The following is a 142580-nucleotide window of genomic DNA, read 5'->3' as shown; positions in this document are numbered from 1 at the left end:
AGAGCTGCCAATGGCAGCATGCAGCACTGGAAAAAGCCTGGTTTAACCCTCCAGACCTTGTGGATGTGTTCAACAGGAGTCCAGGCATAATCTAGACTAGGCCAGGTTCTAGCAGCATCCAAATATACACAATAAGGGACACAAGGAGACAACCAACATGGTGATGTCACAATCCAGTGCCAGTGATCCACTTCCACTACCCTGTAACATCACAATGGGATGTCCATCTCCATGGTATTGAGACCAACACAGCATGTCAGAAGCTGGTCTCCATGGGTGTCACAGTAATCTCCCAGGGAGGAGGCCCCCAGGCCTGGACTCCTCCCCAGCCCTGCAAGTCCCATCAGAACAGTAGTAGTGCTTTCTCACGCAGACAGGACAATGGAAGAAGTTCTGAAAAAACACCAGAGTCTTGCTTATAGAGGAATCATGAGTGAAAGACTGGGTAGGCATTCCTCATGCAAGATGAGGAAAACTCCAATAATGCCTATCAGCCCCTTATCAGCAAAGGGGCTTTGATCCGAGAAGTGAAAGTCTCTGGTGGTGGGCGTGTGACTGCCAAGAATGGCTCCTGAAAGGTCAGACAGTAAAGTTTCCTTAATTCAGTTAGAGTTAGCAGAGGAAAAAAGAAACCCTTATGCATGAATGTAAATATTAGTATTTTAAGAGAAGAGGAGGAAGAAAGGGAAAGATATAGCAGATTATGGATAGGAAAAGTAGGTAATACCAAAAGCATTCTTCATATGAACACTACAGGGATATTTCAAGTAAAAGAAAAAAAAAAAAAAAGAAAAAAAAAAGAAAAAAAAAATGAAACCAAAGCAAAACCAAACCAAAAACCAGCCAAAATGAAAAAAACAAAAAAACCAAAACATAGAAAAAAGGTTTATGCATAATATTCTTTGAACTTTGTTTTCAGATGCATTCAGTTTCTATAGTGGTTGATACTCTTTAGAGGACAGGAAAAATATTAAAGGCAGTTGATGAAGGAAAGGAAAACCCATATTAAATATGTCATGTTTTTTTCCAATATTCCTTCAAAATACTTACCACAGGTAACTCTGAACAGAGAGAATGCTACTGTATGGGATGCCCTGGAAAAGTTGTAGCTTTGCAACCTGTTTTTTAGCAAGCAGCAAACACCATAACTAAACAGGTGTGACTGCTGTGCTGCATCCTCATGGCCATGGACCCTTGTTGGCTTTACTGATCAAGTGGGCTGCTGTAAGCTCCCAAGGTCACTCTGGTAGAGACACCTGAGCCATCTGTAGATGTGACTCAGCCTACAGGCCTGGGATAGCAAGAACATGTTCCCAGAGGAGGTGAGTTAATCTGGCCAATAGCCTCACTCAGGCAAGAACGAGAGCAAATAGCCCAGAGGGTAGCCATCAGTATCACCCCAGGAAAAAGAAAAGTGACAGAAAGTAGAGGAGAGAGACCCACTCCAAAGCCCAGCTCTGCAGCGATACCAACTGACCTTGTGCTCTCTGCTGGCCCTAGACAGAAAAGGCATCTTTGAGTGCAAAGGCTCTCATGCTTAGCCTGAACTCCATACCAGTGCTCCACTTGCTGGAACAGATGAAGTATTTCTGATTTTTAATCAGAAAAAACAGTAGTGTTATTTCTGATTAAAAATGTAGTTTTCTAATAAATCACACAGAATCATCCAGGGTGGAAGAGACTTTGAATGTCATCTAGTCTAATCATCAACAGAGCACCACTATAACCACTCTTACACCATATCCTCAAGTACCACATCCAGATGCCTCTTGAATGCTTCCAGAGGTGACTCTACCACCTTGCTGGGCAACTTATTCCAATACCTGAGCCCTCTTTCAATAAAAAGAAATTTTCTAAGTTGACCCTCCCCTGGTGCAACTTAAGGCCATTTCCTCTAGTCCTTTCACTTGCAACATGACAGAAGAGGACATCCTGCACCTCACTACAACCTCTTCATAAGACATGACTTCATCAGCTCTTTTGTCCTTCTTTGGAAACAGTCCAGCAGTTCATTTTCCTTTTCTGAAGTGAGGAGTCCAAAACTGAACACAGTACTCAAGGTGTGGCCTCATCAATGCTTAGTACAGTGGGACAATCACTTTCCTAAGACTGCTGTTCTGTGCTGTATCCCCTTTCCCTATCAAATATAGTTTAAAGTCCTCTCAATTAGCTGTGGCAACTCATGGGCCATAATCCTTTTCCCTCTCCAAGACAGATGGATGCTGCCTGTCACCAGCAGGCCTGGTGTAATCCACCCCATGGTAATAAAACAGAAATAAACCTATGGCAACAGCCTCTAAGCCACATATTAATCAGGCTGCTTTTCCTGTTCCTTTCAGTATTTGGTGCTGGTACTGAAGTAATGCAGGAGAATAAAACCTACTTTTTTGACCAAAAGCCCCAGTGCCCCAAAGTCTTTTTGATAGTCCTTTAATCTCTTCACTTGGACAAATAATGGAGGCTAATAGTCAGAGAGTTATACCAGATTAGGGATTTTCTTTTGCCAGGGATTACTCCTGTGCCTTCTCAGAGCACCAGGGAGGCAGCAGACTTCCCTGTGGGATGGGTCCAGTTGGCATATTGAGGCCTTCTTTTCCCTCAGAAGAGAGTCGCCTACAACAATTTGTTTTACACTTCCTCTGGAGAAAAAAGGAATTTTGTTTTACCATTGAACTATTTGGGACAATCCAAATAAATATTTAATTTTGGATAGAAAAAAACTTCATCTTGGCCTCCCAAGGTGTTCCATGTTATGGGGTGTTCATGAAGAAGAGATCCCACTTCCAAATGAGTATGACAGATGTAGTCACTCATACCATTCCAAAGTCATGTATTTTACTACTTTTCAAATAAATTCAATTACAAATTTTCCTTTTGAGATGAACATGCAGTCTTGATGCTAATCAGATATTGAAATCCTGCTTAACTGCTGTACAAACCATTCTAAATCCCTGCTGATCATAATGAAATTTCAGTATAATCTGGCTTTTTCACATTTTTTTTTAACCACAGGCCCAGTTGTTCAGTGTTGTAAAGTAGCTTTACTTTCTCTCAGAAACATTTTTTTAAAAGCCCCAAATCCAACCAAAAAAGTCTTTTTCATTTAAAACAATTTTTCTATATCTGTGATCTATAGATGTTAACTTTTGCTTTGGCTGATTTTGACGTAGTTTGTTAAAATTTATTTTGGAGAACAACTTTGTGCATAAAAAGACATCTGCCTGTTTATGCAAATGGTAGAACTTTTAGTCCCAGGCTAAGTAAACTCTAGTTTATGCCCTTCTGCTGGGAGCCGTGTAACAGCATAACAATGAATTATGGGGTTTTGTGTGGTTTAATTTTTCTCTGCTAGGCAGGTAAGAAACAACTGATGTTAGCAACTAGAGAGTAATTAGAAAGATTAGCAGTAATTTAGAAATTTATGAAAAACAGATTTCCAGCCTTCAGCTGTTAAAGTTTAGATGTTGTAAGTGTAGACCCTTTACTAGGTCAGAGTAGTTACCTCTACAGAATTTATAAGGGACTGGATTTTACATTTTCAAAGACTAGTATTGCAACTCTATTTACAGTAGTAGAGTGCAAATCCTAAATCATAAGAAATGTTGTGATTTGGAAAGCTGAGGATAAGAGCAAATTCTAAATCAACACTTCATGCTTTAAGAGAGTTGTTCTTTCTAACATCTTCCATGAGTCCTAGATGCTCCTTATTTTCCTATTTCTTGTTCACAGGAATACAGATCATGCTACTGATTTCCACTTGAACACTGAGACATTGACTGTAACTTTTCAATGCGGCCATCCAGCCAATTACTTATCCATTGACTACTTCATTTGTTAAACTCATCTGTCTCCAATTTAGCTGCAAGAATACTGCAGAAGACTTTGTCAATAGCCTAACAGAAATCCAGGTAGATGACTTCTGTGACTTTTCCCTTTTCCACTGATGCAGTCATTGCATTGTAGAAGGCCACTGGAGAGCCACACATGATAAGGTGTCAGTATCTCTCTCATGGCTCTCTACAACTAACTGAAAGGAGACTATAGCAAAGTGGGGCTGAGTTCTTCTCCCAGGCTACCAGTGACAGGACAAGAGGACATAGCATCAAGCTGTTCCGTAGTAAGTTCAGGTTGAAAATCAGGAAGAATTTCTTCATGGAAATGGTTGTTAAACATTGGAACAGACTGCTCAGGGAAATGGTGGAGTCACCATCCCTGGAGGTGTTCAAGAAACAATTGATGTGCCACTTGGTGCTATGATCTAGTTGACAAGGTGGTCATCTGTCAATAGTTGGTCCTTTATTTTTCTCCTGGCACCATGCATCTACAGGGGGGATCATCCTATGATGTCATCACTGAATGGTAGAAGGTGACATCCCCAGTGTCAGATTGTAACATCGTCGGGGGATGAATTGTGACATTACATCTCTTGCTAATTGTATTTGTGCACTGGCAGAACCTGAGCCAATCTGGCTCCAGGCTTGACTCCTGCTGAGCAAGGTTTGGAGGGTGTAGCCAGGCTTCTTGCAGTGCTGGATGGTGCCCATCCTGGAGCCATCAGTACTGTTTCCCTGGTCCTGCCTGGCTTAGTCACCTGGGCACCACAGGTGTTTGCAACAGTGAAGGTTGGCTATGCAGGAAAACACCCCCCTAAATTGGGGCGAGTAATTGGGTTCAGGCAGCCAAGATGGTGTCCTTCTTGATGGGGCTTGGTGTTTCTTCTTCCCCTCCCTGGGACAATCAGGAGGGCTCTCACATAGTCACACACTGCTCTGTGTGACACCAACAAGGGGGAGCATCTCCTGGTCTTCAGCTCTACCCAGCATGCTGCAGGGCACAGAAATGGCCATGGAAACCACCTGGAGTTACCCTATCTGCCGGGGCACTCAGAATGATACAGCTTCTGCTCTGCCCTGTCACCACCAGTTCTGCCTGGGCTGCATTCTACAATGAGCACTGAGAAATCCATCGTGCCCACTCTGCAGAACACTGGTAAGATCTATTAGGTCGTCTGATCAGAGTGAATGGGAGTATCTACATTGTGTCATCACTCCCTCCAGTGAGTCACCAGAAGCCAGTAGCCAGGCAGGAGGAACTCCTGCAACTCCTGCAAATCCTTGACAGCAGTCCCAGTGATGGAGGAAAATGGCTGCCATTACCCTGTGGTGTCCCCTCCATTTTCTGCACAGGAGACACTATCCCTATCTCAGCAGGAAAGTGCAGGGCCAGAGCCCATGGCTGACATCTTACCTGAGGTATGGTCAGGATGTTTCCAATGACAACAGCATCTCCTGGACCTTGTGCTGCCCTGGCTGTGCCAAAGGCTGCAAAGAATATTCCAGGGTAAGTGGTGTCTGGTACAGGCACAGAGAGCAGAATCCTGAATGATATCTGTGTCTATGCTCTGGATGGAGAGACCTTTGTCCTGAAGCCGCAGAACAGCCTTGGGGAAGGCACGGCATGACTGGTTCATGGCCTCATCAATGTCATTGTGGGCCAATGCAGCGAGGAAGCTCAGAGGCTGCTGCGAATTCCCATGCTGATGAGGAGGAAACCCATAGACTTTCAGCTAGCACCAAGTCTGCCAGCTCCAGTTCCAGCAGTTCCAGCTCCAGCAGCTCCAATTCCAGCAGCTCCTAGATGGGAATTTCTGCCAACAGCCCTACAAGCTCCAATGTGGACAAGGAAGCTGGTACATCAGAGGCTGCCCTCCATGGAAATTGCAGTTCCCCACCATCTGTGCCTGTCCCCACAGAGTGGGACCAACCCCAGGAAGAGCCAGGGAGGGCAGTGGTGGCGGGTAACTCTGCCCAGGGCTGCAGCCACAGCCACTCCACTCCTGGCCAGGTCAGGGCCTGCTCACTCAGGAGGCCCTGGCATGCTCAAAAGTGATGGGCCCCTAGTCCCCAGGATTCTCTTCAGTCCAATAAGAGGCCAAGGCAGGGACATGCCTGAGCCCTGCACCCTTCAGGGATTGTCATCATCACTTCAGATGAAGTGATGAAACCTGGGGCCACTGAAGTCCACAGTATCTTCAGGAATCAGCCTCATCTAAGGCAATGTAAAGGGGAACACTCTAAAATTAGTTCTCCCCATTTTGTTTTAACCAATCACTTTCCACCAGTAAGGAGAAACTAAATACAAGTGGATATAAGTTAAAAAATAGCAGTTTAGTAACACGCAAAATTGAAACAGGTAAAAAACCCTAGATACAGAATTACTAAATCTCACAAACCCCTTCCCAGAAAAAGAAGAAGCCCAAAATGGTGGAAATACCCCTTCCAAGATGGTACCTGCTACAGGGAGACAAAGGGAAAATGGCATCTGACCCTCTCCTCAAGACATTTGCCTTCATAGGTGGCCATGTGGTCAGAGAGACAAAGGGAAAGGGTGGCAGCAAACTCTCCCAGGAAGGTTGGAGCTTACAGAACAGTTCTAGTGGCAGATGAAAAGAGCCAGCATGTGTGGGGTCAACACTGCCACTGGCTGCTTCCTCCTGCAACCTACCAGACTCCAGCAGCACTGGTGCTGCTGTCCTCTGTGCTGTTCCTGTGGCTGGGGGCAGGGAAACCATCTGTTGGCACTGACGTGGGGTGGCCTGGCCTCGGGACGGCTCAAGATTCACCACAGAGTTTGAAAAGGTCACTGTGAAGCAGTTTCTGGTTGGGAGATGCAGCTTTGCAAAGTTGCTACTGTTGTGAGACTAGAAAAACCCACCCTATAGACCACTCTGCCTCTGGCAAAATTACATCAGGCAAAAGAGGGCCCAAAAGGGCCCAGTCTACCTCAGCTCTAAGACAAAACCTAAGAAACAAGTAAGGCAAGATGTGAGAGAGCAAGCTAAAAGGCAAAATGGGCACTCTGCCTCTGTACTCCAACCTTGTTGAAGGGAAGAGCATCACCTCCACCTGCCCCACGATTCTGGGTCCGCTTGTGCTGCTGGGCCTTAAACACACAGTAGTAGTATTTGGGCGCAGATAGATAGGGAATACAGTAAGCTTTTTGGTCACCCAGACACCTTCCCAGGTCTTGCTTACAGAAGGCGTCTGGGGGCAGTCCTCCAGCACCAGGGGTGTTAGTAAATGTATAAATGTCCAACCCACAGCAACTGAGAGAGTCGGACATACTGAAACATGAGCATATTTGAAAATTTGTCAAAGGAATGTATGGACCAAGAATCGAAAAGCTATGGAAAAACTAGGTTCTGCCAAAGTTCTAAGTACTTGCAACCTTGATTACTAATTAGAATAGCCCACACTGTGGTCTTGGACAGAATCCACTTGAAAAAATATATTCCTTCACTGCATTAGACATGAGTGACAATGTGCCCCCTCCTCAGACCAGTGGTATGGGAAGGAGGGAACATAACTGTTTAGTTAACCCTTTAAACAACATAGACTGTGCTTGACTTCCATACAGTCAGAGCAGGGTTTGGTGAGGAGAATCCTAGGAGGCTCTGCATTATAAAGGGTGGGTGGGTCTCAGCAGGGCTGGACGCAGCTCCCATGGGCTGCCCCCTAATGCCTGGAATAGAGAGGGGAAATCAGTGAAACACATCAGAGAAGGGACACGCTCCAGACTTGTGATCAGACAGTTGCATGCCAGCTCCAGGGTGATTTCATTGCCAAGGAAAACATAGGAGGAGGAGAAGAGCAAGGCTCTGGGGCCATGCTCTGATCTCTTTCTGGATCTTTTCAACCCCATCAATCCCCTGTTGCAGTCGTCTTGCAGGAAAGCCAAAACAGTAGAGCCAGGAAGTGGCCATGAGGGGCTGTATCAAAGCAGCCTTAGTGGTTTTCCCATGGCCTTTGAGAAGGGGACATCCAAAACCCCCCAGCTGAGGAGGCCTGGCAGTGGCTGACAGCATCTTCCAAAGGCCTTGCTTTTGCCGTGTGCTCTCCAGGGCATCTGTGCCAGCCGCCCTTCTGACGGGCAATCCTTTCTTGTCCCAGCTCAACACAGGCTCTGCGATTCAATGTGCCGCTGGACCAGCATCGCCTGCAGCAGCCAGCGCTCCCCAGCTGCCAACACTTCATCCAGCAGCCCAGCCCAGCAGCCCGAGATGAGAGAGGAGCAGGGCCTGAAGACACTGAGTATGTCTGGTGTATTTCTTGTCTGCCAGAGTAGTGTGTTGTCTGCGGTTCCCGGTGTAGGCTGCGCCAGAAGTTCCCCCTCAGTCTCAGAGGCACTCAGGCCTCTTTACAGAACCTGTTGTTGTGCTTTGAGGCAGCGAGGGAGCACTCAGGGTGTTCCTGCTGCCTCTAGGGGCAGCTGGGCCTGGCTTGGCTCTGCCTGGGCTGCCTTTTGTGCCAAAGGCAAAAGCAGAGATTGTTTCTGGTTGAGCCAAAGGTCTGGCACGTCGCAAGTGACTAGGCCCCAGGGAGCTCTCAAACTCCTGACAGTGGGGATGCATTTTGGATTGTCCGGGGAGCAACGTCTCTGGTTGAAAGTGATCTCCTTGCACTGCTTTTGTCTTTCTCAGGGAGCATTGTGAGTCTGGGCGAGCCAATGAAGAAATACAGGGCATTTGAAGAACTTGGACCAGGGTAAGTGTGACGTCTACTCCATAAAACAAACCATGGGCCAGGTCGTCAACTTGTGCAATATCAAGTGTGAAGTCAGGCAAGCTCCAGGCTTTGCCTCCTGCCACCTCTCAGGACTGCTCAGTCAGAGCAGTCAGGAAGCGTCATCAAAGACAACTTGATGCTAGCAATGTCTCGCTTGCAGCACTGAGGAGCAGGACCTGGAAGATCCCCTGCCTGTGTGTCTGTATGGCCTCAAAGAGCACCTTGCCACTCAAGAGCTGCCTGATAACAGTTCTAAAAGGCAGCGTTTTCAGAGTTAGTCTTCTCCAGATTTAAACCCACATGCACACCTGTGAGAAAACCCACACACAGAGGGAGTCTCCCTCAAAATTGGAATGGAACTAACTGGGCGTGTACGTTGGAGATTTGCAGAAGGCCTTGGTCTTCATGTGGGAGCTCAGTGTTCCCTTGGACATCCTGCCCTGCATGGCAGAGGGCTGGTGGGCTGATGTGCTGTTGGCTGACAAGACGCCGCAGCCAGGCATTTTCTAAGGAGTCCAGGCAGCCTGGGGAGATCTCCTGCCTAGGCTTGCTTTCACTGTCAGCTAGAAAGGGCTTTTTTTTTTTTTTTAGAAAGGGCTTCTTTTTTTTTTTAGGGGGTTTGGAGCTGTTTATAAAGCCCTCAACACCAGCACAGGACAACAGGTAAAGTGTCAATGCCCTTAGCAGTTTCTCCTAAGCTCTGCTGTCTAGAAACAAGGCAGTTTGGCACAGCTTGCTGTGTCATGGCACAAGCACTCGCTCCATGTTCCTTGAGATCTCGTGCAGGGAGCGACTTCTCAAGTTCATGGTCGCCAATGTCTTTTTAGGTGGCCATCAAGATCATGTTGCTTCAGGAGGAAATGTCCAAGGATCTGGCTGTCAATGAAATCCTGGTCATGAGGGACAGCAGGAATCCAAATATTGTTAGCTACTTAGACAGGTTGGTGTATTCTCATGTCTGTGTAACTTTAGACAGTGCAAGCCAGAAGTGACAACGCCCTTTGGTCACTGGCAGAAAATTGAGCTGTTTATGATTTCTCTACTCATCTGCAGTGCATGGGAGGAGTTTGCACCTGGTGTTGAAGAATCTCTTCTGGCATCTGTAGCTTGGAGAGCAGTTGCAAAAACCTGGGTCAGGCCCTTGGGTGACTGAGCTGTGCCCATTCCTCTCTCTCTCCATGCTGTGGTTTTCTTCTTTCAGCTACCTGGTGGATGCGGAGCTCTGGCTGGCAATGGAGTTCATGGATGGCGGCACATTGTTTGATGTGCTCGGGGCAGTGTACCTGGAGGAAGGACAGGTAGGCGCTGTTTGTTGTGAGGTGAGGGATCCTGCTTGTGCTTCCCCCGGCCTGCCCAGGATGGTTCTTGTCAACTGGTGGTTAAGGACAGCAAAGATTTCTTGCTCTCGGTTTTCTTTTGGTGCTGCTGCCACGACACAGAGGAGAAGAAAGAGCATTCATCTGAAGTGAACTGCCTGCCAGAGTCCCCACACTCCTTAGGCTCTGTTCTTACACTCTTCCATACTGTCTGTCCTCTGGCGCTCATGCTCGCTTACTTGCTTCATTTCCTGGTTTCCTCCTCTCAGCTTTGCCTCTGAATGTTTGCCTGGAGCCTGTCCTACATTCCTTGACATTCTAAGCCCACATGCAGGTGGCAGAATTTCAAGCCAAGGGCAAAGGAGATGTCCTCAGCTTCAAAAGATAGCATTTCAGCCCAGATGGCGATGGATTCTGAAATAGGTCTAATGTGCTGCTTCCTCCTCTGCTGCCACCGGGCTTCCAATAAAATCTTTGCCACGCTGCTTGCCAGCCAAAGGTCACGTGCTTGGTACCAATGGCAGGATGGACTTGTGCAAGCTCCGATGCCTTCACTTTGAAATGTAGAAAACTCTTCTAAGAGTGTTGAAGCAGCGAGCTCTTCCTCTTGACAGCACATGATAGTGCACCCTCATTCACAATTCCCTGAGAAAGCTGTCAATCTCTTTGAGCCCTTTCCTTTCTTGTGGGATGAAATCAGATGCTGAATGTTAACTTTCCCTCCCTCCTTTCTCTCTCAGTGCCTTTAAGGACTGCATTTCCTTCATTCCCGCCAAGTCATCCATAGAGACGTCAAAAGCAAGAAGGTTCTTGTGGGCGTGGACGGATCTGTCAAATTGGGTGGGTATCCCTGCTCAGGTGCAGCGTTTCCCGTGTGTGCTGTGGGGCTGCTTTCTGATGACTGCCACTTCCCCAGAAGCACTGTTCAGCCAGTTAATGAATCGTAAGGGTGTTTTTGAAATAGCCAATGCCTTATTTCCCTGGCTCCAGCCACGTGGAAGGAGAGCTCAGCTGCGTTTTCAGCTAGATTCAGCATGGCCTTGTCAGGCTTGGGCTGGGCCATCCTTTAGCCTGGTTTGCCAGTGGCAGCTGGCTTTGACAGGGTTTGTTTTTCTCCTCAGCTGACTTTGGCCTCTGTGCTCAGCTTAGCCCTGAGTGCAGCAAGCGCAGCTCCAGAGTCAACACTCCCAGCTGGATGGCACCGGAAGTGGTGAGAGGAGAAGCCTACGGCCCCAAAGTGGACATCTGGTCCCTGGGGATCATGGGGCTGGAAATGGTGGAAGGGGAAGCTCCTTATGAGAGGGAAGCCTGTTCCAGGGTAAGGTGCAGCTTAGAAAGGGAGCTCTGTGTGGGGAGAGCTGTTGTGGCTAGGAAAGGAGCAGGTAGAGTGTCCTCTTCCATCCATGTGCTGTAGGTTTTTGAACTGATAGAAAGGAACAGGCCCCCAAAATTGCAGAACCCCAGGCGCCACTCAGCTCTCCTGCGCGACTTTCTGCGCTGCTGCCTGCAGGCAGACGAGGACCTACGCTGGTCTGCCCAGGAGCTCCTGCAGGTAAGAAAAAGCAAAAGGGCAAAAAGCCCTGTGAGCTGAGGATACCTGCATCCAGGGATCAAGAGGAGTGTGGGCCACGTGAATGAGACAAGTTACAGGACAGGAAGGCTCAGGTGGAATGTGCTGCCCTCAGTCCTCTTGGTGTGTCTTTCTGATGGCCAAGGAATCCTGTTTAGGCCCATGAGGATGAGATCATGGAAAGTAACGGTTCCTTTCATTTTGGTTTTTCTTCTGGGCAGCATCCATTTGTGACCTCAGGCGAGCCAGCGTCCAGCCTGGCTGCTCTGATCACCACAGCCAAACAAAGGCTGGAAGAGTGGAGAGGAGACACTTGCGCCTGAGGAGGCCCTTGTGCCGTGCCAGCTCAGAGCAGGGAAAAGGGGATGTATAGTGTTTAGGCAGAGATTCAGCCATCCCCTGAGTTTTTTACAGAGCTTTACTGTAGGAAATTTAATGATTTTGTAATTTTGTCAGTTTAGCTGTTCTGAATTTCAACTTCTGTTGTTTTTTTTTCCTCAAAAGATTAACTTTTAAAAATTAAGTAAATTGAGGGAGTGACTTCTAAGGGCTATAGAACATAAATAGCTTAGGTAATAGAGGAATGTCTAGCTTAGAATAGAATTTTGTAAATGCAAAAAAGGAACACGTATTATGAAATTTCCAAGTTCTGAAGGGTAGTGCATGTTGGGGTGGGGAGAGGGGAAGAAGGGAAATTATTTAAAAATAAACTAAATTTTAAAATGGAGCCCTCATCTAATATTCCAGTATTTGCATATGAAAGTAACAATTCCTTTCTTTGATCACAGCCCAAAAAAAAAAAATTAGATTCTTTCATGTTATGAGCTACACAGAGATGTCCTGGATCTTTTCAATGAATTTGCCAAGGCTTGCTACTTCCTTGAGGTCCCTTGTCTTCCTGAGAATGTGACACCTTTGCGAGTATAAATCTAGCAGCTGGAAAAATTCTCTTTCTTCCTTGTTTTCCCTCTAGGAATTCTGTGGAGGATCTACAAGGCAATCTCTGAGAATGTACCTCTTTGGTTTTGGATTGAACAGGCTCAACCTTAGATCGTAATATGCCTATTGTTAATATCTTGGTATTATGGAATAGTGTTTGTTTTATATCATTCTGATCTAAAATGGAACCTTGAATTGACAAAGAATTTTAAAGTCTTAGTGCAAAGTCAGTGACTTGAAAGTTAGTGATTCAAGTGGGTTAGCCACTCCAAATACCCACTTTGCAGACACTCAGGCTTAGAAGCAGGTTTTTTTATAACCTGGTCACATTTTATCTAATTGTAAGAATTTATCTTATTGTTACATTTTTAAGGTATATGTATGAAATAAACCTGCTAGGGATCCACACGGAATTTTCATTTGGGTGGTGTGTTTTACTTGTGATCCTACTGTTCAGTGCTAACTGGAAAAACCACACCTTTTCCTCTTACCTGTCAGCGTAATAAAACCTTCATCCTCTGTGTCCCAATACATGGAGGATTGAACCTTAGCTGAAACTTAGCAGATTGAAAAGTACACAAATGACTGCTTTATTCAAATCCGAATTCCATTTTATATGGCTCCTGATTTTCTTTTTTTTTTCCTAGTAATTTCTCTTACAAATGTCGTAATTTGCTGCTAAAACCCATGAACATGTACAATTCAGTTTTATGTTTTGGTATGATGAATGATAAAGGCAGACCAAAGGAAAGTACCAAAATTAGAATAAAATAAAATAAAATAAAATAAAATAAAGGTAGTTTCACTCCATTTTTGCCTTTGTTACCCCCAAATTTGGCTTGATTCTTAAGTACACACCATTCTGCTTCCCTTTGATTGGTGTCTAAATATATGACAGGAAAAGTGGCTTCCCAGCCTTTTAGAAATGAAAACTTTTCCCATAAAGATTTTGTGGTTTTCACTTTTTCTTTTTTTTTCTTTTTTTTTCTTTTTTTTTTTTTTTTAATTAAAGTTATGTATGACTTAATAGCAAACAAATGAGAAGAATCCATTTCATCAGTGTTGGAAGCCAACTTGATGGGGTGAAATTTGGGAGCTCCCTCTGCTGATTCTGGAGAGCAAATAGGACTCGTGTGTATCTGTATCATTTTATTTCAGAGCATTTTCTTCAAAATTCTTTTTTTTTTAACTGACAGGCATAGGTTAGGTTCTTCAGGCAGTGGGCTACAAGGAAGAATTTCCTTCTGCCACAGGAGTCAGTGCTCCTACTGCCCCATGTTCTCCCCTTCCTTCCCCTGCAGCCTGGTGAAACCTCTAGAACCCCTGTGCCAAGGAACAGCCCAACTACCCAACGGCCACAAACTGCCAAACTGCCCAACGGCCACAAACTGCCCAACGGCTGCTGCGCTGTGCCTGTCACCCTGCGGTCCCACTGCTTCTACAGCACAGGCTGTGTTTGCTTTCACATCTGTTTGGGTGCTGACAAAGTTCGTGTCTTCACTAGAAAGGTCTCAGCATGGACTGTAGGAAGGTACTTGTAGTCTTTTAAATGAAGACGAGAGCTTTCCTCTACACATCGAGATTGTAAGCACTGCATAATTTTAAGATGGCAATCTTGTAACTGCTCAAATGAGAAAGGTTTTTCATCTCTTCTTTCACCTAGAATAAAACTAATGGAGAGAAGGAAGAAGAGTTTTTAGTGCAAAATAGTGCTCCAACTCTTGAGTCACCTTCCACTGTAGCTGTAGCAGAGTACAGTAACTATCAATCCACTGTCTCTGAGAGTCTGCCACCAAATCAAGAAGGGATACAAAGCATCACAAGTGAAACGGGTGGCATGGCAGAGGCACAGAATACTGCAGGGCAGATGCAAGGTCTCCAGTCTCACCAAAACATTTCTTCAAAAGGTTTTGATGCCAATGTCAGCTCCAATAGTGGTAATCAATCAGAGACAGAGCATGCTGAAAATGGTAAGAGAAAGGGTAAAAAGAGCTGTCTTCAACCTAAGCAACTCTCATTTTACCATTGCTTATGTATCTTCATTCTGTTATGGTTTTGCTGCCGGGAAGTGAATTTTTGTAGGAAATAGTAGCCTACTGTCTACTTCAAATGAGTGGAAATGGTGTAATCATCTAGTGAAAAAAATACAACTACCAGGAAGTTTCTCGGCCTTTTGTTAGTAATTGTGATGGTTTCAATGAGGAAAAAAGTATATAAGAATGATGATTTATACTGGACCTGACAAGAAAGGCCCAGAACAATCTGTAATACCTTGTGTAAGGAATATTTATTATAGCAAGATGAAAGCATTTTGAGTGCCCAGCTTACAAGTAGAAGATGTTTTTTCATGCATAAAACTTTATTCTCTGTAAGCTATTTAATTTGGGGGAGAAAGTGCCAGTTATGCATGTTTGGGCAACCATTGCCTCTTGTGAAGTTAATGTTCTGAAAAATGGAAGTTAAGCTGATATCAAACATTGACCTTCTTAGCTGGGTTTTACATTCATGTGATTTTGAGATTCATCCTGAGACCACCAGAGAGAAGAGGATAATAGACACAGCCAACACTTGTGCACATGATGTCAGTGTACTGCTGCCTGCATTTTAACTGTTGGCAAGGCAGGATCCAAAAGCTTTTTTGTGAAAGTGACTGACTCTTTTGCATCTCTATTTTGTCAAAAATACAGGTGCTTTCACTGTGCTGTAGTGCCTGAAAAATTTTAACACTGAGGAAGTAAATGCTTGTCCGACTAAACTCCTGAGATGACAGAATTGTTTTTTTCATTGCAAGAGATTTCAGTTAACAATTAACTGAATTTCCTCAAATGCCCTTAAAGTGTGTTACTATAATTCATCTGGAAATATTGTTTTAAAAGAAAGCAATAAAATGTGTTTTGTTCAACAAAGCTGAGAGTTTGGAAGAGGTCAATAGACAGCTCTCAATAAATATATCCCTCTTGTTTTGTTAATCACAGATGTACATACTTTGAGAAAAACACAGAGAAATGCAGGCTTTTTTTAATTGTTGTTGTTATTTCTGTTTCTACTTTTTGGGATCTTTTTCCTCCTTTTTAGTGTTTAGAGGCCAAAAAAACCTTCAAAATGCTCAGGGAAGAGACAGTTCCTCCAAAAAGCAGAAAACAAGCCTCAAAACATCTCTGAACATCAAAAAGAAGAATAAAAGTAGTAAGTACAGCAGCTCAGTGTGAAATAAAATATGTGAAAGTACCATGTCATTTGTTTGAAATGAATATTAAAAAAGGTGAATAGGAACTAGGATGTAATAATCAGTCTTGCAAAGTCTTTTAAAGATGATATAGCTCCATAAGTAGTAATTTTGGCACCTACATGAGCACATTACAGTGCCTCTTTGCCTTATTTTCTGATGCAGGCAATTTATTTATGGCCCTGATTCTAAAGCAATCTGCTGTTGTGATCCAGTTGGAGAGTAGAGTGGATTATGGCTATACAAACCTTGAGCAGCTGGATCATATTCAAGAATCTCCTTCCAAGAAGTGTGTCCCTATCCTACCTCCTTATGTTCCTGCACACACACATTCAGTTAAATAACTTCCAGTTTTTGGGATGGATTGTGGAGCCACGGTCTCCTACTTTTATCAACCTTTTATGTCTGTAGGACTTTGGTTCCCATAAATCCACAGAACAGACTTGAGTCTACGTGCACAACAACTAACTGGCCAGTGTTTCCAGTGCAAGGAATCCCTTTCCCAGCATGCCAGAATTAGAGGGGCACCATTACAGACCAGGTTTGCGGTCCTGTACACGGGCATCCGTGGTGCAGAGAGCTGTGTGCCAAGCTGCTACACCAGGATGGATTCTGTCGTGTTAGAGTGAGACACCTCCTGGTAAACCTTGGGTTGGGTGGGAAAGTTGCTTTGTTTTCCACAGGAAAATGTGAGCAAAGTGGAGAGAGGGAGTCTGATCTAAAAGAACATGATAATCATTTGCCCAAAGGCTGCAAATGGAGTTTTCAAGTGTGTAAGTATCTTCTTTGAAACATGCTTCTTGTGGTCTTGCAATATACTTTAAGAAGACTTTTGGAATTTTCTGGTTTTGAGGATTTTTTACCTCTAAAATCACTCCATCCCCAGTTTGCTTAATTTTGTCATATATCCTGATAGTTTTCCTTTCTTGCTGTTTTACTCTTTGTTCTCTGTTTCTTGTTCCCCCTCTAAGTTTATTAATCTTTAAATCTTCCCTTTCCATTTTGCCATAATGAACCAGGACTTGTTTAGTATTTCTTGTAAGAAGAAGTTTCAGTGTGTTTGTGTCAGTCAAGGTAGTGATAATAAACAGCAGTTGCTGTTTCTCAGCTTTGCTGCCTGCTACCTCAAAGCACATCACTAAGATTTGAGTACCTCTCCCCCCTTCATCAAAATTCAGAAGGCTTGGGTACTGCTGCAATGCAATAATTAACAGAAATTGTTTAACTTGCAGCTGACTTGCAAAATTTGAGTAGCACTGAGTGCATAACAATTCTCCAAGAAAAAATGCAGGAAATCCAGAAACGCTACCGGTTGCTGAAAGCTGAGTTGGCTGCCATTGACCGGACAAAGCATTTAAAGAAAAAAAAGCTGGAAAGTAAGTGCGGGAACTAAAATCTACTTTTAGACAGCTAACTTGCATGTCATGTTACTAAGGTTTTAACAAGAGCTGGGTAATCTTTAGGGAGATTACTGCTGTTAGGAGTGTGTTTAAGCTTGCTGTTTTTCTGAAAACACTGGATACAGTTATTTTATGACCTTTAGAAGGTCCAGATCAGATACCCAATGATGATGTAAGGGGAGAAACATTAACAAGGCAGTCAATCCAGTTAATTCTGTTAAGGCAGAACTATTTTATACAGGAAACAATATATGAAAAATAAACTCTTCTAAGCAGCAAACAAAGTATGGTTTTCAATAACTGCTCATTTTTTTGTCAAGTTAGATACATTTCCTGTAGCATTGCCTGTGTGCCTACTTAGTGCTTTCCACTTAGGATTAGGGATTTATTTCAAGAGTGTAAGGGAGATAATCAATAAAATGTCTCATTTTTCTGAAGCTGCCACATCTTGCTGCAGAAAATGTTCTAGTGTGCCTTCTGCTAAGAGTGTTAAAAGGATAATTTTCTCTATGTCTTATTCATACATGCATTTAAGAGTTCACTGAGTACATGAAGAACAGGTGAAATCACACTAAGATTGTATGGCTGCAGCCATTGCAAGAGAACTGCAGTTGCTACTTGGTTGCCAGAGGAGGTACAGATTCAGTGGTGGGACAAGGTCCTATCTGTGCCGACTCCCAGAGGAAAGAAAGAGAATAGCTGACTTGTTGGTGGGTCAGGAATGAGCTCTGATCTGCATGGTTTATCAGTCAGGGCTTTAAGGGGCAACAATGCCAAAACTGGGGGAAAGAGGTTTTATTTTTTCATCACTAGGCGTTAAATACTGAAGTCAGTATATATGTCCTCATTTTGTCCAGGACAGGGTTAATCTTTTGCAGTAGGCAGGAGGAAGCATGGCTAGGTTATTCCACACCACCTTATATCACTGGAGCAGAGGAAAGGGACTTTGTTCTGGAGAGAAAGAGTTCTTCCAGTCAAGAAAATGTGGCAGAGGGAGCTAATATTGTCTGTTATCTGGGGGGTTTTTACACATGAATTGTTTCTTTTCTTATACCCTCTGACACTAGTATTGCTCTTATCATTTGGTTTTATATCTCATTGCTGTTTCAAGTAAGTTGTTCTTATCTTAACCAATGACCAGTACTTTTCATGCCTCCAATTCTCCTCTCCAGCACACTGCAGCAGTGTGGGGGAGCAAGAGAGAACAGTGTGTCGTTTGGTGAAGTCTCAGTGGGGACATTGAACTGGGAAGTACCATTCCTAAACCACAACAGCCTTGTTTGCCTCCTAGTATAGGGCTTGAATGGTTGAGATAATAACAGATCTGCCCAGTGTGAGCTGGAAATAATTTGATCTAAACATTAGTTGTATTAGGTACAAGCCACTGGTCACAATGCTGCTTGGTCTACTCATGTGCATGTGCTACCTAATCCCGTGGTGGGCTGACTCTGACTGGATGCCAGACACCCACCAAAGCCTCTCTATCACCCCCTCTACAGCTAGACAGGGGAGAGAAAATATAACAAAGGGTTCATGAACTGAGGACCAGGAGAGATCACTCACCAAATACTGTCACAGGCAAAACCAGCTAGAATTAGGGACATTAACTGAATTTATTACTAACAAAATCAGAGGATAACAAGAAATAAAACAAAAACACCTTCCCCCTACCTCTTCCTCCTTCTCAGCTCTACCTCCTCCCCTTCAGCATCACAGGGAGATAGAGGATGGACAATCAGTTCATTGTGTGTTTCTGCTGCTGCTCAGGGAGAGGTGTCCTTCTCCTGCTCGAACATGGGGTCCATATTGCTGGAGACAGTTCTCCATTAACTTCTCCAGTGTGAGTTTATCCCATCAGCAACAGTTCTTCACAAACTGCTGCAACAGGGATTACTCTTTCACCATGCGCTTCAAGAACAGGCTGCTCCAGCATGGGTCCCCCAAAGGGTCACAAGTCCTACCAGGAAACCTGCTCCAGCATGGGTTCCTCTCTCCACGGGTCTGCAGGTCCCTGCCAGGAGCCTGCTTCAGCACAGGCCTCCCATGATTTCACAGCCTCTTCTCAGCATTCACCTGAGTGTGGCTCCTCTCCATAGACTGCAGGTGGATCTCAACTCCCCACTTACCTTGGTGTCTACAGAGTTGTTCCTCTCAAATACTCTTCTGCTCTTCTCTGGCCACAGTTACATCTGTGCAATAACTCTTTTTTCCCTTCTTCTTAAATATTTTGTCACAGAGGCATTATCATAATTTCTGATTGGCCCAGCTTTGGCTAGTGACACACCTGTCCTGGATCTAGTTGGCATTGGCTCTGCCAGACAGTGAGGAAGGCTCCAGCAGCCTCTCACAGAAGCCATCCCTGTAGCCCCCCAGTACAAAAATCTGGCCTATAGAAACTCAATACGTTTCCATATATGCCCATCTGTGTGCCCATCGTGTTTCTCTTTTTCGGAGCATGAAGAGGGATCAGGATTGCTCTGTTGCACTGTCTGATATCAGCTGATAACGTGATAATATCAAGGGTCATTTGGGATGTGTATTCAGTATTGCTCTACCACCCTTAACTAAGGCACCACCCTTGGGGGAGTCCATTATTAAAAGTATCCAGTCTATGGGGGGGGGGGGGAGAAGGAGAATGGTTTTCCGCAGCCTTTCACCCCCTTTTCCCCCTTCAGCCTATTACAACAGTTTTTAAGAATTCTGAATTCCCTTTAGATGTTAAGGAAAGTATGTTCATGTTGCCAGGTCTGCTAGGTTTCAGTGCAATGCACACCATATTTAGAGTCAAGAAAGATATCTAGGGAGGTTATTCAGAGATCTGCCCTGAAGTGGGATAGTAATGAATGGCATGGAATGTAGGAGGACATGAGCCAGTGTTGGGAGGACTTCTCCAATGGTTTAGCAGTTCACCCATGAACAACTACAGGAACCTGTAAAAGTGATGAAATATTTCAAAGAAAAATGCTGTAGTAGCTCCAGAGAGGCATGAACTTATGCAACATGTTCTGTCCTGGCTACTGTTTACTGGACACTGCTCAACAGCAGACATTACCCCCAGGAGAAGGAGAAAGAAAGTAGACCAACCAGCACCATGGCCACTCAAACTGCTGCTGAACCAGAGGAGCAACCCCTGCCAGTAGCAGTCAATCCTATACAGAAAAAGAAATCCAGCATGTAATCAGTTCACTTCATGAGGAATGAAGAGGAAGTAGAGCCCTCAAAACAGGAGGAAGAGGCAGGGCCAGAGATAATCACCCAATCCCAATCCCCAGGTGAGCTGTGAGATATACAAATAGATTTTAACCGCTAGTCAGGAGAGCTCCTGGTGACCTGGCTGGTCTAATTCTGGGATGTTGTGGCCCATGATATGATACTGGATGGCAGTGAAGCCAAGCAGCTGGGATCTCTGTCCTGGAATATGGGCATTGACAAGAGGATTGGGAAGAGCACAGAAACTCTCAGCCTCTGGAGACAGTTCTTGTCAAGTGTGAGGGAAAGGTATTTTCTCAAGGATGATCTTGCCTGGTCTCTCAGAGGACCCTTCTGCTGTGGGACTCCTGAGGGTTGAAGAACAACAGGTGCTGATGGCTACTACAACAGTGCAGTGTCAGCAATATCACACCAACCAGGACTATTTGACCCCCATGCAGGAGATGATTTGAGATCAGGAGAGCCAGGGAGTGGTCAGCAAGATTTGCTGACCCTTTAGTAGTCATTATACATTATGGCCAATGTGTAAAGTCCAATGGAGAGCGGAGACTGAAAATAGACTGTTGCCCCAGTGGTGAAAACACAGCCCCACTATTTGCCATGGGCTGATCCAGGCTGCACTAGAAAAGGGTGAGGCTCCAGAACACTTGCAGTACATCAATTATATTGTATGGGGCAACACAGCAAAGGAAGTTCTTGAGAAAGGGGAGAAAATAATCCAGATCCTCCTGAAGGCTGGTTTTGCCGTAAAGCAAAGCAAACTCACGGGACCTGCCCAGGAAATTCAGCTTTTAGAAGTAAAATGGCAAAAGGGAATGCCATCAGATTCCAATAGATGTGGTAAACAAACAAGCAGCTATGTCCCCACCAACGAGCAAGATGCAAGCACAGGTTTTCCTAACCACTGCAGGTTTCTGGAGGATGCATATTAGAGATTGTGGTCAGATTGTAAATCCTCTCTATATATGGAAGAACAATTTCAAGTGGCGTCCTGAGCAATAACAGGCTTTTTAATGATCTAAACAGAAGATTCTTCATGCAGTAACCTTTGGGCCAGTCAGGATAGGAGTGCATGTGAAAATTTTGCTTTACACTGCAGATAGGGAGAGTGGTCTTTCCTGGAGTCTCTGGCAAAAAGAACCCAGGGAGACTTCAGGATGACCAGTTGGGTTCCAGACTTAGAGATACAAGAGATCTAAGGTGTGTTACACCCCACCTGATAAAGAGATCCTGGCAGCTTATGAAGGGTTTGAGCTGCTTTGGGAGTGATTGGCACCAAAGCACAGCTCCTCCTGGCACCCTGACTGCCAGTGCTGGGCAGGATGTTCAAAGGGAAAGTCCCTGCCACACATTATGGCACTGATGCTACATGGAGTAAGTGAGTAATGCTGATCACACAGCAGGCTCAAATAGGGAAATACCAATCACCCAGGGATCTTAGAAATCAAGGAAGCCAAATATTTTGGACTATGATCAGAGGAGGAGGACCTCCTCTGTGGTGTTGTGCTGAGGTGATGTGCTGAGGAGGCACCACCATATAAGGAAAATGCCCTCATCATTGACAGTTCCTGCCATATCTTGGGGATAAATCAAAAATGGGAAGCTGCTATTTGGAGTACTGCATGGCAAGTTACAGAAGCAACTGCAGGACAAGGTGGATCAAGTCAATTTGCAGAGCTGAAAGCCATCCAGATGGCTTTAGATATCACTAAACAAGAGAAATGGCCAGGACCCTACCTCTACACTGACACTGAACAGTACCAAATGCTCTGTAGGGGTGGCTGGATCAACGGAAAAAGATAAATTAGCAGCAGAGAGGTAAACCCATCTGGGCTGCTAAAGTTTGAGAAGACATCATTGCTTGGGTAGAAAATCCCATCACATAGATGCACATGCACCTGTGAATTGGGCTACTGACGAACATTACAACAATGGACAGGTAGATTGGGTTGCCAAGATTAAAGTGTCTCAGGTGGGTCTGAACTGGCAACATAAGGGTGAATTATTTCTGGCTCATTGGGCCCATAAGGCTTCAGGTAATCAGAGAAGAGAGATGGAACAATACAGATAGGCTCATGACTGAGGGGTGGGTTAAAGGCTCATGACTGAGGGGTGGGTTAACCATGGACACTATTTCCCAGATTATCCTTAGCTTTGAAACATGCACTGCAATCAAGCAGGCCAAGTAAAGCTTCTGTGGTATGGGGAACAATGCTCAAAATATAAATATAGGGAGGCCTGGCTAGTTAGACTGCACTCCCACAAACCTGCAAAGGCAAGTGCTATGTGCTGACAGGGGTACCCTGTGCCCGAACACCATCTCGAGTCTTGAAAAGCAAAGCCTGTGGTGACATGGAACCCCAGAAAGAGCTGAGTCAGACAATGGGATTAATTTCAAAAGTAGTCTCAGAGACCCCTGGGCCAGAGATTACAGTATTGAGTAGGTATCATATTCCTTACCGTGCATCAACCTCTGGCATGGTCAAAACCTGTGTACAGTTTGGGAGAGCCTCAGTGGGGCACTGAACTGAGGAGTAACATTCCTAAATCATGACAATATACCAGTGCTTACTGAATGGAAAAACATTTTATCTACTTATTTATAAATCCTTATAACCTGTGTTTTCCTCTTCCTGTGCAGGGGCTGCTGCCACATCAAGTTCTTCACCAAATGGAATGCCAGCGGAATGCAGGTGACAGCAGGACTTGCCAAATCACTTTGCAGTTAACGGCTGCTGAAGGCCACTCTTTTTAATCAGTACTGAAAACAAAATATAAGGATCCATTAAAAGAAGCACACAAACCCAACCAACCACCCAACCAAATACTGACTAATGTTTACAGGTTTGAATTAGATTTAAAATGTTAGTCTGTAAACCCAGAGTACCCATTAATTGGAATAAAACTACAGCACTTTGCCATATTTAAATGTATTTTAAAATTTTGATTAAATACATCATAAAAAAACCAGCTAACAAATTGTATTAAGTACTGATGTATGAAGATTGTATTCAATCTGCTTGAAGTATTTCTTCATCATAGATTAAACAGGTATATTTTTGTGTTTTCTTGTAACTTTTTCTGTGAAAACAACAAATACTTAATTTGTAATGCTTATTTTGAGCTTCTAAAAGGCTTCAAGAGAATGTGAGCTTATAAAAGTTTATAGAAAAAAGCCATGAAAGCTATATTAAGTTTTGCAGAAAAGGGAGAGTTATGCAATATATTGTACAAATATAAGCAAGAACCTCTGAAATAAAAAGGCATAGCTTTTGAATCCCTGATTTTGTTTCTAACAGGTTAATTAACCAACCATAGTATCTTAATGAAAATGACATCAAGCTGCTGAATCTGTTGATAAATGGTTAATTCAAATTCATTCTCTCTTTTAGCAGAAAGCAAAAGTGTGGCCCACCATTAATGCAGCACCAGTCAAAACAGAGCTGAATTTTGATTCCTGTTCATTATGGTAGTTCAAAAATGTCAAAGCAAGCTCCTGAAAATATTTACTGACTCCTTGTATCATATGTCTTGAGGTCAGATTCATTGGAATCAAAATTGGAATAAATACGCTAGTGTTCTCTGCTTACATTGTGTCTGACTAGTTCAATTAACCAAAATATTGTTACACCTGCAAAATTACATGTTACTGATAAGACTGCTAAATTACAATGATAAGCTTTGGAAGCACTGACTGTGTTAAGAATTACTAGTGACCTGGGACTGACAGGAGTCATTGTAATAATTTCAGTGAGGATATTATACCCAAACCAGAATGAGCAAGTATATTGAAATAGTAGGCAGGAGGGAATTTTCCCTTTACTAAGACAGATAGCCAGGTAGCGGAACTAAAGATCACTGCAACCAGTGCTATCCTAAAGAAAAACAGAAAGCAACACAAACATAAATCTGAACAGAATCACCACTGTGCATGTCATAACATGCATTTATCTTGCAGTTACCTTGCCCTAAACTTAAAGGCTCATTCAGTTTTCTATCTTTTGAAGTCTAGGGTTATTATTTTAAATGACCTACATGTGGTAGCACCCTGAATAGCATTCTGGAGAAGATCAGCATCCACAGGAAGACAGTGCAGTATGATTAAGCACTTGGATTTCTAGGGGAGGAAGAACAAAAACCATGACTACTTACTTACTGAATGGACAAGCTTATTAGCTGCACTTCAAAGCAACAGGCTACGGGAATAATGAACGCAAAGCAAACCGGACCCACCTGGAATACTTTGTATTCTCAGCTGACAGTGAAAAAATGTTTCATCTTAGAAAAGACTTACAGTGTTTTGCATGCATAAACTCTTTTGAGGGATCTCTGCAGACCTGTGAGTCAGGAATTGAAATGTCTTCCTAAAAGTCTTAGCACTCCTTCTGGAGTGAATGGAACAAAACACAGCCAATCAAGCAAGAACTGAGGCAGTACCAAGTTGTTTGGGCTTTTTCAAGGCAACAAACTCCTGAGAGAACAAGATGTTTGTGCTGTCAAGAGTAAAAGCTGCTTTTGAGTCTAGATCTACTCTCCTTCTCTCAGAAATGTGACTATTTCCAAAACGGAGTGAAATAGAAATCACGTGCATACACTGGAACAAAACCAAAATTTTATTCTACAATAACCCAACACAGTAGTTCTGCCTTGACTAGAAGTCTTTGAAGTGTTCTCATTTTTTGTGAAAACTCAACTTATTTCTAGGAAAGAAAGTGTTTGACGCAAACACCCACAGATGATGCTTCAATTAAATCTAAGTCTAAAAAAATTTATCTTTTTTTAATGCATGTATTAAAAAAAAGCTGGAAGAAGAAATGGAGACAGAAAGGAAAAAACCAAACATGCTCAAAGAGTAATGGTATAGATTGCCAGGACACAATCTAAACACTGCAATCACAGATGACTTATTCAGAACACATGAGCCAGAAGCTGCACTCTCCCTGTGAGAGAGGAGGGATTCCCTCTCTCTTTTAACAGGCTACAGCAAGAGGTTCTCACTGCTTTGGGAGCTCACACCCAGCTAGCTAGAAGAAGGCAGCTTTTCTGTCAGATTAAGCCAGGCAGAAAGATCCAGTACAGCAGCTTCCTTGCAGAATCTTGCTCTTGAGCCCCCTTCTTCAACTCTTCTTTCTTCTGGTGATGGGAAGGAAAAGCACGCCCTGTCCACATGAGCCCATGCTGCACCCACCTTGTCTACAGTGACAAGCAGGCATCTGTGATTCCTCTCCAAAGACATTTACATATAGAAGCCAGCTGAGAGGTGTACTATGGAAGCATAAGCTGCACTGGGAGCATGGCATCATACCAAAACAGCAATTACTTACAGAAATTATCCTAAAATAGTAGCCTGCAATATCTGTCACACTTTTATATCACAGGAGAACAGATGGAGACACAAGACTCCTGTTTACTCTAAAATGAGTGCTCCAAACTATGCAAGCAGCCACAGGCACCTCCCAATTAGAGTATACACAACATCATCAAGTGGTGAAAGCAGAGTCATCCCTGACACCAGTGAGAAGTTTGAACACCAGCCTTGGAAATTTTTAGCCCCAGAGCATGAAACAGGTCAGGTCTGTCTGTTCTTACTTGCCAAATGCCATTGCAGGGCCTTGGCTGTATGGAAGCATATCTGCCAAGCAAAATGGTCCACACAAGTTGAACCTCAAGGCCAGCAGAACCAAAGGCTGCTGAGCATCAAACAGATGCACCCAGTCTGAAGGGCTTTCAGAACTCTACAGAACTCTGCCACATGGTTTCCAATTACACAGACTTTGAACAAAACATCCAGCACAGTATCTGCCTATATGCCAAAGCACATTAACATCCTGCCTCATGACCTGTGTACTATATAGACTTGGGCCAGAAACAAATGCAACAGATGTAGAAAAAATGAAGACTGATGGCAACCAAAACACAACTGTCATTTTTCTACTCCATCAAGTAGTTATAAAATTATCAAACTTGTGTACTCACCTAACAGAACACAGTAACCAACAAAGAAAAAGCATTTTATTCAGAAGAGGTTCAGGGGTCTTTACAAGAAAGTCATGATTTCAACTTACAAAGTCAACATTACCACCAGCACCTTTCCTAAAGAGTTGTCTTTTGTAAAATGTCAAGTGTGTAAGTAAAGCAAACAAACGATCCATACCCAAACACATTTCTACCCCAAAATCTCTATTTAGATTTTGCATATATATATAAAGTACATTTGAATATCATGTCTTCATACTTCAGGTCCTTCTCCTCCAGGAACCAGCTATAAAAGAGTAAGACATTTTTGCATTAGTGCCATAGAGTTAAGCTTCACAAACCCATACATGATAGCTTGTACTTTACAACAAACATTTCAGGACATTACAACATTTTAGGACTTTACAACAAACATTTTAAGAGACTTCATGCTAGACCACAAAAGTGGCTTTTTGACTCTCCCAACAGAGGAAGTCAGTTATTGCCAGAGATGCACAAACCAAAAAGGCGGCAGGGAGTAAATCAGCATAGCACCTCCTTGTGAAGGAAGTAAAGAATTGAAGAACAGAAAAAAAAAACCACAAAAGGAAAAACACGAGGAAAAAAAAACATTAACCACTACTTTTACTGATATTTTTTTCATTATCAGCTGAGCACTTCTAAAGAGATCTTCACTGGTTTTGGGATCAAAATAAAAGTCTAAAGCATGGACTTCCTCCATGGGGAAGATACGTCCCCAGAAGAGACACGATATCTAATGCAGACATGTATCTATGTCTTGCTGAAAATTCACCAGGTTCTTTTTCAAGGGCAACACACCCCCAGCATAACTGGATGGTAGGAACTTCACCCCATACAAGGAGTCAGAACATATGCTGTCCTTTCAACATGCAGAACCATAACCAAAGCAGAAAAAAGGCTTAGAAATTAACACAGGATGGCACCTGCTCCGACACACAATGGAGAAGTGCAAGATAGGTAAAACAACACAACGGAGACAATTCCTCATTCATACAGAGCCAACTTAGACTCAAATCTTTCCACTTGAGCCCTCCTCTTCCCACAAAATTAGGAATGCCCTTGTATTGGAAGTCCAGGCTTTGTGGCCAGCTATGCAGATAAGCTACTTGAAACTTCCTGATGTAACGGAACTGCCAGGAAAGCTCAGCTTAAAGGAGTTGAATACAATCACCAGTCGATTTACAGGCACAGAAAGTCAACACATGCAGCCTCTGATGACTCACCATAGTTATGTTATTTCCATTGAGCAGAATCTGGTCCAGCTTTGTGATTCTTCTGCCCTCAGGTGTGATCTCACTGAAGGAGCGTTAGAAAGAGTAAGTAAGAACACAGAACCAAGGACAATGACTCCAGATTCGACCACAGAACCAACAGAAATCTCTGCATTAAGGTGACCATTGTTGGAACTCACAAATAAATCAGCTACACTGCAGCATGATCTTGATAAATGAAGCACCTAGGTACAGAAAGCTAACTGAAAAGGTCTCTTCTACTCAGCACATGGAGATGTGTATTCACCCTCTAAAGTTTGACAATTTCTTGAATATGACATATCAACATGATATGATAAAGTAAAAATATTTAAGTTGGCTACGTTGCTGAATCTTTGCCTAGGTCTTAAAGAAGTGTAAAAACAAAATTTACTACTGGAAAGTTTCTCACACAACCCATGCAAAATTAAGACTACAAATACAATCCCCATACAAGTATAAGCCATGCAATAGCTACTCTATTACATGGCTGTCCTAAACAGATCACCTTCTATAGTTTCAAGTCCAATGTTAAACTAGTCAGCTGGTAATTATTCCATAAATGTAAAAACATTTTTCTAGCAGACCTTACATAGTATTTTGTCTCAGTGAACCAAACATTAAATAGCAACAAGAGGCAGAAAACATACTTACAATTCTGTAACATCTTCCAGCACCATATCTGAAAATCCACTTTCAAGGAAAATAAGGCCCAGATTTTAAAGCTAGACTATTTAATGCTATTTTCATTTTATGCCAAAATGCGATTTTGCCTTAAAGTTGAAAATAGCAGAATACAACCGATCCATATGAAAAGGTTCTATTCAGTGAACTCAAAACTCTCAAGAGCTACACATTACTTAGGCCATAGCACAAATCAGACAGCCTTAAATGTCCATCAAAGGATACTGACGAAGTCATCAAATCCTAGAAGTGTCCCAACGATTTCTTTGTCGCTCTTCATCACGATGTGAATGCGTGAACCGATGCACTTGTCCACAAGTTCTGTAGATACACAGAAAAGCATAGGTTCTACAAAGCAAGTCTTTCGTGCCTTACGGGTTTTTCTTCTGTTTTTTACACAAACAGAGACACATTCCACACAACCTTACACACTCCCCCTCCACTCTCCCACACCAACCAGCTCCCCCCCCGCCCCGACATCCTTACACCCATCCCCACTCCCACTGGCCTCCTTCAGACACTCCCATAGCCCCACACCTCACCTCACCCCCCAGACCCCAACACCCCCACACCTATCCCCTACTCCCGCCCCTCTTTTCCACTGGCCCCAGACCCCGATATCCTCCCGGGCCGCGCGCGGGCCCCGCCGCTCCCGCCCCTCCGCTTCCCGCCAGGCGCCGGGGCAGCTCGGCTCCCCAGAGGGGCCCGCAGCCACCGCAGCCCCCCGGAGAGGGACCCCGGGCCAGGCCCCGACTGGGGGCCCCGGGAATCCCCCATCGTTACCGAGTGGCAGGAGCTGGGACGGGTTGGACACCGCGCTCGCCGCCATGTCGGAACCGGCCCTGGCCAATGGCCGCCGCCACCGCCCACAGCGGGAAGGGCAGGGCCGGCAGCCGCACCGCCCCGCTGCGGCCGCAGGGCCGCCCGTGCTCTGGTCGCGGTGTCGGCGTGTCTCAGGAGTCCCGCTCTGCGCTGCTTCCACGTAGAGAGGAGAGTTGAAAGAAGCCCCCTCTTTTCCCCCTTCCTTCTCGTCCTGCCGGCCCAGGCGAGCAGCGCCGGCGGGGCTGCCGCCATTACTGATGTGCCCCCGCGCCAGGACTGCGGGCTGTGTAGTGTGTGCTGTAGTGGCTCAGCTGCTAGAACATCACGGAAGCAGGCAGGTTGGAAGAGGTCTCTGAGATGACCGAGGCCGGCCCCATTAATCCCACCATGTCAGCCAAAACATAGCACTCAGTGCCACATCCATTCTTTCCTTATACTACTCCAGGGACGCTGACTTTACCATCCTCTTGGGCAGCTTTTCTGTGAAGAAATTCTTTCTAATGTCTAACCTAAACCTCCCCAGCACAGCTTGAGGCTGTCCTCTTGTCCTGTACTTGCTACCTGGGAGAAAGAGACCAACCCCTGCCCGTCTACAACCTGCTTTTGGGCAGGTGTAAAGAGTGTTAAGTTCCCCAAGTTTCCTTTTCTTGACACTAAACAACTCAGCTCCCTCAGCATCTCCTCAGGGAACTTGAGTTCCAGTCCTTTCATCAGCTCTGTTGCCCTTCTCTGGACTCACTCCAGCACCTCAATATCCTTCTTGCAGAGAGGGGCCTGTTGCCAGATGAAGAATTGTTCGCACAATGGGTGGGTTAATACAATGCTTATTCTTCAAAAACCATTGACCTATGGAACTGCGCAATGCTTATTCTGTAGGAAGAAGAATGGGAAAGCAGCCAGCCCAGTTGTGCCAACTTTTACCAGTTCACTAGGCCATCAGCTACAACTTTGGTGTCCCTGACCACCAGGGATCACCGAAGAGACCCTCAGGACAGAACACATGGAGAGAGGGGAGGGAACATATATTAATGACTTCAGAGAAATTATTTTCATATATATGTTTCTTCTAGGAAATCCTATCAATATGTATGTAATACAGTATATCAACTAGAGCTTTCTCTGTACTCAGCATGAATAAGATTTTGGAGGACCTGTCCCCTCATGCATTCAGCTGAATAAAGAATGCTGGCTTCTTAAGCTACATTAATGTTAAGGAGTTTTCATTTTTACTGACTTTTGGTAACAGGCCCACAGCTGAACACAGGACCAAAGTGTGGCCTCACCAGTGCTGAGCACAGGGGGACAATCACTGCCTGCTGCTGCTGGCCCCACTGTTTTATGTACAGATTTTCATTCCCCACATTTATCCATTGACTCACTAGAGGTGGGCATGTGGAGGCACCAGCTGGCATCACAGGAGTTGTGTCAGTGGCAATGGGCTGTGAAGGCCCAGGCAGTACTCTGCTAGGAGCAGAAGAACACTCAGTAGGCATGGGAGTATTCTGTTGGCACTGGGAGGTAGGAGGGCATTGGCCACAGCTTTGCAGAGGGGAGGGAGGGCACTGACTCCTTCCTTGCCACGAAACTGTCAGCAAGGTAACACTGAATCCCACTGATCATCCATATCCCAGCTCTTGCAATGGCCATTGTTGTTTGAAGGTAACCATTTCAGCATCACTAACTTCTTTCTCCAGGCTCCATGCAAGGATATGCCAGTTTTGCCCTGACACCAACATTTAATTTTACATGTGAAAATGAACTGGCATTAGAAGTTGCTTGCTGTCCTTACTCATTGCAATTTTTATTTTCATTTTCTTTCTGGTATTTCCCAAGAGGCATTGAACCCTAGATGAATCCACTTTTTAACATCACATGAGTCTACACTACATGCTATTCTGTGTCTATTTGCTTTCCCCCAGCTTCTACTTTAAATATTCCTGTGGGAGCCTTTGAATTTTTAGGGCCAAAAGCCTTACTTCAATAAGATCAAAGTGCAGCCTTTTCCTCTTGTTCAGACTCCTCTTGCCCCAGAAGGCTTCCTAGTGCTCCATGAACCTAAGTCCTTGTTTTCTGCATCTCATTTGGGCACTAAGACTCTGGATTTCTGTGTATTCCTGTCTTCATGCATGCAGTTGACAGTGTCGCATAGAGTGCAACATCCTCATCCTCAGCTGAAACTTGGCCCCTTCCATTGACCACCATCGATGGAACAAAGTTGGATCAAAATACCAATTTGTGACCCTGGAGCCTCTCATCTTGGTGTTGCACAAAGCCTACTGCCTTTGTGCCCAGCAGCTGCCTCTCATTTAATTTCATTTAATTTGCTTTTAATTTTTTTTTAAATTAAAAGCACAGGTAACCAGGTCTGTAACAGAATTTTCTGACAGCATCAAGTTGCTCCTTGCTGTTCTTTATGCTCCTTGCTCCTCCAAGGTGCACTGCAATCTTTGCTCTCTTGCCTAGGAAACTTGGACAGCCTGAGGACATCGTAAGTTTCAGAGGACTGCTACTGCCCTGCAACTCTCCTGAAGGTGTCTGCATTTCTCTCTGCTGCTGCCATTTGGAAAGGTCTCCAGCTGAGAAAACAAATATCCTCTCCACACAAGCAGCAGATTCTTGCCCCATAGCCACCAGTAGGAAACTATCCCTCGTGAAGTAATCCCAACTCCTGCGATGCTGACCTGTGGGGGAATTTCTGCCTTCTTGAATGCCTGAGTGTGCCATCTGTGAAAATCTTCTGCTGACTGAACTTCTGTAGTTCTGCCAATTTAGCTAATTTACCTTATGTTGTCCTGTCCCTTCAGCTCCACACCTTACCTGGTGCAAATGGCCACAGCATTTTCCCTGTTTGAGGTTCCCAGTGCTGCTCAGTTGCTGTCCTTTACTTCTGCCTGGGTCTGGGAAAGATCTGGCCTTGCAGCCTCTACACTGCCTATACTTACCTGTGTTCTCCATTTGCCCAGCCACTCTACACAAAACTGCCAGATTGATCTGTTCGCTGTCCTTCTCCACTTTCTAGAATGACACTGAAGTCTTTCTCTTTAGGCTACTGACATGGAAACACATTATCTTCCAGTTGGGTCCCAAATGCAGTGCAATAATCTCACAGCAGAAGTCTTGCAGCCCAGCCACAGGGCAGGCAAAACTATGGCAAGGGCACTGTAGTTTTGAAATGCCCAAGCCAACTTCAATATATACACTTATTCTTAGGGGAAAGGGCAAGGGAACACATGTGGAACTCAAAGTCATAGCTACATAAAAACTATGGAATCCTGTCTTTACTCAGAGTGCCTGGTAAAGCACAGAAGTATTATTTATTGGTCTAGAAAGTGAAAAGATAGGCTCAGAGTACCCAGCTACTCAGCTTCAGGAGTTTGCTGTCACATTGTGTTATCTCGCAGACCTTGTTGCATAAGCCATCTAGCAACAGTTTCTGTCCTTGAAAGTTTCTCAGTGTTGGCAGAAAAAATAGCAGATCACTCTTTGCATCCACTTGCTGTCCTGCAGTACTAATGTTAGAAACCAAAGACTGGTTGTTTCTTTCACACCTGTAAGCAGTTTTTGGAAATGAAGATGTGAAGGGAAATCAGAAGATGGGACAGCCAGTCAGCCAAATCAACCAAATTGGAAGGGAAACATACTAAACATACTAAAACATACTAAAAATAAACTTTCTAAATCAATGGTTTCTTTTGAGGAGCTGGAATTAAGGAGCAGCTACCTGCGCTTCCTTAAGGCATCCCTGGGGTGCAGCACCACGCTCAGACAGGTTGTCCAGTGCTGTCTTCTGTCATTTAGACTGTGTTTCAACCTCTACAACTACACGTCAAGGCTAGAACTAGACACTGTGCAAGAGTTTTGAACCATCATCAATCACCATGGACTCAGATACTCCACATTCCTGCAGGCACACCAAAGTGCTGGGAAGCAAACTGCTCCACTTCCCTTCTCCCTCTCCGTCTTCCCTGGCCACCATGTGCCTCCACTTCCACTTCCCAGTGATTTAATCCATGATACCAGCCATGCAGGCCTAGGTGGGCTGAAAGCATAAACAAGAACAAGACTATGCGTTATTAGGTTTCACAAGGTGGGTAGGAGGGTTTCCATGCTGTCCTGGAATCTGGAAGTTGTGATGAGTTGAGACAGTCTTGTTCCATAGCCCAACTCAAGCATTACCTTGGAATTATTTCCACAAGTTCAATGAGGAACTTGAGACAGAAGGATTTGCCCTCCTCAGATCCACTGCCTAGTCTGCAGAATGGGGAAAAAAGAACCTTTGTTGCTCCAAATCCACAATAAAAGGAACTAGTGTTTATCATGAGGAAAGGAAATACCCGTTCAAATGCCCCTGTTTCTTCTGCCCATCTTGTACCACCATCTAGGTGTCCACATCTGGTTGATTCAAAGACTGTGAAAATCTCTGAAGGATAGCCAGAAAAAGTTTGAAAGCATGGAGTTGTGGATCTGTGTGCAGAGCTGTGTTGGGTCTGCTATTTCCAGCACGGGTCTAACAGTGACCGAAGTGAGCAAGTCTAGGGGTGCAATGGCTCTGGGTCTTTCAGAATTTCATTCTTTCAACTTTATTTTCCGTCACTGACCTTTGTTTCAGATCTGCTAAAGGTTTTCCAGTGGACTACTGACTGGGGAATCTTCATTGAGACTTGTGAGCTTGTGTTTTAATGACAGGCCATTTGCTTGCTATTGAGTGCTGAAGCTGTAGTGGCTGGAGGATGTTCTTTGAGCCCTTCCTGCATAAATACTCATTTCGTGGCTGATGCATCTCTAGGAGGTATGATTTAGTCATCCAAATGATCCCTGTTTTTATCTTGACATATTCCTAGGAGTTCAGGGAAAGTAGATGGTTCTGTGTGCCATGAAATGCATAGATGTCCTGAGGAGGGAGTAGGGCCTCAAGAGGAGAAGGCACATCTAGTCAGCTTAAGTGCCAGGCTAGCCTCACTCTCCCGGGGCTTTTGTTATGACTTCAGAACTACTTTTGGTCTAAGGGAATTTAGGCTGTTATCAGTATGCACCACAGGTATGACAAAGATGAAGGGGTGTATAATTATCACTATTTGAATATGGTAAAAGCCCATCAGAGCTTTCCCTATCCAAACATCCAAAGGCAGTGAGAGTGTCAAGTGACAGTATTCACCAAGCAGGGATCTCCTTGCTACAATGCACTGTTTGGTCTGCCAGTAAATGGAAAGGCAGAAATATAGTTTCTGTAGTGATTTCAGATGTTGAAATTCTCACTTTACAGCAAGACACGCCAAGACTGTAATTTCTGAATACCTTCCAATGCAGAACCTGGTTCCTATCACTCACAGACACTGGTTTTCTTTATGCATTAGTAAAGAAGATGAGTTACCAATGCACCTATTAGCACTTCCTGCCCTAGATCAGTCATCCTTCCCTGTATGGAATTTTACCTGTATGACTGTCAGAAGTTCAATATTTCTATTTCATTTTGTACTTAATTGGATTTTTTTTCCATGTGCTATTGTCAGGATTTATGGTGAGTGTAGTGAGTGCTGGTCCAGGATGGTCAGAATTAATGTGAAAACATGCAGTAGGTCCCGAATAATTCCTGGCATCTGCAATTAAATGCTTTGCATTCTACTCCAACATGAAGAGATTTATGACTGTGACTGCCTGCATTATGGACGTACTGAGCAAAAGCCAGTAACCACACTACCATGGCTGAAGTAATGACCAAGTGTCAGGAGGTAGATAAACTGTAGTACATTAGAACACAAGTTGACTATTCAAATTATGATTCAAAGCTTTTTTGAAGAATAATGTTTCCCAATCCCATATGTAAACAAAACAATCAGACCACATTCATATATTAATTTTTTATTTTCCCATACAATATTCACAGGGTCTGCTTTTTGTCTCACTCAAACTAAATTTCCCCCCCCCACCCCCATGCCCTCAAACTAAAGAACCGACATTTCAGGACACGAAAAGAAGTTTTGTAAACATAAAACATCCAACGCATAGCTGAAACCCAGAGCATTTAGCAATTAAAAACACAGTTATATCCCCTTTAACGCAGGGTGTTTTCTTGCGTATCACACCATTAACCAAACTGCTCATATATTAAAAAGGTGCAGCTTTAACCAAAGGTCACAACGCACTTCTTCACCCACTGCGTGTTAGCATGTGTGTTTTATTATATCCTATTCAGTCAGTTAAAAACTATATACAGCTATGTTTAAATGTGTGTTTGTGCCATGTTTTTAACAACACAAAAATAAAGGCATTTTTAAGCTGTTGCTGCATACTATGCAGCAGGATGCCAGAGCACTGATTCAGACACCTAACTTTAATGGAAAAGTCAAGTCCAAAAATTCCTCTGCTGTGGGAGTAACATTGAATGGAACAGTCCACACATTCAAACATTATGAAAGAATAAAGAGACATGTATGCGATAACTGATCATCATCAGTTTTATAGCACTATTTACCACTTTTGCCAGCACACAGAACAACTCAGTGGAAAAAAAAACCCAATACAATTCAAGCTTTCAAACAAATGCCTTTGCTGTGATTAAAGCTACGTAATACTCAAACTCCAGAAATAATGAACACTAGCAAAAGTAAATCATGTTTTCATTTGACACTTGCACCTGAAGTGTACCACTTGCTTCACTACTGTGTGCAACGCAGCACAAAAAGTACTAGACATCAGTTGCTGAAGCACAAGAAGAAAGCATAAAGGTACAATCAAGAATGTTGTGTGCAGGCACAGATTTGTATAGCAAGACAAAAGCAGACTTTTGTTTTCTTGTATTAGTGAGTCTAACAATTTCTGGGGAACCTGCATCCCAAAATGTGACTGCAGTATTCAAAATTCAGTACAGGACAGCAGAACTTTACATCCTGAATTTTACTAAAGGATTTTTAATATCTCCATGACCTTCTAAATAATCTTTGAGCTGTCTGATGTTTTCCTTCCATTTCCAAAAGAGCAGTCAATCAGTTCACAACAGAGTAGGAGCACTTTTATTTTTTTCAACCATGACATGATTCTAAAATCAAGTCATCTTAGATCAATTCCTCAGACTGCTCAAGTGTCACCTGAACATGTAATTTCAAATTTTTGCTAGAAATACTGTAGGCAATCAATAAGGGTGTAGCCCTCTTTCTCTGCTTGCCAAGAACTTGTGTAAGAAGCATCTTTTGATTTAGCCAGTAATACATGACAAATTTTTCACTTTAGTTTATTTTGTGTGCATTTAAGAATTGGTTGGCCTTACTTACTTCTTTTTTTTCCCAGAGACATTTGAAGGAGTTTAGCCTTACTATGACCAGCTCAATTCAAACTATGGGCATGTACATACATTTACTATCTTCCATAACTAAATAAAACAGAATTTTACAGTACATAAGCTACTGAAGACATGAGCAGTGAAAACAATGTAACTCTAATAACTACCAAAAAGATAACCTGAAATATTTAAAACATTTCCTGACCACTAACAAAATAGAGTGGCAATTATATGCACAAGGCTGTCATGTCTCAGTGCACCACACAGAGGATTATTTACAGCACTTGTGCAATGCAGTATCAATATCAAATTGCCCTCTTACTAGGAAAACAATTTAGTAAAAAGCTTTATACGTGCCTAACACATAATATAACCTCATCCAGTGCTGGTACTGTGCTACTTAACAAACCAAGCTACTTCTTGTCTTAAATCCAAAAAAGCAGCAGCAGCAGCATGTATGAGTACTGCACAGGTTCGATGACAAAGTTAGAAGACTCCCTATTCTACTGCATGTTTTTTACATAAACTTGGAAATTTGGATATTTTTTTTGTATGCAGAAGTGAATTTCCTGAGTAGTCTCAGCTTATGATTTCTTCAGTAAAACAAACATTGCAAAAGAGAAAATGTATTTATTTTAATACAGAAGAATGTATGTTTAAGCAATCATAATGAAGTATAAAATTCAGCAAATTCTGAAGACTTTCCAGGCTGATACAGATGTGTACCACATTGTAGTGCCAAGCTTTCAAAAATTTTACAAAAAAGCAAGGGGTATAATTCCATTTTTTTTTAAACAGCAAATCAAAACAGTGCACTACAGTTAATCACATTTTCTTTTTTATAATCCAAGATATTCATCCTGAAAATTAAAATGAAATGAGATTTTCATATATATACTCTCTTTTATCAGACACTAGACTGTTGGGTTACTTTAAAGTGTTACACTGCAGATGGCTAATTGTACTGGTAAAAATCAAACCTGGTTTGGATTAGTATCAGTAGAAATAAAGAGAGACTAAACACTGCCAGGTATTTTATTATAGGAATTAAAACACTTATGTTCCAAAGGATCCTTAAAAATATTTCAGATTATGTGTCCCTTTCATAACTTTTTGGGTCTGTTTTGTGATTTTTAAGAGATGAGGAGTATACACATTTGAATGTTGCATATTCAGACCTCTGTACCTACAGTTAAACTGGAGAACCGCTAATCTTAATGAGTAACACACCTGAAGCATTGCCGTTACTGGTTACGATCCAACGCGCGTTGTTGTGGTTCTTTTATCTGAGAAGAAGCTTTTAAGGAGAAATACCTGCCCGATACTAACAACAAGAAGGATGATTGCTTCCCCTATGGACCAGTAGGCCACCCTTGTGTTTAAATCCTCTGCTCTGCTGCGGCCCTGTGCTTCCCTCAAGCGGAAGTGAGTCTGATAGTCGATGACAGACTTCAAAGCTTCGTGAATTGAAACGCACGCAGACTCCATCTGGAGAAACAAACACACAACATGGAATTAAGAACCCTTCTAGTGATTTTGTGCTTTGATTATTTAAAATGAGAAGTCATGTAACTTTGCAAGCTAAGAATTAACTCAGACTAATGTCAGATAGAAATAGTGTAAATACAGTCAAATGTAACTTATACTGATGAAACTTCATTCACAAAAACTTGACGCTGTTAAATACAGAAGCAGATAAAACCACAGAACTAATAAAAAGCAATGAGGTCTGAGAATTAATTAACAAATTCCAAATTCATATTTGGATTCAAAATGACCCTCAGAAATATTTCTGAAATGTCACTGATCTTCCAGCTGTTAATGCCACAGGAAACCAAGCAGTAGCTTATAATATTAAGATACACACAGCATATATTACATGCTTCTGTTTTCACAAATATGACATTCTTCATTCATTAATTCTCACTCAAGTTGTACAATGTCTATTCTGTTGTCAAGGGACCATTCTTTTAGTCATGTATACAAGAAGTGTTTAGAGAAGGGACAAGTTATCCTTCAGTGCTCTTGAACACTCAATACCTTACTCATACAAAAATACTTACCAACTTGGCCAATTTCATGATTTTTCATTTTACAAAAAGCATTATTGGTTTTCCAAGTCCTAGACAGTTTTTTATATAAACTTCTTGCAGCTTCAGTTCATCTGCTGTAAGTAAAAGTACTCCTCACTGTGTTTTGATCACTAAGAGATAGTCATTAGATCTTCAAAATACTTATTTTCTACTTACAATTTAGGTTTCTCTTTAATGACTTAATATTTCCTGAAGATAATCGGCACAAATTATTATAAAGGAAATGTTTAATGCCCTTGTAGGACTCCTCTCAGTCCCTTATATCTGTGTCTAACCACATTTTGATGACTTTAAAGACATGTGTCTGAACAAGTCTAAGATAATCTTCTCAACAAAACTCAAAATGAGTTTTTCCAAACTAAGTTTTACTATTGGTAAATTGTAGAAACATCCTGATCTGCACAAGGGATTTAATCACTCTGGTTTTATGGATTTACCTTTAACTGTTCCCATGAAAAGCTGCCCAAATGTGGTCATGCCACAAGCCTGACCAGAACTGCAAAAAGAACCTCCTTCCAAAGAAGCAAAAAAAAAAAAAACACAAAAAAAACCCCCAAAAAAACTAGGAGATACAGTATCAAGAATTTGAACACAAAATAAAAGTACTGCAGCAATTAATGAAATGTTTCAAAGAAAGTTTTAAGGTATTTAGATTGTGTACAGGTGGTACAAAACTATAAAATCCTAAAAATACAATAATAGTAATGCTCCGACACTTTGTAGACTTATAAAGCTCAAATATCTAGAAGCCAGATAAATACAGCTGACTTTATTGATTTATTTTGCTAGAATTTCCTTCTCCATTTTAAAAACAGTAGTTACATGAGTCCTCCTCCTAAAAAAAGACTCTACTGTTTTAAATACAGAAATAATTCAGAGAGTTTCTCCAGAGCTTGAAAATTTTTTCAATCCTGTTCCACCAATATCTCTTTAGTGAAATACACATGTCAGGAGACAAAAAAAAAAAAAAATCCCACCAACCAAACTGAAAACAATTAACAAAAAAAAAATCTAGAAACCACCCAAGCAACAAAATCCCAAACAACTGTGGCATTAACAAAGCCTATCTGTTGCAATTCAGAGTATTTTAAAAGCTTCAATTAATTTATTTTCAAAAGTGATGTAGATAACTAAAGCAGCTGAACTTGCAGTAAAATTGCCTTCACCTAACAACTTTTGTCAAACACAACAGCGTTTTACCTGGGTAAGCGCAGTTACTCTGTTCTCACTAGGAAACAGTGGTGGATCTTCTCCAACCTGGAAATCGAAGTACACAGTTTTGTGTGTGAAAGTAGAGAACTCGTTGCTGAAGCAGAACTTGTATGTTCCATTCCTGGATGCAGTAAATGTGAAGCTATCATATTGTTTCTTCATCTCTTTGTACAGTACAAGACCATCAGGATCTTCCAACCGACAGTCAACATCATAATGACCTCCAGTGATCACCTGGAAAAAAAAACCAAGGAATTGTCTTTTTTAAAAAAATGGATACTTACAGATTTCTTCTAAGAAGTAGGGTCTGGCAGGTGGGACTGCAAAGCTTTTTGCCTTGATAGGTGTTTTAAAATATAATGCATTCATTTGAGAATCCTTCAAAGTGAGTATGCAAAATTATTTTCCCATGAACGACACACAGAAAAAAAATTAAAAATGGTTTAGGTTCAGTATTTGCAATGTCAACTGTATTTTCAAACCCTCAGGAGAACAATTTTAGTTACTTTGTTATTACTAACTGTACAACAGCAAAGGCTACAGTAGATGAAACTACATGGGACTGGAAAGACATGACAGGAATGAGTCTGACATTTGCAATACATTCAGGTCCTTCGTGGAATTGATTCATCCAGCAGAGACTGCTAACATGCAGCAAGACACTTCCTTCCTGTGTGGCCAGGAAACTGTAACTGCCCTGCTATGTATCAGCTGCATTAGGCTGTAGGAATGGTGTTTGACCAGTAGAACAGGAATTTCAACCTGTCCGGTTTTCCTGTCAGCTGCTGTCAAGAGAGCAAGCTCTGGGGGACCTGCCACCTCCCTCCTGCAGTTAGACACAGGAGTTCTTCCAAAAACCAGCACATCCGGATAATGCCTGCAACTGACTCAAAACTTCACAATTATTCCAAGGGGGTTTTTGATACTTTGATTACTGTTGGTCTACAGTGTATTATTACCTGGATTCTCCAGAAAGACTGATCAGGAGTTCAGGTATTCACAACTTGGTATTCTGATGACTTTTACCATAGCAGTTTCACACTTTATCTTTGCTGCAAACTTTTTACTTTTAAGTTAAAGCATGCTGAAGGAGGAAGAGACTTGTTTAATATGTGTGCAGAAATCACTGAAATATTTTAGTATCTCTGTATCTGCACTTCAGTCCACGGCATTGTTTAAATGCTCATCAGTTTTCTGAAATACCAGGTTATTAAAATGATTACATTAGTGGTACAACTGAAATAACAACAGACTGGAGCAGCAGCTCTTCCACAAAGGCAAAATTTTAAAAGTATCCAGATGGCAACCAATAACACACCTCTTCATTTTTGAAATACAATCTACAATTTGGTTAGGATATGCTTTTTACCAATTACATGGAAGTCACTTGCATTCAGTTCTGTAGGCACCCTGAAAATATCAGTTTACATAGAGATAGTAAAGATTGGCCAGAACTTTAAAGTTCCCCTAGGATTCCTTGCCACAGAATTTGCTTGTGCCTCCTGTCAATTCTTGAGACACATTGCCAAACGACATTCACACAGCACTCCAAGCTGGCTGGTCAAATCTAGACTTTTCTTTTAGCAGTGCTAATCCTGGTTTGGTCACAAATAAAAATGGCAACAGCATGCTTATCTGTCCAGTGACACCCACTTCAAAACTGCAGGGCAAAGTACAGCACAGGAAAGTCTGTATGGAAGAAACAGTCAGGGACAAGAAATATTTGGGTAGGGAAAAAGATATCCAGGACTTAGACCACACAGGACAGAGTAAGCAGGACTGGTATTTGGCAGCAACATTCCCCAAATATACTTGAGATGGGACAGCAACTGAGAAACTAGAAAGCACAGGACTTCAGCAAGAAAAGTCAGGCCATAAAAATTACTTTCAAAAGCCCCCCAAAGATAACTGTGATTTTTGTCATCGGGCATGAGTTTTCTCTCATCCTGCTGCTGTACTATCAGTGAGTTCATATACTGAAATGACAGACTGAAAAGTTCCAACCATGCTGACACACTCAGAGACACCAAAACAGTGATGCATCCTTCTCCTATCACCCTTTCACTGTTTAGTATGTAACCCAAACCTGAATTGTACTCTGAAATACGAAACATTAGTTCTTAAGATGTACTGTGCTCATCCTGTCGATGCTTCACAAACCACAAGGAAATGACGTCTGCGGCACCTTGTTGGTCAGGTGTGCTTTAGGTATTCTCTGCGCTGTTCAGGTGGGGCACTACATGCAGCGACCAGGCTACAGACACTGCCAGTTTTCAGGGCCAACTCTGTGTCCCACTCAGCACTGCACTATACGGAAGCCTTCCAGCCGCTCCCGCAGAGTTTTCTTTAGTCAAGATGGAAACCTCTCATTGGATCCAGCCGCTGCTCCCAAATACTCCCTACAGGAAGGGAGCTAAGGGAGAGCCTCCTGCAGGGGCCTGGGTGTAGGGCTCGGGGCCGCGGCCCAGCGCAGCGCACGGCCGGGGCGGCTCCTCCCGCCGGGGTACCTGGAATTCGAGGGTGCACTTGGTGCCCTGGGCGATCTCCTCGTAGAAGCACTGCTTGGCGTTGTCGGGCAGCTCGAATGTGATCTCGGAGGCCCGCGCCGCGCAGGCCGCCAGCGCCCACACCAGCAACAAGGGCGGCAGCGGCCCTCGGGAGCCCCGCGGCAGCATCGCCCGGCGCGGAGACAGGTGAGGAGGGGGCGGAGGGGCTCGGGGCGGCCGGGGCTGCGGGGCTGCGAGGCTGCGGGCGGGACGCGGCGTGGCCGACGGGACGAGCGGCAGCACCCGGAAGCGCCCGCACCTTCCCGGAGCGCTTCCGGGACGTGTGTCCGGCGGGGAAGGGGCGGGCAAGGGGCGGGCAACCGGTGAGCATGGCCTCGCCCTCTCCCAGCGTCATATCGCGACCGGGCGTTGGTGTCTGCTGAGCGCCGATGCCCGCAGATTAAGTTTTTGAGAGTCCCGCTAGGGCCTACATCTGGAAATGGCGGGCATCACCTGTGGCAGAGCGCACGCAAAGAACGACCTCGGTGCTCTCCGAGGAGTCTGGAGAGTTCTGCTGTGCAGATCCTTGAGCGTTCATTGCAGAGAGTGAATAAGAGATGAATGAATAAATAGAGATATAAAACGTCGATTAAAGTGCTCACGTTGATTGGAGGAGTGTCGACTTTCAAGTTCCACTCCAGTCAGTCATGGAGTCATAGAGTGTTAAAAGTTGGAAGGATCAGTGAGTCCCAATCCACCTGCCATAGGCAGGGACACTTTGAACTAGATCAGGTTGCTCGGAGCCCTATCCAGCCTGATCTTGAACACCGCCAAGTTTGGAGTATTCCCAATCTCCTCGGGCAACCTGTTAGTTACAGTGTCTCACCACCCTCACTATAAAGAATTTTTTCCTTATGTCTAACCTAGGTTTCCCCTCTTTTAGTTAGTACCCATTATTTCTTGTCCTACCACTACAGATCCTCATGAAGGGTTCCTCTCCAGCTTCCCTGTAGGCCTCCTTCATACACTGCTAGGTTGCTATAAGGTCTGCACACAGCCTTCCTTTCTCTAGCACTCTCAGCCTTTCTCCATTATTTTTACAAATTAAAAAAAAAAAAAAAAAAAAAAAAGAAGAAATCAAAGATACCTTCCATTCTTAATATATTAAGTTCTGCAACAAATCAGGCAGAGTAGGAAAAGGAAAACTCAGTTCAGACCTCCCAGGCAGGAGCAGGAGCTTGTAATGCTGTGGATCTGGTCGCCCATTTTGCTTCTCTGGAAGAGGGACTGAACCTGCATGAAGTAACTACTGCTAAAAGAAGCACCACACTGGGGTGCTGCTGAATAATCCTCTAGCCATGGAGAGCAGTCCTGTGCTAGCTTGTGAAATGTATGATTTTCATCCTCACCACTGCGTAAGAAACTTGGGCATCAGTTTGAGGACTGTGGAATTCATAGGGCAGAGGAACCCAAAATTAATGTATAGAAGGCTCTAATAGATATGCAGATGTGGATTATAGTGACATGCCAGATGCTTTTCCAAGTACCCACCTTACAGCTGAGGCAGACATTATCCATCTACAATTAATCCTCAGATGTTTGCTGTTTTCATTTAAACACACTGTTTTATTTTAGATGGCATTTAAGTGTTGGCTGATAGCTGAGATGGCTCAAAAGCAGGTTATATATCTGAAGCATATGATGCAGCTCCAGTAATTTTACTTAAATCAGTGACCAGAGACTTGCAGGAACTGTATCAACTAATCACCTTCTCCTTCATGTAGCAAGAAATACATTTCAGGAAGACTTCCTCTGTGATTTTTCACAGCAATTGAAGTGATCATGTCCAGATTACAGTTTCCTAGTTCATTCTTTCCAGTAGTTTTCTGAAAGTTTCACTGAATGGGCAAAATGAAGCTTACCTAAGAAATGGTGATTGGAAACCCATCACCAAATAATCAACAACACAGAAGGGGAGAGATATAGAGCAGGCAAGAAAGGAGTCTGGTGACACCTGAAGAATAAGCAAAAACCTAGAAGATGTTCCAATCCCCACAATAAATCAGGAAAGGCAGATGAGATTACATCCATTTCTTTTTGGATTGGGGTCAGAGATTATAAAACATCAATGGAGTAAAGAAGGCAAACGGCATCCAAGAAGCTCTCCAGCCTGGTCCCCTTTAACCCTGGTGACTCCTCATTACACCACCACCAGGCAGAGCTGTCAGCACTAACTGCATAGCATCAGCTCCACTGTGTGGTGTGCTTGCAGCTCATCTGGTGTAGGTTTGTTAAGGACTAATTGGTTTATATATGTAGCAATCGTGATAGTAATTGAGAACTAGTTACTAGCATTATGAACTACTTATGAATTATAGTAATTCTTCTGCAGCTTGAAACTAATAATAATAAGTTCAAAAAATGTATTTTAAAAGGAGTAATATGAAGAGTTTTAATTTTTTACTGGACAGTCTGTTTTAGCAGGGTGAGAATCAGTTTCAGGTGCTGTCAGCATAGTTCTTGCCTGAGAAAAATGTTTATAGCTTTTTTTCTTCTATTGTGACAGAATATTTGCAAGCAGAAGTCTGTATTACAACTTCTCCCATACATGCATGCATAGATACATGGCCTTTATTAATAATCCTTTTTACCTTACGTGCAAAGTCAAAGACTAGGAAAAAAAAACAAGGACTCATTTAATTTTTACATTGGTTTGATTTGTAAGTATATGTTGTCACTTTCTGTATATGAAAAATGAAAATTGACAAATGACATGTGTTTCTTGTGCAGACAATTAAAACATGCTCTTCTGAAGACTGCTAATGAACTATAGTTGTACAAGCAGTTCTCATTCCTTCAAAAACACACGGAAACCACTGCAGAAAGACCAGAGAAATCTGTGAAATACAGGATATTCAGTTTTTTATGTTTCTTCTTGGCTTAGTAGCTGAATCAAGTTTCTAATATTTTCTCCTGAGATAGTTAGAGATCTTAAAGATTGTTGATATGGATGAAATTGCAGACTTACAAAATAAGATCTTATGACTGAAATAACACTTCCTATAATTTAAATAGTGAGATAGAAAAAAAAACCCTGTTATTCACCTTTACAGTCCTTTAATATCTTGCCAGAAATCTATTTGTAACAGTTAAAAAAAAAATCCACTTAATAATTTTAATTTAATTCTCATTTAAAGCATATTCCACAGTACACTTTTTCTTGCTACTCAAACTACCTAAAATGGTAAAGTTTCCCCACTTTAAGTATATCTGCTTTAAAAGCCTTTGCTTGGGCTTGCTTTGGCAGATTTCATATAAGTAACAGACCTTGATGTCAAGATAATTAATTCCTCTTTACTTCCCAGTATAATGCTTAATTTTGGACAGGCTAAAATTACTAAAATAAACCAGACAGACTAAAATACAGATAAATCTTTCTTTTCACTGGCCTTTGTACTTTAAAAAGCAGCATTGAATAACTCTGGCACTTGCAAAAAACACTTGAAGTGCAGTCAAGTATACTAACACATTTTCATCACACTGTTTCAGTGTGATTTGTGCAAAGTCATGCTGTGGAGGAAAAAGTCACTGGACTTTAAAACTGCTTGAATTTATCCTTTTTTTCAAGGTTCAGTGCATTTTCTAACCTCTGTTCTCATGTTTCTGAAACTGCAGTGAACAAGAAATGAGCTTCTTTGAGTCTGAAAAGTCAGTGCACTACTGTCTGTGCTTGTGTTATTTGATTGCATAAAAGCCCAAACACCTTCATAAAGAAAACACCAAGAAAATAACAAATTCAAATAAATGTTTTAGACGAAAACCGAATTTAAGTGCACCAAAAATTAAGCATTTACTGTCTTTCCACATGTACAGCTTCACAGAGGAGCAGGCTGAGACCTGCTGCTGTGCAAGGAGTTGGAAGAATGGAGAATGCTGGGAAAGCTGCGACCCCTCTTATGATCTGAAATATCCCACATGCACTCTTGCAGAGTCCTGAGTTATTGACAAGAGCAATTTGTGAACCTGTTTTTGGATAAACACAGTCCTTTGATTTTCAACATCTTTAAAAAATATGTTTGTACATAATAAAGTCTATTGGATTAGAATTTGTTTCAAAATGTCTGTTTCATGGTGGTTTATTATTTGTTTGTTTCTTATTTCTTTTCAGATAAGGTAGGGAACTCAACATGATTGCAAATGTCTGAGGAAAAAGTTTTTACTTACAGGTCCAAGGCGAGACCTGTGGAGACACGGACCTGCTGCTCTTTCTGTGACACACAAGAGGGAGCTCTTGGTCACCACAATTTACATGGAACCATCGCATCATGGAATGGTTGGGATTGGAAGGCACATTTAAAGGTCTTCTAGTCCATGCCCCTGAACAGAGCAGGGACATCTTCAATTAAACCAGGTTGCTCAGAGCCCCATCCGACCTGAACTTGCGGGGTGAGGCATTTACCACCTCACTGGGCAAGCTGTGCCAGTGTTTGACCACCCTCATGGTAAAAATCTTCTTCTTTAAATACAGTCTAAACCCTCTTTTGGTTTAAAATTATTACCCCTTTAGTTCCCCTCTTCTCAGTTTTTGTTCAAAGTATATTCATTCAAACTAACTTTTTCAATTCAGTGATAAGTGGATATCAGAAAGCTAAAAATATTAAAGTAATATGGCAATCATGGCCAAACATAATGTAGGCATAGCTCAACAGAATGCAACATCCAAGGCCTACACATTGTTTAGGCTCACAGTTCAGCAGGGAAAGCCATACATTCATTTACGTACCAGCAGTCCATGTGTATAACCTACAGAGACCTCCAGCAATAAGGCTTACAAGCACCCATCTTCTGAGCAGGAAGGAAACTGCAAAAGTTGCTCCATGGAAAATGAAGAAATGCTACCTCATGGGAAATATATGACATTTCTCTTTTCTGGCATCAGTGGCAGATGTGACCTGCTCTCAGCAATCTCTGGCTGACATTAACAGTTCCCAGTCTTCTCCAGGGACAGATGAAGACTTCCCCATCCCTGTTACACAGCATGGACTGCTAGGGTACAACAATGAGACCATCCCAATTATTTTAGATTCATTAGGATTTGGAGTGCTCAGGAGATGTGAAAGATCAATTCCTGTTAGTCCAAACCTGGACTTCAGTGGATGGTGTGAAGGGGAGGGATCTGGGGAAGGGCTGAAAAACCCAGAAAGAGAGAGACAATGCAGTGAATTAGATAGGAGCCCCAAAGGATGCCCTGGCCAGATTTTAAATGAAGCATTTTAAGATTCCTTCCTAAAGCACTCTTCCCAGTGGCTCACCTTTTGTTTTGTTTTGTTTTTTTTCTCCCAGTCATGGCTGAATTTTGATAATCTTGTTGTACTTTACCTAATGAAAGAAAGACTTGTTTCCTTATGGGCACATTTATTCACTCAGATTTAGATTCACTTAGATTTATAATGCGTTATAAAACATTCATGCTGATTTTATCTGGGATGGAGAAATTTTCTTCATGGTAGCTAGTATGGAGCTGGGTTTTAGATTTGTCCTGAAAACCATGTTAATAACTTGGGGTGTTCTCCTTGCTCAGCAGTGTTTATGCAGAGCCAAGGCCTTTTCTGCTCCTCACCTCACCCCAGCAGTGAGTGGGCTGGGATTCACAAGGAGCTAAGAAGGGGATGCAGCTGGGACAGCTTACCCCCACTGACCAAAGGCACATTTCTGCACCTGATGACATCATGCTCAGCATATTAAGTTGAGGGAAGACAAAGGAGGAAAAGAGGATGGTTCAGAGAGATGGCATTTGTATTCTCCAGTCACTCTTATTCATGATGAAGCCTGGCTTTCCTGGAGATGGCTGAACACCTGCCTGTCCATGGGAAGGAGTTAATTATTTCCTTGTTTTACTTTGCATTCATGTGTGGTTTTTGCTTTGCCTATTAAACAGTTTTTATCTCAAGCCATGGGTTTTCTCACATTTACCCTTCTGATTCTCTCCTGTATCCCACTAGGGGTAATGAGTGAGCAGCTGCTTGGGGCTTAGCTGCCAGCTGGGCAGTAAATTATTAAGTATTATCATGGTTTAACCCCAGCTGCTCTATTAAAATGCATCATTCTCCCTACAGAAACAGTTTGAAAATATTAGAACCAATATTGTGGCTTCGTAATAGTTGACACATTTTAAAAGACCAAAACCAGTAATAGTTCTCTATATTTTATATATTCCTCTTTAAAAAGGGACAGGCAGGGGAAATGAGGAGGATATGTTGCTTTCTATGTCAACGATAAGCTCGGAGTGCATGGAGTTCTGCCTGGGGATGGATGATGGGCTGGGATTAAAGGAATGGCAGGGACAGGGGACATCTGAGTCATCTGTAGGCATGTAGGAACAACCTCATGTTCACAAGTCCTGGTCCTCATGGGGGACTTCAACCACCCTGTTATCTGTTGGAAAGACAATAGTGTAGAGCATTAAGCATGGAGTTTCCTGGAATGCCTCAATGGTAACTTCCTTCTCCAAGTGACAGAGAAGCCAACGAGGAGAGGTGCTGTGCTGGACCTTGTTCTCACCAAGAAGGAGGGGCTGGTGCAGGATGTGAAGGTCAAGTGTAGCCTGGGCTGCAGTGACCATGAAATGGTGGTGTTTGAGATCCTTAGGGCAGTGAGGAGGGGCAAAGCAAGTCCTGGACTTCAGAGCAGCTGTCTTGGCCTAGAGGGATCTGCTTGGTAGAGTGCCATAGGATAAAGCCCTGGAAGGAAGGAGACCCCAGGAATGCAGGTTAATGTTCAAGGATCACCTCCTTCAGGCTCACGAGCCTCCCAATGAACAGGAAGCCAAGTGAAAACTTTAGGAGGTGTGCACAGATGAATATGGAGCTGCTGGACACATTCAAACATTAAAAGGAAGCCTACAGAGGCTTGGAGCAAGGACAAGTAGCCTGGGAGGAATATGGAGAGATTGACTACCCAGGGATTAGATTAAAAAACTAAATCACTGATAGAATTAAACCTGACCAGGGGCATCAAGGGCAGCAAGAAAAGTTTCTATAGGTACACTGGTGATAAAGGAAGACTAGGAAAAATGTGAGCTCTTTCAGGATGAGTATAGGAGACTTGGTTACTCAGGACTGTAACCCTGAAATAAAAGGCTGAGATACTCAATTACTTTTTTGCCTCTTCCTTCACCAGTAAATTCTTCAGTCACACCATCCAAATTGCAGGTGAAGGGAGGGATTGAGAGAACAAAGAGCCACCTGCTGTAGGTCAAGTTCAAGAATATCTGAGAAACCTGAAGGTGCACAAATCAATGGGACCCAACAAGATTCTTGTGTGGATCCTGAGTGAACTGGTGAAGGAAATTGCTATCATCTTTTCCATCATATTTTAGAAGTCATGGCAGTCCAGTGAAGTTCTCACTGACTGGAAAAGGGGAAACATAATCCGTATTTTTAAAAAGAAAAATAAGGAAGGAAGATCCAGGGAACTACAAAACTGTCAGTTACCTCACAGCTTGGCAAAACCGTGGAGCCAAACCTTCTGGTAACTGACTAAGGAATGTGGAAAATACAAAGGTGATTGGTGACAAACTTCACTAAAGGCAAATGCCTTACAAATTTGGTGGCTTTCTATGACAGGATTACAGAGGTAGTGGATAAGAGAAGAGTGACTGGCCTCATCTACCTGGATTTGTGGGAAGTATTTGACACTGTCCCACACAAGATCCTTGTCTCTAAATTGGAGAGACATGGATTTGATATCTAGACCACTTGAAGGATAAGGAGATGACTGGATGGTTGCACTCAGACAGTTCCAGTCAACAGCTCAATATCCAGGTGAAGACCACTGACAAATTATGTTCATCAGGTAACCTTGGGACCAGCACTATTTAATATTTTTGTTGGTGACAAGGGACAGTGGGACGGAGAGCACCCTCAGCAAGTTTGCTGATGATACCAGGCTGTGTGGAGCAGCTGACACAGTGGAGGAAAGCGATGCCATGGAGGGGGACCTAGATAGGCTGGAGAAGTTGGGCCACGTGAACAACATGATGTTCAGCAAGGCCAAATCCTGTACCTGTGTCAGGGCAATCCCAAGCACAAGCACTGGCTGGGTAGGGAACAAATTGAGAGCAGCCCCGGGGTGAAGGTCTTGGGGGGTTGTTGGGGGCAAGAAGCTGGACATGACCCAGCAATGTGCACTTACAGCCCAGAAAACCAACCCTAACCCTCAGCCTGGAGAAGAGAAGGCTCCAAGACAATTTTCTAATGGCCTTCCAGGATCTGAGGACACCTGCAAGAGAGCTGGAGAGGGAATTTTAAAAAGGGTATGTAGCAATGGGAGAAGAAGGAATGCCTTTAAACTAAAATGAATGTGTTAAGATTGGATATTGGGAAGAAATTCTTTACTGTGAGGGTGGTGAGACACTGAAACAGATTTCCTAGAGAAGCTGTGGATTCCCCAGCCCTGGAAGTCCTTGAGGCCAGTTTGGATGGGGCTTGAGGAAGGTTTTGAGGATGGTGCTTAGCAGAAGGATTTTCTTCCCATGGCAGGGAGGCTAGTACAAGATGATCTTTAATAGCCCTTCTAGCTGAAACCATTCTATAATTCAGTTTTTCTTTTCTATAATATAGTAGAATGGTTCTTTCCCATTCATAGTGATTCCAGCAAAATAATCAGGTCCACTGTGAATGAGCTGGAGTTTTGTTATGTGGCTTTTTTCACTTGCTCTGTATGTTTTGCTGCTTTTAAGGTATTTGAGATGCTGGTACATTCATGTATTCTTACAGAAAATAGAAGCATTTGGAGAAGCAAATGCTCAATGTCATACCGTTTAAAAAGTAGGAGTTCAAGCCTGGATGTGACAATTTGTAACAGATTAAGTCCAGGCAAAGATGAAAACCCTATGTAGCAGTATGGAGAGAGAGAGGAAGAAGCAGAGGAAGAGGGATTTCTTGAGGTGGAATGAGGATGTGGAAAACAGGATTAAGGGGGAAAAGCAAGCCTCTAAGGTGGGATTAAAAATAACAACAACAAAGCTGTTACCCAGGAGCTTGTGGCTGTTCTAAAATTGCCTTGTGCAGAAAAAGAGAGAGATGAATGTGAATTTTGGGATGTAGAGTTAGATGAAGAAACATGGGAATTATTTATAGTCCTTAATCCTCTCTTTTTAGCTGGAAAATAAGTAAGTGAAGGATTTATAAAGTGTATATTGCAGCAAAAGGCACATATAGTTTTTATATGATTCACCAAAGCATTCAACAAAAATAGCTGTCAGGTAAAGGCTGGCTAGACATGCTTTGAACTTGGGTGAGAAGTGATGACAACTTCTAACAGACAGACAGGAGTGGTTGTCTACCATTGTCACTAATGAAATAAAAGAGGGATACTCCTTCAACAGTTACACAAAATGCTCTGTGAACATTGTGCTGATATTAGTGCACACAAAATTTTATATTGCTAAAGAGTCTCTCTGTTTGTAGACTTGCACAAAGACATTTCAGATACTGAATTCTGGAAGTCATACCAAGTGAAGTGGAAAAGGATTTGTAAAACCCATAAAACTATTTGGCTTCTTGCATGTCCACAAAAAGATGAGGAATATGCTGACTATTTTAGAACACAGAGCAACCTTGGATTGCACATGATGAAATTATGGCTGTGACAGAAAATGAACCATTGAATCATGTGTTCCTTTTTCAGAAAGAAAAATTTAGTGTGTAAACACCATTTTTTTTCACCCATTTGTACAGGGAAAAAATGAATTAATTAATAGACAAGAAGTAAAATAATGCAGTATGCCTCCCTGATTTGTTCCGCAATTTGCCCACATAAAGAAATAGAGGTATAGAAACCTAAGAATAATTTTGGCTGCATCTAAATCTAAAGCCTAATTTCTTGTAAATTTCAAAGAATATGCTAGCACAAGGCTGATAGTAAAGATCCTCTGCACATAACACAGTCTTTCAGAAAATGGTTCTCTGTACCACAGATTGAATCCAACTTGAAGCCTCTAGAAAAGAACAACGACAACAAAAACCAACCAACCGAAAAGCTCAAATGAACAAAAAACTAAAAAAAAAACCCAAAAAAACCAAAAAACAAAACACTAACAAAAAAAAATCAACAACAACAAAAAAGAAAAAACAACAACAACAAAAAAAACAACACAAACCTTGTACACAGACACAGAGAGCTTTCTCAGCACAGATTGTTCAAGAGTTTGGGCTAGAAGCCTTAGTCAAAATTGAACAAAAGCCAGTCTGCTTAAGAAGAATTCACTTCCAGCAGCCTCTGTTCCACAATGACAAAGCTCTGCCAGCCACATGGGGCACAGCAGGAAGAAGAGGAGAAGCCAGGAGGAAACTTGGTTTCATATCTATTCCAGCCTTAATCATCCTTTTTGAACTGGTTTCAGCTGTCAGTCATGCGGGAGACAAACACCTGTGAAGAAGTACAAAACCAGCTCATATTAGAGGTGATATTACCATCAGCATCTGCTGCTCATCTGCCACTCTGTTAGGAGAAAACAGTAACGCGAGTCCTGCCATAAAATCTGATGAATGGGATGAATGAGGGCATACACCAGGCAATGGGATTGCCTATTTTTTGAGGGGGGCATGTTTTTTGAAAGAAAGAAAGAACAAGCATGATGCCAGGCTTTAATGGATTGATTATTGTTGCTGCTGTTCTTTACTGGATCCTGGGCACAAGAAAACAGTAACATTGTGGACAACAAAACCTGCTTCCTTTCTCTCACTTCAAGCTTTTATTCCAATCTCATATTTTCTGTTTCCACTTCCTGTCATTTCTTGGGTTATCATCTCATCTGGCCCTTCTGAAGATATTTTCAAATTATTTGCATAATTAATCCACCCAAACTTGTAATGTTTATTATTTGTCTCTATAAGAGATACCGTAGGACCTATCACATTCCTGTAAGACAGGTAGCTATCACTAGGTTAATAGATAACCAGGTTTTATACCAGTATGGACTATGAAACCAGAGAGATTTCCATGCTATGTTTTGAATTATGTATTGAAATCTTTGATGATGGCTAGTAGTTAATCACAGACATGGAAAGATAGTGTCCTTATGCCAATCTGTAAAATTACACATATATCCACAGCTGCCTTCAAAAGATGCTTTTAGTGACTTGATAATTTTGCAATATGCTTTGTATGCCAGATGCTCTTTCAGGTTCTTTCAGGTTCTTTCAGTGCAAAAGGTTAATTTGTTTTGTTAGCCAAAGTGGTAAACAGATAATCTGACAAACCTGGTCTGGTGTGATAGAGGCATTTTAAAGCATAGAAGGGAGACTTCTAAAGTGGCTGTGGTAGGGAAGCAAGACCAAGAATACAAGGGTTTGCTTCAACAGTTAGATTTGCTTATGGGCAGAAGAAGAAAGGCTAGGATACTATTGAAGATGAGTGAGAGGCAGTAACAAAAGTCAGTTTCCTAGGACATGTATTTATTCTAAAGTTCTAAGTGCTTGTAGATCATCTTGGTGCCAGGAACTCGCAGTTGTTTATTTTTCAGCATCTTTGTATGAATTAGGATACTGTGACACAATTTCAATACAAAATTACGATAGACTGAAGGCTCTCTATGTTGTAACAAGTATGTCATAATTCAACGTGTATACAGAAATAAAAACCAAGGTCTGGCTTAATCATAGTCATAGTATGGTTTTAATTTGCTTAATAACTTACCATGGTACAGGCGGGATTTTGACAACAGTTTTTTCTACATTAGATTAAATGGAAAGCTGACATCAAGAAACTCTGCAGAGAAAATAAAGTATTTCAAGAAATTCAGGGCCTTCATTTAAAATACTGCTTCCATTTTTGAAAGTCACATGTGGCAGCATTTAATTCCAGAGGACTTTAAAAATTACACCTATAGTTAGATTGCAAAATACTGATGTTGATATTAAAGAACTTTGTTCTTTAAAGGAGGTTGCAATGAACCCATGCACTTTTTTTCCCCCTGGAATTTAGATGCTTATAGTATACATTCTACTAATTTTTCTGGGTTAGAATTTATGTCTCTGGGTTGATATTATTACTAATTGGTGAGGGGTTTAAATTGTAGGGCTGTATCTGCAGAAATGATAGTAATCATCATTACTGCAGTCTGCAGGTCTGGACACCAATATATGTAGTTCTGACAACAAACAGAACTGGTGGAATCTTTCATTCACGGACACCCTTTGCATATGTACATTTTTAATATACTAGATGCTGAAAAAAGTGAGAGAACAGAAAATAAAAAAACCTCTGTTTCCCTCCTGGAATAAGCATGTTAAATATGCATATATTGCATTCTTGAAGCTGCTTTGGGCTTGAACAAAAAATAAAATAGTCCCTGAAACTGTGAGTAATACTTTCATAATATTAAGTTTAAAAATTAGAGAGGGAACTTTATGAAATTACTCCCCCCCCATATATATATATGTGTTCTTTTCCTTTTCAAAAGTGTTGATATCTCTCTGTAGATTGTCACTAGTTGTTGATAATTTTTAACTTTCTGTGTATGTCAGAGGACACGCATGCCTTTCCTCCTTGTGCTGACATTCAGAATATTAGCCATAACTTGAGGGAAAGAGTTATCCAGGATGGCAGTCCTCAGAAAGGTTTTTCTATTTTATTAGTGTTACATAGAGTATGGAGAAAAATCTATTGAAAAATCATCTGTCCAAGAAAATAAAGAAATACAAGCAGGGAAAACAAGCTTTTTTCTTTCTCTAGAAATAGCTAATTCTTTCACTGTGAGGTCAGCTACCTCCAGTCTAAAAGGATCTTGAGTGTGGAGATAGCTAAATTTTACCATGGATCAATACATGATACCTCTAATGCAGCAAACTGATTACCTTTGTACCTGCAGAGGTCACCCAAATGAAGACATCACTTTCTGTCCTCTCTTGCTTCTTCAAAAGGGCACAAAAGTTACAATTCAGCACATTTCTTAGAGCGTAAACAGGTGAACTAGGTAGGGTGTTATTACAGACAAGAACTATAGCACTGAACATGATATATTCAGCTGGAGGGTAGCGGCATGTCAACAGTGAGGGTTTCTCTATCATGTTTCATATCAGCAGGTTTTGTAATTGCACATTTATACAATTGCAAAGTTGTTGCACTGATTAAAATAGGAAGCAAATGCAGTTGTATAATGGGACATTTGTGCTTGCAATTGCAAAGTCATTTGCAAACTGAGCAAGTTTATGTTTGCTTTGCAAAATGGAAATATTAAGGAAAGATGGAGAAGTGAAAGCAATAAGAAATTGTGAGTTTGGGCAAAGACAGATCCTGCACTGCTCATTTCTAATAAAACTAAGTGACCCAGAGCAATGATTTTATATTCTGGCATGGTTCAAGAAGATCTGTCTCTTAAGTTGTGTTATAATACCAATACACATCATTCTAATCTGAAGAAGGGATTCCCCCTGCTTTGCTTACAAAAAGAGACAAAGAACCACTGTCCCACTGGACAAAAGAAATCTTTAGTACAGCTAGAAAAAAAGGATGATTATTTACTTTAGTGAGAAAACACCAAAGGTCACTTATTCCAAGGCTCACTCACACAAATCAGTTTTTCCTGAAAAGAGTCACATTTCCAAGGAAGATAGATTTGAATATGTTAGGCTAATATTTATGTTCCTTATGGTGGTCTGGGGTCCCGGGGGTCTGTCTGGCCCCCAGGGCAGCAGCCGCGTAGGTGTCCCGGATAGCACTGTGCTGATGAGGCGCAGCCTGTCTGGGCCCCCTGGCTAGCTCCTAGCCACAGGCATCTTTAGCTAGCACTTGTGGAGTGATTTCAGCTCTAGTGAGTTCAGCTCTCAGTGATTTCAGCTCTGTGCTCGCAAAGTGCCTCAGCAGACGCAGGGATGGAGAGAGGTGAAGGCTGTGTGGAGTTCTGTCGGAACCCAAGGTGTCCCTCAGACACTCTTGGATGTTCCGGGTCCAGGGCAGAAGCCTCTGAGACCCTGGCAGGCAGCCAGAAACCCCTGTGGTCTTGAGTTTGACCCATGGAACAATTTACCAACTTTGCAGGAAGAACAAGAAATCACAAAAGTTTAGATATTATAATAGAAGTAATCACAAAGTAAAAGGTAGGATTTTTGAGTGCTGTACAGGGGGGTTTTAGGCCTTGTACAGAGGGGTCTGAGTTTTGTACATGGGGGTCAGAGGTTCTAAGATGGAGGGATTTGGGCGTGCCCTGTCCTCCTTCTTTCTTCTTCCTATTCCCCATGTTCTTGGTGATGTTGGCACTCACAGATTGGTTTAGAGTAGAAAGTCACTGTTCAACATAGGTAATAGGCATTGGGGAAAAGCTATAAACATCTAATATGTAATGTGTGATATAAAAGATGGCACCAGCCCCTCGAGAGACAGAGACAGAGACAGAGACAGAGACAGAGACAGAGACAGAGACAGAGACAGAGAAGAAGACGAAGGAAGACGAAGGGAGACGGAGAGAGACGCAAAGGGAGAAGGAGTCAGGGACAATGTCAGGGAGTCTGTGTGCCTTGAGATAACATGCAATAAACTGCCTTGAGACCAGATGACTGAAGACTACTGAGTCTTTCTTTGAAGGCACGGGTTGGAGGAGAGACTTTATCACCACCCGGAGTCACCCCAATCTGGGGGAAGGCTCCGGCAGAGTTCTGCGGAGATGTCTTTATTGGCAGCTTCTGCAAAGGGTTCCAGTGACAGCTCTTCTGCTGAACTGGGCAGAGGTGAGGGTTTAAGTAGGCTACTGGGGATTGGAAATCCTCCAGTGGCTGGGGTCAAGGAGAATATGACCTATAGCCTTACAGAGAGATAACAGGGGTCTGAGTGCGGAAGAGGGGCAGCTCTGGTCCACTCATCATCACTCTGCATTTCTTATCTTAGGCTAGTGACCGCATGGAGGCCTTGCAGGGCTTCTGACTGCTACAGTTCCTGAACATAAATACTATGATAATATAATAATAATAATATTCAGACACTCTTCCAACATATCGAAAGCAAGGTCTCCAGGGGTTACTTGCTAATTTTCCTGGTATGATGCTCTTCTGTCTTGCTGATACAGCTTTAGCAACAATTGTTGCATACTTAGAAACAGCAGGTTTCTTTCTTGTTCTGCTTTCCTCATTGTTTTTGGTTTGTTGGTTTGGGTTTTTTTTTGGTTTTTTTTTTTTTTTTTTGGTTTTTGGGTTTTTTTCTTTTTCTTTTTAGACCCATTTAGACAGATTAACAAGAAATGTTTCTTCTCAAAAAGCAGCAATACTGAAAACAGAAAATGAAGGTTTTCTCATATCACATAGTCTGAAAATCTCAGGCATAAACCATTGGTTGTCAATGGAGTCATCAGAAGTATTAATGTGATATATAGCAACTAATTGCATCTTGCCCCCTGTTTAAAAAACCAGGCAAACCAAACCAAACAGTGATTCAACAAGCTGCAAGTGAACTCTAGACTGCAAAGAAAGTAGCAAAATTCCCACTGATGCCTTTAGACCAGATTTTATGCCTAAATACCCAGTGGGTGCAATATCAATAAGTATACTCTGCAGTAACAAAGCAGTAGTTATAGCACTGAAGGGATCAATTGGAGCACAACACTGAGACTCATGTTAGTTAAGAATCTTAACTCAAACTGCCAGCCAATTAAAGACAAAGAAAATAATGTTGAGATGCTTTAAATTACATTGTTTCCCTTCTATTTAAGGAAATACACAAGTAATACATAAGTAAAATTAAAGAGATCTCTTCCTTTCTTCTTGCTTCTCAGTCCTGAAAGTGAAGAACACTAGATCTTTGTATCCTAGAGCAGCTGGCTTGAGGGAAGTTGCAAGTTTGTTTCTAAATTAGCCTTAAGTCCGTGTTATTTCACTTCAGAAATGAAGAACCTCTTTACTTTTTGAGTCCTGAGCATGGAGAACAAAGGAAATAGTGACTCCACAATAAAGAAGAGCGAAAATTTATTTTGTGAGAGAAAAATAACCTTTGTGAGGTTATTTTAAATGTTTGGAGTGGAGGGTTTGTTTGTTTGTTGGTATAACTGTTAATTATCTTCAATAACAAATTGTCATAGGAAAAATCTTGGAGAGGACACAACCACTTATCTACATTGTTTCTTTACGCAGGAAGCCACAATGATACGCTTTTACTTCTAAGTAATTGCTGAGTGAGCTCCCCTATTCACTGTTTGAATGTTACAGTTTTCAGGATGATATAACAAGTTTCCTTCCATTCTCCCTTAAAACCTCTCCAGCATTTAATTTTCTGACCCTTTCTGTGGCCATAGGGCTCCAATGTCATCCAGCAGCCATTGCCTTATAGACCTCTATGTGTACCTAATGTGTCCACACAGAAACAACCTTCCAAATCACTGGTGCGCTGGACAACAGCCATTTTCCTCAGCTGAAATGCTGTAGCATGTTTCCCGTGAAATTCTGGGCTCTTGCACACAAGGCATGCATTTATCCTGATTAAGCAAGTTTTTTTTAATCAGCAGAGTGTGCACTCTCAAGCATATTTGACTCAAATATATAAGCATAAATTGATTTACTCAGTTAAAAGCTTTGATCTGGCAGTAACAGATAATAGGTGGAGCTACAGGAATCCACAGTGCTTATGGATCCCAATTTACTTTTGGCCTCTAAAGCAGAATGCTAAAAGTGGGTAGGAATTTCTTCACTGGCACTTAACAGAACACTGAGTTGTTGAGGATGAAATGCACTATTTCTCCTAATAACATTACTTCTTCATTGGCTTTCCCTTGCTAGCCTGACACAAATAGGCTTCTGAACTATCATTATGCCATATGTTACTGCAAAATAGGAAGCATACATTGCTGCCATAAGACAAAAGTCTAGATACAAGCTGTAGGAACTTCAATGAGATGTACTGAGAAAAGGAGCCCTGTTCTTGTTCAAGAACATAAAATTTAGTTGCAGACTTTGTTCATTTTAGTGTGTGGATAAAGCCAAAAGAGGCAGTGATTAAAAAGAGTATGTATATATTTTGCATATTCTTTTAGGATGTGCCAGCCATCCTAAGGGTTGGAAATAGTTAAAATGCTGTGTTCTGTCCAATGAGCTGCTGCAAAGATAACAGATTTTTTAATGACCATTAACTTGGAACCAGATCAATGATGTAGTTATAATCCTCAAAATTACTGATCAACTCTTTTCACCTAGTCAGCTGTTTGCTGTAACAGGAAATGAGGAAACAGTTTCTTGGATGAGATAAACAAACAATTTGTTATCATTGCAAAATTGAAGTGTGCAACACAAGTTAAATAGCTTTTTACATTTTATTTTAGCAGTTACTGCTTGCCTTATTTTTTAACTCCATCTGACTGTTCCTGTATTCCTGCTTTGTGTTACCTTAAAGAATTAAAACAGTTATCCTTCCAAATAAGCAGCCCAACTTTTTTTTTTAACATTTGCCTTATTCACAGCTGTTACAAGAAATTTAAATGTAGAGATTGTTTTACTTAGGTGTTTTGGCTAACAAAGGTCAAGAGTTATAAATGTGTGAATCATTAATTGTAGTGTGTGTTCCTTTTGCTATGTTGCTGGGAATTGCACAGGAGAGCAGAGATTAAATACTTCCCCACAGACTGCAGTGTTTTTTCCCCCCATTGCCAAAGTTAACTCTGCACTGGTACAAGGAGACATCTGCTCAGTTGCATAGGTTGCTTCTGGTGGCCACTTGGACATGGACATCCCCAAGAATGTTATATCAACTTTTCTGTTATTTTCTTGCTTTTCCCAGAGAACAGAGCCTCATATTAAAGTGCCATAATATCACATATTGACAGGGTGTCAATCTGCCATTTTGTCAGGTGCTTTGATACATGTACATGTTTATAAAAGAAAAGGACTTTAGTCAGATCTGGGAGCTCATAGCATCACTCAGGTGACTGATCCCAAAGCATTTAACACTGTTCAGTAGGAACGTTTCTGACCTTAAAGTGAAGTTTGTGAATTATTAGTTGCTAAGTGGTGTTGCAGAAGTATGCTTGCAAGTTATGGGTCAAACATTTTGCTGTCCCAGTATGGTATCTTCTGAGGGTAGATATTACTTGTGACCAGGGCTCAGGGACAATTCCTAGCTGGTGTGGCCTGTGGCTTTTTTAATTGCAGTGGTCAGTCACTGTGTGTATTCATACAGGGTTACTGAGGGTCAGTGCTGTGCACTGACCGAGCAGTATTGCACTTAACATGCTACACTTCTGAGTGGAAGTCTGGATGTGTTTGGGGGCTGTAAGAAAGAGAAGTCTGTCTCCATCACACACATCTGTGTACCTTAGACTGAGACAGCCTCTCAGTGGGGCTTTGGAGGTTGGCTCAGTGTGGCTGAATGGTGAATGTGGACCAAAGAGCAGGCTTGAATAGCACTGAGCTGATACTGCCGAGATATACAGAGCATGCAACACTTGCAGCATGTGCTTCCCTTTGCAGAAGAGGGACATACATTGACAACTACTACTGAAGAGGAATATTTTAGTATGCAAGATGCTTTCTTACCAGCAGCAAGATTAGCACTCAAGGAGAACTTGGAAAAGCAAGCAGTGAAAGCTTGAAGAAGAGGCAAAGGTTGAAAAGTATCTAGCTTTGTAAAAGGATGTGTAAAAGCCAGTAGTGAGAGCAGTGCTCTGTTTTGGCATCTGAATGTGACTAGCAACCTTTGACTCTATACCAATTCAGCATTGGGTGTGAAACTCTTCGCAGTTTGCCTTGACTTCACAGCATTTTGAGGTCTGGAGACAGAGAGTGAAGAGAGAGAGGGAGTGTAGAGACCTGAGTATTGAGATGATATCATAAGTCTTGTTTCTCTTTTCTATTTACAAGAAATTACTGATGCCTTTAGGGACTATGGAGGATCTAGCTCCCAAAGCTTAGGTTGACGAAACAAATTATATCCCCCATTTCTTTAGAAATGGTGCTTAGTAGTGTTAAGCTGTATTTTGTCCTCCCTTGAAACAAACAAACAAAAATATTTCTGGCAACAGAAAACTTTAATCTGGTGTAATTTTCAGTAAGTGAAAATCGCATCAGCTTAAAATGCCAAACTTCCTTGTTAAGAGCCAACATATTTTTTAACACCTCCCCTATCCCAGAGTTTTCAGAACTGCATAGAGTATCTGGAAACAAATGGCTGCAGCTTCTGAAAAATCAGAACAATTAAAATGATAAGAATGTTTCTGGTATAGTTTGTGCTTGCATAACAAATACACTACATTTAACCTGAGCCTTTAAATTAACTAATTGTTGATAAAAGGGATACTTTCCCAAAACAGTGGTATGATTTTCTTTTTATTTGTAGGTGTGAATTACTCCAAGTCAGAATAAATTTTATGTTTGTATTTATGCAATGAATGGTATAAATTCAGAAGTCCTCTCACTAATCTTTCTAAGAGTTTCAATTAACAGGTGCATAAGGGTCTTCGAGACTCTGATAACTATGGATTTTTCTCAGAGTTCTTTTGCCCATCTGCTATTTAAGGCAGCATTCCTCCTCTGCGTGGGAGGGGAGGGAGGGCGGGCTGTACTTCCCAGCATCACTGCCACAGACCTTGGCAGCAGAAAGCCCTGTCAGGCAAAGGGGGTGATCTAGAAGCAGCAGGGCTAGCAGATGCGAAACCTAGCAATCTCGAGTCACCAGCGCAGGAAAAAATTACATCAGCCCTTTACTTCTTTGCTTGTATTACTATACAGTTGTGTACATTGTGACTTCTGTGCCTGTAGTACCAGATTTTATTGCCATCATCTTCCCCTGTGGACAGCAGAACTGACAAATTTATTATTTTGGTTATTCTAGCAACCCTTTGGGAAGTTCAATGCCAAGCACACCATGATACTTCAAAGAAGACATCCTAGAGGAAGATACTGTGTAAGCTCTTACAGGCATTGCTGGGAGCAGCAGTGTGTCCCACATGCCTGTTTATTCCCATGCTGGCTTGCAGAAGGCAGAGCAGCAGATTACACTGGCAAATCCTATATAGCCTGTTTTGTATGACTCACACTTTTTTGTTCCCCTGCATGTCTTGAATAGGATTAACAAATGGAGTTTTTCCTTTAAGCTCTAGTGAACTTTACTAAGATACTCAGAAACTGTGTCAGAAGTTTTAAACAGTTTTTTTCACTAGTGGTTCACTTGGCACCATAATTTCTTCTCTTAACAGAGGCACTGACACTTTGTGGGTGACAGTTCTTGCTCTGTATCACCATCAGAGTGTGTGACATATTAACTTTAAAGCAACGAAGAGCTTTTATTTGCTGAAAACATGTCTCTTTAAATATTGACTTCTTTAAACATTAAATATTATGGACAAACATCCCAGAGTTGATGATGCAGGGATTGCAAAATAAATTACTGTTTAAACCATGGAATGTGCAGCATGATAGTTCAGTGCAGCTGTCAGGGCCACCTCCAGCTACCCTCTGGAAAGTGCTCTCACCAACTGTGATATCAGGGCTAACAGTGGTTTCAGACTTATTCCAGGAAGCATTATTGTCAAATAAGCATACTGATTAATTGCTTTAATGACTTCAGATCAATCTCTTAATGTCTGCCTTCTGATTTGAAAAGTTACTGCTTTTGTGAAAAAGCAATAGAGAGGGAAAAAGATTTTGAGAAGTTATTTCTTTTGTGAAAAATGATGTTGGTCATTTGGGCACATCAAAAATGAAAGTATGTAACTCAAGACATATAGAAATTCATAGCTTAGTAATTTTCTCTCCAGATAAAAATGTATTGGTCAGTTCTTTGGAAATTCCAATCACTGACATTGGTATTGCCTCAGTGAGCTTTCCCAGCTCCAGTTTCAAGTTCTTTGAGTCAAACGCCTTGCCTGAGGAAGGGAGCACAAATTCTAAGCCATTACCACCCCTCTGAGTTTTTCTGCCAGATTTGTCTCCTTTTCACTACACTTCAAAAGTAAGAAACAGCTGTTCTCTGGAAAGCCTCAGAAGAGTGTAAACAATGCTATACACCAGATATGTTTTACTTCAGTTCAGAAACAATCCTTTTGCAAGCAAACTTACCTATAATCCAGTAGGAAGTCTTTTAACAAAGGAAAAACTTGCAAGACCATACACAGATTGCACTTACTGCAGTATGGAAAACTGATGGCTTATCTTCAGGACAGAGTGATAAACCATCCTTCTACACTGCATTGTACGTGAGACCCAGCAGCACAATTTTTCCCACCTACCATGCTGCAGAGAGGTCTCAAAGCATATTATCTGCAATACCTGCAGGTAACTCTAATCCAGAAGATGTGTCTCTAGACTGCTTCAGCCACTAATGAGCAACAGAATCAGAGGAGGATCAATCTAAAGTAAAACCTACTGAAATTAATGTATTGTGGAATACCCACAAATTGTTTTACTTTATAGATTCAGTCCTACTGTGTTATCCTACTTATCAATGCATGCACAGCCCAAACAATCTTGTGATGTATAATTGATTACCATTTCAGCTGCAGTAGCACCTTTGGTAGGTGTTGACTAATTCATAAATACACTAATACATGGGGGGGAAAACCCTCAGAAACCAGAGCCAAACAAAATAAATGGTCTCTGGTTCAAAACTGAAATGTAATTTCTGTCTAATGCATTTTCTTCTGCTACTTCAAAGCTTCAGAAGGAAACACTGGGCTTCCAGCCACAGGCAGGATTAAAGCTCAGATGACTTAGGTCACTGTTACTTCACTGACTTCAGTGTACAAAATAATCACATATCCTAGATAAAGATCTAGAAAAATGTATTTTGACATAAGCACTGACTGAAAATTAAAATTTAAAGTGTATGTTTTAAATTACTACGATAAGAATATTACACCAGTATAAATAACAAGATTCACTCAGTTATTTTCTGCTCTTCATTCCAAGCCACCAGTTCTACTACATTAGAAAGGGCAGGCTGGAAGCATCCCTGGTGCCATGAGAAACAACAGATTCATGCAACACACCTTTACAGAATGTGATCTAAAGCCCTACAATTTAGCCTTCCCTTTGGATGCTAAATGTTTCTGCATGTATCTCTCCATCTGTCTACACACATATATTCTCTGGCAGCATTTGGAAGTTCTTCTACCTCAAAGTTTACATCTGTCTCTTCCTGTTCAAGCTAACCTGCACTGATCTGCTTTAAATTAAGACCATGCGTAGTATCTCATAATTTTGAGGTATTTTAAAGGTTTACTCCAGCCTGCATTCTAGCTATCAGTATTCTCCTTAGCAGAAGCTGCAGGCTAGTTCTCCACCTAATTATTCATGTGTTATGCTCCAAGAGAACCTTCTTGGAAGAATCAGAAGAATCTCTTTTTGGAAAAGAGATCCCTCCGTGGCACCTGCAGTCACTTAGATGCATTCTGCATTCCCCATTTTTCAAAGGCCCTAGAGTTTCCAGTGCTGCTGGCTTGGTATATCAGGGAATTTCTTTCTTTTCCTAGTGATCAGTGAATTGAGGACCTTCCTAGCAAGTGCACCTAGAGGTAGGCAACTGGGCTACTCTAATATAAACAATGTTGAGTATAAATAAACTGGAATTTCACCAAGACTAATTAGTTTAAAAACCTAAGTGGAAGTTTACAGTCAGCTGAGCTGATCTTGACTGACATATAGATAAAAGACACAGGTTAAATCAGCTGTAAATGTAAATGAGCAATGACTATCCAGAGGAAGCTGTTGATGTAATTATAGGTAACTGCTGAAAACATAGCAGTTCTATAATATATGTGCTCTTGCTCATAGACAAAATATGCCAGATGATTGAAAAAGAACCTCCAAATTGTTGTATGTGAGCACAAAGTAGTTTACCCTGTTAAAAAAAAAAAAAAAAAACAAAACTAAAACAAAAACAATTTTCTATCAAAAAACTAGGACACAAAGTCTTGGGTTTAGTTTTGTTGAGAGAATTTGGACACTGAGCAACTTCTGAGCAGACTGAGCAGTGGTGATGCTTTTGAGTCTGCTAGATATTACATAGTTATTAATAATTTTCCTGACATCACTGGTGAAAGTTAAAATCCAAGACAACTGAGAATAAAAGCAGTAGATAAATTGGCAGCTTTGGCCTATGCGCCCTTTTATCTGAACAAGTCCAAATATTCAGTTTTGCAAGTGTGATTGTGTAACAAAAAGATAACTGTTCCACTTCTGTCCCAGTGCTCTTTAGTTAGTCACTGCATGCAATATTTTCTGCAATACCTGTCCTTAACACTATCCAGTACAGATTATTTTAAACTTATGTGTATGAAAAGTGTATTCTTTGTGTGTGTGAAATTTTGTTTTCCTACTGCCTCTTAAAAAACCTGCCTTTCTTTCTTTGTCTCCATCTCTGCTCTCTGCACTTCACACTCAAAAAGGCTTTGTTAACAGCTCCAGTGCAGCCACTCATGGAGAACAAGCAAAATATCTCAGAAGCTGGGCAGCATTTCACTTGAGTAGTTCAAATAATCTCTGTATTTAAAGTTGGAGATATGCTTGTGTAACTTAATTGAATTAGGACATTACACAAAAAAATTCTTTACCTAAGCCTGACTTTCTGCTGGTGCTACCAAAGAGTCATCCTGAGTCTGTGACACCAAGAACATTCAGAATTTAAAAAGGAAACAACATAAACTCAAATCCTTATTGTTCCGGGTAAGGAAATCACCCAGCTTGGGAATTTATTTGGCAGAATTTAGAATGTATCAAATCTGACAGAAGATCTGGAAACTCAGTGTCTTGCTAATGCTTTTAAAAGGGAAGCTCACTCGAGATGAATACAATGATGACAGCAAGTGCTTCATGATTGTGAATAAAAACGCAACCAACAAACGGACACATCTAAGAAATACTTTTCTAAGACACACAGCTGCACTGCTGAACTACCTGATAGTCAAATCTCAGAATACAAACTTTCCTCCACCTGACAAAGACCATTCAATTTTTAAGACTTTATATGGGCAGCTTTCTAGCTGCCAAAAGTTGTAGAAGCTTTTCAGTTTTGTTTTTCACACATTGTCAAAAGATTTTTTTGTTTTGGCTTGTGTGCTTTCAAAGGCAGAACAGAAATATTGACAAAGGCACTATTCATGTTAGTATTTAACTGCTGATTGACAACTCTTTTTCTGTGTGCTGGTAGAAGGTGCTGAATTATAGCTTTGGCTGGAAGGAGCCGACAGTGAAATTGAACACCTCTTCCTCAGTCCCAAATAACTGCAAATCTAAAGGGTCTTTGTTGAAAGATTATTGAGTTTCAGAAAGCCAGGCAAGAAAGAAAAATATTTTTTTTCCCAGTTAAACTCTGACCCCTGAACTCAGGGTAGATATTTCTACCATCCTCACCAGTATGCCATCTAACAAAGAGGTTAGTTTCTGTTAGGTGTTTTGTTTCCTCACACATAATTTCAGTGAAATAAGAACAAAGTTAAAAGTGTTGGATATTAGTATGTTTAAAAATTCTTTGGCATAAAAAAGAAAAAGTTGAAGAGATGGACCTTAAGTAATGAGATCTTACTTTCTATACAAGAAATAAAAACCAGAAAAAATCAGAGAAAACGGGCAAGTATTTTAGGTTTTACATCTTCCAACAAAAAGCTATTTCACATTTTTAAGCAGTATTTACTCAAAATTGTTTACTAAAAGAAATGGTGCAAAGTTTCCATGAAACAGCTGCTACTTGTACCTTTTTTAATATTTTGAGCTTTCATTTTTCAATTTGTCCTTTTGAAAGGGGAGCCTTGAGAGGGCTCTGGGAGGACCTCATTGCTTTTTGCAGCTCCCTGTAAGGAGGTTGTGGTGAGCCAGGGCCCGTATCCACTACAGTGCCTGCAGTGAGAGGACAAGAGGAAATGACCTTAGGCTGCAACAAGGGAGAGTCAGATTAGATAGTATAAAAAAATTGTCACTGTTAGGGTGGTCAGACACTGGAATAGGTTTCCCAAGGAGGTGGTGGTATCACCATCCTTGGAGGTGTTCAAGAGGTGTCTGGGTCTGGCATTGGGTGATGTGGTTTAGGGGTTCAGGGCAGTGCTGGGTTGGTGGTTGGACTTGATGAACTTGAAGGTCTCTCCCAACCTTGATTATTCTATGAAAACACTTACCTGGATATTGCAGGGTAAACATGCTGGATTTTGTCTTTCAAATACATGGAAACAACTTGGCATTTACATGGGCCAAAATACTTAGAAGTGTTTCCATTTCAGAAGTGGACTTTTTGAATGTACATATAGCAAGTGAGGCAGAGTCAGCCCTAATATTCACCATATAATAACATACCAGGAATAAAGGGTCTATGGCTACTTTAGCGTTTGAATTATCTCTCTAGTATGAGACCATTTATCTAATTTAATGTTTCCAAATATTCTGATATGTTAAATAAATGTGAAATAACTGAATCCATAGAAATAGCAAGATGATTATTTCTCAAAAGGGAGAAAGACAGTAAAAAGATGAGGGAAGTAGCAAAAAGTGAGTAGCAAGCTACTTATAAATGTACATGTCCAATCAGCATTTTGACAAAAACTTGTGTGAAATTTTGTTCTCTGGGTGTCCAATAGTTTTGCCACATTGCTCAGTCTGTAAATTCTGGAAGAGGCCCACCTTTTTCTCAAGAGTTTTCACCTATTCAGGTGCTCCTCCATTACTTGACTCAGGACAGATCTTCTTGCCCTTCATGTTCTTTTAAACTTTTAAACCATTAGAGAGAATATGACTCTGACAGTCTGGCAAAAAAACCTTACATCATTCTGTTCCCAGAATCTGTCCTAATTAAGGAGATGTTTCCTCACATTTCTTTAGTAAAGCTCAGCCTCTCAACAGAGATGCCAATGGATCTCTTCACAGCCTAACTATCAGTAATAACGGCTATTATGTTGTGTTCCACAGGCTTTTATCATGACCTTAAAGCCTACATTTCTCCAATAGTTGTTTCAGTTCTTAAGAGAAAAAAAAATTACCATTTTCAGACTTCTTATGCGCAAGATTTTGGGAGCACAGTGGGACAAGAAGAGAACTTTGAGTAGAAGATTTAGACAGCAATTTTTTTCTTCCAATTTTAAACTCTTTCTTACAAAAATTTAAATCAACTAATCTTAAAAAGGAGAACTATTTAAAATGTTTTCAGAGGAAAATCAGGGAAATTATCCTACCAAACGACAATGAGAGCTTTGCCTGAAGGCATGCAGCCATCACTTTGGCAGGCCTGCACAAGTAGCATGCCAAGACCAAAAAAAGAAATCAATCCCACAAAATTTTAAAATTCAGAAAGAAAATTTCCTCTCATATAGAAAAGGAAGCCTCTTTGGGCCCTACCTCCTTAAATGATGATGCCTTACAATCCTTGCTTTCTACTTTACATGCACCTAAGCTTTGTACATACATGCGTAAACATTTACATGTAAGCACCACCATTCTTTCAAATTCAATTTTCTCCATGTTTTTTTGGAATTCAGGTGATTCCAAAACTTGACTTTGTGGTTGCTACAGAAAAGGACTGTTCTAACATCAGAAGCACATTGCTAAATTCAGTTAAAGAACCTTAAAAATTCTAAAATAGTAAATTGCACAAAATATCTCCAGAAATGCATACCTTTTAATCAATACTATGTGGACTGTGTCATAAGCTTTAGAGCATTTTACATAGCCCTATCCTGTGGTGCTTTCAGCCCAGCAGTAACTGTGGTCAGGTGAGTAAGGATGTCTCAAAACTTCATCCAAATCCTCTTTTTGCCAGTAAATGTGATTTCCTTCTTCCTCATGTGTGTCCCAGTTCTGCTTCTATAACTACGTAAAAAGTTGATCTGTGTTACTGTTCTGTACAGCTATTTTCACTTGCATTATGGGAGACATAAACACACAATGGGTAAGGCATAAACCACAGCCAATTGGAACTACTTTGATTTGGTTTTATGTGTATTTATACTCTGCCATGCAAGCTATTAAATGTAACTTCAAGGAGCAAAGCTTTAGTGGAAGAATACTCTGGTGCTTTGTCCAGGAGCAGTGAGTGGAGGTCCTCAGAAAACTACAACTTCTGGTAACTCTGAGAAAATCATTCTTCTTTCTTTGCCTGGGGTTTTTATCTCAGCAACTGTGTAGTAATTCTTCTTTTCCCCTACAACTTTTTCTGGTTTTATCTTCAGACAATGTAATCTCTCAGTACAGGAAATGTCTTGCTGTGCCTTTGACTGGAACCAGAATGAGAAAAATCTGTCTCACCTTCAATCTTCTGTGCACTCTGTTGGAATGACAGTAAAATTAAAATAAATGCTAAAAAAATCTGGCCAGCTCTGTTTAGGCCATTCAAACCGACATTACTTTTAGATGTTTTCAGCTTTTTGGTTCCATTGTGCAAAGTGGCAGTTTTAAATATGTTGTTGTTAAATTAGTTTAACAGTTCCTGTAGAAACAGAACTAAGTACCATCTAAACAGTTAAACCACTGTTTTTCACTAGGTGCCCAACTGAGGGGAATTTCCAATAAGAACTGATTTAATATTTCTGTTTGTGAAACAGACAGTGTCATCCCCTGGCTGCATTGCAAAGGCATATCTTTGTGCCAACAAAGTGATGTGACCTGTCCTCATCATTGATGCAAAAGTATTGGCAATCTGGGAGAACTACAGCTGGCAAAGTTAGAAGTTAGCTCTGTGACTTTGAGGTGGGGTCAGATGATGGGGAAAAACTCGCTTCAGACCAGCAAAAGTAAACAAGTCTCAAATAGGCAAGGTTTTTGACATAACCTCTATTCCCAGAGAAAAGGAAAACCAAATACACATTCTGACCAAAGGCCAAATGCTGAGCCTTGGCTGCATATGCCTAATTCTCATGGTAATCAGCAGGAACTCTGTGTATGTCAAAGGTCAAAACTGAACCCCAACTTCAGCTCAGATCAATATAATCATTTTGCCAGCTCCACCTAAATGTAATAAAGTAGAATTCAAGCTATCACATCACTAACTAATATATTAGAATAAGAGATGTGCTAAGAAACCAGACACTAAAGCTGCAGAAGAAGAAATTAATGGATAGACTTAAGTCAAACATGTCACCTCAACTACAGGGTATAAGGTTAAAGAAGAGCAAGCAATCTGATAAATGCCGCTGAGAACTGGGTGTTTGCAGTTGAATCCAAGCAAAAAGTATAAAACCATTATCCAGCCCTTTTTCCATTGAAGTGAGGAGTGTTTTCCCTTTTGAAGTACCTACTGGCTTGAATTAGTTTGGCACAATCTACTTCCTCTGCGCCCACCATGACATGAGACTACAGTGAGTCTTCACCTTCCAGAGCATCACAGTTTTCATTCTGTGCTCTGTCTTGGCTATCCCTTCGGAATATGACTGTATGAGGTGCAGAGTCTGACATACAGCATGAATTAAATCCCCAGGCGCTCTGCTTTTAGCAATCCAGGTTACAAGGTCCAGGGTACTTGTAACTCTGTTCCAGCAGAAGCAACACAGGACACCTGCTCAAGCTCTGGTAACAGTTGTATGCATCCTTTGAAGGGAGACAGGCATGAATTAAATTTAATTTTTAAAATAGTAATTCCCATCTCACACATACAATCTGTACACACAGATTCGGATGCAGTTCTTGGGGGCTGCTTGGTTTATATACACATAGATACAGTTGGTTGCAAATAACCACCTGTCCTTAACTGGCATATCTCTCACTGTAATTATTTTTATAGTTAAAAACCACCTATTTTGACAAAGATATCTTGATCATCATTTTGGGATGCACTGTATGATTTATATGCTTAGAATAGGAAAACATAGTCCTCAGAGCCCTCCCAATTTGTTTTTCTGCATATATTCAGTTTAGCTAGATTTATATATGTAGAAAGTAGAAAATTAATAGAGCCAGGGAAAATGTTAAATAAATCTGAAGTGTGTGCATGTTATGACACAGTTTTTAAATTTCTGCCTTCGCAAGTGGGAGTGGAGATTATGTACTATAGTGTGACTGTGTATATCGTGTCTATTTTAAACTGTATTATGATTTAAAATATTTTACTACTAAAGTAGAAAAGCACTCAGATCTTAAACAAACTAGTCTTAGAGTAGGAGCCAGTTTTAATTGTAATATCATGCCTTCCAGCTGCTAATGTGCAATATTTCAGCAGAGCTTTTCCTGTTGGCTGCTAGGTTTTATGTTACACTTCACCTTGAGGTGTTCTGGCAATGCAGGGCCTGGTTCCACTTCTCTACTCTCTCATGCTCACAGTCATGTGATGATGCATCATCAACATGGCCCAGCATGTTTATCAGGGCTCCCCCAGAAGGTGCTGGGCTTTTTGTTTGCACAGACAGCATAGACATCCCTTGGCAATGTAAGACCTTTGAGATTTTAGTCGTATGAATGAAAAGGACTCCTTGCATCTGAAGGAGTCCTTTTCACTCTGATGTGACACACATCAGAGTGAAATGACAATTCACTCTGAGATGATAATTTCTTTGTTACCTCAATATCCTCCTCCTTCAGTGCCATAATTGTAACCTCAATATCCTATCTATTTGACTTAAAGGAAGGAATTTGACTTAATGCTAGCAAGTATGAGGTCACTAAGGAAATCCTCTATTGTGCCTCTATGTTAGCCTTGCTATAAGCACCACTGACTGGGAAAAAGAAGCAAGACAGGGAACCCTGTCAATTTGATATATTTATTTGGCAGGTTTAATCCCTGTAAAAATATATAATTTGAAGGAATTAATGAATTACTGAGGAAATATTATTTGGAAACAGTATGGTAGAAGAGTGGATGAAAAATCTATATATCTTCCATGCTGAATGTGTTGCTTTGCCAATCCATTTAAACATCCTGCTCTTACTCTGTTAGAGCTTCACCATAAAATCAAAATCCCTCTCCTGGCTACAGTCCCTGATGCTTAGAAAATATCATTAAGGTGGGGGGGGGTGTTGGGGAAGGTGAGAGGGGAAAGAAAATAGCATAGTAAGTCAGGAAGGAAAAGGAGTAAAAGCAAGATGACAAGGGGGTGGGAGGAAAGGAGGGAATAAAACCAGATTTTAAGCTGACAAGACACTCCTGCAGACCCAAGATAATGAAAAATAAGTTACAAACCACATCAAGAGCGCACTCCAAAATGCCTGGCTTATTTTCCCTGCTTTTACTCCACTGAGTTATTACTGGTCAGCATCCAACAAAGAAGACACCTTCTTAAGTGGAGAGGACCTTCAAACATAACAAAAAATACAGCTGCAGGCCAACAGGTGTTCTTCAGTCAGGAGTGATGATATTTACAGGAGTAAAGCAAAAAGTGGAAAAAATAGTATCTAATCAGAACTGTAGAGGGAAAAATATGTCTATGTGGAAAAAGGTAATTTCCAAGTTGAAAACTAACCAGGAAACAGGCTTGAAATAGTGGAAAACAGTAAACAAATTCCTGTGAGATGAACTAACATTGTGCCCTGCAATGAAAAGTAATTGGAAAGTAAAGAAAACAAGTGGTTTGAAGACAGAACATAACAAAAACCATCACGGAGTGTCAGATCCCAGATAGCCCACACACTTCTGGTGCTAGGCACCTCTTGGAAGAACAGTCTGTCTCCTGTTAGACTCAGGACAGTTCACAGGAATTTTTAAATCACAGCTGTCTCTCCTGAACGGGATCTAAGAGATATAAAGAACATTGCTGAATTGGTGCTGCCCTTTCCAAATGCACAACCTCAAAAACTCACCATTACATCACTAGGATAGAGAGACACCAACACCATTGCATCCAGTTCTACTTCTGTGGGGACCAATAGTTAAAGTTCAATATAAAAGCACTTCTATGAAAAGCTTTTCTGAATTTTGACATTATCTTTGCAAATTTCCTGTCCATCCCATTTTATTTTCTTTTCTTCAGGGTGATATTGCCTTTCTATTAAAGAATCCCACCTCCATCAAGAAATTTCCTGTAAACCAGTGGACTGCCATTTTAGGCATAAATTTCTTCTGAGATTTAATCCTATGTGCTCATTATCTCTATGCAGGAAGGTGTATCTGCCTGAAACTTGTCCTTCTTTCTTAATTGTGCTAGCTGAAGTAATGACTCTTGCTACAAATTAATGTGTTATTTTTATGGGTCTCTGGAGCATTATTCTTATTAATTTATGAATTATAAAAATGAATTACAAGATGCACCCTATCACAAGGACACCACTCTCCCATTATGATTGTCTGTAAGTCAGTTACCTTCCTTGTGCCTCATCTGGAAAAGTGATGTCAGAGGAGGAGTCCATGGAAACTACTGACATATCTGGAAGAGCCAGTGGTAACACAAGAAGTTACCTGAAAAATCAGTTGGCTTGTGAGATCCTGTGCTAGCACACAGGTAGCTAGTAACAACTCTGTTCTCTGGGAGAAATGCCTACAAAGCTGCAACATCCCAAAAGTGTTTAAGAGCCCAGTGTGTACCCCAGAAACATGCTTCAGTGGGTGTGATGAAGCAGATCTATATGAATCAGCAAAAGATAATTAGTTGAGATATACCCATGATTCATTCAAATGAGATGGCTCCTGTAAACCATTATGTCCCTACCCTAGCAGGCAAGGCCACGTACTTTGACCCCAATAGGAACTTCATGTACTTGTTAAATAAAAATAATTCTCTTCTCAGCACTCCTAGTGTTTGGTATAAGGTATTTGCATCACAATAATATGAGTAGTTTTAACACTGAGAAATCAGCATGGCTTTTTTAATGACTGCTAAGTCATTGCCCTTTTACTGATCAGTAACTCCAGGTCTCTTCTAAGGGTCCAATCTCAGCAGAGTTCTCAAGGGAATCTTGCATGTGGAAATCATCTGTGCTCCTAGGAAGCAAAGACCATGAGTTGATTGAAGACTTCTATAAAATATTCTTTTGAGATCTGATTTGTGTAGGCAAATCTGGTCTTAGGACCTCATAATTACTGCCACTAGAACTGCTTCATCCAAGGTCAGCATCTTTCCTTCTTTTCTGCACGGTCCATCATCCAGGGCAAGTCAAATTCTCTTTATTTAAGCATGGAATAATTTCCATGAACCCAGAGTGTGGCTTAGTATGTAGAAATACCTGTATACTAACCTAATGTGCTGTTGCTTTTCATTATGTCATGAAGCTGCTTTCAAGCTGCTGTATTTATTTAACAACAAGGACAGGACATCTGTGTAGAGGGTTAAAGCAGCCACTAGTAGTTCCAAATTCTTATGTTGATGAGTATACCTGTACAACACCAAACTACTTCTTCCTTCCCATCCAAAATAGGAAGGAGGAGATTTACAATTTAACAGGTTGCTGCTTCACTGTTTTCTGAGTGTGACCTTAGTGGCACATTTTCCACTGTACACCAAGTGCAGCTGAAAGTGTGCATAGCTCTTAATGAACTCTGGTGACTTATTCCTCTGCATGTATTAAATCTGGTGTTAATTTCAGTGGACCTTAATATGCAAAGCTGCAGACTCTAGTGGCTGCACCAGAATGTTCCACCTACAAATAGGCTCCAGCCTTTGAAACATATATGTTCAGATGGACAGATGAAGGTAGCAACTGTGTGACCTGTCTGTTTCAAACCACTGGTGAATCTTGGTCTTGACTGCTCCTCGCTGAACTGTACAAATCTCTTCACACAGCTAATCCCAGTAAAGCTGCAGTCCATGGCAAAGCCTGAGCTTTGGAATCTCTCTGGCTTGTATATAGCTGGCTTTCAACAGGGGTTGTAAATACAAGCTAGTGGCAGTGTGAAAATGCACTTGCTTGCAGTTGCTTCATTATTTTCAAGTAACAGTGAGCTATCCCTTACAGATAGAAAGCAACACTTGTTTCAGAGAAATGCCTTATAATTAAGGTAAGCATTTAATGTTACAGCGACTCCATGACTCATCTCCTTGAGATCCTTTTAACTAGCTGCTCTGCTGTTGAAAATAAGGGAATTCCAAAGGCAAGTCAATATTTGGTCTTGTTTTGCTTAGAACTAGCTCGTTTCCAAAACCCCACCTTTATTTTAGTATGAGTCTATGAAAAAAATTTTCCATTTGGTTTCTATAATTTTCAGCTCTGTGGAAAAGACTTGCACAAGTGTTTGGGAACGTTTGATTTTTAAAAGTTGCTTTTATTGAATGTTAAGGTTGTGACTTCAGAGTCAAAAACTACTACAAAATACCTAACATTATTTCTTTTTGAAGTGGGCTTTCTCTGCAAAGGTGCATTTGATATTTCTAGGTCTTATTTTCAAATTTAGTCTTTCAACAGAAGGGCAGGATAACTGAATGATACATCATGGAATACTAGAATGGCTTCGGTTGGAAGGGACCTTAAAGATCATTTGGTTCCTACTCCCCTGCCATGGGCAGGGACATCTCCACTAAACCAGGTTTCTCAAATCCCTGTCCAACTGGGCCTTGAATGCTGACAGAGTTTGGGCATCCACAGCTTCTCTGGGCAACCTCTGCCAGAGCCTCAGCACCCTTGCAGTAAAGAATTTATTCCTAATATCTGATCTAAAGTTATTCCCTTTCAGTTTGGAGCCATTGTCCTGTCACTACAGTTCCTGATGAAGAGTCTCTCTTCAGTTTCCCTGTAGGCCCCCATCAGAAACTGAAAGGTTGCTTTGAGGTCTGCGTACAACCTTCCCTTCTCCAGGCTGAAAAGACCTCACTTCCTTAGCCTATCTTAATAAAGGGTATAGTTGCTCTATAACAGCAAATCCTTATATTTTAGCTCTCCATGGAAGATGGTTTTTTTTTAGGCAGCAACAGGAACAAAGAATAGCTAAATTAATTGAAAACTAACAGAGGGTTTACAACATTTCTGTAGAGCCATCTGCCCTGTCTGACAGAAGGCCACCAACTTCTCTGTGCTCAATTCCTTTCTAATTAAAGAACTTCATATTAGTCATCTGTTACAGACTTTATACTGTAGGAATAAAAACTTTCAGGAGCTCAGATGCTGAAGCAGTTGAGGTTATACAGGTTACTTCTGCAAAATTTAACTCATTTTGTGTACAACCATCTAATTCTCTCTAATTCACACTCTAATGCCTATTACACACTTCTATGAACCAGGAATGGAGCAAGAGATATGACATTGCATATAAAAGGGCAACAATAATTTACATTTTTGTACTTTTGGAATTCAATTTCATTGAGACTGTTTCATTGAGACTGTTTTTCTACCTGGTTTAAGAAATTTTACAATTGGAATATTGCAGTGCTTTGCAAAATGCCCTAAACACTGTATTAGCAAAAATTTCAAGTTTGGGAGTCTTAAAATTACTTAAGCTGTTTTTTCAAGTGTTTTGTGCCAACAGAGCATGAGCCAGAATTCAGATTGTAAACCTTAACACAAGGTTTTCATTTTTGCAAGATATCAGAACCCCAAAATAGTAAAGGACCTTCTTAATCTCTGTCTACATTGCAATGCAGCAACAAAATAAAGTCCAAAAGCAGAGATGGGTGCTCTTTGTTTTCACTGATGCAATGATGTAGGAAGAAGCTTTTCCTCTCATACTTGCCTGTTGTCTGAAGACTTTAGTTCTGAATACTCCTGGTGGACATGAAACTGGCTGTTAGAGCTTTTCTCAAACAGCACCTCTTCACTCATAAGTAACCATGTTCAGGGAGGGACATACTTTGAAATCTCAGGTAATACAAGTGACCAGAATTAAATAATCAATCCTAGTAATGGCTGTTTCAATCAGTGTAAAACATTTTAATTCAGTTGACAACAGCACAGCTTTTCCAACCTCGACTGGATAAAGATCTAGCCCAAGAAGATTATAAGGTTTCCTCCAGTGTCTGAGTTTAAACAGGACTATTTTGCACATTTCCTATGAAGAAAACTTTTTCAAGTGCTTGTTTTCTCCCTGTGAATGGGCTTGGTAAATATTCTCATACAAGCAATCTCAGGCTCATTCTGAGACCTAGCTAAGTCAGAGGAATAAATATGTGCCACAGGTCTGGCTGCCTCCAGTAGGTTTTTTCAATATTCCAGTGAAAGTTTCAAACCATGCGCTCTACAAGCAGACCTCAAGTGAACTTGGTCTTTGCAGTAGCAACAGACCATCAGCATTTACAGAGTAAAAAACTATTCCTGCCCCTCAGAAATGCCTGTTCTTATGCTTAGGACATGCACCTTCAGGGCCACTGAGAGAATGATCAACAGGAGGTCTCTGCACCTGGTTCCAAGCACTCACACAGCAATTCAGTAATTTTCTTAATGGAAAAGCTGTATTCCTGTCTGCAGATAAAACAATGGAAGAAGCATTTTTCAGCAACCTAATTTGATCAGAGTGCTCATTGTTAACAGGGCATGTTTTGCTCAGGCATCTTTTTCAAGTAGGGAAAGGAGGTTTCTTTCTCTGACTGTGGGTCTCAGAGCTTCCCAAGACAGTGATTTAGAATGAAAATCAAACACTTTGGATTGACAATGTGGTTTTATAAAGCAAACAAAACAGAAACAAACCAAACCAAACCAAACCAACCAACCAAACAAACAAACAAAGATCCTGAGGATCTGATTCTGAATATTGAATGGGAGCTGTCCTTTGCAGCAGAATTTTGCTTTCTGCTCAGGCAATATATTTTTCTCATGGTCACTTTGTGATTCATGGATCTCAGGGAAAGTGGCCAGGTCAGGCCACATGTCAGCATGTGCCACACAATCCTCTTATGCTGTTCCTCTAATCATTATGAATTAAAGTACATTAATGATGTTTCATCTCCTAAGAAATATAATTAATTCACATATATCCATCATGTTTTAAAATGTTCTTCATCACCACATGTCAGCCAAACAGCAAAACTAAGCCTGGGAGGAAGCACAGGGGGCTGAAAGAATAGAATAGACATGAAAAAGAAACCAAAGCACAAGTCAATGAAAAGCATATACACTTTATCTTTGTGGTTCAGGAAAGATTTTTTTCCTACTGGGAAGTGAAGTGCAAATAGAGTTGATTGTAACGTTATGTGTTCCTCTCAACCTGCAATGAGAGAGGAAAGAGGTACACCTTAAATGTCAAGAACTTAAGTTTTAAGAGAAAATAATGTACTTATCTGTCTGTACCAAAGGTTTCTAGTGAATTAGAGAGTAAAAGCAAAGGGGAGACAGATCTGGAAAAAGCATAAGATGCTTTCATTACTTTTTGAAAAACCCCTCAAATGCCTTTTGTATGGCATGCACAAAAGACCAATTAGGTCAGAAGAGTTTGTCTATCCCTCTTTTGGGGGTCATTCATCCCTGAAGAAATATACTGTAGTCTTAAGCACCACAGGGTTCAAAGATATGAGATTAAATTGTTGAATAAATCTTCATAAGAGCTACAAATGTCAGAACTCGTCTTGAAGACCTCCACAGTTGATCCATGGTGGTTTTGTTTCCTTTACCAGACACAGTGAATGGAATTACTCTCCATTCACAGAACATGAGACTGACATTTAAGGACAGTGAAATCTTTCATCAGCTACACTGGCATGAGCAGAGTATATGGTATGGTTGAAAAGCACTGAGCTTCTGCTTGATTTGTTCTGTTTGTCTCTGCAAATAGTTACTGTAGGCAGGTCACCTCTTTTACCCTTGGGAAGGCTATATTCTTGCAACACAGCTTTCTCTCAGTGATGAGAGAAGTGTGAAAAAATAACTACAGGGACTAGCTAGTAAATAGCACATCTTGTATGTTTGTGGTTTAAGGAAAAAAACTGTAACAAAAGGGTTATGTATAGGATGGATTTTGGTTCTGGAGTCCCAGAACCAAAATTTGCCTCTATACATCAGCAATGGACAATGATGAACAATGTTCAAACATCAAGAGACTCAAAGCTTAAATAAAAAATTGAACTGATTTGTGTATACCAAGATTTTATAGTGAGTTAGACACAAAGTAACTCCAGGCTCAACTATCTGCAAGAACATTAAGAAACTCTTTAGGCAGCAAGGAACCCTCTTTGAGAAACAATTTCTGCTAGAGGCTTTAGAGGTCCCAGACCTCAGCATGTGAAGCAAAAGAACTGCTCACTTGCTGTTCATACATAAATGAACACCCCTTCAAATATGTCTATAGTTTCATTGTATCTAGCCCTTGTCAGCCACAGCCAAATAAACTGAGAAGGCCTTTCCTTTCCTGGAGAGCCTCCATTTTCCCTTGCATATGGCACATGCCTTCCAGTGACTCTTGGCTATACAGCCTTCCCATCTCAAATATATCTTTGATAAACAGTTTCTCTTCTTAATAATAAGAACACTCCAAACCAGAAACACCACACCCTTGGAATTTGCTGAGTTTATGTAAATATTGCACTTCACTCAGCTCCTGGCATTACTTTGCTTCCCTATGTCTTTCTGTTTCAGCTCCTTCACAGAAGTCTTGGTTAATGCATCAAATCATGTTTAGGCTGAGTTCCTCCTGCTGTTACCAGCCTGGTTGATTTGAGGCAGTATGTCTCACCATGTAAGGATCTTAGCAGTAAGTCAGGTAAATGTTAAACTCTCTTCAATTTACAGTGACACTGGTCAATAGCACCTTTCAGGTAAAAGCATATGAAATGCTAAACATCTGTCCATTGCCCAATGAAATCTAATTGTTAGCCTACAGCATATTGCTACCTCATCAGATGGCCAGTTAACACTCTTCCAAAGCTAAGGTACATTCATATGCTAGAAGATTTAATACCTTGGCTGTTCAGCCATAATAGTGTGCAAATACTATTTTGCTATTACTAGATCCTGTGTTTTAAACTAGCATAAGTTATACAAGCGTATTTGTGTGAATGAAAAGGTGATTATACTTCTCATTATATTACTTGACATTTGTTGATTGAATATTGCTTTTAGTAGGTAGTAGCTTTATGCTTGTGCTGTTCAGAGTGCCTGATGTTAGCTAATGCTTAGAAAGTAGCAAATGTGGTGGCTGTGGTATATGTTCTAAGGACTCTGGACCCAACTAAACATTTCTCTTGAGGTTTCCTGTATTTGTACCCTTTATGTTGGGCAGGCTACCTCCTATATGTTGAGGTACAGAGCACACAACTCCTTGGTAGCTACCTTCTTCTGAACACCTTAATTCCTGTATTACGCTATGCAATGCATGATATCATGGTTACTGTGGCTGAACGGTATTTGGGACAACTCGTGTAGATTGTTGTTATCACTTCTGCCTGTATTTCCTCTGTCCCACTTGCTAGGTATGAGTGACTAGCTGGAGTCCTATCTGGGGCTCTGTGTGTGTGCATCCTAGAACAGCTAGCTGCTCTCATCTACTGTGCCTTCTTGGCTGTCTCCCTGATCTTCCATTCCCCCTGGCCTGACTGATTGGTTTACAAGCAATAGAGTTCACTCTTTAATTCTACCTAGTAAGCAAAAGCCCGATTAATATGCTGAAATTGAAGTTAGTTAAGTGAAACGGCTTGTTTTCTGCAGGAAGATGAGGAGACCAAGAGGCACTGGGTGCAAACAGAAATGCAAGACATTTTGTCCTTTTTAACTGTAAGAGTGATAAAGCACCAAAAGCCCAGAGAGGCTGTAGTGCCTGGGTCCATGTAGATACTCAAAATCCAACTAGGCATAGTCCTGAGCAATCTGCTGTAGGTGACCCTGCACGACCAGGACAGCCAGACTGCCAGTCTCAGCTCATCTCTCATGCTGTCACACTTTCACAACAAGGCATAGGTTCATTCAAAAACACACTGCTAAAACATTTTCTAAAAACTTGACATGGCCTTTCTGGAAATGGGGGCTCATAAAGTAAATAATTTCTGGGCTTGTCAATACAGACGGAAATATGTGACTCAACCCAATACTGACAAAATTTAAACTGCTGTCTGACTAACCAGAAGTCACCTACAAGACTAGGAGGATTGCTACACATTCCCTACTTGAGAATATGTTATTAACTGCATTAAATGAATGGGATAGCCTCCATGCATGCAGCTTTGCTGATTTTTATGTGTTTAATTACAGTTAACTCTTTTCAAGAAGGTTCCTTCCCTATGACTAAATCTGGAGGATAAAACTAAACATCAGTGCAGTCAGTGACAGAACTCCCCCCTAACTTAATTTGAGTCAGGATTCTTTGCATGTTTGACATACTGCCAGCTTTAAAAAGTCTTTTCTAACAGTGTATTACTTGGAAAAGATTTCACGAGGAATGTGGATTTTGGTAAAGTGTGATGAATATTTTAGTTAGCATGAAAAAAATGCTGAAAACTCTGAAATCAGTGCAGAAATCCAGTTTTATTTTAGTTTTCTTCTTCATTAGCTACACAGAATACTTTGGAAACTGGACATTAGCTAAATTAAGTATGATTAGTCTTCTTAAAGGTCAAATCTCTGTCCAATCAGTTTTGAAAATCATCATGCGTGAAGCACTTCTCTGTTCCTTTTTAAAACAGGATCTGACAAATTAAATTGTAAAAAAAAAGGGTAAAAAAATGCACAAAACTATCAAGATGGCCTAAAGCATTAAAACCTAAAAGACTTAATTAAAAAAAAAAAAGGCGTTGTTGTTAGTTGTATCTACTGTATTACCCATAGGTACAAGTGACTGGAAGCTTAGAAGTTTATATAGTTACTTATTACATTGAGAGCATACATCCCCATAGGTCTATTGAGAAGAATCAGATGATGTTTAAAAAACTATTTCTGATATTCTCAGTGTGATATCCAAGGTGGAGTTTAAAAGGCGTTAGAATTAGAAAACAAACTACTTAATTCTAACAGGAGCCTAAGAAAAGGCATCTAACCTCTGAAGCAGGCTATGGCACTAGTTAGCTTAGTGTCCCATAATTGGCATTTGCTCGAGGAAACTGTGTGCGGTCTGGAGGCTGCCCTAGTGTACTCCAATGTACAAGTAATGAAATGGATCTGGCTGTCAGCCTTAGCCATGCAAGTCTTCTGTCCCTGGTTAAACATTCAGCAGGTCTTACGCAAATGTGTGCTGATGCTTCTCAGTTGTTCTCCTGTGGCACTCCTGTAGCCTAAAAGGAAAGAGGAGAGGTTGTTGCTTTAAGGAAAGAAGCTGTCACTGCCTAGTTCGTGGTCTCGTTGTGGACCTTTGTTCTCATAGTAACTCCTTAAAATACTTTGAGTGCATGTTTTCAGTGCTCCTTGCCAGAGTTTTGCAGAAGGCACTATGTGCCTGACAAAGTCACCCTATCTATCGGCTCTGAGTGACCATGAATAAGCTCATGGCAGAAGGGACTGCTGAGGAGTGCATCCTCCTTCAGGCTATCTTGTCTCCCTGATAGCCTGCTCTACTTCATTTTGACAGAAACTGCTTGAATGTCCAGCTTGGAAGACAGGCTGCAAACAGATACTGCCTCCCCCTGCGAAATTCCTGGCAGAAGAAACTGGTGTGCTGTGACACGCAAAACAAAATCAGTTTTCTGTCAGTGAACTTTCCTATGAGTATTCTTATGGTTTGTACTTGAACTATGCAGTTACTCCCATGGGCAAGTCCTTTGACACACTTTTTTTTTTTAATTAAACCTATATAACTTATTGTGTATTTCCTGCAGAGTTAGTTAATCAAGACTTCATCATGGCCAGAGGCCAGAAATCACAAGGGATTTACATGTGTTTTTTACCTATAAAATAATTAAGACAAAGAGGAAGAACTGAATGTGCTTTTGTTTGGCTGATCCTCTTACTCATAAAAGATACACAAATATACTTTACATTACTCTCTTGGTATTTATAATTTATATATCTCTGCCTCCCTGTGTCCTTCTGTGATCTGGTAAGCAGAAGAAAGTTTGCTTTTCCAGTCTGTTCTTCAGAAATCAAGTCACTGAGAACAGAAGGTTTTTGTAGCATGAAGTCATTTTAGGCAGCTGAATGGTCCAGACTTGCTACCACCTTCTTCTTTAATGGAATTCCATTTAGAGGAATTCATGAAAGAAACCCAATGATTAAGACTTAGTTCTTTCCTGTAAGCCAGATCCACTGCCCCATAAATGGTGAAAGTGCTGCCAGATGGTTACAGAACAGAGTAGGGAAACACTCCAAGCTAAAATATCTAGCCTCACTTACTATCTTATGTACTAAGTATTCAATAAAGACTTAAAACAAAAAGAAAGCAAACAAACACCAAATCCTTGCATTAATTTTGTTCAGAATTCTTCCATGTTAATTACCCTTTAAAATCTGAACTACAAATTCAAATTTATTTCTCAAGAACTTTTCAAACTTGGGAAGGCCAAAATTTGTGTTTCAGCTGTTTGGTAATGTGGCAGGCTTCAGAGAAATAATTCACATGGTACTTGACAACTATATAAAACTTTAAATTGATCTGACTAAACATTCACTCTAGGAAACTCCTGAGCACTGAATTTCTGGCTTCAAGGAAAACAAGTGTTCAGTACCAAACAAAACTAAACAGTGTTTGAATATCTGTGGCTGAACATCCAGAATCAGTCTTTTCTCCACAGGTAAGTAGTTATTTTTCCCAATGCATGGAATAGTGCTGAAACCCTGTTAACCTCTCCCACATGTTCCAGCTTGGTTGCTCCAAAAATGGTCCTAAGATTTCTTTCCTATCCAAATAAAATCTCATGCTATTGCTCAAGAATGCAGACAACAGACAACCAGTCTACTCTTAACTCTCAGAGCAAGTCTGTGAATATTGTGATTCTGAAGAATTTAATTGATTAAAGAATTATTTGCAGTAAGTTAAGAGGTTTAAAACCTCTTGAAATGTGATCTTTTTTGGCAGAACAGTTTAGGCAGGAAATGTCACACCTGACTAATGCTGGCCAAAACAATGTAGCTACTTCAGACTTTCCATGGGCTAGGTTGTATTTACTGTCATTTGCTGCCTGAAGGTGCTTAACGAGTAGCAGATGTCTCATTGATCCTCTCTGATCAGAAAGAGAGGAAGGGTACTCCACATAAGGGAAGTGCAACTCGACCAGTTAAACAGTACTTGGAAACAGGTTTTATCTGATCCTAGAGGGGATGGCCTAGGAAGGGCAGCAGTGCTGACCCTTCTGCCTGTCCTGGGCCAGAGTCACTGCAGCCTGAGCAGGCAGCATTGCAGCCCCTTGCACCTGTCCCCACTGGGCTCAGAGCCCAGGGCTGAGTGAGGACCGCCTCATCTTGTACTTACACAGACAGTCCTTTCTCCAAACTGGCTGTAGAAGGTCATAGTGACTTTGTGCTTGTGCCCAGTCCTCTGATCAAAGGTGTTACAGGTGTTGAAGGGCGGGCTGTACAAATGCAGGCTAACAGCAGGCTCTGTGTGGCTTATGTTCTCCACACGGTGCAGGCCAATGGAGTCTACAGCAGCAAAGGCACAAAATGGCAAAAAGAAGGTGTGTTAGTGGGAAGATCCAATGAGATATCAATTGCCTGGAAAAAATACTTTTTAAACTGTAAATCATGAGCAAATAGGCATGGCCACACTTCTATGGGCAACAAGTAACTCAGTACAGGGAATTTGACTGCTGTTCTCTAGCACAGATTCCTAAATACTCTGGTAATTCAAAATGTGTTATTGCCTTCCACAGTTCATGTAATTTCTAGATTATCTGCCACAGGGTAAAGGCCAGCAGAAATCCCAAGAAAATTAAGGAAGTATTTTTCTAGCTGTCATTCCCAAAGGACTTCAAGCTCATTTACTTTCTTAGGAGAGCTGTTACTATACATGCTTCAGAAGCAGGAAGGGGGCAAAAGCTTTTGTGTTGCTAATTCTTTACAAGTAACAAGGGTATCAGTCACATTAAAAGTCAGCTACATGCATTTGGAGCATGGACTCATGGGCAGAGATATGGTGTCTTCTACTGCAGGCATCTGTTTCCTAATTAATCCTTCCACTTTATTGGTTTGAAGAACACATTTTTCATTTGTTTTCTGTTTCCTATAAGGTGACCAATCAGTAGTGACCGGCACACTTCCAATCATGACTGAATAGTAAGCATAAAAATGTAAGGTATGAAGAATCACATCCATGAAACAAACCACTAAAATTGAGGTTTTGAGTTACTTAAGATAGACCTTGAATTTAATTTATGACCCTACTGTAAAAAGAGTTCAGGCCTTTGAACTTGAATTTGTTATATAATACCTGGACTTGTGTTGTGTAACATAGCCATGGTACCCTGAGAGTCATGAGTACACTCTTAACTCTGATTAAAAGCCCTAAGAGTTGTTAACGTACTTTATCTAAATAAAGGACATAGCAGCTGGGGGGAAAGTCCTAAATGTTTGCTCATCTAACGGGGAACTCAAATAAACAAAGTTTAGTGGGTTCTAACCCTTACATACAAGAGCAACCAAGAAGCACGCAGTAGAATCGTGAAGGCACTTGCTATCAATGTAGTTATGGCAATCAACACACTGTCAATGTTTTCCTTCTGCTTGTTTAACGTGTTAGTTTTAAACCAAAACATCTGTTACGAAACATGGCAGAGATCCAAACAGCCTCAGAGAACTGGATACCAAATTTGTTTCAAACAGCTGAGGAAGCTTTGGGTAAGATGCACACAGTCTGCAGTTGTTTGCATTGGAAAGGACTGCATATGTAGGGAAACCTGGCTGAGATGGAGAACCCATGTCCCTGGCATGGGAACATCAGCAGATGTGTCAAGCTTCTTCCTGCATTTCCTGCCCTATCAATTTAGTGTTTTCATTTAGCATGGCAAAACTTCAACAGAGGGCTGCAGAACACCAGTCTTTCTCCCCAGTGCCCTCATCCCAGCTAAGTTCCTAACCCAACATGAGTTTCCCTCTAACTGGGAAGTTCCCAAGGTCAGCCCCACAAGGTGTGTTCTCCAGCGTTTAACCCATGACATACAAAGCAGATGACCTGCTTGTCTGCTGCTTCACCTTTGTTCTGTTGAACTCAAAGTGGTCCAGCATGATATGCAGGGTCTTTCATAGCACCAGCACACATTACACCCAGATGGCAATTCCAGGATGGTCTCCAGCAAAGCACAAGGTGGTAATACAGATACATGTGATGATGGCACGAATTTAGGTACTTAAAGAGCCTTACTGATGGAATCTTAGTAATTCTTAACATTGTGTTTGGTTTTGGGGTTTTTTTTGTTTGTTTTTGTTTTTGGGTTTTTTTTGGTTTTGTGTGGGGTTTTTTTAGATTGGGAATTTCAGTTTTGTTCACACTGCACTTCAGCACTACAGCTTTCTGTTGATTTGGACAAGAAGTAGCACTGTCATAGGTTTCTGTTCCTGGCTGGTCAATTTATTTCATAGACAGCTTTTACATTTTCAACATAAATTTTCCATGACTGAGTAAAAGGATTACTTCTTTGGGAACCAAAAAAAAAAAAAAAAATCAAGCTATCTAAACTTTGAATTTTCCGTGACTGAGTAAAAGGATTACTTCTTTGGGAACCAAAAAAAAAAAAAAAAAATCAAGCTATCTAAACTTTGATTCTCTTATTTCTTAAAAAATGCTATAATGCTATTCAAGTTTATGTTTACAAACAATTTCAGATAATCATCAGGGGCACAATACCAAAGGCTGCTTGGGCTAGAGGAGATATCCAGTATATTAAGTTATTGCTACAAACAATTGCTAAAATGTTTTAAGAGTGAGTGAAAAGCACATTTTTGTTGTTGCTGTTTATTTTACTGAATCTAAATACAGGCTTGTTCAGAGTCTAAAGAGTCACATTCTTAAACTGTGCATAAAGCCATAGGTACTATCCTGTTAAATGTAGGAGACTAAAAGCAGATGAACTCTTCTGTTAGGAATAAAACTCATGGACAGGTAGCTGTCAAAACAAGCTTAATATCTTACCATTAATGTAGGCACATTGATTTTCCCTCAAAACTCTTTCTGATTTCTTAGTCATTTCACCATTTCCTTTTTTCTCAGGCCATTCAAACAGAGTCTCCTTTAGATTTCCCTGGAGGATCTTCATAAAGCAGTGTGAGTCAGTGTGATCATGGATACTGCTATATAGGTAAAAAGAACAATCAAACTCAGTGTGATATGCATATTTAATTTCAGTTCAAGACAGACAACGTAGTATACTGTATGGGGACAAAACCTTAGAATGAAATTCCATTCCACAAGGGACGTGCATTAAGGGATGTCTACTTAAACTGCTCCTATGGAAATATATTGACATAAGTTCACATACAGCAGGATTTGGAGAAGAGTCAGATATTGGCCAGCTTATGACTTCGATATGGAGAAATATGAAGAAAGTCTGGAGAAAAGAGTAGGGCTGAAAATTTCTCCAGAAATTTCTTCTCGGCCAAGAAACAAAACAATGCTTCTACCATGATCCCAGGCAGAGGCTGGTAAAAACTTGCAAGTATACCTGATCTTTGCAAATCCACCATGCTCGCTCCCAAAACGTGAAGAAATGAGCTAATGCTTAATTTCTATAGCATCTTTACTGCTGGGATTCACATGCATTGTTGAAAAAAAAATGCTGTACTTCTCACTCTGATAGTACTTAATACAACCAGCTATACTAAGCTGTTGATTTCACTGGCATTTTCACATTAAAACCCAAGAGAATCTGGTAGGATTTGTTTGCTTTCTTGATCTCTCTTCTTGCTCTGAAGCATGTTTTGTTTTCCACATTTAGAGATTACATATGGGTTAGATATTTAGTTTAGTATTGGTTTCTTTTTCTTTAAGTACAGGACTGTCATAGAAGTAAATGGGATTAGGACAAAGGGAGGGCTCTCCACTCATCAGGGCAAAGGAGAAGAGGGAATTTGACCCTCCAAAGTACAGTGCTAATGAGTTTCAATCAAAAACTTGGTACTTGTACATTACTGTTTTTATTCAACAAAAATTTAGGATATCTTGCAAACTGAGATGCTGAGTGAGCAGAGCTTGCTTCAGGCACAGAACACTTCACAAATGCCACATTGTCATAGTCCTTTCAAAAAATATGAGAAAACCTTCTTCTTGCAGGAAGTAAAAACAACTTGTCTCAGTCTAGCTGTAACAAATGCCCATCCAACTTGAACACAGTTTAACATAAATTACAGGCTGTGTGGGAATAGCCTAGAAGGAGTAGACGTGGTGAGCTCAGTTCCTATATTTCTCTAAGCATCATGTTATAGCATTCCCTAAAGAATACTGTACATGATCAATTGCAACAAAAAAAAAAAAAAAACAAAAAAAAAACAAAAAAAAAACCACCTGTTTTAACATCTCCTTAGATTTTCTATTTAGATGTGAGACTATTTGGTCCAAAATCTGGTCCAAAATTTTGCTATTGCATTTTTTGCTTTAGCCCCCATTTCGTGAACGACCCTCCAAGGCACAGATCCTGCCCTGACATTGTGTAGGACCATGCAAACAAGTGTACAGTCTATGCATACAACTCAGGAGCATTATGATCCATTTTGAAGGAAGAGATGGGATGCATGAACCTAGAGAAAGCCAAACAGTTCTGGAAAGGGGCTCCCTCCTCACTATCTGCAGTCCTAATCCAAATCTATTTTTCTCATCTTGCCACAAAGGCAGATTTAAACACTCTGAGAGAACAAAGACAATTTAAATTGCACCTAGTCCTGCTTCTGAGGTTGGGTGTTATATGGGTCCATTGCATTGGACAGGTTGAACAGGGTTGTATCAATCATTGTATCTCTGGGACTAAAAACTTCCTCTGACAGTAGGGAAGCTTAGCTTTTGTAGAAAAACAAAGCATTTTTGAAAGAGTGCTTTACAAATGGCCATGGAGTACAAACTTGCAAAAGTTACATATATTCAGGACTGCTATACTAATAGGAGCTCTGGACAGTTTACTTTCCAGACACCTTCTGATAGCTCCCTTAGGACCTATTTCTTTTTCCTCTATTTTGTATGACAGTGAAAGATATGGGGAATTTATATGTTTGCTAAAATCACAGTCTTTGAATACAAACCTGCCATGACCTTCACCCCAGCACAAGATCATCAAGTTGAACTTTCCATTTCCATTGTCCACAAGATTTCTTGTATACCTGAAATACAAAGTGTTTGCTCTTTATTGAACTAATATGTCTACAAAATAGAAAATTATACAAACATGTTTATGAAAGAAGGTTGTGACATACAAAAACTATTTTTCTTCTGTTTTCTTGAAATCCAAATTTTACTTAGAAAAAATGAAATGGTATTTATAAGTTTGCCTTTTTCTGGTAAGAGTTATTTTTCTGGGAAGGAAAAGGAACATCTAATATTTTGGAATACTATTTCTTTTGAATTACATAGATGATTGGAGTTTGGGAACTGTGAGTCAGACTAGAGTGGTAGACAGGATCAAATCAGAATGGCTATTGAATGAAGTCACTTCAGCAGCTGGCTTATAATTAGAAACAGAGGACGGCAATGAAACAAGAAAAATACATAGTTACATTCTTCTGCAATTCCTTTTCTGATATTCTTGGCTTTCCTTCTCTTACACAGAACTCATTTGTACAAAGCCAAAATAACAAAGAATGAAGATGCCAGACTTCCTGTACACGGTCCTCTCACTCTGTTCCTGAAAGTTCCATGTCTTGTATTGTAGCATTTTCTGTACACAGTCCTCTCACTCTGTTCCTGAAAGTTCCATGTAGCATTTTTGTGTGGATAAAGCACCTGTGAAGGATGTTTTGCCGGCATCTACCTCTAAACAAAGTTTATTAGAGCAAAGTTTCTTTTAAAATAACATCTTATGTTTATTTCCTTTTACTCTCCTATAAGCTTCCCCTGAACTGCTGATCATGTTCTATTGGAAAGTTCATTAGAGAAAGGAATTGGATTTTGCTCTATTGCTTCCCATAGCGCGACCCTTCTGATCTGGGTCTGATGCTATGGTACAAGTAGCTCAGTGGGAGACCTTCAGATTTAATTTAGCAGTAGTCATGAGTATTTGCACTTCTCCAAGTAAAGAAAATATTTATGCCTATCGTGATACTCCTCAGTCTCACCTGAAAAATGCAAGCCAGGGCACACAGAAAGTGCACTGATGTCAATTGAATGCTTTCAAATGAGTATCTCCATAAGTCCACTCTATTTTACTCAAGAAAGGATGCCCATAAAGAACTACTTTCAAAGGAAACATGCATATCTATACACTGCCTCTTACTGCATCCACAACCTGTACATGTATTACGTAGACATATTTTTCCTATGATGTCAGAAAACAAGTAATCAATGCTGGCATTTGACAGAACTTGCTGTTATTTCTGTACAGGTCTGACTGGACAAAATAAATTTATAAATAACAGATAATTAATAAATATATAAATAAAAGGTTGCATGCATACTTCCAATGTTAACACAGTTTGTTTTCCTGATTCTTAGTTTCCTATGCTCTGTTACAAATGTCATTATTTGTCCCAAATGGAAGATAGTCACAGAGAGGTGAAAGGAGGCTGAAAAAAGTCAAGCTAGAATCATGTTTTCACAACGGCACAGTTAAAAGGGAGTTTTAGAGTTTGGCGTGTTTGAGTAGGTTTGGTGGTTTTTTTTTTTTCTTTTTTCTTTTTTGTTTTCTAAAGAAAACACTCGAATAAAATGTATTTATCTTGAAATTTAAGACAGCAAAGCCAACAGCAGCAGAGATAAATCAGTTGCTGGCAGAACAAGAGGGATTTAGAACCCCAACAGGTATTTTCCTTCTAGCCTGCGAGCAGCAGAGAGCCTCAATCTGCCCTACGCCGGAGCATGGGGCAGCTCCCGGCCCGCCAACACGGCAGGGCATGGAGAGAGGCACTAGCTCCGCCACAGCCACCGAGCACGACCTGTGCGCGGGTCCCTCTGCGCGCCCTCCTCAGCGCTCCGCGCGAAACCCGCTCCGCCGGCGTGCTTCCCCCGGGCTCCTTCTCCTGTTTTCGTGTTTTTTTCGCTTATTTCGGTGGCTGCGGCACACCGCTGTGTCTCCCTGGGCCATCGAGGCGGCCGGAGCGGGAGCGGCCGGGGAGGCCGGTGCGGGGCCGCCGCCCGCGCCCCGGGGCCGCCATTGGCCGCGGCCGCTCCGCCCGCTCCCCGCCCCCGGCGCGACCCCCGCCCCGCGGCCTCTGCCCTTCGGCCCCTCAGCGCCGCCGGAGGGGCCGTCGGCCGGGTCGAGGCGGGGGCGGGAGGGGTTCGCCCAGCGTCCCTGCTGATCCCAGTCCCCGTCCACGGCTCTGCCTCGCCGCCGCCGCTTGCGCGGCTGGGGGCTCCCTGCTCCGGGGTGTTCTCTACCTGTACTGGTCGAACTTGGCGTACTGCAGCCACTCCTCGGGGTTGCTCTCGTACGACTCCATCAGCGCCTGGACCTCGTCCACGCTGACTTTATCCTCGGCGAATATCTGATGGAGGATACGGACCAGCTCCTCCAGGCTCCGCGCCTTCCAGGTCTCCGTCTGCACCGGCTGCTCCATCACCGCCGGTCGCTCCCCTGCTGCCGCCAGCCGCTGCCCCTGGCCGGCCCCCGCCGCCTGCCTTTATGCGCCGGGAGGCACGGCGGGAGTCTACCACCGCCCCGGCGGGCGGGCCCGCGGCCAGCTGCCCGTCCCCGTCCCCGTGAGCGCGGCCACCGACCCCAGCGGGCGGGGGCAGCCGGAGGCGGCTGCAGAGGTTCCTAGCACCGCCCGCTGGTGCTGCCCCGCCGCAGCCCGGGTGAAGCGGGGGAGGTCGGGCCGAGGGGGCGTCTGGCGCTCCGGTATCCCGGGCGGGGGAAATAGGAGGAGAAGTGGCTATTGCTGCCAGACGGAAAGCATCTCTCTCTCTCTCTCTCTCTCTCATTCTCTCTCTCTCTCTCTCTCTGCCGGGGAGCGCGGCCTGCCGCTGCCTCCGTTACTTACACGTTGGTTTGAAAAAATACATCTAAAAGCTCTACTAAGACGCACAGCTATTTCAAACACACAGAAGATTACTGCTGGAGATTGCTTACAGAAAGCCTGCCCGTTAACAGTACTGTTTCTTGAAAGCCAGTGCACTCTGCAGGAACATTCAGGGTTGCCGTAACCATTAGCACTCAGAATGACACCCAGAAACAGTGAATGGGACAAAAGAGACGGTGCTAACACAACAGACCGTCCGCACGCTCCTCAGTCTATCCAATCTGTATACTGGCAGCAGAGCAAGCAGATGCCACACCAGCCATCTTCCTTCCACTTCAGCTGTTAATAAAATGTTTATTAGTAGTGAATTCTAGCAACAGAAGTCACACCATAGAACAGTGTTTTAAGAAATTCCATCTATTCTTTTTTAAAAAGAAAAAAAGGTTCAGCTCTTGAGGTCTGTCTTATGATTATGGAGCTGGAAGTAAGCAGACCGGTGGTGTGGGCTGCTGTAGCTCTGAGGCTCAAAGGTGCTCACAACACTGGCAGTTTCCCTTACAGGCAGTTACACTAAGGGATTTTTCGCACACCTGCTTTCTCTTCCCTCTCCCTGACCTCTACATGAAAGTACAGACATGACAAAAAGAAGCACCATTAATAAAGTAAATACAGCTTGAGAGGTTGAATGAATTTCTGGCTTCACTGCAGTAGGGAATACTTTCCCAGTTTTAAACGGGGCTAGAATCTAGCACACTGGAGTGAAACACAAATCAATGTACTGAATAGGTACATTTTCAGCCATCACTCCAGAACCTCTCCTGGCACACAGAAAGCAGACCCTGCCTTATCAGTATTTTGTAAAGTATTGTTGGTATGTGTGTGTGAGAGAGAAAACTGCAATGATTTCAAGATTTTTTAAGGTCTGAGAGACCTAAGACTATCCTAAATCTCTTAAACACAACCCTTGTGCTGATCTCAGCAGCCATGTCCAGTCTTCCTGGGCCAAATGCAGCTAATGAACAAGCACATCACTTCCTTTGGTAACTTTTTCAAAGTCGCAATTGAGTCTTATTTCTTAACAAACTTTGCCTCTGTTCTATGTCAGCTCTTGGTTGGTGCTCTCCAAAGACTGGATGGGCAAGTAGCACATTTTTCAGTGCACCTCAGAAGTCTCATACAGCACCATTAAAACTGCTGTAGGTTAGAAAGAGTTAGAATTAGTGTGAAATACCCTGTCATTTATTTCAAAGGTGGCTGTTGGAAGCACCACCCAAAGGAACAAAATGTCTCTCAAGAATAAATTGTAAGAATCACAATTATGGGCTCTGAAATGCAGTGTGAGGTAAGTTTTCAAGTATTTTTTGTCTTATTCTGATATTCACAGGATCTGATAGAAACTAATTTCCAGCAGCTATATTTCTCTGCTTATTTGTACACCTGTGCTTGGAGGTATTTTCCCTGGTATTTAAATCCAGGGGAAAAAAGAGTTATGCCACTGCCTTTAATCCCTGACACCTCAGTACTTTGACCCCTTTGCCACAATGTTGATGTGATCATTAGTTAAATACTGCCAGGAAAAGGACATTTTATACCTCCCTCTATTACAAGTAAGGGATCAGGCTGGATCTGCAGTTTCCAACTGCAGTTTATACAGTTATACTTTTTATTTGCTCCTATTCAAAAGTGTTTACAGCTTTTAATTTGGAATTGTTCAACATACTTTTTGATCCCCAAAACTTATACAGGAGTTGATTACTTGACTGACTGAACACCATTAGGAACCATTAGGTCTCTCCAACTTGTGCTTTTGCTTATGCCCTATTGACAGAAATGGCACAAGGGTCAGAGCACATACAGCAGTTATCTAGTAGTCACTAAAAATTCAATATAAAAAAAGAGAATGCTGAAATCCACACAGCATGGGAATTGTTTTTACATTCTCAGTTGTGATTCTGCACAAGGAGACTGCAGGACTTTATGCACTTTTATTGCTGGAAATCATACACCCACAGAAATTAACTATTACATGTATTTCTCAAGTATCCTATTAAAAATTATCTTGGAGAATAGGAGTTTGGGCTTTAACCACAAAAACTTTGCTTTATGTACAAATGCTGAAGCACTCTGCTATTACCCAGAAGACAGGTATAACCAAATCAAGCAATCATTTGACATGACACCTAAATCCAAGAGACACTTACCAGCTGAAGTGCTCAATCACTTACTGGCACATCATCTCCTACTGGGGTGCAGCTCACAAGGTTTCTCTTTTGCTTTACTGAGGAAAATCTTCAAGTCAGATCGATGGAATTATCAAAATGCAGCATTAGACACTCTGAACCATGTACAAGGCCTGTAAATGTAGCTACAAATGACTGTACTTTATTTTATATCTTGTAACTCCAAATAAAAATTGTGAGCTAGTTGAAGGTGGGATCCAAGGTGTCTAAATGACCAGACTCTTGTGGCAAACTACTATGCTGCGTTTCTTTGGTCTGTTAGCCTGGCCAGGTGATCGCACTTCAACATCATCATGAGTACTTACACCTCCTGCTCTAGATGAAATAACTTTCACTCCCCTTTTACTAAGTTACCTCTTTGTTAACTCTCTGTTCACCTAAGTTTCTGATGTTGGTAGAGGGCTCTAAGGACAAAACCTGGATCTGCAGCTGTACTGCAAGTTTTGGGACTACATGACTCAATGTTGTCATGAATCAATGTATCAGTGCAGCTGTCCCTCAGTCATATAACCTGTGAAGTGAAATTGATCACTCAGTATGCAGGAGATCTTTGATGAGAAACTGCTGCATGCACAGTAATTCTCAAAAAAAGCTTGAGAACAATTGTATCAAACATCATGCAGTTAAACACCATTTTCAGACTAAAAACATGCAGTAAAACACAAGTGAAATGAGGATGCCACATACAAAATCATGTCATACACTGAAAACACCAACAACTACTAAATGGCATGAGCTCTGCTGAAGGTAAAAGCAAACTCCAAACAACGCAGTGAAGAGCTGTGTGGCATTAAACCACACAGCACAGAAGGGACTCTTGGAAGAATCAGTCTGATCCACTTTTGGTGGGACATGCATGTGCTTTAAATAAAATAAAAAATATTGACATTTTTCTCTGCAAGAAAGACACTTAAATAAATTTGGGGTCTTTTTCAGTTTATGATATTTACATGAGAAAGCCAAAGTACTGGCTAGCCTCTGCATTAGGAATATTACTGTGCAGTTTTATGTGGAAATCTTTTTTCTTTCTTTGAGGTTTCCCATTAAGAGCTCTTTAGGGTTATTAGTTCTGTTACCAAACAGAGTTCAAGAGAAACATCTTTATCTGCTTTAAATCATATACTGATTTTTGCAATTGGAACACATTAACTCAAAACTTCTTTTTTAGAGTTAGGCCCTCAATGCAATTATATTTAAATACTACATTGTGTCAGTCTAATTGATATACACACATTATATAACTAATTTGCATGTGGAATCATTCTATGAGAAGATATAGAGCAAGGATTCCAAAACTTCTGCACTTAAAAAAAAAAATTTAAGTTCATCATCTACTTTTAATTAAGAAAGGTATGATGGAGCAAAGACATATAGCTAGTACTTTGCCACTGTCTATAATCTGCATATTCATCAAAAAATGTTGCTGAATGTGGTTATTGGTAGGCATTTAGAGCCGATCAATTTAGTCATTTAGAGGCAATTGCATGGAGGGAATGCAGAGGAATATTTTTTTAAAAATTCCTAGATTGCTCTTGAAGTTTGACGAGGGACCATGTTTTTTCTCCCGAAGTTTAATTCTTCTCATTGCACATACCAGAGATCAAATCTCACCTGAAATTTTACCTGTGTGCCTAGAACCAAGTATCCCAAGGACTGATCCTTGCCACAGGGGCCAGCTCGCACAGAACAGATTTCATCAATGTTATTTACCTCCTGAACCCCATAACAGGCTGATCACATCTAAAGTGCCCACCAGAAATGGTACCTTGCCAGTTCCTGAATTGAGCACAGGCCAAAATCTGTGCCAGCAAGTGTTCTAACAACCAACTATACAGATGACTGAGCTACAGTATCCCAGAAAACTTCCTGGCACTACCAAGTCTAGTGACACAGACTTAGTGTGACAGGCTTAACATTAAGCCTTTAACGTATTCATTTTGGTCTCAGTCAAAAATGTGATTTAACTTTTTTTAACCACCTATTTTAGGATGAAACAATCTCTAAATGAGCTTTTTCACTCTAATTCTGACTAAAAGAGGCACCTGACATCTCACAGAGTTATTGCTATTAAAGCAAGAGCCAAGTATGGGTTTTTATGACATTTAGCCTTGGAAGCATATTAAATATGGTACTAAGAAAGCTGAAGTGTGGTCTTTGCAAATAAAAAACACATTTTACATGTTTTCTTGATGATCCAATCCAAAACAAGGTTGAAAACCTCTTATTTTTTAATGCACATTGAATTTTATACAAGCCTGTAATAGTCACAGTCTTCATGAAAAACTCCAGTTAAAGGAATTTTTGCTCTCCCTTTTTTTTTTTTTTTATGACCCTCAAGATAAAGATGTTGTAGTATGATAATGTCTTGAATAACCTTTGTATAATATCCCTGAAGAGTAACTGAGACTTCAGGGTAGTCAAGAACAACGTAAGCCAAAAAGCTGTGCAAACAGGCAGAATTTGATTTGCAAAATGAGCATGAACAGCAACAATTGGTAAACAGAAGCTGCTTTGGCATTGCAAGGAGTTTAAAGAATGGATGTGTGGCTCCCCAATCCGCTCACTGTGAATTTACTGTGTATCAGTATATTTAAGTTTACGTTGTGGGGATAATTAGCACAGACACATCTTCTGTTAAGATCTTAGCAGTAACTTTCCTGGACTTTAAAGTCCTGGAAATTATGACATTTGCTCAGTATGCTCATAGGCAGCACAACTGTGTATTTCATCATTATTACATCACTCTTGATGTAACTTTTGTTTAATTTAGCTTCTTCAGGTTTCTGTGTGCATTTAAGATTAGTTCAAGCTACAAACAGCAAATCTATCACTAAAGCTAGTCTCTAAACCATTATAAAAATTCATAAAAATAGTGCCTCACAGTTTGAAGGGTTTGCATCTGGTGACTAGTAACTTGAAACAGGGCAACTGAATTTTGCACAGCATTATTTTTTATTATCAGAATGTTGTGAAGTACTAGGTCTTTCATAAAAAGAGGGTAGTAATTTCCCCTTCCAATACTTATTTCCCAGTCTTTAAAAACTATGTATTGATTTTTTTTTCAATTTGTCTTTTCTGTTAATTCAATTACATTAAATTAAGTGAATTAAATTACATTATAAATATTGGCAGTTCAGTATAGTAGCAGTATCAGTACAGTAGCATTTTGATTGAACACAATACTCTGAGTAAATTAAGACTTCTATTTTTTTGTTTTGTACAACTATCAGTGATCTGTCCAAGAGTCAGTCCCTACTTTCATACCCTTTCTCTCCCCCTGTAGCAACTGAAGTCACTTATATGATACCAAATGCAGAGAACACAGCTCAAGTTCTACTTGGGCTTCTGATGTTTCCAATTTATGGGAAATATTCTTTTCAAAGAGAAAAGCATATCAGGATAATCTATGATTTTAGAAGCTATAACTGTCCCTTTTTAAAACAGGAGATATAACATGTCTCTAGCAAATTCTACAATCAATGTACTGGGAATCACTTATTTGTTCACTTGACACATTATCTACTTGACATATTTACAGTCTAGTTTGTTACTTAAGAATACGAGCAAGGAAAATTTTCTGCCACCTAAAATCACACCTCAACTCCAGACAGAAAGAGCCCATGGCCCTTAAAGAGCTACCAGAGGTAAGTACTGACTACCTCCCTGATGCAAGGTATATAACCAAAGGGAAAGTGGCAAAAAGAGGACTCTCTCTGTAAAGAAGGTACAGGAGTTATAAGGGGGAAATTAGCAGAACTGGAGTTGGCAGTCACTAAAAGGAACAGAATAAATGCAGCCTCTTAGGAGCACTGAGGAAATAGAAAACAAGGGCTGGATCAGTAAGTATTCACTGTATACCACTAAACTAGGGGCCAAGAAAAAATTACTTAGGGTTGGAAAAAAATTAAGAGCAGAAAAATGCCGAAGCAAACAGTAAAAAGTAAGTATTGTTCAGGGAACAAGCTGTATCTTAGATAAATGAATAATTCAAAGCTTCACGATTCGTTTATCCAGGTTCAAAAATGCACATGGTAAAGACTGAAAGAAATCCAGACCATTACTGTGGGTTTTACATTATTGGATTATCACATTTTGAGGAATTGAGGCAAACAGGGGTTTTTTATTCAACTTCGGAGGATAAAATTTATAGATTCAGCATAAATGACAACCTTCTGCAATTAGTTGGCAGATACAATGACCTACAGTTCTTCTTCAAGATCTCAATGTGTTTTTACTTTTTAAAACCAAAACACAATGCCCTCAATACACACACACAATCAACCTTCTTTCGTCACTTCTGAAGAACACATTTGCAGTTTATCAGTAGTTTCATTTGTTAAGATCAAGTGAGGTGAAAGGCACCAATAGAACATTCTTTAAAGAGAAACAGACTAGTAGCTTATCTTAGGTAAACATACTGTCACACGGGAGAACAAACTACTTGTATTTGTAAGGCCAGCATGTGGACATACTATGAAAAAAATTGAAAAAGAGCCCTAGATAAAACTATGCAAATATCTTTGTCCTTGTGTACCCTCTAGTGGCTGTCGAGGTTGTGCTGGCCTCACAGCAACTAAGCAGGCAATTTCCTCAACCAGACAGAATCAAGAGTGCTTCCCTCTGCAACAGCTCTTTTAAAGAGACGGAGATTCAGGAGATCAGGGTTCTGAGCAGGCAAAAGTATGGATTATTTGAAGTTTAAAGTTTACAACAAATTCTGCCTTGTTAGTTTAATGAAGTGAACCAAAGTTTTCCACTTAAAAAGTGCCAAGACACATCAAGCTATCTACATAGCAAGCATTCAGAGCACGTTCCTGTGTATCTGTGACATATGTGCATGCTGCACACAAACTGTGGCAATGTCAGTAAGTTAAGCTGGGTATTACTCTTCCAGAAGTCCTCTCAGGTGGAAAAAAAATCCAATATGCAGAGACTACCTAAGAGCCACTTATGTATGAAATAGCAGTTCCAAACTATTGTAAAAACATGATTTAAACTAGAACTGGGTGTTTTGTCTGTATGTGCTGAAGAACTGGATTGCATCAGGGACAAAAACTGTCATCCAGCATAAGAACATTCTCCAAGCAAACAACTAACGTTTAATTTGGTTCAGCTTCAACAAACATAAAACACTGTACAACAGATATTTCAAATAAACCCACTAAAAATCTCCACCCCTCACACCCAAACTCTCCAATAAATAAAACCAAAGGTCAGCATCCTCGTCAAGGTACTAAGTCCTCCCCATAATGGAAAAAACCTCAAGTCAATTATCACTGCTATGATTTAGCAAAAGAATATAAATTGCCTTCTACTGTTTAGTGGACAACACAGCTGGTGAAATACAAAACAGTCAAAAAGAGAATATACAGAGTTTTTAGCAGCTCATATCTACTTCTTCATGAGCTCTAGATGCAACAGCTAGTTGCATCATTCAGCTAAAGATGAAACTCATTAAACAGTGTAAGAAGAAACACCTTGAAAACTGCTGAAGTGCTGAGCCTTCAACAAAACATTACAAAATTTGTGCAGGCGGGAAGTATTGTGATACTTCCCATGATGCTGTGCCATTATAAATCAGGTACTCAAATTACCAACACGATGAAGGCAAAGGGTGGAGTAATTAGACTAGATACCAATTCCTATATACTACAAGAAAAAAAAAATCAAAATACTATCTTGAAATGATATGATATAATGCACATTCAAGATGAAGACTTCACAAAGAACAGGATGTACACCACAGATGTACAACAAGTCAGAAGTAAACTGAATCCCAGGCTACATGTACAACGGACATTATTTTTAATAGAAAGGTTCTCTTATCTTCAGTACAGCATATGGACAGAGCTGTCCAGTCAGTCCTGCAGATAACTGAAATAGTTTGCCTTCAGATACAGCAATTAAGTAGTCAGCAGCAAGAACACTGGCTCTACTGTACATGGCAGGTGCAGGTGTTTTTTCTGTACCCCAGATCAAAAAAAAAGCCATGTGATAGTATAGCCTAACCAGCTCTTTGCTTATGCTATTCACCTGCATCATATGTTCATAGGCAGAAATGCAAAAATCCCTCTTTCGGTGTTTTTACAGCTTGAGTTTAAGTTAGTCCTTTCTCCATTTTTGAAGAGAAAACCTGAACAACTGTGTGGTCAGTCATTCATCCCCATGCCTGAGTTTTGCAGTAATGCAGTACAAGCTTGCCATCACTTCCAAAACACTGCAAGAAAACAAAAAAACAAGAGCTGTTACAATTATTCATGGGCTAGCATATACATGAAGCAAAACAAAAAGTCTTCCCATCAGATAAACACATCATGGAATATTGTCATGAGAAAGCTCCCCATTACAATGAGAGGCATGAAAACATACTGCAAACAAAGGAATGTATTTCCAGGGAGTGAATGAAGTCACATCTCTTTGGATTCCATTTACACAGATCTGTGAATATCAAGTACTCTATATTAAATACAAGCTATTACTGCTAGGGGCAGTGAGAGATTTCAAGTGCCCAAGATGTGCTGACAAATCCTGCTAAATACATTTGGAAAGGATATTTAGGATGAAAGTTACCTCATAGAGAGTCCCTACTTCCTGGTCTGGAGATGGAGCAAAAGACTGGTTTACATATATGAACTGCAAGAAAATGAGAGAGAAGAGATAGAGATCACACAATGATCCCTCCGGGAACACAGAAGAATCATTCTGCAGTTATAATCTTTAAGCATATAACAGAATACGACCAATTACTATCTTCACTTCAGCGTAGAGGAGCAACAGGACCATGAGGAGTCCCCTCTGCTGACTTCCTTTTCCTGCAAGTTGACCCACTACTTTCCATACAGCTGCACAGAGTGGTTTAGCTCTTGCTCTTATTTCAACCCAAACCACTCATGCTATTCCAGATCTGCTCAATAAGAACGGCCATCACAGAAATTAGAAACATCTTAATCTATTTTCAAGCCCCCCTTCTCACTTCCTGCTCTAAAAAATACATTTACATGTATAGGAGCTAATCCTCAATGACAAAGAGGGCCTTGAGATCTGCCATGTGAGGCAGCAGTGGGCACCAAGGTATTATGTGCTATTTCCAAATAAAAGATATAAAATTCCTAGGGCTTTGTTCTTCAAGTATAGCCTTAGGCTTCAGCCACACAGGAAGGCTACATGTTCCCGGGGTTTTTGTCCTGAGATAATGACATGATAGTCACTGAATCAAACCGTTGAGAATGTCCTTATCATTCTTCTTTGAGATATTAAACCAGAGAAAAGCAGATCCCTCATGATTTCCAGGTGAATCAGAATAAGAAGTGCATTTATGCCTGTATACTTAAATAAGATCCTCCAAACCAAGAACAGAATGAATTCAGCTACACTTTAGTTAACTACTTTAATGAGTCTAGCTTTAACTGTATATCTTAAATAAAAACTTCGGACTCTAGTGAGAGTTCAGTGCAGAGCAACAAAATCAGCACAACCGTATTTCCAGGTCTTCTAGTGTTATCATGAGGCCACTTTGGCAAGTCACTTCCGCAGGAAGAAACTCATAAATAACACTGGCAACCTGCTGCCCAAGGACAAACACTTCCCAACTCCCCATTTTAAAAGCAAAATCAGTCCTATGACAGTAGCTAAACTGTTTTAGATGTGAGTTCTCAAAGAAACAGACATTCAGTTTCAGAAAGCTAATCCCAAAAACGCTGGACTGCTTCTCAAATAGTCTCTATACCCAGTTCCACCAGGTACACGGTGCCTAGCAATATTTCCCTGGGACACATGGCTGCTCAGCGTGCACACAGCTCTGCCTGGCAGATACCAAGAAATACAGAGACTGCAAAAAGCCCAAAGGTCAGTGCTGAGCACATCCACACGCTGCTGCTACAGCTCGCTCAATATTACGTCCTGGGGTCTAGTTGGGATAGTTCTCGCGGTGCTCCTACTCCAAGCTTCCTGCAGGCAGCTGTAGCCTGGATTCCAACAGTGTCTTCGCAGGGTTTGATAACGTGGGCCCTGCGCGCTCAGCCCCCGCCCGGTGCCCGCACGTACCAGCTGTTCGGAGGCCATCAGCTTGAGGAACTTCTTGATGAAGTCCACGAGGCCCTGGATGGTCCGGGTCCGCTCCACCGCCCACTTCTTGGTCCTCATGATGGGGGTGTCGCCCACGGCCTTCAGCAGCACATCAACTGCAGGGAGCGCCGCGTCACAGAGAGCCCGCCCCCCGCCGCTCATTGGCCCGCACAGCCCGCCCGCGACGCCCATTGGCCACCACACCTGCCCGTCACCGCGCTCGCCCGCCCCATTACTTTTCTTTCTCGCGTCGCCCGCGGGCTCCTCGGTGCCCGGCGACCCGGCCGGGGGCGGGCCCGGTTCGGCGGCCCCCGCCGCGGCCCCGCCCGCCGGGGCCTCCTCGCCGCCGTCGCTCCGGCCGCCGCTCTGCGCCGCGGCGGGTAGCGGCTGCTCCTCGGGCTCCGCCATGATGCCGCTGCTGCGCGGGCGGAGGGAAGTGACGCCACGCGAGGGGCGGCCTCTGCTGCGCGAGGAGTTTTATCCCTCGTGGGACACCGCCTTCCCGTCACGTGACACGCCGGGAGTGTCACGTGTGATACGAGCCGTCCCGCCGGCAGCGGCCGCGCCCCGCCGGTCACGTGGTGCACGCTCCCTGCCGCCACCGGCCCGACAGCAGGACCGGGGTGGGCAGAGGGACGGAGCGGGAGAGGGAGGAAAGAAAAGAAAAGAGAAGAGGAAGGGGAGGGGGACACAGCACAGTTCGTCCGGCCGCCGCCGCCGGCCCCCGCCGCCGCCCCACCATGATCAAAGCCATCCTCATCTTCAACAACCACGGCAAGCCGCGGCTCTCCAAGTTCTACCAGCGCTATGTACGGGCGGGCCGCGGCTCGGCGGGGCGGGCGGGGGCCGTGCGATGGCCGGGCAGCGGGTTGTACGCGAGGCCCCCCCGGCCCGGCCCGGCCCGGCCCTGCTGGCTGCGCCGGGCCCCGGGCAGCGCCGTGGGGAAAGGACGGTGCTGAGAACGCGTACGTGAAGCTTCGGAGAAAGCCGGTGCTGTTTTCACTGGGAGTTGCCTTTTTAGGAGCTCCGGAGGTGAAGCGAGGAGGGAGGGAGTCTCATCCAGCGGCAGGCTTGTCTCCGAGCTGCCGTGTGGAAGTGCCGCTGTAAGCTCTGCTATCCGGCGGGATGCTGCGTGTCTCTGTATTACGGCAGGGCTGACAGAGCCGGGGAGATGAGCTCTTAAACAGAACCTTTTCTTTCGGAAAGTATCAGTGTTTTACGAAATTGCAGTTGACGTGAACAACGTAACGAACTAGAAAAGAGCATTCTTTTGCGTGGTGGAAGGCACGCAGCTCTGAAAATGCAGCACAAACGCTCAGTCTGAATGGAAGAAGGTGCAGTGGAAACTCGTGATTTAGTTAAAGGATAGGAGATTTTAAGATAATGTTTTGAGCGTACTGTATTTCCTAGCAAATAGGAAAGGTCTGCTTGAGCATTAAAATGCAAGAAAATAGTTGGTATTTCTTAAAGTAAACAACTCGTTTTCTAGCAGTGCAGTTACTTGGATTTGTGGCCCCTTTCTTGCAGTCCTGGTTATTAGAGAACTCATAGTTCATTGGAAGGGATGTATCTTACTTGCACACCTCAGAGCAGAAATGGTGACTGGCACTTCAGTTTGCATGGTCAGGTTTTGAATTAAAGGAATGTTACTGGTACAGGTCCTTCTTATGTGTGACTGAAGTAGAAGGGAAAGGAGATGAACAAGTGGCCAGAGGATACCAGATTTTTTTCTTGTAAAGCCATTCTGATCTACTACTTTCATAACTGGTCTTTCAACAAATTCTCAATGCTTAAAGTAGGGTAATATGTTTCTATAAACAGAATGCTTTGAAGTTTTGAAAATGTGAATAGCAAACTAAGAAACTTTCTGGTGTACAGAAACAGGTGCAATCATATAGATTGTATTTTTATGTGTGATTTCAATAATGTGGATTTGTTTGTGGACCTTTTGAAGCTTATACATTCTTTAGTGTCAATTGAACTGGTACTGGAGGCAAATCTCAGTTTTTTTTCTATGAGGGGATGCATCTCCTGCTTTCTAGAGAGATTGATTTGGTCAGATCCATGAAAGAGGTACTTCATTCATAATATTAAAACTTGAAACATGGGTCTAATTTTTTTAGCTGATATATATGAGAACAGAAACTACAAAAAATAATTAAGTTAATATTATTTTGCAGTTAGGTAGAAAAATAATAATTTATGGCAATTAAAATATATGTCTTCATTTCATCTTTCAGAATATAGATCCATGGCCATAATTTCAAAGTTAAAAATTAAGTTTCTAAAGAGCCAGGCTTTTTGTGTTGAAATGACAAATGCAATACATGTCTTGTTAACTGGCAGATTTAAGGATTCAGAAGTAGATAGTTTGAGAGTGCTGATATACTTTGTGTTTTACAGTCTTTTGTGCTGTTCATTGTCAATCCTTTTTAGCAAAGTGTATTTTTTTTCATAGAATGAAGATACGCAGCAACAAATTATCAGAGAAACTTTCCATTTAGTATCAAAACGTGATGAAAATGTCTGTAATTTTCTAGAAGGAGGACTGTAAGTATCAAGTTTGAAATAAATGCCAAATACTAGCTTTCAAGTATTTTTATTTCTGATTGCAGTACATCTTTTCATGTTGCAATGTAACTGTCATGTCACTTGAGATTTGTTGATACACAAGGAATTATATAATTTTGCAGCAAGTGTACATATTTTTCACTAACTGAAGCATAGCTGTATATACCAAAATGTCTTAGGCAATAAATTTTTTTTTCCCAGTGCTATAATGGTCACAGTGTCATACCTAGTGCCCTGATTGTTTTAGATACAAAGATGGGGAAAGAATGGGCAGATACTTTTTTGCTATAATCAAGATAAAGATTTCTGATCACATTTTAAGAGGCATTGGCATTTGCCATACCCACTGACTCACAGAGTCACAGAATATTCTGAAGGGACTCACAAAGTGTCTGAAGTGAACGATCTGTACAGGAACCCGCAGCCTAGCCTTGGTGTTTTTAGCACCATGCTCTGATCAAATGAGCTATATCTTTAGAAAATTAAGTACTTTGGAACTGTTCTTTGATTTGAACTCCTAAAATTTGAATAGACAGCCTTTGATAGTAGGATTCTGCAGCCTTTTTATCAGGATTTGGGCTTGCTTTATAAACTAGGAATAAAAAAATTGGGTTTAAATGTGCTAACTAGTACAGTTTCCACCAAAATATTTTATTAATAAAGGAAAAGCAAGGTAGGAGGAAAGTGAGGCTTATGTGTTGTGTCTCTGTGAGACACACAAAAAAAATCTCTTTTGAATCATCTTCATTGTTTTTGAAAGTCATCTTGCTTTAGCTGAAAAAATTCTGAACTTAAGATGTGTTTTATTTTGAAGTATTTATTAGCCATTGAGAGTAAATAGATAAAAAGCCACATTCTAGAAGAAGGGATCAGAACTGGTGGAATAAGTTCACGATCTCCAGTCAGTGACAGAGACTGTCGTAGTCTATTAAGTATTATATTTATGGGAATTTCTGGTTACTGGACATTGGTCTGCTAACACCTAGATTTTCTGTTCAGAGTCAGTTAAATGCTTAGCTGTACCATATCAGCTAGCATGTCTTTTTTCTTGCTCAAAATGATGCCTGATTTTTTTATATACTGTTTTTAAAATTTAAATTATTCTTTTTTGACTACTCAACTGGTGATTCTATCATCAGGTTCTTGGAGATGATCTCAAGTTGGAAACATTCTGGCTTGAATTCTGTAAGTGAAAGGCAGAAGACATTTGGAGCTTTTTAAAAATCACAGCTGCTTAACAAGAATAAACTGAGACGGAAAACAGAATTCTGTCTTTCCTCCTACTGCTCAATTACAGGGTTACCATTTCAATATTTTTTTCAGTATTTTTTTTCTTTCAGGACAGGGTTCACTTTATAGTTTGCAGTTTACCCGAAGGCCACAACAGTTTATGTGTAGAACTCTGTGTACTTCAAATATGAAGTGTTTGAAAGAATTGGGTAAATAGACGACAAAAGAAGATACTTCAGTTGCTAGGTCTTTCCACTGTCCTATTGTTTGTAATAGTGTTGTCTGTTACATAAACGTAATTCCTGCTCTTCAGAAACAAAGGGTTCCCCTTCCCTACCCCCATTCCTCCTCTCTGCCAAGTATTAATGCAGAGCAATGTGCTTGAACAAAAGTGACGTAAAAGATTTTTTTTTTTTTTAATTTGTGTGTTCTCTCCCTGTGATAATGACAGAAACTAAAGGCATGTGTTACATTGCACCAAATGTGTGATTCAGTTTTGGTACAGAATTAAGGAAAAATCATGATAGTCATGGCCATGTAGGTTCAGCCTAAAAAATACTTTTGTTTCTCTAGGAGTGGGCCTCTAACAGCTCAGAGCAAATGTCAGTGATCTGATGTAGATCTCCTGTGTTTTATGTGCCTTTTTTTGGAAGGCCATAGCAGAAGAGTGGAAGAACATACTTCTTTAGACCTCTTCTCATTCAGTGCCATGATGATTAGTGAGTCCATAAAAATATAATTGCTTCTGTGACTGTAACATTGCATCAAGAACTTTTGCTTAAAGTATAATCCTACTTCTCAAGATATCAAATGTTTTGTAGCACAAGTGTTACAGGTTCTTGGTTATTAAATGGATCGTAAACCTAATTTAAGGCTTTTTTTTTTTTTTTTTTTTTGTAATCCAAATGCCAGTCTTCATTACAGTTTTGTTTGGTTTTTTTTTTTTTCTCTTGATGCTCTTCTGAGAAGGTCAGGGAAGGATTCATAGGCATACACTGTTAATCTGTAAAGCAGATTAATCCCTGTGCAGTGCCTGTCTGTGGTGTGGAATGGAAGTACATTTAATGCCTACTTTTTTGTGATCTGTTTGAATTGATTTTCATAAAAAGGTGCACAAGTTGATGTCATTTTTATCCATATGGATAACAATAACTGCTTGTGTGGTGAATGTAAATTGGTCTGTCTTGTTACTTAGTCTTCCATTGGAATTACATTACAAAGCAAAAGTTGCAATATAGTTGGATTCGGGAGAGTTCCAGCTGTTAATAATAGGTCTCCTGTTAATTGAAATAATTGTGAGGATTTGCTAAGCTTATCCTGAGATGCTAACTAAGCTTTCCTTGTTTTATTTCCTCTTTAGATTAATAGGTGGATCCGATAACAAACTAATTTACCGACACTATGCCACCTTGTATTTTGTCTTCTGTGTGGATTCCTCAGAAAGTGAGCTTGGTATTTTAGACCTCATACAAGTAAGTTATTTTTGCTGCTTTGTGAGTTTTTTAAAATTTTTTTTTTATTCTTAATAACTAACTCTGAAGTTGCTTAGAACTTAAATATTTTGCTTGTCTTTTTTTGGTAATATTTGGAAGGTTGCTTTTATACCAAGAAGTACCAAGAAGTGCTGAGTATTATTTTCAGATTGTTTATAGTTTTCTGGGCTGTCTTTGAAAAAGTCATTGTCCAAGTTGACAGGAAAGTGAGGAAACTGTTGGGAGCCTCCTGAACACTATTTTTTGTTTTAGCTTTTCAGGACCTTTTTTGGCTGCAGGTAAAAATGAAACAGTTCAAACATTTGCTATACAAGTGTAGATTATGAGAACTTTGATAGGCAATGCTCTGTATGTGTATGTAAATTTAAGTATATTAATATATATCCAGACTCACACACACATACATGCATATATATATTCACTATAAATGTGTAATGCATAAATACATCCAAAACCTCTTTGGATTAAACTTTCTTTGTAGCTTATGAGCTTTTTGACAGGTATGCCTTAGAAAAGGAGGGCACATGCTCCCCTAGGTACATGTTCTGCACCTGGGGAATTGGAATGGGTAGGGTGAGGATTGGTCGGGAGAAGGATGATCCATAAGCCTAGGTTCTTTCTGTATCTCAGTAAGAAAGGCTCAACAGCACAAATGGTTTAATAAGATACCTGCTTAAAACAACAGAGTGAGAAGATGAGTGTAGATGGTAAATCTTACAGCCCTTCAGGTTCTGGGCATGCCGCCTTCATGTGGCCCCCATAGGAGCCCAGTTGGGTTTCACTGCAGTGTGTGGGGCAAAACAGATCCTGCCTATGGAGAGAAGCTTTCCATCTTTTGAATCTTTGAGCTATTACATAATTTCCTCAAAGGAAAACAGTTCTTGCTAAAGGATATTTTTAGAATAACTTCTTGCTGCAGTTTGAGGCCATGACAAGGCCATGCAGGTGGCCTGCTCAACGGTACTATGTGGGAGCTGCCTGCAGGATCCTGTGTTACAGTGAGCTGGCTGAGTTGATCCCTTAGCCAGGGAATTTCTGCAGCACAGCACAGGTCTCTGTGTCTATTCAGGTTGTGTTACATGGATGAATAACCCCTAAACATGCAACAGTTTCTTAGAATCAGTACATTCCATACCTACGGTTCATTTTTACCAAGGACATCATAGGTTATAGATTATATTAAGAAGATCTGGCCTGCTCAGCCCAGTAGAGCAGATGTGGTCTGTTCAAGAGCACTAACACCTCAACAGAATGTCTTCTGCAAGGCTTCCAGGTACAGTTTCCTTCCAACTCAAGGACCCACTGGGACCATTGAGTTCAACTCCTGGTATTGCCCAGGACACCCCAAGAATTACACCATGTACCTTAAAGCATTGTTCAAATGCTTCTTAAACTCAGGCAGGCTTGGTGCTGTAGCCAGTATTTAAACTGCTAAATATGTCCATTATCAACCTAGTAACAAATACCATGTCTGGTAATATGAATGCTCCTAAGTCAAGAGGCTTCTGATTAAATCAGTGATTTTTTCAACTTAAAACTTGCAAATAAACAATTTCACCCATGATCATTAGTGAACTCAGATGTGGCAAAAAACAGTTTCACACCATTCACACCAGCAAGTGATTTATGCCATTGCATAAAGTGGATCTCTCTTTTATATATATATATATATATATATATGTATATATATATATATATATATATATAAAACAGTAAATATAACTTACTGTTAAGCCTTTCAAAAGCTTGCACATCAAAAGAATTGATTTATTACATAAGTAAAATCTGTCCTGAGACATGGGACTGTATCAATTGGTTATTTCACTGTAGAAACACCGTGGGTCTCTAAAGCCTCACAATTCCCTGCGGACCTTTCTTGAAGCTGCATAGCTTCTCACAGACACCTCCTACTGTTCAGAACACGTGCTCCAGTGTTGCTGTTCCAGACAGTAGATCCAGAAGGGTGCCTGTGTGGGTAGCAGGGAAGGAAACTCCCTTCTGGGTTCTTCGGTCATCTTTGGTCATAGAACATTCTGCAATATCTGAACAGTGCAGCGTTAACGAGTAAGGTACACAATGGCTGTACCTGTTCATAGCAGTTCGTTGTACGGGGTTGCTTAATTGCCTGTTGCATAATGTGTCTTCTTACTTGGAAGTGCCAAAATTTATGATCAGAGAAAAGAAGCATATTCATATATAGACAGTGCAACCTAAATTGTACATTTACGTGGTTCAGGTGTTGAAGCAAATTGCTTGAGCTTACTACTACCCATAATTATATAGTCCTCAAACTTTTTGAATTAGAGAATTTAAACTTTTCTCTGAAATGTTTTGCTTCTTGTACCAAAAATGCTTCAATAGATTTTGATCTCCTAGTCTTTGTATTTCACATTGTTTCCAAAATGCCCCAGAGTTTAATTACATGTCAAAATAATTTCTTAAAGGAAACTGTAGTAATAAAAATGCTATTTCCATTTGTAGAAATATTTTGTTTTTCTGACTATTTTGTTTATAAATCATACAGTCTCACCACAGTACCTACAGCTGTTATGGATTCCAAATTCTCTTACACATTGTAATGCAACCATTTGATTATAGTATAAGTATTAGAGAAATATTAAATATTAAGAGTATTGAGATCAGTTAAATATTTTTAATTTCTAGACTGGCTCAGAAGAAGGATCTTTAGCAGTAGCAATCAGAATTGAATGTATCGTTTACTGAAAGAGGGCCCTCAGAATATTTCTTATTACTTGTCAATCCCACATGCAGTGTAGACTAACAGGATATAGACAAGGATATCGAATTGAGCAAATAAGCTTTGTTTCTTCCTGAAAGTGTAGAACCATTTTTATACATCTTTGTTTACTGTAGTTCAGAGATAATGGTAAGAGTAAGACATCTGGGCTTTGTTGTGAGTCATACATATAATGAATTGTCTAAGTAAATAGATGTCATGGTTTGACATGGAAGTGAATTTTTTCAGAAAGTTAGGGTCACACCAGTCAGTGGTCAGGGTTGGATATTGGCACCTGGAGTGACTGAAGGCATGGACACGCCTCTGAGAACACAGGGGGTTAAAAGCAGGAACTCCCAGGGGAACTGTCTCTTTGGTTCCGGTCAGAGGGCAGTGCAGAGCTCCCCTGCCCAGCCATGGGCTGGGTGGGGGAGGGGAAGCCATGCAGCCTGGTCGAGGTAGGCCGAGGGGGCTGAAGGTCTGGAACCGGGCCGGCCTCATGCATTGAAGGGTGGAGAGAAACGGAGATGCCTTTGTTCCCCCCCACCTCAGAGGGAAAGAGACAGAGAGCTGGCGGCACCTGGAATTTGCAGGCAGAGGAGAAGGGGAACAGGGCGGGGAAGGAGCACAGCCGTGGGAATTGGAGTTCTGGGAAGAGATGTCAGCCGTCTGGGGAGTCCGAGACTTTTAACCCTTTCCTGGGAAATGAAGGCTTTATAAAATATTACTCCTTCTCAATTTGAAGTAGAAGAGAGACAGTCTGGGATCTGAGATGTTGGAAGAGGAAATTTTTGGGTGGAAGGAGATGATGGAGTGGCTTTTGGCTGGACTTTTCTTGTTAGCCATAGACTGAACCAAATTCTTCTGCAACAGAAGACTGCATTTTAGGGGGATGCAATGGTGACCCAGGGAGACCTGCTTCAGCGACTACCAACACAGGAATGGCAAGACTAGAGAAAAGCTGAGGAGGATGTGGTGATGCCCTCTGTCTTCAGGAAGATGATCTCTGTTCTTGGACCCTCAGCCCCAGAGGAGGAAGAAATGGCGGGGGGGGGGGACGACTGTGGTCCCAAGATGAGAAGCTGAACAGTTGTCTCTTTGGGTCCGTGGCAAAGCATCCTTAAAGGAGCCCTATGGGCAGTCTGTCCATGCACGGTGATGAGAGCACTGTGACATGGAAAGGAGAGTGTCACACTGGCAGATTTTCTCCGGGCAGTTGCTATGTGTGACATGGCAACTGTGTTTCCTGGGGAGTCTATGGTGCAAGGGAGACTCCTCTCTCCCTCGATGGATTGAGTATTGATTATCTGAAGGGTGTCAACTTGATCAGGAATCCCAGGTGATCTTTCATGGTGGTTGTTTTGGAAATTGGGTAGGGGGAGGAGGAGTGTTTTGGAGGGTTTTCATCCTGGATTTAGTGTGTCTTTTATAGTAGCAGTAGTATAATAAAGGTTTTTTTTTTCCTTTGTTATTAAGCTTGGGCCTGCTCTGCTCTGATCCTGATAACATCTCACAGCAATTATTTGGGAAGGTGTATTTTCATGGGGGCGCTGGCATTGTGCCAGCATCAAACTGTGACAGTAGATACGTAAGGGACCAGTTTATGATGGAAAGTAAACTGGTGAAAGGAACCTAGAACTCAGTATAGCACTTCGGAGGTTTCTGTCATGTAAACTCAATAAATGTGTAGGAGATTAGATTACGTTTGGCAGTCTGCAGTTCTTTTCAGCAGAAAGTTTTTGTTGTGGTACTTAAGATACTTTTGTGAATGCCACTTAAATAAATCTTGACTCAGGCTTAATGAATATGCTGTATGCATTACAAATCTTAGACTCTGCCTTGTTTTAATAGTTTAATAGTGTCTTCAACTTGGATTTCTTCATTTGAAAGGCAAATTCACTTTGTTATTTTTTTCACCATTTTCTTCCCTTTTTTTTTTTCTAAATATAAACATAAGTTTCTTTTTATTATATTTGCTTACTTGGATTGGGATAGGTCAGCATCTGTGCTATGCTTAGGTTTTGCAGTCTTTTGGATTCTGTAAATTCTGTCATGCTATTTTAGCATCTTTGTGTTAGCCTGTGAAATGTAAGGTTTTAGTGCATGGAAGGAAAATATGTGTGAAAACACAACTAGCTGTAGACTGCCATAAGGAGAAAATGAGGGGTTTTTGTGGGTATTCTCAGCTCAGTTAGAGAGAAAGAGAAAGGTCTAACCAGGCGACAGCCTGGGAAACAGTTGGGAAAGAATGTAAATAATTCTCTAATCTATCTTGTTATTCACACTGTTTATAGATATGTTCTGCCACTGTGCATCATTCACTGCACACCCATGGTATGAGGTGTTTTTACTCTAAGACCAATGAAATTAATCTTCTCGATGTTCTCTATATATAGAGCGGTACATTTGAAATAAAGAGAGAGTTCATTTTCTTTGCCTTCTGATCTGGAGTTCTCTGTTCCCGTCCTGCTCAACAGCGTCAGGTGTTTACAGTGGTACCTTAACTATGTTATGGACCTAAGAGCCTATGTCAGCTCCAAGAATTTGTAAGTGTCTTGGCCCATAGCTGTACTTTGAAGACATAATGAGTCAGCAGTCAGCAGAGTCTGTGAGGTCAGTCTTCAAAATTCACTGGAGCAGTTCAAGGTAATGGTGTTCAGTGAGAGGCATGTGGAAAGTGCAGTGCAGTTTATGTAAGATTTTTTTCTCGGTTCATAAGGGTAAAGGATCTTGACCAGAGATGCTTTTATGCTAATTAAATCAAATCCAGAGAGGCATATGATTGGGATGAGAACTCTCCAAGGGCAGATTGAATTACTTCTGTCCTCAGATTTACCATTGCTGTTTAGGTAAGGAAGAAGAATGGGATATTCTTGGTAGGAGTTACTCCTGTTGTTTTTAGCTCATCTTTTGTACCTGCTTTTGTTAGTATTTGGCATTATCTATGCTTCATTATGTTTAATTGATTAGGTGTTCTGAGTTTTCTGCTGCCCTTGTAATCTTCCTACTAACGTATGATTTACTTCATTTTTGTCTTATTTGCTTATTTTAAAAATAAACCCTTCATTGAAAAGGTGATGTTTTGTTTTGACGTATGGCTGAGTAGAGGGAGCCCCAGGCTTGCATATATTCATTAAAAATTTCATATTTTGTTCATATAATTTACACTCCCAGTGTGTATCTGTCTTTATTAAAGCATGTTTCTTACTAAAGAAAGGTGTAGCAGATTTCAATTTTTTTTTCATGCTTTCTGTTTACTTACATGGAGATGTGCATGGTTTTTTCTTTTTACCATAAAAGATTATAATTTCAAAAATTAAGCACAAGGGGGAGCTAGTAATTAATTGTGCATGCATCCTTATTTTCCTGCTATTTCACTCTTTTATTTATGTTACTCTCCCAGTGATGTCACATGATGCATCTGAACTGATGTGTGTGGAGGGTGTGTATGTCTCAAAACAATTGGTGTGTTTTCTCTTCTGGTTATTGATCTACAGATCTGCAGCATTTGAAGTGATTACTGAAGTACTTAAATTTTAGCACTGCTTGGCACAGCATGCAATTCATTTCACTCAACTAAAATTCAGACAAAAGTGACTCTGATTTTATTTACCATTTCAGTTACCATTTAAAGTATCTTTAAGTATCATTTAAACATCTTAAAGTAGTCTAAGAAATGTTAGTGTAAAAAGTCTAGTTTACCTTGCAGACTGGTGTTTTAAAAGACCATTTATGATCGATGTAGACCTTGTCATTTCTGGCATTATTCTGAGTGAACTCACCGTCATGAATGGAAGATGGGGGAAATTTCCAAAGTTTCCATGGGAAATCGTTGGTCAGTGAAAAATCTCTGTGAAGGAGTAGTCAGTGCCAGCTGATTTCCCTTAGATTAAAAAAATTTTGTTGCACATTTGGTCATGCATTGTAAGCAGAGATTTGTGAGTTTATTTAGTGTGTGGTGGGGATGCTGTGTAATAGGTTAAAGGTTTAAAAGTAACCTCTCTAACAAAGAATCAAGTGTTGCTATAGAAGCTTTATTTACTGGAAGAATGTCACAAAAGTTAAACTTTTGTGTTGTTGATGTGTGAGCCTGCATGCTTGCTACTAAACACATGTGGTGGGGGGATATTTTTAGGATTCTTGAGTTGCCTTTGTCTTTAATGGGTTCCTTTGTTTTCCAAGGAACCAGACAGATGTCAAAGAGTGTGTGAATCATGTGCAAAGTCGGTGACTACATGAGGAATAGTGTCAAACTCTTAGCTCTTGTAACTAAAACCGTTGGACAGAGGTTGCATTTACACTGTTTCCAATCTTCTTCTTGCAGCTAATATCAAACAGCACTGTCCTTGTAGCTGCATTCTCCTGAGGTGCAAGGAAAGTAAGAGAACATCTTTGGTGATTTGTTTTGCTGCACATGTTGTCAAATGTGTAGTTTTTTCTGCTTAACATACAAGTTTTTTTGTTTGCTCACTTCCCTTCTTTATAGAAGACTGTTATTATCACAATGAGTTAACAACTGCTTGAAGAAAAAATCCTTGCTTTGCTTAGCTTTAGTATAATTTAACAGAAGCATATTCATTTTCTTAGTTAACTTATCACTGAACCTTACTGTCCTGAGTCTGCCTCTGAATATGCTCTGTGTTCCTACTTTAGGTGACAGATTTGTATTTTTGGTGTTAAGGAATAGTCTAAAAATGCATGGATCATTAGTTAATTTGTAGTTTGAGTTCAACATTTTAAAGACTTGAGTAGTAGTAGTAATTGCAAGGTCAGGGTGTGATTGTCCTCTCTCTTACAGTGTGAGCAGGGTCTGAAGACCAGTGATGAAGATGTAAAAGTAATCTTTGTTGATAATGAGAAGTAGACAGTTGGGAATGGGTGATGTCAAGCAGATCTGTTTCTCTGGGTCGGTAGATATAAATACATGTCTGTAGAAGCAGGATTTCTATCCACAAAGAGTGGAGGTGAATGGAGTTAGATCCAGGTGGTGACTGGTCAGCAGTGGTATTTCCCAGAGCTGAGTGTTGGGGCCAGGCCTCTAATATCTTTATCAATGATCTGGATGAGGGCTTTGAGTGTTCCCTCAGCCAGTTTGCAGATGACTTTGTGCTGGGTGGGAGTGTTGATCTGCTGGAGGGATTCATAAAGGCTGGAGGGATGGGCCAAGGTCAGTTGTAGGAGGTTTGACAGCGCCAAATGCCAGGTCCTGCCCTTGGGTCACAACAGTCCCTGCAGTCCTCCAGGCTGGGGCAGAGTGGCTGGAAAGCTGTCCAGTGGAAAAGGACGTGGGGGTGCTGGTTGACAGCATCTGAACATGAGCCAGCTGTGCCCAGGCAGCCGGGAAGGCCAATGGCAGCTTGGCTTAGATCAGCAATAGTGAGACCAGCGACTGTCCCTCTGTACTGGGCATTGGTGAAGCCATGCCTCAAATCCTTTGTCCAGTTTTGGCCTCCACCGTACTAGAAAGACACTAAGGGGGTGGAGCAAGGACCAGAGAAAGGCAGTGGAGCCGGTGAAGGGGCTGGAGCACAAGTCTTACAAGGAGTCATGGCTGAGAGAGCTGGGGGTGTTTAACCTGGAGAAAAGATAGACTGGGGGGCCTTCTCTTTATATAGAACTATGTGAAAGGAGGTTATAGAGATACTTCAATCTCTTCTCCCAAGAAGGAAGAAATAGGACAAGAGGAAACAGCCTCAATCTGTGCCAAGGGGGTTTAGACTGGATGTTAAAAAAAATTTAACTGGAAGGGTTATCAGACATTGGAATGGGCTGCCCAGGGAAGTGGTGGAGTCACCATGCCTAGTGTTTTAAAAGCATCTAGATGTGGCTCTCAGGGACTTGGATTAGAGCTGGATTTGGCAGTGCTAGCTTACCTGCTGGACTCATTCATCTTTAGGTTTCCAAATTAAACAATTCTGTGATCTATGTCAAAACATTGTTTCTCATTCCTATTTTTCTGGGCCTGGCAGTTTAAAATCTGGGACCTCTCAAATACTGAATAAATCATGTGGAACAGAGAATGAAAATGAGGTGTTTGTCTTCCATATTGCTTCTTTAGGATTCAATTCTTAAGAATTGAATAAAAAATTGCATACAGTGACAGCTTAATAAATAATATTAAATACACATTGTGACAAAATGGCCTTGAAACATACAAAACTGATTAAATTTTTAAACAAGTTGCAGTTTATTTTATTGCCATTAATAAAAGATCAATAAATTTTTACAGAAATTAGTTTTAACTTTGAAGACCCTAAACTCAATCTTACATTTAACTTGGAGAGATCTTGACATAACCTGTGTCTGTAGGAGTTATCCCTTGGACAAAGGGAGCTGTGCGTACACCTCTCTAAGACTGGAGTCTCTGACAGCACTCACCACAAGCACATGGTGATTGGCATTCAGGAACTTCAGGACTGCAAGTACAATCATCTCATTTCATTATCTGGACTAACTGGGGACCAGGTGCTGTTGGTGTACCAAAGTACAAACATAAATGCCAAGGAATCTGTTCCAGAAACACCCAGATCAAGGTGATGTACAGGCTGTATCTGGCAGGGAGCATCAGTGGCTGGAATGCAGCAGCTGCTTGGATTTTTATGCTTTTATATTCTGGATTCAGAAAGGGTTTGTTTGCCTGTGTGTAAACTGCTATAAACTTTTCTAAATTTATATGGTAATATACCTGACAGGATCATATGACATTAAAACAGATGCCTTTTTCATCCTGGATTCAGTGGGTCTATACTGTACTGCTGCTGGAAGGAGTGATGCAACAGTCTGGTTAAGTAGGAGATGCATGCAATGCAGTGATTATTAAAAATAGTGATGGGAAAAGCTTGTTTTCTTTGCTTCATAATTGAGTTCTAATGAAATGGGAAGGAGTGTTTTGAATTACAGCTGAGAAAATTATAGTGTAGGTTATGTTACTGGTTTTTCAAGATGTATCTGTTTTTTAAAAAAGTGTGACTTTATACATACTTTAACCTAAGTTGACTTGTGCATACAGTTTTGCCTTCTACCTAGATAACATATTTTTGACATAATGTTAACAACATAATTTCTTTAGATGCCTTTAATGCCTTAAGATCTGACCAGTGTTTAATTTCTGTATTTGCTTTTCTCAAACCTCACACCTAATGGAACTGTAGAGTTTTTGTTAGATTGACCTTTGCTGCTTTTTTTTCCCTCTTTGCAGGTATTTGTGGAAACACTAGACAAATGTTTTGAAAATGTCTGTGAGCTGGATTTAATCTTCCATGTAGACAAGGTACTGTGATGACATCCTGTAATATTTTTACCAAGTAAAATGTTTGATTCTGCTGATACTTGTTATTAAACTCTGCCTTACTTTCCAGAGAAGGGTAACAAAGCTGGTGAAGGGTCTAGAGAGTAAGTCTCGTGAGGTGTGGTTGAGGGAGCAGGGGGTGTTCAGGCTGGAGAGGAGGCAGCTCGGGGGATCCACACTGCCCTCTGCAACCACCTGAAGGGAGGTTGTAACAGGATTAGGGTTGGTCTCTTCTCCCAAGTAACCATGGACAGACAAGAGGAGATGGCCTCAAGCTGAAATACCTCTTTCCTGAAAGAGTTGTCAGACATTGAGGCAGACTGCCTGAGGAAATGATGGAGACACCATAACTAGAAGTATACAAGAAACAAGTGGGCATGCCACTTAGTGCTATGGCTTAATCGATGTTGTGGTGTTTGGTCAAAGGTTGGACTTGAGGATCTTGGAGGTCGTTTACAACCTTACTGATTCCTTGATTTTGTTAATTAATTATCAGTGAAATCTAGACTGTTTCTGCTAAAATACTATTTTTATTCCTCGAAGCTGCAATGGAACATGCCTTTCTGAGGAACATTAAAGTAATACAGGATATTTGCATAATAATATTGCACATAAAGCTGTAAAATCTAAGACATCTGAATATTCTTAGAATAGGAAGAGCTTGAGGAAATAAATGTGTTCTTTTTTGTTTATAGCTTCGTTTTATATAACTCAGAACTGAAGTTGTTAAAGTGTTTTCCAGTTAGGATTGGAAGGTGCGTTTCATATGCTATGATTATGTAATTTAAAAGGTGTGTGGATCTTTCTGTTTAAAATGTCTCTTAAAAAGACTTTGTCTTTTTTCAGACACTTAGAAACAATGTTGTTGTTCCCAGCTATAAGAAACAAGTGTTGTACTTACTAATCTACTTTAGAGAAATGTTCTTACTATAGTCACTTTTCATTTAAAAGGACTTTTGCATTTCTTGGTATAATATCCAAAATGCTGAGAATTTAATATACAGAATTTATTCCTTCAGTTGCATTTTGTATCTGCTGTTGCTTTCTGTGCAGTCGCCTTTCCCCATCTGTGAACATCTTTCTGCATCAACAGCAAAAGATGTCAAAGATAGAAAAAGCAGACTGAAAATAATACCAAGTTAGGTATCTGAAAGAAATATTTCAAACTCACTCAATTTGTTTCAAAATCCGGAAGTTCTTTTGGAAGAAATACTTGCACATTTACCAGACAGTGAAATGCAGATTACCTAGAGTGAGTGTTTAACCAATACTTAGGTAATGAAAAGTCATTAGGTTTTCTAGTAATTTCCATTACTGGAACGTGTTGGATATTTCCAAATGACAGATTAAAATACAAAATAGTTTGAGTGTTTATTTATTGGATTCTGAGCTTATAGGACAAAAGTACTGCAGTCGTTTTGTGGGAAGGAGTTTGATCTCTGGCTGAGATGTACTCCAAGCTGTTGCTCTGTAGCAAGTTTCATTGAAGAGTATCGAATAACATAACTTCATAGACAAAATATTTCTGATAAAATGTAGAGAACTTAGGGGCTTCAAAATGTTAAATTTCTTGAAGAGTATTTTACTTTGTATTGGCTGTGAGATGATATTTCTTCTTGAAAATGACATATCAAATGGACACTAGAATTTAACTGTTTTGTTTGATTTACTAAAAATCTGAAAATCTGCCTGAGAGTCCCATTAAATGTTTAGACCAGAATTTTCAAACTCTGAGGAAAATGGGAACCCTAAATACTACTTAGACACTTTAGTAAAAGTAATACATTTTCACAATAAAGGCCGGTGAAACCTTGAGTAAAAAAACTCTGAACGTGATATTAACCAGTGCAGTGATTTTTAACTTGAGTATAAATGAATGAAATAGTTCAATATAGAGACATGAACTTCTGTAGTAAGGCAAGGCTCCCACCAACTGTACAGTAGCATTAGTTGGGCAACTGTGACTAATTTGATGTCATCTCCATTCTTCCTTTTTTCCCCTCGTTCAGTTTAAGTTCATCGGTATTCTTAGAGGTCAAAGAACAAAACTGGAAGATGTATTTGTGAGAATTAAATTAGAGTGTTAAATTGTCTTTAAACTGCTGATACGGTCAACTTGTCAAGAAGCATAATGTACTGAGCCTTCAGAATTAATGCATTAACTTTCTCTTGTTAATATATTTCAAGTGTGCAAAAAGGAAAAATAGCAGGTACTGCTGTTTGATCTAGACAGTCTTACTTATGTGTGGGTGCTGTTTGGGGTGAAATCTTTAAAATGTTTGTATTTTGAGTGGTCTGATATTGAGAAAAGTGAGGATTAACTAAGTTATTTGAATGAGAGTTATTCTGTGTCTTTAGTTTTTGATGGAGCTGTGGGAGGTTGCTTTCTTGCGATTCTCTTGTGAAAGCTGCCTAAACCAACATTTTTTCTTTGTAAAAAGATGACGTGGCATGTAGAAGAGTTAAACTGTGTAATCTCAACAGCTGTTGCCTCCTTAGTAACATTGTATATGGTATTTCTGTAAGGAAATGTTTATGCTCATCAGGTGTTTATAATTGTACAGGACTCAGCAGTGACTTAGAGTAACCTGAAGCCATGACAGATGCTTATTCAAGAATATTGATAGAGTATGATAAATTCATTTGGAAAATGGAATATGGGTGGGGAATGAGTGTTTCTAATGTGCTGTAGCAGATGAGACTTGGGGTGTTGGGAAGTGTAGTTCATACAGGAGAGAATTTAACTTCTCTTCATCTGTATTACAAGCAGCCAAAAAACTTGCTATAGCTGGAGCAAGAAATTTTCACATGTTTTGTTAGGAGGAGGAGCAGGTTTATTTCAGTCCTGCACTGATTCCCACACTGAGTCCAAGAGCCTAATGCTTTCTGATGAAAAAGGCATCACTGAAAGCTATTATACAACTAAAGTAATAGAATACATTCAGCTAGGGATGTAAGGGTATACTTTGTTTTTTTCACTAGTCTTTGGCACCTATTGAAATATCTCTGGGAGTATCATGATCTCTTGCAAGAGTTTATTATCTAACCAGATGAGTGAACCATCCAGAATCAAATTTCTTGAAGACAAGAAAATGTGTTTTGCCAAATTTTCCTTAGAGAGTTTTTTCTTCATAAATTCCTTCTTCTTTAGAATATGCATTCATGCTTTTAGAGAGTGCATCAAACATAAATAGGAAGCACTCCTGATTTTTGTAAAAACACTTCAACATCTTTATTACATAACAGCAATTTCAGATTTTAAAAAGTTGATGTTCTCAACAGTCAGATCCCTTTTGGAATATAAGATGTCTGTTTGTTGTGCCTTCAGTCTTTCACTTAAATAATATTTTGAATACACTATTGAAGTCTCTTTTGCACTTCATTTCCACTTAATGCATTTTTATTTAAGGTGTTTTTTTTGTCGTTGTTTCTTAGCAAAAATAATTAGTGATTTTTTAAATAAGAAAAAATAGAGACAATAATGTGTATTTGTACATTTAATGTGTATTTGCAATGAATTTTAATTTGAAAAGAAAAAACAGTTACTGCTTATTTTTATCTTGCTGCTGCTTGCATATGAGCAAACATACATTGAAGAGGAGGGAGTCAGTGGATTATGTAGTAGTAGTTATGTAACTTTATTAGTCAAAGCTGTGATTTCCTTTCACATGGAGACTACCAAATAAAATTAATTAAATGCTGTTATTTAGAAAGCTGTCTCTTTAGAAGAAATGTGGGGCAAGACAAAATAGTCAAGCTTCTTTAAAGCCATCTGTGCTTTGAACATTTTTAAATACTGTGTGTTAGACTTCACTATTGCACTCTGAAAGTAGAAAAAAATGCAGAGAAAGGTAAGAAGCATGACCCAAGGTATAGGGTGGTTTGCATTGAGGAAGAAGTTAAATATTCTAGAGACTAGAGGCAAAGGAGTAAGAAGTATATAGAAAGAAATGTTTTGGAAGAGCCCAAAGGGGCCTGAAGCGGAGCTGTTTTCAGCCTCTCTAGATACATTAATTATAAATTTGTACAGAAATACACGTAAAATTTATCAGGGAAACAAATTAAATCTTGCTTTTTGGGTATGGTACAAAACCAAGAGCTGTGTTGGTTTTTGATATACTACCTCCAGGTTATTTGCTTTAGAGATTTACTTCTATCCTTGATCCATTGAGAAATTGGAAGAATGCCCAAAATACTAGTTAGAATTATGCTTTTGAGATATGAGATTGTACATGTGTATTTCTGAAAAGTAGAAAAATACTCTTTGTCTTCAGATTTAAATACTAATATAGGATTAAAATATTACATGGTAACCCTGGATTTTTACAAGTGTGCAGAAGGATGCCTTTTAAAAAAGAAAAATACCCAAACCATGTCTTTAATACGGTTTGAATACAGACTCTGAAGTAGCAATTCATGAACCAAGGCTTTCATCCTCAAGTCAGGGCTGCAGGGAAGAGAGATATTCAAACATACCCATTTCAGTAATGTCCCCAGCTGGTTTATGTGCTCCTGCAGTTTGAGTCCTAGCTGACTGTCTTAGCTGTAGATACTGAAGACTCCCTATTTATCAGGTGTCTCAGGAATGTCAGTTCTACTTCTGAGTCAAATCTTGGGATCTGTGATGGGTGAGCATCAGAGTCTCTTCCTTCTCAGCTGTAGCCCAGAGGAGTGTTTACACATCTGCTTGTGAGCAATTTGTTTAGTCTTGTAGGACCTGCTTCCTAGAGGTGTTACTGCTGTTGATGCTAACTCAAACTCTAATAATGGGATGGAAAATGGGAATAAAGAAAGAGTGTGGAAATTTCTTAGTGTTGATAAGTGGTATAGCAGATGAGTTTGTAATAGAGCTGTGAACAAAGATATTGGAGAAATGGACATGAAATGATGAGCTTTGTTTCCAACTTTAGATTAAATGCTAACATTAATTAAGTGACTTACAGAATACATGTTTCCCTATACTGAGGTGCCTAGACCATTTTTCCAGATTGTATGTAGAATATTTTGCATTTTTAAATTCTCTTTTGGTCTCTTTTAGGTCCATAATATATTGGCTGAAATGGTCATGGGTGGAATGGTTTTGGAGACCAATATGAATGAAATTGTCACTCAGATTGATGCTCAAAATAAACTGGAGAAATCTGAGGTGAGAGTATGCACTGTGTAGTTTCTAAACTAAAAACAGGGTTCTAGTAAATGCATGCTATATAATGCTCTTTGTCCTTCATAGAAAACTAAATAGTGTAAGCTGCCTGCTTATAGTGCTGAAAATTTGCACTGTATCTCAGGGTATTGTGCCTTTCATCAGAAGTAATAAACTGCTTAGTTGCTGCTGGTTAGATTTTACTTTTTGTGTCTAATTGCATTGTGCACCATTGCTATTAAGATACTTCTGTAGTTCTCTAAGTTTCTGTTGTAGAAAACCTCTCTTTGTTCCAGCCTACTTGTTATGCTGAACTAGTGACTTCAGCACTTAAATGAAATTAGATAAACAAAGTGTGTCTTCAAAGACTACATATTCGTGTCTGATAGCATGCTTCTGAGCATCTGAAATAAATAGCAGCAGTAATACTGCAACACAAGGAAATAAATTGAACTGAAGTGGACTAGATAGACTTTAAAGCCCAGTTTTAGACACTTCAAAGTATTCTGCAATTTTGATAATCTGAACCTTTGGTCTTCAATGAGTGAGAAAATTATATTTGGTATTTGTCCATAATGGGCTGAGTGAGGGATCACACAAAGAGTTTTAGGAATCCTTTTTCAATTCAACAATTAATTTGTGTTTAGGAAAGACATTTGGATTAAGAAAGGATCTTAGAATTACTTTATCTTTGATACAGAATATTACTGTCCCATTAACGTCACCATATGTGCCTTGTAAGCCAAAATGCTGCTGATACATCTTTGCTAAGTCTGTCCTGGATTCTAAATGATGAGAGTAATTCCACAGAGGAATTCACCAAAGCAGTAATATCCAAGTTTCTAAACAAGCCTTTGCTTGAATTGAAGACTTTCTAAAGTTGAAATCAGCTGAGCAGACTGAAATCTTCGAGGTGGCATAAATATGAACTAAATGGCATTTTAGGAGAGGACCCAAAGAACTTCTTAGTTCTAACTGAAGTGCAGTAAAGAGAAAAATTAATTTTTCAGCTTTTTTTTTGTGGTACAATGTATTCTGTTCTTCTGATTCTGCAGTCTCAAGCTGTGCCACCTCAGGTTTTTTTAATACCTTTAATTATTTGTTTTGCACAACTTCCAAACTATATCCAAGAACAGGACAACATGTGAAAAACAAGAAAAAGCTAGGTATGATATGACACAGTACATAGCAATATGCAACTGAAAGGATTCTATAGTAGATTTTGAGCATATCCAGTGTGTTCATTTTAATGTTTTTCTCACACTCAGAATGAAACCGTGATCACAGAGATTAATATTTGGAGTTATTCTCATAATTTTTTATATATTTGAATAACTTCTGTATACATACATTTTTCCTTATTTGATAAAAAAGTAGCTGTGTTCCCAAAAGCTGAACTTGCTCAGCAGCTGTGATATTGCTTCTATCTGAAAGCATTTAATTCTGTAAATTTTGTTACCAAATCAACAGTAGACCAGTCTCTGACTAGTCTTCTGAAACACATCGATTCAGTGCTGCCAGCTGCAATACTTGCTGTCTTCCATTATTCATCCACAAGTCATTCTTTCTTTTAAGAGCTTTTAGTATAAAAGTAGACAGATGATCTGAAAAAAAACCCACATATGACTTGAAGTATATACAAAGCAAGAGGAACTTGCTCCTTTACACTCAGCAATGAATTATAGAAGGTAAAGAAGTAGCAGTGGTAAATAAAAAACACTTGGTGACTGGGATGAAACAGAACATTACATAATCTGCTCACCACAAATACTTTCTTTTTCCTTAGTTCAGTGACTATTTCTTTTCAAATTTAACAGTTACTGTAATGCTGAGATACATCACAATACCTGATAATTATTTCCTTAGATCCTTAATCATTTGTTTCATGTATATCCACAGAAAATTCCTGATTGCTATTTCTTTTCCTTTTGTATTTTTGATCAAGATTTTAAATCTTCAAGTATGTCTTTCCTGAACACATATTTTCAAGACACAAGCAACTCCATGTCAATCAAAATAAGTAATAACTTTATAAATTTTGAATGCTGGTCACTAAGAAATCAAAACTAGTGAATCTTCTTCTTTTTCTTTAATTAAAAAAAATAAAATTTAGAAATTAGTATTGATGTAGTCCATAGTTTAGAGGAGTGCCACCTGTGCCCCACAGCACTGTTGCTTTAGTCCCTTTGGCTCTTAGACCACCATCATACCTCCTGCATTTACACAGCAGCTATTTTAAGGTTAAATTGCCTTTTCTTTTATAGCTGAAATGATGAAACTAATAAAGCTGTAACTGGGTTACATTTTCTGAAATACTCCAGTTTTTATTGTGCCCATCTGGCTTTCAGTAGTGCACAAAATATAGCTATTTAATATCAGGTATTTGTTTAGTTGTGTACTAGGTTTCTAAACAGGCTTTCAGTTAGACTTTAGTGAAAAAGACTGAATGTATTTATTAAATTCACATATATTTGAGCAAAGTTACCAGCTTGAGTAATTTTTGAATATTTTCAACAGAGATTAATTAAACCAATATAAGGGAGTCCCTAGCTTTGATTTGCGATTCAGCTAATATTGTTTGGATGGGCTATAAAAGAAACTATTTGTACCCTGAGAAATGTTGTCTTATATGCATTTCCCTGCCTTTGAGTTTAGTGTTAATCTGTGAATGGGTTTCTGGTCAATCCTAAAGCCAAAGAATCATTGTGATAAAGGGAGGGAATTTGGGAGAGGGGTCATTGGGATTTTATTCTGAGCTTCTGGAAGTACTGTAGGTAAACCTGGGCTACCTCTTCTCTATTTGGAGTGTTCAACTGCGTATGATTTAGATTTTTAAGCTCGGCCTCATTTTTTCTGAACCTCCTGATCTTTTCTGGCTCTTTCCATTCTTCTCTCTTACAGACCTTTATCTTTCAGTCTCCCAGACAGGACAGGTAGAAAAAGGTATTGCTGACTTTTAGAAAAAAATGTACTTTTAACAAAAAGGGAAAGCAAAATGATGTCAAAGGCAATAAATTACGTAGGCCAGACTCAAAAATTATGTGTAAAAATACCCATACTAGTCCTTGTAGCCTACTTTTTGTGCTAGTTTCTTGTAGTTCCCTCATCTTTTTATTGGCTATAGTGTATTTTACTAGCTTTTCATTGACATCATTTTTTTTTTTATTTCTCTTTCTGCATTTTAGAATTTAACTTTTCTTTATATTATTGTTAAGAAACAAAGGGCTATGAACTTGTGTAAATATTCGCCACAAAATGCTGTGAAATTAATGTCAATAAAAATGAACACACAGATAACAAGATATGATGACATAATACAAATAACTTCTTTGTTGGGTGAATTTTGTCCCTGATAATCTAAAATAAGTAATATGAACTCTTTTGCTTCACCATTTAGTATTTTGAGATAAAAACAAAGAACTTTTGCCTGCTTGCAAGGAGAAGTTTCAGAATAAGCTTCAGGTGAATGAAACATGAAAAATCCCACCACCAAAACCAACAAACTGAAATAGATCTGTATAGAGAGAATAAAATTATCAGTACAATTTGTAAAGATGGTGTAGCAATTCCAAAGTTGATCATCCAACCTTAAGTATGTTGAACATAAAATGAGAAGGGCTGTCAGCATGTACTCAGCTTCAGATGTACATTTGCTGTCATTATAATCTGAATGTCTGGATTTTGCCCTAAGATACCCTGGTAACTGCAGTCCCTGAACATGAATGTTAACAAAGAACAGAAAAAAGAGAAGGAAATAGTAAGTTTGAAGTTCAGTTTATGGTCAATGTCAGCTGCTATTTGTTGTTTGAAACATTTAATTTAGCTCAACAGTTTGAATGATCAGTCAGTGTTAATGGCAGTACTTGAAAATTAATTTCTACTTTTTTAAGTCTCTGTGTATTCAAACTGAAGGTATTTTAAACAGGTGGAATCTTCAGCAATTGAAACTTATTTAATTTATGAATAGCTTTGCTCTTTACTTTTTATGTGATCTTCGTAGGATAGTGTACTGCAATACCCTTGAGATTTAACAAATATCACTCCACAATTTGACTTAGTAGCACTGAATTGTAAAAGCATTAGCTAAAAATAGTTCCTGGTAACATGTGACATTTTAACCTAAATTTGAAGTATGCTACAGCACATGAAGAAAATCAAGGACTTGACCTTCATCTGCCTAAGATGTTAACTAGCACTTGTAACATACAGTCCATATTTCATTGGTAGCACTAGGGAGCTTGATCTCAGATTTTTGGTTTGGTTTCTTTTTTGGTTTTGTTTTTCTTTTTGTGCAAAGCTACTTTTCTTTTTCTGTGTTCTGCTCACACATACTCTGTTTTTATTTTTGGGTCTGGCAATGAAAAACAAACAAAGAAATAATTAATCATTCCCATCCATTACTCTTTTTGTGATTCAAGTGCTTAAAATTTCTAAGAGTATGTCTTAAGTCTTCTTATCTGTTTGGCCTCATTTTGATATACTTGCAGACTTCATTTTGGTTTTTCTCTAATTATATTCATTTATTTAACCTCATGAGCAGGGGACATGATCATTCCTTTATATTATGTATCACATCCTTTCATGATTTCATATCCCTGCTGCTTTGAAGTCATACTTGTTCTGAAAAGAAGCATTGCTATGAAACACCAGCAGCAGAGAGGTCCTAGTACCTCTGAAGTATCTGGAAAAGGGTGGCTTATTTTGCAGTGTTAGCCTTCATTATTTTGTTTTCCAGTAGGCTGTGTTTTTTTATATATTTATTTTAGTGCTAGCTAGCTCTGTGTAGAGTTATTTGGGATGACAGTTGGAACATTTTTATTTGTATATGCATATTAACAATGTTTGTGATGTGCAATACTTTACCCAAATGGTCTGAATTTCTTTTAGAGTAAAACAAGGTTGCTGGGATCTCTTTGATATGGAGTTACCATTTGGGCATTCTAAGAAAGGATGATGATAAGAACAAAGAAAATTGATTCCTATGGTGATTAATAATGACCTAAGTAAATTAATGACAGCTTAAGTTTCTTACTTGGTAGATTAGGACCAGTAGAGTAAAAATCCTGTTATTAAATGTGTCTATTTCAATCTATGAAATAGGGTCTTCTTTTGTTTATATGGTATTGCTCTTTAAAAGTATATGAACATGTTTACAAGCAGTTTTTTTGCAATAATGAGGCCTAAAATTTTAATATGCAGCTTGTCAACACTAAAGCATATCCTTCAACAGCAAATGAAATTGAGAGTACAAAGGAGCTGCAGCAAAACTATGTTGTATTGGCTTTTTGTTATACCAACTGTATGCAATTCATACTGTCTTTCTGAAATTGCATTAATTATATCTTAAGAATTTTTAGTTTCACTTGCTTCAGTCATTTGCTTGCTGTGACAGACAATTCATCACTCACTGCACGTTTGAAGCTTGCTACATGTTTTGTTTTTTCAAGTGGAGCAGTTTTTTCTTTGCACATCACCAACTTACCTGCTGAATTACATGATAACAAAGGCAGGTTTGTTGAGTTCAATGTTACAGTGGAAGCTGTATTAATCAGGTGTCTCTAGAAGATGCCTCAAAAGCACATGGGGCTGAAAGTGCTTACCTGTTGTACCTTTGTGTTTATAAATACAGTTCACTTCCAGTAAAAGAAATGGAAGGACTACATACAATCATTTGAATTGTATTTGTTATCCAGCTTGGGAGTTCAAGTGCTTTTCAGTCATTTTATCCATTAGACATTTTTTATGAGCTGTTTGCTCTCTCTTAGAAATGCTGTGTAACTGTATTGTGCTTGATAGGGTGAACATTAATTGTGCTAAATAGCATTCTACTATGCATTTTATGTATCCACTATTGTACAAATTCACTTAATACAGAGAATTCCAGGAGAAGAGAATGTAATAGTTTGAAAATCTCTACTCCAGCATCTGATAGTGAAAGATAATCTCACTGTCAAGAAATGAGGTAATCTAACAATCACAGCAGTTTTGTCAGGGATCTTCACTGATCTTGATCCAGAATGGTCCTCATGAAACATGACTGTTGGAAGTTATGACTGTGTAGGGGGGTGGAAGGGCAGCGATCGTGTCAATTGTGGTATTTTTAATAATTCTCAATTGTGTCTCCATTGTATCCTATGCCATTGGGGCGGGAGGCAGGGACTGTAAGTCTGTATAAAGAGGATAGTAGAAGGCAGGTAAAAATAATAACCAGTTATACTAAAAATGTTATTTGTTCATTAAGAATAAATAACTTCCATTAAATTAGGGTAAAGAATCTCCATCCAAGTCACCCAGAAGGCACCTCTCCTTTGAATTGCCAGCCATGTGCTACCATGCCATTACTTACTATATTTTTCTGGTTTCCCATTGTTTCAGTTATAGATTGTATAATCATTGCTTTTAATTAGTATTTTCATCTTCTCTGTGGAAAACAGTTTACACTGCCCCATTTTGCTTAGTGAATTTTTCTTCCATTACTGCAAATAGGATTCAGAGGATTAAAAGTATTTACTGTTTTATCCAATAAGATCTCACTGGAAGTTACCTCTTGATTTAAAATTAGTATTTCCAAGTTCTCAGATCTAACAGGACAGGGTTGGGCATCTTCATGCCTTCTGCACTGTTTTTTAATAAATAGAAAGAAATTGCAATGCCTAATACTGCTCCTTTAACTTACTGCAGATTCAGGGATGCAGATTTCGGATACTTTCATTTCTTAATACTGCTAGTGTTAGGTCCAGGTTTTCCTGGATTTCCTTTCCTTAAAGGTTTTCCCCTTTAAGAAAATACTGCTATTGAAAGAACAGTAGTGAATGAAGTGAATGACCTAAGGAAAATGAAGGAAAAAGAGAGTTTCAAAGTACTTTTTTGCACCTTTTGAGTTTTACTTAGTCTGTATTTCTAAGAACTAATAATTTGGGTTATGTCAGGGCCAAAATGAGAGCAGATTTGATGACATCAGAGATGCAGTTTTCTGAGCTATCTTCTCTGCCCCCACATGCTTTTCCCAACTTTGGCATGTTTCACATAGGAGGGTTTGACAAGGAAGATATTGTTAATAGATGACTTATAGCTTTCTGGTCTCTGTTTCTTCTTCTGGGAATCATCCCATGACTAAAATCTAGGGATTTATGATGCTTTAGCCTTTCCACATAAAGGGTTAGTTCAGAATCAGAAATTTCAATTGGTTTTATTTTGACTTGGGTTATGTTTTTAAGGGGAGAAGGAAGAACAGTAGGTAGAATTTTAAGTGAAAATCTTATGTTAACTTGACTTTATTTCTTACAAGAGAGTAGTAAAAGGGAGAAAATACTTTTTTTCATAGTCTTCAAAAAGTAGAGTTGTTGTCTGACAAGTGTGTGGGGTGTCTGTCTGCTTTTGTGCAGTAGACCATGTGGACACCGTGGAAGTCAGGTGTACGTACGCCTCAGTAATTTTACCCTGCACTTGCAATGAATTTCAGTGAAAACCAAGAATCTCAAAAGGTTATATTTTGAGTGGTAATCATGTACCAACACTTTTTAATAACCAAATATGACACAACCTTCTCAAGGTTTTTCTTCTTTCATTTTGCTGTATTTCTTGTTCAGAAATACTTTGTATGCAAATGAACTGGTTTCTTCATTCTTTGACAAACCTAAAATTAAAGATCTTCCATTTCTACTGGTTTAGTCTTTTTTAAAACCAATTCCTAGCATCTTGCTTTGTTTCTTGTGGATTGTTCCTTTTTACTGGACTTGCCAGATGCCACACTCTAAAACTAGTCATTCTGAAAATCACTTTGATTTTTATTGTTTGTGAATATTTTTAATCTTACTTTTAAAACATCAAAGTAAAGGTTAATTATTTTTATATATTCAGAGAATTTGGAATATGATGTCTTTTTCTGCTAATAAGAGCCCTTCTTACAAAAATCTTCCTTGCAAAAATAAAAATTATTTTTACACTTTTGTGGGAAGCCTGAAGTAAAACCACATTGCAGATTCTAAATTAACATAGAGAATCTAAACTTTTAGGAGAAACATTTCCATACTTAAAATGAATAGTATGGTTTTTTCACAACTTCAAATATAGTGGAAACACTTACCAGTATTGTTTTATTTGTCCTTAAAATAGCAAGGTTTTGAATAGGTGTTTTCAGAAGCAATAGGGGAAGATGATTTTTGGTATGGCTTCAGGTGTCTGAGCTGCAAATTGTTAGCATTTCATAATATACTTCAGTGTGCAAACTTGGCAGCTACTTTAACTAAAAGGATAACTAAATGGAAGTCAGTAATTCTCTATTGTAAAACTTGCATGTTTATACAGAAAGGCTCTAGTTTTGTATGCAAAGACACTGCATGCAGTAGAGAACTTTAATAAAAAATAGTTGCTATTTAATTTAATAGTTTAATTTAGCATAACTGTGTTGTTATGTAATGCTCAAGGGGATGCAGATATGTTAGTGTAAAATTAGTTACTGTAGGACAACAGGTTATTCTAGTTTGTCTGGAGTCTGCATGCTCTTCATCAACCACAAATGCAAGGTGTTTATCGTTTTCATCTTAGTCTAAGCCACTTTGGAATACCTTTGTGTGTACATATATATGTATTTTTGTATGTGCATATATATACACACAACACATGTGTGTGTGTGCGTGTTGTATGTGTTTGTTCATTGACTTGAATGACATTCAGCACGTTGTTACTTTGAGGTTACTTATTCTGAACCTGTAATCAATGCTAGTCAAGTGTGAACCACTTGAACTTTTAGAATAGGTAAGAGCAAAGGCAGCACACTGGACACCCAACACCTAGAGACTGTCTGTTCTGTAATGTGCACATTACATGTGCTTGGATAAGCCTCCTGTTCCTTCCTCTCATACTTTTCCATCCAGTTGACATTACATGTTTTACATATAAAAAGGAATATGTGAACTGTTTTCTCTTTCTGGTTTAATATTTCCAAGTAACCCATTTCATTCCAAACACAATTACCATGTGGTTTTTCTAATTGTGTAACCGTGGAAATACTTGAAAAGTTAGTTGTCTGTGTAGATTTCTGGTGAATCTTCTTGTAACTGACTTTGCCTGACTTGCATTTTTCCTCGCTTTATATACAGGCTGGTTTAGCAGGAGCTCCAGCCCGGGCTGTTTCAGCTGTAAAGAATATGAATCTGCCAGAGATCCCAAGAAATATTAATATTGGTGACATCAGTATAAAAGTACCAAACCTGCCCACTTTTAAATAACATGGCTACTCCAGGTAATACCAAGGAAGAAATGTAATAGAGATTTATTGCATAATTGTTTAGTAAATAAACATGTCTAACTTTTACTGTTTGGATAAAACTCAAGGTACTGCATAGACATAATCTGAAAAATCAGAGTGTGGAGTTGAATGTTGCTTTTGTCTTGTTTGTGAAATTAAAGGAAAGGGGTAGTTCCCATGTGATTTCTAAATTACATTCCTATGCCCTTGCAAGGCATATCACTGTGTCTCAGCTGCTGCAGTATTTTGGGGAAGTATTTAAGGTGTTCTTTGCTTTGTATAACCTATAATGCTGAGGTTTTTTGTATATTCACCAAAGTCTACAATTAGTGTGTTCTTTAACTACTTCTGTTTGTCATGATTATTTAAGACTTAAGTGCAAAATCTGCATGAAAACTTTTAACTCATGTTTTGTTTAAATAAAATCATAACAAACTGGACTTTGAAATACCTGTTTTTTGAAGTCTACTGTTTGCAATAAACAACGTTATTTCCTATTCAGGGAGCCAATTGACTATATATAAATACTGTTGTAGCAGGCATTGATGATGTAGTTTAATCTCTGAAGGGCTTACACAGGGGTATTGTGCTGAACATACTGGCTCTTTACATTTGTCACAAAAGCTATTCATTATTTTACTGAAGGAAAAAACTGCCTTTACCGAAGATCTGATTACTTTTGTTTACATATACATGTAGCTACTTATACAATCTGATAGACTTTCACTGATGGTCTGACTTTGTTTTGGGGAAAATGGGCCCTGTCATTGCCGTATGTTGTGAGAAGCACAGAATGGGCTGAGGACACTATATTTGGGCAGCTCAAACCTGTACATGAGAGTCTATCAAATAATGTAATAAAGAAAGGCACTCTGGAAAGATAACGGGGGATACTTTAATAGGGCCTCTGTGCCTGATGACATTTGTGATTCTCTACTTTGAGAATTAGATTTATGAGACACATAGTATTGTCAAGATCTCAGAGAAATCTAAATGCTATCACCTCTGCGTAAGTTGCTCAGCTCTTAAACTCTTCTGTGATTTAAAAAACATAAAAGGGGGATAGTGATTGTTTTTTATAATCATGCTCTTAACCTCTGTGTGATGTACAAGTCTGTTTTAATGAATAATAAAAATATAATTGGGATATTTAAGAACTCCTGCAAAGCCTTTTTTTTTTTCTCCAAAGAAGTATTTAGTTCATACTGTATATGAAAATGCAATAATACTGTATCAAGAACCACACATTTCAGGGCTAGTCTGAGAGGTCCTGCATTGCTTCAGGAATTTGGATGTGATGTAAATTCAGTATTGTATTCCTTTCAGTTGAATATTAAGACATAGTCTGTAGGATAAGCTCTGAAACACATCACATTTTCTGTTTGATCAACAGTAACTAACATCGTTTGGGAGCATTTGAAAGAGAAAAAAAGAGAAATTACTTCTGACATAGAAAATCTGATATGATCCGAGGAATTTTAATGTATTTCTTAGGGTGGGGGTAGGGGGAGAACAACAACTTCATGTATATTCTTTGTATTACATTTAGTAAACATCGACTGATATACACCATTTAAAAAATGCTTTTGAAAACAGAATGGCTCTCTCCCACGCTCTCGAAAAGAATATTTATTCTTCCAAGTGAACTTTCTTAGTTTGAGGCTTCCAAAAATTTCAGATGGAATTTAATTAAGTGCCTCTTTATCATTTTGACCAAATAAATTGAGAGAGTAAAACATGGGGCCATTTCCACCCCCCCTCACCCTTGTGAGGTATTCCTCAGTAGTCCTGAATTGGACATCTTAGTACAAAACTGAAACTCACCATTTCACCTGCTTTTGCCTACTTTTGTTTATCTTCTTAATGCTTGGCACATGTGACATTGAAAGTAAAGATGTTGAAAGCTTTCGTCATTGTTGCCCCTGTTATGATATGGTTACTTCTCCTGCCAGTGGAGGAATAGGACATTTTGAAACATTTGGTACTCTGACCTACAGAATGTTCTTTGGGCTATTTGTTAAAGCAATTCAAAATTTCAGAAATTCTTCTGAGTCCTCTATTTTTGTCTCACTTTCTTCCCTCTATTTCTTTTTTCAGATTTGTAAGCTTATGTAGTTAAAAAAAATTTCATTCCTTGCAGAGAAATATTTTCTGTCTTTATTTGGATGAAACACCCAATAGAAAGTATGTCTGAGATGCCTCTTGACATGAAGCATATTTCAGATAACTTCTTACCTGTCAATGGTCAGCCTGTCTTTCATTTTAGTGATCTAGGTTCACTATGTTCTTCGTTTTTAACAATTATATGGCTATTCTAAATTCTGTTGGTTTAGTTTTATGGGTTTTATAACTGTTGTCTGTGCTGCTTTTTTCTGACCTGATGTGTCTTCTGCCAAAAGACTTTTTCTCTGGACAGTTCCTCTACTGACACCAGGCTTTTCATTAAGCTTCTCTGTGACTAGCCAGCAAATACTTAATGTGAGGCTGTAGCTCAGAGCCGGTGCTTCCTTATTCAGAAGATCTTTAGATGGAAAGAAACACTTAATCAGATTTTTCACAGTAAAATTGCACTCCTTTCAATGACAAATTCTCATCCATAGAAGAGACTCAATGGTAGCACTTCCCCTAAAACAAACACTGATGCTATGACCATGTTGGGTAGCTGAACCTGTCTGCTTGCCACCCCTTTGCCAGAGGAATATCTTTACTTTGCCTGGGGAGGTACTGTCCTCTTACCATGTCGTTACACACTGCTGGGAATAGGGGATACTTGTTTAATAGAAATTATGGAAATAGTATCTTTTACCTTCTAAGGCTTGCCTTGTGTCATATTCAGATATTCATAGGCTTGCCACAATATTGATCTGCTTTTGTTCTTCACCTTCATGAGAATGATGTGCCTTTTGAATTCTTTCTCCTATTTCATCAATTTCCTGTCAACCACTGCTTAGGATTTAAAATGAAAACAAAATGTGGAATCTGAATGATTAAGCTCTTGATTATGAATTGAAATGTTTTTAATGCTTTTATAACAGAAAAACCTACCCTTAGCAGATATAGGTGTTTGTGTATATGAATGTCAATATAACATAAGTCTTTTGCACATTGTTAAAAAGGAGAAAAGGTCATCTTGAGTCATCCGTCACCTGCAGAAGACAGGCAACTAATTTGACATTCTCCAAATCCATAGGGCCTGCCTTTTAAGTGGTATTGTTAAGGGTACCAGCATGTGTAAATGAATCACTGAAAACCATTTTTCCTAACTCCAGTCCTCTCTTAGAACTGCAAAATGGATTCTTCTAAACAAATAGGGCAGAAAGGATAGTATTTCAGTAGGATGAGTGGGCATTATCGTCTGCCTCCATAGACCTGGAACAGAGCAGCTAGTTTTCCCACTGGGGCAGGGGCAGTAAGTACTGCTGAAAAAACATTTGGCTTTTCTTTTGTTAAAAGGTAAGTATCTCATATTGGCAGAGAATGCTGTCTGTGGTATCGGCAGCACAGACAGTGAACATGCTGTGTCATTGTGTTCTTCTCTCCTCCCTGGACACCACTGTTTTGAATATATTGCAGGGAAAAGGGAAAATTTTACATTACAATTGTATACAGAATTCCTCCTCTTTAACAGCTGTTGCTGCTGAGATTCATTCTGCTTGACATGGATGGGTGGAGGAAAGTGTCATTTGTTGCAAGGAGAAACAAGTTCAAGCCAAAAATTCAAATTGCTGCTGCCTTCCTGTGAGCTCATTTGACCTTTTCTTTCTAGCAGCACATTTCAAAAAAATGCTAAAATTAGTCCTGAGTTTTACTTAGGCCTATGGTAGTCAAATGAGAACTTGCTACAGTTCTAAGGGTTATGTCATAAAACTCCTTGATACAGAATTATAGCATATGCAGGGCATACCGAAGGAATTGTCTGCTTATAACTGTTAAAGAAAAACAGAGGCTAGGTCTTGCAGAAAATATATTTCTCAACTTCTGCACAGAATATTCATAACTTTTAGGAGAAACAAGGAAAGCAACCAAGTACTGCCAAAACCTGACTGAAGGTGAACAATTAATTTCACAAAAAGTACTGTTTTGTTATTTGCTGTTAACAATTACCATAACAAATCATAAATCTTTTTCCATTGAGGAAAATGATCTGTCCTTGCAATTTTTGGTGTTGAGTGGTTACCCCAAAATACTCAGTTATTGCTTTCATTCTATGGGCAAGAACACAGAGGTAGTTAGTCTTCAATGTTAGCTTGGCAGCCAGATCTCTTGTGTGCTGGTTTTGGTTTTGTGGCACAGTAGGAGTGCAGTGTGACCTGGAAGCAACCACAGGTCAAGACACCCTCTCTTTGCACAGAGTAAATATACCCATGATTGGAATCCTAGGGATATTGGATTTGATCCGGTATCCATCCCATGAGGCAGACTGACAGGCACACTTGTGTGACATATTCAACTGCTTTCCTGCCCAGTTGGGCTTTTCTGAGCCTCAGCAGCACACACAGACTTTGGGTATCCCTTTCTGTGCTGGCTCTGCTGTACAACCAGCCAGAAGGGCTGCTGGAGGAATGGAGCAAATCCCTCCAGATTCTTTCTGAACAGGACTATAAGCTTGTTACCAGAGCTGTGTATAAGCACAGGCCTGTAACGACAGCTGTGAGCTGCTTAGATAGACACCTCTCTGTAGCCTCCTTGTTTTTTGTTAGTTTTCACAGTAAATCCATAGAGCTTCTTCTCATAAGATTGTTAGGATTCGGCCAGTAGAGTTGCTGTGGAACATGAGTTGAATGTCACAGGTTGGGATGTGTGCTGGGTAACTGCATGACCTGTGTGCATGGTAGGATACCTGTGTGACCAGCACTCTCTGTGTGCACCTGAGAAACTTCACTGATGTAGGCACAGTGTGTGGCACCCACATCTTCCCTCTAAAGGGCCATCTGAATAAGTTTGGCCCAGCAGTCGTAGAAGAGAGAAGCAAAACTGAAATGGACTGTGCATTTGAAATAGTCACTGCAATAATTTGCTCTGCTGATACGTGTCAGAATAGCAAAAATCTTTCACAATTCAAACAGCCATCCCATTCCTGAGTGAGGTCCTGTTTTATTTAATGTGAGAACTGTTTGGGATATAGAACAGAACTCGTAATTCCTTTCCTTTCCTGAGACACTGTGACATATCATGTGTCATAGCTTGTCTGCCTCTCATACAAAGTCTGTTTCCACAGCGAGCCCTGTCTGTGTCTGTTTATCTGTCTTTTGTGTGTTTTCAAGATGGGTACTACAGCCAAGTCCAGCAGGGCATATCCTGCCTGCTGTCCCTCCTCAAGGTGTTGAGCAGTCATTCAAGATGTGATTGTGCTGGCAACATGTAAAATATAAATTCAAACTGAGAGACAGTGAGTTGAGTTTACATGTTAGGGAAGCATTCTTTACTGTCTGGGTGGTGATGCAGTAAAACAGGTTTCCCACAGAAGTTGTGGATGCCCCACCCCTGTAAGTGTGTAATGCCAAGATGGAAAGAGCTCTGAGCAACCTGCTTTAGTGAAATTTGTCCCTGTCCATGGCAGGGGTGTTGGAACTATGTGACGTTTAATGTTCAATCCCAACCATTCAGTGATTCTGTGAATATGTTTCTATATAGAACTATGTTAATACAGACATCTGCAACCTGGCTGAGGTTTCCCTTGCTACTTTAAAATCAAGGGCAGGTAAAGGTTGGTTAGAGACAAGCCCTTCTGTGGACCTTCATGCTGGAACCATAGTGCAGGCAAAGAATGGAGAATGAAAGTTAGTATGAAAGCCTTTTGCCAGAGGGTAACTTGAGACTGCAGTATAGAACTGATGGTCTGAGGAAGCCTCATGAGGTGCTACAGTTGTTCTAGGGGCTATGAGGCTACACAGAAGGCTTAATCCAGGTCTTCAGCAAGAGGTACTTTCACAGAGATGATCTGCAGGAAAAAAATGGCAGGTGGGAGCAGAGAGAGTATTTTACAATTTAAAGTCACACAGGAAATCAGAAGGAAGGTAAGAAATAGTGCTCATCCTTTCCCTCATGGCATTAGCGCAACAAATTGCAAAAGCTTTCAAGTATTACTCTATTAAATGGGCCTCCTTGGTCTTGGAAATTTCAGTTCTTACGAATCTGTTACAGCCCATGTAAGTAGTTTAATGTCACTATAATGTTCCTTTAGTTTGGTCTCAGTTTACTAAAATACTTAGTAATGTACTTATCCAATATACTTATCCAATATCCAATAATTATCCAAAAATATTTACCCAAGTATTGTGAATTAGCACAACACAGGTTAACAGCTGTCCCAGCTGTGTCGCCTCCAAGCTTCCTGTGCACTGCCAACCTGCTTGGAGTGGGGTGGTGTCAGAAAAGGCCTTGCTTGACCCTGCAATACCTGAAATGGGAGTGCTATCTGTGCTGGTTGGTTACAAATCCAAAACATAGCACCATACATGCTGCTATGAAGAAAATGAAATCTGTCCCAACCAATTCCAAGGGAATAGTACTAGGATGAGGGAAGACGATGTGAGAGGGTAGTAGGTCAATAAGATGTTGTATCATGCATGAAGTCATTACTTTAAATTCATTCTTTCATAAGTATGTATGGTGAAAGGCTTCTTGCTAAATCTCACTTAGGTTTCCCAGGAGGCAAATACCAAAGAAAGGGCTTGGGCAATAAGAAACTGGTAGTTTGCAGAGCAGCTTGGAAAGGATGCTGCCCAAAAGCTATAAGAAAAATGAGTGTGATTAAGGTTGTAAAAGAAGAAGGAGCTAAAGAGGCCATTTTATACTCTGAGAACAAAAGTGTGATGTAATTGAGAAATCATTTATTGGGTTAAGAGAGAGAAAGAGAGAGAGAGAGAGAGAGAGAGAGAAAGAGGGAGAGAAAATAGCCATTGCAAACCCAGGTCTTTTTTGGCTAAAGACAAAGCAGCAAGCTTTAAACTGCTGAACCAGCTGACAGTTGCTGGTTGATCTAATTTTGCTTTTCTGACAACCATTTATCTAAAGGCAGCATGAGTGATGAGGAAGCACTAACAAAGATGAATAGAAAACAAATGGATTTAAATGAGAGAAAAGGGAAAACTTGCTGTTTCTTAGTAAGTTCTACATAGTAATAGCAGCATTTGTGAACGTAAGAAAGTACTTACACCATGTTTGTGCACTTGCTGATGCAAAACAATGATAGGGCTGCTGTTGGGGTGAATATTCAAGGTATGTAGTATTAACAGATGAGTTCTCCAGTCTCCCTTTCCCCCTAGCCCACTTCTACCTGTGCTACCTATTAAATAAATGACAGCCTAAAAGGATTCCTTCAGAGTGTATGTCAATTTCAGTGCCAAGACTAGGATTCCCAAGTGATGTTTCCTTTTAAAAAAGTTTCTCTCCTGCCCCCCAGAAGAATGAATAACATTCCAGAGTCATTAAGTTTGCTTGGCATCCATGTTTTTCAAGTTTTCAGATATTTCTATTTGTAAGAGTATAAGGAAGACAGAGACTTTTGATCAAAATCAAGAGTGAAAATTACAGTTTGTTTCATACTTCAGAGTTGTATTTAGAAATTCTTTTCTGAGTTTGACTGTAATGGTGTCTATCATCCACTCACTGTTCAGTGTGTGCTGTGACAGTCATACCTGTTCGCAGGAGGACACACTTCTGGATTTTCAATTGTCTCTCCTTGTTCTTCTCACTCATCATTCCTTCCTCATAATTTTTTATCCAAATATTTCCAAATAAAAGTTTGAGTATGTTGGGAGGGCTAGAATTGTTAATGGAGATGGCAAGAGTTTTAAGTGAGTTTTCAAAACGAAGGTGCTTTGCTCACTTCCTCCCAAGCTGATCCTCTAAATTTTACCTTTGTTGCCAAAAAATGGGTAAAATGAAAACTCTTTAACACAAGTGTAGTATTAAGAAGCAGGCATTCTTTATTTGGGTGGATGCACAGGGACATAGCTCCTCCAAGATCCGTGCATGCTGAGTACAGGATTGTTTCTGCTTTTATACTATATTTTACACATATAATGATTGTCCCAGAATAAACATAGATATGATAATCATTTCCACAAAATCATTAACATATTTCCCCTCCCTGCTATGCATGTATTCGTCTGGGGGTTTCTCTGGTGGTCCCTGCTGGTTGTAGACCCCACTGTTCCAGGTGACCTGTCTGAGTTGGCAGGGCACTGGGGCTGGTGAACTTCCAGTTCTCCTTCTTACACAATGGGCATTGTGCAGTTTTATAGGCCAGTGGTTTTGGGGAACAATCATTGTGTTAGCTCACTGGGTGTAGACAGTTTATCATCTGGTAACAGCTTAATCAGCTGGAGATAATCTGGTGTGTTAGCAGGGAGCCTGGATTCTTCTAGAAGGGATGGGGAAACTGCAGCCTCCCATGAGCCCTTCAATGCATGGCATGTATGAGAGAGCTGAGAATGTGCTACTGTGGCTTCAGGCTACAGGTTCACCCCAGGGTGGACAGCAAAAGTAGAGCTGTGTCTAGACAGCAGCAGGGTGGCTGAATGCAGGGTGTTTCAAGTTAGGAAAAACAGTGAAGAAAATAGTCCATTGCCAGAAGACATGATAGTGGCTTTTCACTTACTTAGTTTGTTACATGTAAATACTGTCCCAAATGTTTGGGAGTTCCGGTGACATTTAATGGCCAAAGACCTATTTAGCATACAGGGTTTCAGCACAGAGCCAGTGCAAATATATTATAATTTTGTTCTGTTCCCAAGTTAATTATTACACCATATGTTTTCTTTGCCTTAGCAAAATTGTTGTCTTTCCCCCTTCTTAGCTTCTGAGTTTCCATATAAAAAAAGGCTCACTTGGAGTTTTTGTAGAGATAGGATTATAATCATCATTGTCATCATTACTATTATTACTCTTCTTATTGATTTAGCAGATGAGGGGTTTGGGGAGGCAGTTTGAGTGAAGCACTGGTTTATTGGTGATCTGATGGACAGCTTGGGCTCACAGCTTTGTGTGTGGGAAGACCTCCTAATTCACTTGGGTACAGCACACATGGGGAGCTGCAGACTCCTCACTCTAGCTGGAGACAGAACTGCAACTCTGGTGCTTCTGTGTGAGAGGCCACTGAACTTCCTTGCTTGACATCAGGCAAGAGTGGTTTTGACAAAATGCATTAATTTAATGGATTCAGATGAAAGAAATAGAAAACTTGGGGATGCGAGTGGAATCTGAAAAGGGAGTTTCTTTGCAAGAAGATAAAAGAAATTAAACACAGTTTGGGAAAAGCGATTTGAGAGAGAGGTGATGGAAAAAGTCATGGGAAGGAGGACAGGCACACAGAAGCCATATGTAGAAATTTCTGAAGAAAAAAATCCCAGAAAGACAACTCACAAATGTAGGATGGGAGAGTAGGAATCAAGATGCCACTGGAAGACTCTGGCAAAAGGTGAAGTTCATTAGAGGACTGCCAGATGAGAAAACCAGGAGGGGCTGTGGCTTTGCTGCAGAGCCATTTGACTGAATGAACAATATGGATCCCATCAAGCCCCTGGGGAGAAATATTGGTGAAATTCTGTCTTTGGAGGGCTCTGAAATGTCTTCTCCAGGTGGACAGACTTTTCCATCATAAATGAAATCTTAGTACCAAACCCACATTGATTCTATTTTGTGAACACAGTAACATAAAATATATACATACATACATATACATACATATATATATGTGTGTATATATATGTGCGTGTGTGTGTGTGTGTGTGTGTATATCTATATATAAAAAATCAGTTTTATTCATGATAGAGAATTTGCATTAGTTATGTTACCATATTTATACCAAAGTATACAGGTCCAAATGAGTGCTGTACAGCTGCTTAGCCTTGGAATGAACACGTAAAAGTTGTGGTTTTTTATTAGTGCATTGTTTTAGTATAAACTTAAGAGTGTGTGTGTGTGTGTATATCTATATATAAAAAATCAGTTTTATTCATGATAGAGAATTTGCATTAGTTATGTTACCATATTTATACCAAAGTATACAGGTCCAAATGAGTGCTGTACAGCTGCTTAGCCTTGGAATGAACACGTAAAAGTTGTGGTTTTTTATTAGTGCATTGTTTTAGTATAAACTTAAGAGTAAAATGGTACTGCATTTACTTTCTGGTTATGGAATTGTTTGGGTGGAGGGACTAGAAGAGAGAGGAATGTGAATCAAGGCTAGGGCTCTAGGTGTTATTGTTGATGCTTGTGCAGGAAAATGGGATTGAAGTTGTGTAGGAGTTATTTCTAAGTGTGCAGGACGGGGCTTAAGCGGGAGATGAGATAGGCAGGTAGAGAGAGAGATACACAGATAAAAGTGCAGTAATTTATTATTCTACTACTTTTTGGAACTCCTTTTATAACTGTAAAAGGTACTTTGTCCAAGATGAATAAACCATAGCCTTATTTACATGGCAGTTTTGTCAAGATGACTCTACAGTGTACACAGTGACCAAGGAATAAGCACAACAGTCATAATTAAACTTAATGTATCATGGTTTCTCTGCATTTTAAAACAACAAAATTTCTCCCACAAAAAAAATACATATATACCAACATAAAATTTCTATTTTAGGTAGCCACTCTTCCCTTTCCTCTGTTTTCTATTGAATAGAATTGTACAAAAGTAAAGCAGTCAAGAAACTGGAGTTGTAGCTGTCTAAGGTGCGCTTCCAGTCTTAAAAAGTCACATGCCTGTAGTTAAGAAGTAATAAGATACAAAAAAACCCAAAAAACAAAACAAAACAAAAAAAAAAGGTTGTGAAGGCCAGTATACTTAAATCTCTGGATTGTGTGTTTTGAAGTTGGGTTGTGTTTGAAAATGTTCTTG

At 40.3% G+C, this 142580-nt stretch overlaps 7 protein-coding genes across 15 annotated transcripts; 3 read left to right on the top strand and 4 right to left on the bottom strand.

The window, feature by feature from the left end:
• The first annotated feature begins 5041 nt into the window (after positions 1-5041).
• Positions 5042-12064, top strand: LOC128822650 (serine/threonine-protein kinase PAK 3-like). The gene is given in 11 exon segments (XM_054004423.1): positions 5042-5797; positions 7950-8010; positions 8013-8090; positions 8480-8543; positions 9179-9227; positions 9392-9504; positions 9766-9883; positions 10621-10720; positions 11002-11198; positions 11295-11432; positions 11672-12064. Coding segments are annotated over 11 exon segments (1284 nt in total). The 5' UTR covers positions 5042-5533; the 3' UTR covers positions 11774-12064.
• Positions 12065-13781: 1717 nt separating this feature from the next.
• LOC128822643 (AT-rich interactive domain-containing protein 4B-like) lies at positions 13782-23814 on the top strand. 2 transcript variants are annotated; one of them, XM_054004409.1, is made up of 7 exons: positions 13782-13920; positions 14053-14359; positions 15465-15575; positions 16299-16388; positions 16848-16991; positions 22867-22918; positions 23621-23814. In XM_054004409.1, exons 1-7 carry the CDS (start codon positions 13906-13908, stop codon positions 23670-23672), a joined length of 771 nt encoding a protein of 256 aa, XP_053860384.1. In that variant the 5' UTR covers positions 13782-13905; the 3' UTR covers positions 23673-23814. The 2 variants fall into 2 exon arrangements, with proteins under 2 accessions (XP_053860384.1, XP_053860383.1); XM_054004408.1 differs by having other exon boundaries at positions 23618-23814.
• LSM5 (LSM5 homolog, U6 small nuclear RNA and mRNA degradation associated) lies at positions 22794-29073 on the bottom strand. 5 transcript variants are annotated; one of them, XM_054004418.1, is made up of 7 exons: positions 28940-29073; positions 28382-28477; positions 28127-28154; positions 27446-27518; positions 26461-26487; positions 24261-24342; positions 22794-22986 (listed from the first exon to the last, which is right to left on the bottom strand). In XM_054004418.1, exons 1-7 carry the CDS (start codon positions 28983-28985, stop codon positions 22940-22942), a joined length of 399 nt encoding a protein of 132 aa, XP_053860393.1. In that variant the 5' UTR covers positions 28986-29073; the 3' UTR covers positions 22794-22939. The 5 variants fall into 5 exon arrangements, with proteins under 5 accessions (XP_053860393.1, XP_053860395.1, XP_053860397.1 ...); XM_054004420.1 differs by lacking the exon at positions 24261-24342 and having other exon boundaries at positions 22899-22986; positions 26438-26487; XM_054004422.1 differs by lacking the exon at positions 24261-24342 and having other exon boundaries at positions 22920-22986.
• A 7791-nt stretch (positions 29074-36864) lies between these two features.
• TMED7 (transmembrane p24 trafficking protein 7) lies at positions 36865-42370 on the bottom strand. Its single transcript, XM_054004410.1, has 3 exons — positions 42067-42370; positions 39548-39793; positions 36865-37742 (listed from the first exon to the last, which is right to left on the bottom strand). Exons 1-3 carry the CDS (start codon positions 42232-42234, stop codon positions 37506-37508), a joined length of 651 nt encoding a protein of 216 aa, XP_053860385.1. The 5' UTR covers positions 42235-42370; the 3' UTR covers positions 36865-37505.
• A 35148-nt stretch (positions 42371-77518) lies between these two features.
• On the bottom strand, positions 77519-91485 carry CDO1 (cysteine dioxygenase type 1). 3 transcript variants are annotated; one of them, XM_054004413.1, is made up of 6 exons: positions 91141-91485; positions 88854-88931; positions 86758-86915; positions 84103-84272; positions 81923-81973; positions 77519-77985 (listed from the first exon to the last, which is right to left on the bottom strand). In XM_054004413.1, exons 1-5 carry the CDS (start codon positions 91317-91319, stop codon positions 81944-81946), a joined length of 615 nt encoding a protein of 204 aa, XP_053860388.1. In that variant the 5' UTR covers positions 91320-91485; the 3' UTR covers positions 77519-77985; positions 81923-81943. The 3 variants fall into 3 exon arrangements, with proteins under 3 accessions (XP_053860388.1, XP_053860387.1, XP_053860386.1); XM_054004412.1 differs by lacking the exon at positions 77519-77985 and adding an exon at positions 81212-81391; XM_054004411.1 differs by lacking the exon at positions 77519-77985 and having other exon boundaries at positions 81212-81973; positions 91141-91481.
• A 2202-nt stretch (positions 91486-93687) lies between these two features.
• On the bottom strand, positions 93688-102448 carry ATG12 (autophagy related 12). Its single transcript, XM_054004417.1, has 4 exons — positions 102262-102448; positions 102005-102141; positions 100532-100594; positions 93688-100178 (listed from the first exon to the last, which is right to left on the bottom strand). The coding sequence occupies exons 1-4, from the start codon at positions 102431-102433 to the stop codon at positions 100119-100121; spliced, it is 432 nt and encodes a 143-aa protein (XP_053860392.1). The 5' UTR covers positions 102434-102448; the 3' UTR covers positions 93688-100118.
• A 233-nt stretch (positions 102449-102681) lies between these two features.
• Positions 102682-132894, top strand: AP3S1 (adaptor related protein complex 3 subunit sigma 1). 2 transcript variants are annotated; one of them, XM_054004416.1, is made up of 7 exons: positions 102682-102834; positions 104484-104575; positions 107187-107298; positions 117255-117326; positions 122383-122490; positions 125389-125430; positions 131589-131659. In XM_054004416.1, the coding sequence occupies exons 1-6, from the start codon at positions 102766-102768 to the stop codon at positions 125422-125424; spliced, it is 489 nt and encodes a 162-aa protein (XP_053860391.1). In that variant the 5' UTR covers positions 102682-102765; the 3' UTR covers positions 125425-125430; positions 131589-131659. The 2 variants fall into 2 exon arrangements, with proteins under 2 accessions (XP_053860391.1, XP_053860389.1); XM_054004414.1 differs by lacking the exon at positions 125389-125430 and having other exon boundaries at positions 131589-132894.
• The last annotated feature ends 9686 nt before the right edge of the window (positions 132895-142580 follow it).

This window comes from Vidua macroura, chromosome Z (assembly GCF_024509145.1).
Source record: "Vidua macroura isolate BioBank_ID:100142 chromosome Z, ASM2450914v1, whole genome shotgun sequence".
NCBI lineage: Eukaryota > Metazoa > Chordata > Aves > Passeriformes > Viduidae > Vidua > Vidua macroura.
The sequence above is the reverse complement of the archived record's forward strand: the minus strand, read 5'-3'. Positions and strand labels throughout refer to the sequence as shown.

Coding starts and splice junctions, on each gene's coding strand:
- TMED7 (XM_054004410.1), bottom strand. CDS start 42,234: ATGCTGCCGCGGGGCTCCCGAGGGCCGCTGCCGCCCTTGTTGCTGGTG. Junction 39,794..42,066: donor AGTGCACCCTCGAATTCCAG/GTACCCCGGCGG, acceptor TTTTTTTTCCAG/GTGATCACTGGAGGTCATTA. Junction 37,743..39,547: donor GAGTAACTGCGCTTACCCAG/GTAAAACGCTGT, acceptor TTGTTTCTCCAG/ATGGAGTCTGCGTGCGTTTC.
- ATG12 (XM_054004417.1), bottom strand. CDS start 102,433: ATGGCGGAGCCCGAGGAGCAGCCGCTACCCGCCGCGGCGCAGAGCGGC. Junction 102,142..102,261: donor GGGCGACGCGAGAAAGAAAA/GTAATGGGGCGG, acceptor CGCTCCCTGCAG/TTGATGTGCTGCTGAAGGCC. Junction 100,595..102,004: donor TGATGGCCTCCGAACAGCTG/GTACGTGCGGGC, acceptor ATTTTCTTGCAG/TTCATATATGTAAACCAGTC.
- LOC128822643 (XM_054004408.1), top strand. Junction 16,389..16,847: donor CAAATGGAGTTTTCAAGTGT/GTAAGTATCTTC, acceptor TTTAACTTGCAG/CTGACTTGCAAAATTTGAGT. Junction 22,919..23,617: donor GGAATGCCAGCGGAATGCAG/GTGACAGCAGGA, acceptor TCTCTCTTTTAG/CAGAAAGCAAAAGTGTGGCC.
- CDO1 (XM_054004413.1), bottom strand. CDS start 91,319: ATGGAGCAGCCGGTGCAGACGGAGACCTGGAAGGCGCGGAGCCTGGAG. Junction 86,916..88,853: donor TGGGGTGAAGGTCATGGCAG/GTTTGTATTCAA, acceptor TTACCTATATAG/CAGTATCCATGATCACACTG. Junction 84,273..86,757: donor TCAATGTGCCTACATTAATG/GTAAGATATTAA, acceptor TTGCTGCTGTAG/ACTCCATTGGCCTGCACCGT.
- LSM5 (XM_054004418.1), bottom strand. CDS start 28,985: ATGGCGGCGAGCGCGGTGTCCAACCCGTCCCAGCTCCTGCCACTCG. Junction 26,488..27,445: donor ATGGAAATAACATAACTATG/GTGAGTCATCAG, acceptor ACTCTTTTATAG/CTGGTTCCTGGAGGAGAAGG. Junction 24,343..26,460: donor CTGGAGGAGAAGGACCTGAA/GTATGAAGACAT, acceptor TTCCTCCCCTAG/AAATCCAAGTGCTTAATCAT.
- AP3S1 (XM_054004414.1), top strand. CDS start 102,766: ATGATCAAAGCCATCCTCATCTTCAACAACCACGGCAAGCCGCGGCTC. Junction 104,576..107,186: donor AATTTTCTAGAAGGAGGACT/GTAAGTATCAAG, acceptor TTTCCTCTTTAG/ATTAATAGGTGGATCCGATA. Junction 122,491..131,588: donor ATAAACTGGAGAAATCTGAG/GTGAGAGTATGC, acceptor CTTTATATACAG/GCTGGTTTAGCAGGAGCTCC.